General features: G+C 46.8%; 2 protein-coding genes across 3 annotated transcripts in view; both read left to right on the forward strand.

Annotated features, from left to right (window-relative positions):
- The first annotated feature begins 2,637 nt into the window (after nt 1-2,637).
- Nucleotides 2,638-113,274, forward strand: LOC138818658 (lysine-specific demethylase 2A-like). Of its 2 annotated transcripts, XM_070009635.1 has the most exons (22): nt 2,638-3,463; nt 4,593-4,717; nt 18,030-18,153; nt 53,589-53,727; nt 56,331-56,409; nt 57,835-57,881; nt 64,627-64,805; nt 68,868-68,974; nt 69,497-69,590; nt 71,086-71,239; nt 74,063-74,178; nt 79,956-80,082; nt 84,693-85,087; nt 95,616-95,699; nt 97,247-97,516; nt 98,468-98,599; nt 101,452-101,541; nt 104,520-105,232; nt 107,093-107,256; nt 107,785-107,943; nt 109,535-109,750; nt 110,201-113,274. In XM_070009635.1, the coding sequence occupies exons 4-22, from the start codon at nt 53,598-53,600 to the stop codon at nt 110,380-110,382; spliced, it is 3,438 nt and encodes a 1,145-aa protein (XP_069865736.1). In that variant the 5' UTR covers nt 2,638-3,463; nt 4,593-4,717; nt 18,030-18,153; nt 53,589-53,597; the 3' UTR covers nt 110,383-113,274. The 2 variants fall into 2 exon arrangements, with proteins under 2 accessions (XP_069865736.1, XP_069865735.1); XM_070009634.1 differs by lacking the exon at nt 18,030-18,153.
- A 12,087-nt stretch (nt 113,275-125,361) lies between these two features.
- Nucleotides 125,362-141,086, forward strand: part of LOC138818767 (beta-adrenergic receptor kinase 1) — an 18,384-nt gene continuing 2,659 nt past the window's right edge. Inside the window, exons 1-15 of the mRNA XM_070009857.1 lie at nt 125,362-125,593; nt 134,783-134,859; nt 136,925-136,998; nt 137,104-137,205; nt 137,322-137,396; nt 137,532-137,593; nt 138,493-138,544; nt 138,842-138,933; nt 139,255-139,354; nt 139,439-139,517; nt 139,601-139,731; nt 139,946-140,040; nt 140,112-140,219; nt 140,427-140,493; nt 140,754-140,854. Coding sequence (XP_069865958.1) covers nt 125,481-125,593; nt 134,783-134,859; nt 136,925-136,998; nt 137,104-137,205; nt 137,322-137,396; nt 137,532-137,593; nt 138,493-138,544; nt 138,842-138,933; nt 139,255-139,354; nt 139,439-139,517; nt 139,601-139,731; nt 139,946-140,040; nt 140,112-140,219; nt 140,427-140,493; nt 140,754-140,854 — 1,328 coding nt within the window. The 5' untranslated portion in view covers nt 125,362-125,480. The remainder of the gene's footprint in view (nt 125,594-134,782; nt 134,860-136,924; nt 136,999-137,103; nt 137,206-137,321; nt 137,397-137,531; nt 137,594-138,492; nt 138,545-138,841; nt 138,934-139,254; nt 139,355-139,438; nt 139,518-139,600; nt 139,732-139,945; nt 140,041-140,111; nt 140,220-140,426; nt 140,494-140,753; nt 140,855-141,086) is intronic.

Consider the following 141,086-nt stretch of genomic DNA (forward strand, 5'->3'; position numbering starts at 1 on the left):
TTTGGTATATTAACAAAGCCTGCCTGTGGAGAAGCCATTGCCCGTATGTTTAAATGCTCTTTTCTTCCTACTGCTGACTAGTTACAAATGGTTTTCAACTAGAAAAAAGCTAGATGCAATTTAAGAAATCTTGTTCTACTTGCAGTCCTCTTCGAAGTAAGTGCTATGGGCCTAAAACTTGTAGGAGGTCCTTGCATTTTTGCTGGAGGGGGTCTGAGCTTTAGGGAAAAAGGCAAGACAAAATCAAGGCAAAATGAAGTTACTGCTAGAGACCCCTCCTCTTTCTTCGCTCTCCCTCTTCTGTTCCCTGAGTAACAGGGAGAAAGGGGCAAGAAATAGAGCTGTAGGTTTTGCAAATAACAATGAGGCCCAATATTTACTACTCTGACAATGACAAAAATCTTTCTCTTCTTTTATACAAGTTATTGACTTTTTTTGGTAGTCACAGGGTGCCAAATTCCTTATGGCCGTTCCTAGCTCGTATTCTCAGTATAAATGGCTGACCAATGATTTTAAAGTATGTTTTAACATCGCGGGAAGATTGAAAAAGGCTTTAGATCGGATACATTTAGGTGACTCTCTTCTTCATTATCTGTAACACCTAAGTCTGGAAATGTTATCAAAATAATGATATTGCTGTGTCCGAATGCAGGGAACTGACTCTTCCCTCAGAGTAATTATGCAAGCTGTTTAACCTTACACTCCAGTTGTCAATCTTTAAAACAAAAACACAAAAAGTACTTTCACTTGTCTTGCTAAGGATGTTGTGGAACATTCCCAGAGTTTGCATGTAGAAAAATCCTCGTTCTGTAATAAATGCTCCGTTGGGTTTATGATAGAAAGCATCCCTATTTCATTGGTCTCTCACAAACGTCTTCCTAAAGGAGACGAAGGTGTCCGTAAGTTTCACCATGCCCTTCCTCGCTCCTTCAATCCTGATTCCCAGGAATTAAGGGCTTGATGATTTGGAAATAAACTCAGGGAGAAAGAAAGAAAGAAAGAAAGAAAGAAAGAAAGAAAGAAAGAAAGAAAGAAAGAAAGAAAGAAAGAAAGAAAGAAAAAAAGATCTGTTGTGCCTGCGCTCGGCCCGGGCCAACCCCGAGCCCCGGGCGACTCAGTGCCCAAGTCACCGTCCTTTGTGGGGTTTCTCATTTAAACGGGCCCCGGAGCACGAGATTGGCTGGGGGAACGGCCCCGATCAGGCTCGGGGCTCGGGCTGCTCGCATGGCACCGCCGCCTCCTCCGGCCCCGCTCCGTCGACGTCTGGAGCCCGCTGGCCCGTCGGGCGGCTGTCGAGCCGCCGGGGCCCGTCCGTGGGCAGGGCCGGCGCAGCTCGGGCCGCGGCTGCCCCGTCGCTGACCCTCGCGCAAAGCTGCGCGGACCGAGAGGAGACATCTTCCCGGCTGGGCCTCCCGCGCCCGCCGCGGCCCGGGGCGGCGGGGTCCGCCCGGGAGCTGGGGGGGAGGGCGGCCCCCGGACCCCACGGTGGGGGGGCGCCCCCGACCCGCCGGGGGCGGGGTCACGTCCCACCCGGGCCGCCGGGGGCACCGGCGCTGCGGAAACCTGAACGTGGCCGACAGCGGGGGCTTCCCGGGCCACCTCCCCGGGCGCCCGCGGCCCGCGGTGGGCGCGCCGGCCGCCGCCGCCCCCGGGCCGTCGCGGAGACGTCTCCCGCGCCCCGCAACCCGTGGACGCCCTTGTGGAGCGCCCCGAGCTCCCCTGGGGGAGCCGAGCCCTGGACAGACAGGCTACTCCTGGTTCCTGCCCCTTCGGAGCGGCGAGGAGTGGGTGAGGCGGGGCCGGGCTTCTGCACCGCGGAGCCCTCCGAGCCCCGGGCGGCCGGGCCCCGCGGCGGGGGCCCCCGCGGCCTGCCCCGGGATGGCGGGCAGGCCGGCCTCGGCCCACTGGCCGGCGCGCGAGGGACAACAGCCGGCAGAATGCGCCGGCGCCCCGCGCCTCCCTATTCCGTGCAGGCCCGAGTGGGACGCCGGGCTCGGGCGGCCTGGGCCCGGCGGGCCTGACCTCGGGGGACCCCGCTTTGAGACGGGCCGCGGGCGCCCGGCCCAGGCTGCTCGGCCTTCAGGGCCGTGTGACTGTAAAGGGCCACCTGGGGCGGAGGGGGGCCGGCGGGGAAGGGGAGCTGCTCCCCGGTGCTTGGAGGGGTGTTGTGCTTTGTGGGGGTCGGGGGTCACCGCCCTCCGGGGAGAGGTGGGGGGAGGGCGGCCGGCGCAGCTGGCCGGCGATGGGCGGGGTCACAGAGGCGAAGTGTGTGTTCAGGCGAGGCTGTGTGGGGGGAGGGAGCGCGCGGAGGAGGACAGCGCTCGGTGCGCAGGCGCGAGCAGTGGGCCAGGCCCGGGCCCTGGAAGGAGGCCGGCGGGGAGCGGGGGCGGGAGGGCGTGCGGGCTGACTCGAGGGGTGGGGGAGCCGGGAGCCGCGTCGGCGTCGCGGGCGATTCGAGGCCGACGCATCCGCGCGTGCGCGCGCCGGCGGTGTGTCCGCCTTAGAGGGGAGTGACGCGTGCGCGTTCACGTGCGCCCGGGAGAGCGGTAAGCAGCAAAGGGAGGCTGGAAGGAGGTGGGGGCGGGGGAAAGTGGAGAGGCGACGGGAGGAGGGGTGGAGGGCGGCGCCTGCGCAGTGCGCGGCGGAGAGCTGTGTGTATGTGAGAGTCTGACGGGTTCAAAATGGCGGCGGCTGTTTCGGCGGCTCCTCCTGTGTGAGGGAAACAACACCCCTCCCCGGCGGCGGCGGCGGCGGCGGCGGCTGCGGCTCGCAGAGCACCTTCCCAGCTCCCGGGCTTGTCGCCACTCTGCCTCCCCTGGGAAGGGGGCGCCCCGGGAGGAGGGACAAGGCCAGGGGGCCCACATCCCGGAGTCTTCCCTCTGCGACTGGGGAGTAGACGGGGGCTCGTCCCGCAGCGCGGAGCCCGGGCTGAAGGGGAGACGCGAGGGCAGCCCGGGCCCCCGGCCGGCGCGCCGCACCGCTCCCGCCCTCTCCGCCCCCCGGGGCGGGGGCCCGCGTTCCGGGGGGCCGGGCGGCGCGGGGAGCCTCGGCCCAGCCGGTCTCAGCTGATCGGCCGCCGCTCCCGGGCTCCGGAGGCGGCCGGCCCAGGGCTCCGCGAGGAAGGCGCTCCCGCGACTGTGTGACCCGGGGCTCGGGCCCCGGCCCCGGCTCGTGCCCGGACTGCCGACCGCCGGCCCGGGGGAGGCGGGGGCGCCCCGGGCTCGGCGCAGAGGGGTCGCGCTCCCCGCGCCTGACGCCTCCGACGCCGGATCTCCGAAGCCAGAAGGGGAGGTTTGATCCTGCAACTGTTTCCTCTCTTTTCTGGGTCGCTCTGACCCTTTCTGGATACTGGATTAACCCACGGAAAAAACAGAAGACGACGTGTGGGATTAAACAAAAATTTCCTCTGGTTTTGGAATCTTTTACTTCTCACTTGGACAAGAAGTCAAGAGCAAAATCCCCGGTGAGATTCCCCCCCCCCCCCCCCCCCCCGCCTTGGGAAGTTTGGTGCTCTGTGTTACCTGAAGACAATGTAAAGTTTCTATTTCTTCTTTGCGATGGGGGAACCGTAGATCGCTTGTTTTCCCCGTCCGGCCCGTGTGGCCCTTGCTCAGGGGGTGCAGACACAGGCTCCCTCGCGACCGTGGGTGAGGACTGGCTTCCTCCGGGAGGGCAGTGCCACGAACTGCAAACTGTGTCATCAGGTCCTCAGGTCTCCTAGCAGTTTTGAAAGGATGCCGTTAACGTGGCTGTAATGTAGTTACAAAAAGAAAAAAAAAACTGCATTCCCAATGGAAGCCATTATCTGAGAATATTTATAAAAAATGAAAATCCGTACTTGGTGATGTGGCTCGACTGTGACACTTTAGTTTTTGGAAAGAGTGCCGTTTACTCGTATTCATAGATCGAATCATTTCATTTTCTACTTTATCAAGCACAGACCATATTTTGGTCTCTTGATTTGCAACTCAAATTTGTTTCAGAGTTGTACACATCTAGTGTTGGGCTGGAGGGTAAGTCTAGGAGAGGAAGGTGATGATTGTGTACAGTCTCAGGGAGGGGTATGGGTAATTGTTTCCGAGTCTTCTTTTTTGTTTGTTTGTTTTTTTGGTATAGTTAAGTCTGCCCTTCTTTCCAACTTAGTTTCTAATCGATGGTGTGAGAACCAATTTGCTTAAGATCCGGATTAGTTCAGCTCATCTGGTCAGCTAGCTCTCTGGAGATACAAGTCCTAGAGTCTTCTTTTGGAAATTTAACTTAGAATTCAATTTATTTATTTTAATTTATTTATGTTTGGCTAATGAAGGGGAGCTTTGCTAATTTCGTGGGCAGAAATAAGTGGTATGGCCTGTCATAAGGAACAGAAACCCCAACATTTCCTTTTGCCTAGGCCTCCAGTGGTGTAATGTGGTTAATGTTGAACATGACAAGGAACTACTTGCCTAAGAGCAGAAAGATCCCAAACTTGTAAAAAAGGAACGTGATTTTTTTCTAGCCTCTAATTTAATACACATCTTAAATACTCCTTTCTATGAGAAGAAAGCCTAAGTTTGAGAAATGTTCTCATGTCTGCTCATATCATTATTCTCTAGTGTTGCAATCTGGTTCCTAAGGAGAAAGAGGAAGGCAGCCCTGGAGTGGTTTCATTACACTACTTTGCACAGAAGAGTAAGAGATGGAACCCGAAGAAGAAAGGATTCGTTACAGCCAGAGACTGGTTAGTATTCCCCCCTTCCCTTTTCTCTACTCTTAGTTTTAAAGTAGTTATTTTGTTTCCTCTTGTGAACTTAGTGTTGCTAAACTTTTCAGGTGGCTTTCTGTGTACCAGAGGAATGGGGAGGTAAGGGTTTGGTCAAGTAATTAGAGCCTTAATATTTCTTGTGTTGGGTAGAAACCAATGCAGATCAAATGGTTTTGTGCATTTAAAATGATAATGATTCCAAATTTACCATATTGATGTTATAATAAACTTAGTTGGATAAGTTATATTAGAATAGTAATAATAAGGATACAACTGGGTAGGGATAGTTGTATATAGTTTTTCAAGATAATGTGGTATCAGAATTAGTAATTTTTGAGCTGGGAGAAACTGGATTATTTTAACAAGTTAGCACTTTTGGTATGTTTGGAGGATTGTAGAGGGTATTGATTGAGGACATACAGAGTACTAGATGCTGCTAAGGTTCTGTATTTTGGAAAGAATATATGAGATATATTTTGTTGAAAGATATTTTACTTATTGGGAGGGGTAACTGTGTGTATGTAAATACTTTTAATTCCCAGACTTTTAGAACCTATTTTGTTTTCTGTAATCAGAGAACTTTATTAATCTTTTTTTTTTTTTTTTTTGGGGTTGGTTGTGGGGCCTGGGCGCTTGTCCCTCAGCTCTTCAGCTCAAGGCTAGCGCTCTACCATTTGAGCCACAACACCACTTCTGGCCTTCTCTGCTTATGTGGTACTGAGGAATCGAACCCAGGGCCTTGTGCATGGTGCATGCAACAGAAGCACTGTACCGCTGAGCCACCCTCCAGCCCCTTTATTAATCATTTTATCCTGTATTCATTTCAAATATTTGTGCTGGGGCACCAGTGGCTGATGCTTGTAATCCTAGCTATTCAGGAGGCTGAGATAAGAGGATTGCAGTTTAAAACCAGCTCAAGCAGAGAAGTCCCTGAAACTCTTTTTATCTCCAGTTAATCAGCAAAAAGCCAGAAGTAGGACTGTGGCTCTAGTGGTAGAGTGTTAGCCTTGAGGGGGGGGAGGGAACTAAGGGAAAGCATTTTGGCTCTGAGTTTAAGCCCAAGTACCAGCACAAAAATAAATTTATTAATAAATTATTTATTAATAAATTAATTTTAATTCATGTTTTTAGAGTGGGATATTAGGAAAGTCACTGAATTGTAGGTAGTATGTGGAATTTGATGAACTAAAAGGTCTATATAACTATAGAAATTTATGGTGGTTTTATTTTGTTCTGTTTTACACTGAATTTGGAAAAAACTTGGTTTTGAATACATTTTTCTGATGATCTTCCTTCTTTTAGAGAAAAGGTTCACTGTCTTTTTAAATTTTTTTTATTACAAACAAAATTTTTTTTTGGGGGGGGCCCTGGTCTCTGGGTTTGAACTTGGCCTGGTGCTGTCCCTAAGCTTCTTTTTCTAAAGGCTAGTGCTCTACAACTTGAACCACAGCTCTACTTCCAGCTTTTTTGGTAGTTTATTGGAGATAAGACTCCCATGGACGTTCTTGCCCTGGCTAGCTTTGAACCTTGAACTGCAATTCATGATCTTCAGATCTCAGCCTACTGAGTACCAAATATTGCAGACGTGAGCCACTGGCACCAGGCAGCTTTTCTTTTTTGATGTGATTGTTAAAAAGGTTTGGCATATATTAGCATGTGCATACAGCAAGTATATAGTTTGGTGGGCCTTATTCAGAGATTGCCTTTTGTTCCTTATCTATGTGTTAATTTTTTTTTTTTTTTTTGCCAGTCCTGGGGCTTGAACTCAAGGCCTGGGCAATGTCCCTGAGCTTCTTTTGCTCAAGGCTAGCACTCTACCACTTGAGCCACAGCACCACTTCCAGCTTTTTCTGTTTATGTGGTTCTGAGGAATTGAACCCAGGGCTTCATGAACACTAGGCAAGCACTGTACCACTGGGCTTGGCTACATTCTCAGCCCCTATGTGTTGTTTTTGTAATTCTTTTTTAAATGTTAGCTTTTTCACTCAAGGCTGGGACACTTCCACTTGAGCCACAGCTTTGCTTCCAGCTTTTTGATGGTTAATTGGAAATAAGAATCTCACAGACTTTCCTGCTAGGATTGGCTTTGAGCTGTGATCCTCAGTCCTTAGTTTCCATATTAGGATTACAGGTGTGAGCCACCAGTGCCTGCCTCTTTTCTTCTTCTTCTTTTTCTTTTTGTCAGTCCTTGTGCTTGAACTCAGGGCCTGGACATTGTCCCTGAGCTTTTTTTGCTTAAGGCTGGATCTCTATCACTTTGAGCCACAGATCCACTTGCGGTTTTCAGGTGGTTAATTGGAGATTAGAGTCTCCTGTGGAACTTTTCTTCTCAGGCTGGCTTTGAACTTTGATCCTCAGATCTCAGCTAGGAATACAGGCTTGAGCCACTGTTGCCCGGCTGGCCCTTGAACTTTCACTCAGCTTTTTCACTCAAGGCTGGCACATCTATCACTTGAGCCACATCTCTAGGTCTTGTCTTTCTGCTGGTTCATTGGAGATAACAGCCTTGTAGATTTGTCTGCCCAGGATGACTTTGAACTTGGAGTCTCAATTTTGGTCTTCTAAGTATCTAGGATTGTAAGTGTGAGCTATTGATGCCTGGCTTGACATTTCTTGAATTAAACTTTTATTTGGTAACAGAAAAGAGACAGTGCTGCAGAACTCCCTTCTGAGGTAGTTTTTGCTACATGAAATTCATTTTTATCATGTCAAGTGTATAGACTTAGAATCGTTGAACTGTTTGATAGATATTTGAAGAAACTTGAAATAGCCTTTCTTTTTTTTTTGCGGGGGGGGGGTCCCGTCATGGGGCCTGAACTCTGGGCCTGGGCGCTGTCCCTCAGCTCTTCAGCTCAAGGCTAGCACTCTACCACTTGAGCCACAGTGCCACTTCCGGCTTTTTTCTTTTTGCTTATGTGGTGCTGAGGAATTGAACCCAGGGCCTCATGCATGCAAGGCAAGCGCTCTACCACTGAGCCACCTTCCCAGCCCCAAAATACAGTCTTTAAAGGAAGAGCCTTTCAGCAAGCATCTTTTGTTTTTAATAGGGGTCACTTTATGAATTTGCATGTCATCCTTGCTGAGGGGTAATGCTCATCTTTTGTGTATTGTGTATTGTCCAAATCTTCCTTTTTTTTTTTTTTGCCAGACCTGGGGCTTGAACTTAGGGTTTGGACACTGTCTCCGAGCTGCTTTTGCTCAAAGCTAGCACTGAACCTACCACTTGAACCACAGTGCCACTTCTGGCTTTTTCTGCTTATGTGGTGCTGAGGAATTGAACCCAGGACTTTATGTGTGCTAGGCAAGCACTCTATCACTAAGCCACATTCCCAGCCCAAAGTTCACTTTTTTTTTTTTTTTGCCAGTCCTGGAGCTTGAACTGGGCCTGGACGCTGTCCCTGAACTCTTCAGTTCTAGGCTAGTGCTCTACCACTTTGAGCCATGGTGCCACTTCCGGTTTTCTGGTGGTTAATTGGAGATAAGAGTCTCGTGGACTTTCCTGCCTGAGCTGGCTTTGAATCGTGGTCCTCAGATCTCAGCCTCCTGAGTAGGTAGGATTATAGACGGGAGCCACCAGCACCCAGCTTGTAATTCACTTTTTTTTTTGGGGGGGGGGTCTGGTCGTGGGGCCTGAACTGTGATCCTGAGTGCTGTCCCTCAGCTCTTCAGCTCAGGGCTAGCGCTCTACCACTTGAGCCACAGCGCCACTTCTGGCTTTTTTCTTTTTGATTATGTGGTGCTGAGGAATCGAACCCAGAGCCTCAGGCATACAAGGCAAGTGCTCTACCACTGAGCCACCTTCCCAGCTCTGTAATTCACTTTTTTATATGCTTACATACTCTGCTTTTAATAGTGAGATGGAGTCTCAGACTTTTCTGCTTTAGCTGGTCTGGAGCCAGGATCCTCCCTATATCAGCCTTCTGCATAGTTGGAATGACAGGTTGCATTGCAATTAGGTATTGATTGAGAAGGGGATCTGGAGTGTATGCCCTAGTGGGCCTCCAACCTTGATTTCCCCCCATCTCAGATTCTCAAGTAACTAAGATCACACTTCTGAATCTCCAGTGCTTGGCCTTTCTTTTATTTAAAGTAATTTCTACCTGTTGCACACATTCACCTTTTCCTTATCTAGCATATTTTGTTCTTTTGGTTAATGTGCTGTTGTTGGACTGTTGTGGAAAAGGGTACATCAAATATTTTGGTGGAGCTTTCTTAGAATTTTGAGTAATAATTTTGAAGTTTTTGGTGATTTGTGTCTTCTAAGATTGCATTTAAAGCTGTATTTTAAGTGTAAATTCCTTCTATAACAAAACTTTTGGTAGGAGAGTGTGTTACAGCTTATTTGACTGCCAGTGTCTCTATATAGTCTCTGTGTAGTGAGTGCTTATATTACAGAATTTTTTGTTGTTGGTTGTAGGGCTTGGACTCAGGGCCTGGGTGCTGTCCCTGAGCTTTTTTTTTTCCTTCTTTTTTCTGGGGGGTCCGGTCGTGGGGCCTGAACTCTGGGCCTAGGCCCTGTCCCTCAGCTCTTCAGCTCAAGGCAAGTGCTCTACTGCTTGAGCCACAGCGCCACTTCTGGTTTTCTGAGTGGTTTATTGGAGATTGGAGTCTCACTTTCCTGCCTGGACTGGCTGGCTTTGAACCTGTCCTCGGATCTCAGCCTCCTGAGTAGCTAGGATTACAGGCATGAGCCACCAGCGCCCAGCTTAATTTAGGTTTTATTTGTGGAGTTTTAAAAGTCACACAGTCTGGGCTGAGCATCAGTAGCTCACAACTGTAATCCTAACTACTCAGGAGGCTGAAGTCTGAAGATCATGGTTTGAAGCCAGCATAGGCAGGAAAATCCTGAGACCTTTATCTCCAACTAATCACTAAAACACTGTAAGTGGAGCTATGGTGGTTCAAGTGGTAGAATAGACTTGAGCAAAAAAAGCTCATGGATAGTACCCAGGCCCTGATTTCAAGCAACGGTACCAACACAAAAGTAAATTAAAAAAAAATACACAAAGGTAGGTGAAGAACTTCCATTAAATGAAAATACTGAGCAACTTTTCTTTTTCTTATTCTTTTTGGTGACAGTCCTAGGATTTGACTTTAGGTCCTGGGCATTGTTCCTGAGCTTTCGTGTTCAAGGCTAGTGCTCTACCACTTTGAGTTGCAGCTCCATTTCTGGCTATTTATTTATTTATTTATTTATTTATTTATTTTTTTAGTTGTTGCAGGTTTTTATTAGCATACATTTCTGGTACACAGGGTATGTTGTAACATTTCCACACAACTATACAATGTACTTCAGTCTGACTTTTCTTCTTCTGTTCATTTCCTTTACCTTCTCCCCTGACTTGCCTTTTTTTTTTGGGTCCGGCCATGGACCTTAACTCTGGGCCTGGGTGCTGTCCCTCAGCTTTTCAGCTCAAGGCTAGCGCTCTACCACTTGAGCCACAGCGCCACTTCTGGCTTTCATTTCTGGCTATTTAGTAGTTAATTGGAGATAAGGGTTCCATGGCCATCTTGATCCTCAGATCTCAGCCTCTTGAGTAGCTAGGATTACAGGCATGATCCACTGACGCTTGGCTTATAGGCTCATTTTTATATTAGTTAACTCTGTATATGTATGTGTACATATTTAACATCGTGTGATTTTTTTTTCCCCTTCCTTCGTGCTAGGTTCAAATACACGCTTATGCATGCTAGACAAATGGTTTACCACTGAGTTGAATGGTTAGCCCCATTGTGTGTGTCTGCAATGTATAGAAATAATCTTGTGGTTATTTTTTTTGTTGTGTTGTTGTGGGGCTTGAACTCAGGGGCTAGGCACTTTTGTTCAAGGCTAGCACTCTACCACTTTGAGCCACAGCTCCACTTCTGGTTTTCGGGTGGTTAATTGGAGAGAAGGTTCTCACAGTTTTTTCTTTTTTCTTTTTTTTTTGGGTCCGGTCATGGGCCCTGAACCTTGGGTCTGGGCGCTGTCCCTCAGCTCTTCAGCTCAAGGCTAGCACTCTACCACTTGAGCCAAAGCGCCACTTCCGGCTTTTTTCTTTTTATTTATGTGGTGCTGAGGAATCGAAACCAGGGCCTCATGCATGCAAGGCAAGCGCTCTACCACTGAGCCACCTTCCCAGCCCCATCTCACGGTTTTTTCTGTCTAGACTGGCTCTGAACCATGATCCTCAGATCCTCAGATCCTCCTGAGTAGCTAGAATTACAGGTGTGAGCCACCTGTACTGGACCAATTTTATTTTATTTTTTTTTACCTTTGAAGGGGGTGTGGATGTATGGATGGGTAGATGGATGGTTGGATGGATAGATGGATATATTTAGGGCATAAACTCTACTTTCTTGAACTAGAATGATTATTTTGTACTGTTGGAGTTGAACAGCTAGGAGATAACAAAGTGAGTATACTCTTCGATTTGCTTAAATGAACACTTAGAGTTTTTTGTTTTGTTTTCTGCTCGTAGTAGGGCTTGAACTCAGAGCTTGGGTGTTATCCTTTGGCTTTTTCATTCAAGGTTGGCACTTTGTCACTTGAGCCATATCTTCTCTTCCAACTTTCCTTAGGGATAAGAGAATTATCCTTATATATATATTTTTTTTTTTTTGGGGGGGTCCGGTCGTGGGGCCTGAACTCTGGGCCTGGGCGCTGTTCCTCAGCTCTTCAGCTCAAGGCTAGCACTCTACCACTTGAGCCATAGCACCACTTCTGGCTTTTGTCTTTTTGCTTATGTGTTGCTGGGGAATCGAACCCAGGGCCTCAGGCATGCAAGGCAAGTGCTCTACCACTGAGCCACCTTCCCAGCCCATATAATTTTTTTAATTGTCTAGAAAAGCCAAAAATTAAATAACATGAGTCAAAAGTCAGTGTGTAGACTAGCCGCCTTTGGCTCATGCATATAATCCTAGCTACTTGGGAGGCAGATGGCTATTAGGAGGATTGAAGTTCTAACCCAGCCCTGGCATGTACATGAGACTCATCAATTAATAGTGGGGTATAGTGATATACACTTGACATCCTAGCTACATGAGACTGAGATCAGGAAGTTCAGAGTTCCAGGCCAGTCTAAGCATAAGTTTGATACCCTATCTCAATTAGTTGCTGGTTAAGGTGGTATAGCCTTTCATCGTAGCTACATGGAAAGTGTAAATAGGTGGACCTTTTATAAGAGATTACTAAAAAAAGTAAGAATGAGCTGAAGGCATAGGTTAAGAGGTAAGAGCATCTGTCTAGCAAACATTAGGTCCTGAGTTCAAACCCATAGACCACCACCACCAAAAAAAAAGTTAATACATGAGATTTATAGTGATGCAGTGCAGTGACCCTTGAAGTGTGTGTGTGTGTGTGTGCGCGCGCGTGCCTGCGTGCGTGCGTGCGCACATGTGTACCTACCATTATTGAGATTTGAACCTCAAGGCCTGGGTGCTGTCCTTTGGTAGTTAATTGGAGATAAGAAGTTCATAGATGGGGCTAGGAAGGTGGCTTAGTGGTAGAGTGCTTGCTTGCCTTGCATGCATGAGGCCCTGGGTTCAATTCCTCAGCACCACATAAGCTGAAAAAGCCAGAAGCGGGGCTGACACTCAAGTGGTAGAGCACTAGCCTTGGGCTGAAGAGCTGAGGGACAGCGCCCAGGCCCAGAGTTCAGGCCCCACAGCTGACAAAGCAAAACAAAACAAAACAAAAAGAAGTTCATAGACTTTTCTGTCTAGGTTGTCAAATATTTTTGTTGTTGTTGTTGTTGTTGGTTTTGGGGCTTGAACTCAGCCTGGTGCTATCTCTAAACTTCTTTGCTCAAGGCTAGTTCTCTACCACTTTGAATCACAGCACCACTTCCAGTTTCTGGTGGTTAATTGGAGATAAGAGTCTTGTGTACTTTCCTGCCCAGGATAGCTTCAAATCACAATCCTCAGATCTTAGCCTCCTCTGAGAAGCTAGGGTTACAGGCATGAGCTACCAATGCCTGAATGACCTTCAGGTTTTTTTTTTTTTTGAGTCCGGTCGTGGGGCCTGTACTCTGGGCCTGGGCGATGTCCCTCAGCTCTTCAGCTCAAGGCTAGTGCTCTACCACTTGAGCCACAGCAAGACTTCCGGCTTTTTCTTTTTGCTTATGTGGTGCTGAGGAATCGAACCCAGGTTCTCATGCATACAAGGCAAGCGTTCTACCACTGAGCCACCTTCCCAGCCCCTGACCTTCAGGTTTTACTTGGAACTATTTTTGTTTTTATTGGAAAGATGACCTTTGTTACATATGTGAATATCAACTATAGTATCCGTCTCTAACCTGTGTAGCAAGTTGCACATATATATTTATGTTTAGTATGGAAAAAGATTCCCTAGCTCCTTCTAGTGAATTTAGCTCCTGCCAATGGTAATTGTAGAAACAAATGAAAATGCAAATCAGTGTGAAAGTAAATACAATATACTTAAGAGTAAAATTATGTAGCCTGAGTGCTTTTTCTTGATTTTACCTAAATTTCATCTATTATCTGGGCAGTGGTAGTGGTAAAGTGTTGATATACTTGAGAATTCATTTTGCTTATCAATCTTGATGAGATTAAGAATTTTTTCTTAACACCCTATTGGATGTCCAATTCTGCTAATAGGAGTTGCATATGATTCTCTGTAAAACTATCTCAGCACTGTTAATCTTCATTAGGGGCTAGTTGAATGCAGTCATAGTGATATTCCCATCTCTCCTTGGGTTATCCTTAAAATTGTTGTTTTCAGATTCAGCAGCTTTCAGATTATCCTTTTTTTTTCTTTTTCTTTTTTGACAATCATGGGGCGTGAGCTCTGGGCACTGTTCCTATGCTCTTCAGCTCAAGGCCAGTGCTCTATCACTTGAGCCACAGTGCCACTTCTGGTTTTTTTGTGGTTTATTGGAGATAAAAGTCTCACGAACTTTCCTGCCTGTGCTGGCTTTGAACCGTGATCCTCAGATCTCAACCACCTGAGTAGCTAGGATTACAGGTGTGAGCCACTGGCACCCCACAGATTATCCTTTCTTATAAATGCTTTCACTTTGCTCTTGTCTGATATCTTTGTCACTGAGAATAGGCTAGACAAAATGGAGTACTGAAGTCTTTTTCTTTAAAATGAGAGTATCTTAACAATTAGAAAAAAATTCACTTGCTTATTCATAATTATTTCATGGATTTTGTCTGTTAGAGGAGTACACTATTGTGATTGTTACAGCTTCCTTCCTGATACAGGAGAAACTTGTTGCTCATTCTTTTTTCTTTTCTTTTTTTTTGCCAGTCATGGGGCTTAAACTTCTGGGCCTGGGTACCATTCCTGAGCTCAAGGCTGGTGCTCCACCACTTTGAGCCACAGCGCCACTTTTGGTTTTCTGGTGGTTTTTAAAATTTATTTTTACTTTTTTGGTCAGTCATGGGGCTTGATATCTGGGCCTGGGTGGTCAAGAGGCTTGAACTCTGGGCCTGGGTGCTGTCTCTCTCAGCTCTTCAGCTCAAGGCCAGCGTTCTACCACTTGAGCCATAGCACCACTTCCACCCTTTTCTGCTTATGTGGCGCTGAGGAATCAAACCCAGGGCCTCATGCATGTGAGGCAAGCACTCTACCACTGAGCCACCTTCCCAGCCTTATCTGGTGGTTAATTGGAGATCAAGAGTCTCATGGACTTTCCTACCTAGGCTGGCTTTGAATTGTGATCCTCAAATCTTAGCCTTCTGACTAGCTAGGATTATAGGTGTGAGCCACCGGGCACCCAGCTTGTTGCTCTTTTTTTTTTTTTTTTGGTCCTGGGGCTTGAACTCGGCTTGGGTGCTGTCCCTGAGCTCTTCAGCTCAAGGCGAGCGCTCTACCACTTGAGCTACAGCGCCACTTCCGGTTTTCTGGTGGTTTATTGGAGATAAGAGTTTCATGGACTTTCCTGCCCGGGCTGGTTTTGAACCATGATCCTCAGATCTCAACCTCCTGAGTAGCTAGGATTACAGGCGTGAGCCACCGGTGCTCCACTTGTTGCTCATTTTTGTGTGGCTCCAAATGCAGTGGAGAGAACTAATTATTCTTATACATTAAGCTATATTTTGGGCACCCAGCAAAAGGACTATATTTAAGCCCTATCACTTTCTCTTGTTTTATTTTTCTGAGTGCTAATTGCTACTGCATTTATGCTTGTTTGGTATAGCCTTCCATTAGTGTAAACTTTGTGAGAGGATGTTTTGTACATGCTACATACATACTGAGTACCTCCAACAGCAAATGGGGTCTGTAAGTACTTGTAGAAATCATTGAAATCTGTGATACATATAATTTTCTTTTTCTTTTAGTTTTATTTTTATTGGTTGTGGGGCTTGAATTCTGGGCCTGGGCACTATCTCAGCTCTTCGGCTCAAGGTGAGCACTCCACCACTTGAGCCACAGGGCCACTTCCAGTTTTCTGAGTGGTTTACTGGAGACAAGAGTCTCACAGTTTCCTGCCAGGGCTGGCTTTGAACCAAGATCCTCAGATCTCAGCCTCCTGAGTAGCTAGGATTACAGGTATGAGCCACTGATGCTTGGCTATATTTTTCTTTTTAAAAGACATTTAAAATACTTAGGATCTTGTTATTTAATACAGACTGGCCTCAAGCTCATATTCTTCCTGTCTTAACCTACCAAGTGCTGGTATTACAGATGAATACCACCCTGCCCATGTACAAATTTTCTTGAGTGCTAGGCCACAAAAATGCAGGAGAGGTTAGTATACATGGGTAAGCAAGATATCTAAGTACTGAGTTTTGTAGACTAGGTAAGAACTAGAAGGCATAAGGTATAACAAAAATGTAATGTTTAACAAATGTGTCAGATAAACACCTTTATGGTATTTGGGCCATTAGCACAAATAAGAGAATATTTGGTTGAGTTTAAAAGTAGAGCCTGGGGCTAGGAATGAGGCTTAGTGGTAGAATGCTTGCCTTGAATTCACGAATCCCTGGGTTCGATTCCTGAGTACCACATAAACAGAAAACGCAGGAAGTGGCTCTGTGGCTCAAGTGGTAGAAGGTTAGCTTTGAGCTAAAGAAACTTAGGACAGGGGCTGGAAAGGTGGCTCAGTGGTAGAGCGCTTGCCTTGCATGCCTGAGGCCCTGGGTTCGATTCCTCAGCACCATATAAGCAAAAAGAAAAAAGCTGGAAGTGGTAGAGTTCAGGGCCCACGACCAGACCCAAAAAGAAGAAAAAAAAAAAAGAAGAAGCTTAGGACAATTCCCACGCCCTGAGTTTAAGCCACAGGACTGGCATACACACACACACACACACATACATACATGTAGAGCCTGAAACGGGGCACCAGTGGTTCATGCCTGTAATCCTAGCTGCTCTGGAGGCTAAGATCTCAGGATCATGGTTCGAAGCCAGCCCCAGTCTGGGCAGAAAAGTCCTCTTGAGATGCTCATCTCTAATTAAGCACTCAAAAATGGGAAGTGGAGCTGTGGCTCAAAGTCTAAAAGAACTCGCTTTGAGCAACAGAGCTCAGGAACAGGGCCCAGGGCCGGAGTTTAGGCCCCAGGACTGACCAAAAAGAAAAAAAATGGAGCGCCTGAATTTTAAGTTCTCCTGAGATAAACCTTCTACATCAAGGTTTTTGCTGATCTTTAGACAGCCTTAAATCTGTAACATAATGGATTGTGTTTGTATTAGAAATTCTTAGGGACTGGGAAGGTGGCTCCATTCCTCAGCACCACATAAGCAGAAAAAGCCAGAAGTGGCGTCATGGCTCAAGCGGTAGAGCACTAGCCTTGTGTTAAAGAGCTGAGGGTCAGCGCCTAGGCTTCACTACCAACCAAAAACAAAAACAACAATAAAATTCTTAGTTCTGGCCAGTAGTTAGTATTTGATATGTTTACAGTATGTCATGCAGGGGGCACATACATGTCCTTTTTATTTTTGCCAGTCCTGGGGCTTGATCTCAGGGCCTAGGCACTGTTCCTGAGCATTTTTTTTGCAATTTTTTTTTTTTTTTTTTTTTTTGCTTATGTGGTGCTGAGGAATTGAACCCAGGGCCTCAGGCATGCAAGGCAAGCCCTCTACCACTGAGCCACCTTCCCAGCCCTGTTCCTGAGCATTTTTGAGCTCAAGACAAGTGCTGTACCACTTGAGCCATAGCAATACTCTTGACTTTTTCTGAGTTAATTTGTTGGAGATAGGAGACTCATGGACTTTCCTGCCTGGGCTGGTTTCAAACTGTGAGCGTCACATCTTTAGCCTCCTGAGTAGCTAGGATTACAGGTGTGAGCTACCAGTACACGGCTCATATTCCCTTTTTTTTTTTTTTTTGATTGGTTGTGGGGCTTGAACTCATGGCCTTGGTGATGTTCCCAAGCTCTTTTTTTTTTTTTTTTCTTTGGGTCCGGTAATGGGGCCTGAACTCTGGGCCTGGGCGCTGTCCCTCAGCCCTTCAGCTCAAGGCTAGTGCTCTACCACTTGAGCCACAGCGCCACTTCTGGCTTTTTTCTTTTTGCTTATGTGGTGCTGAGGAATGGAACCCAGGGCCTCATGAGTGCAAGGCAAGCGCTCTACCACTGAGCCACCTTCCCAGCCCCCTTCCAAGCACTTTTTTGCTCAAGGCCAGTGCTCTACCACTTTGAGCCGAAGATCCACTTCCAGTTTTCTGGTGATTAATTGGAGATGAGTCCCAAGGACTTTCTTACCCAGGCTGGCTTTTTTTCAGGCTGGCTTTTTTTTTTTTTTTTGGTCGGTTGAACTCTGGGGCTTGAACTCTGGGCCTGTGGGCTGTCCCTCAGCTCTTCAGCTCAAGGCTAGCGCTCTACCACTTGAGCTACAGAGACACTTTCGGTTTTCTGGTAGTTTATTGGAGATAAGAGTTTCACGGACTTTCCTGCCCTGGCTGGCTTTGAACCTCGACCCTCAGATCTCAGCCTCCTGAGTACCTAGGATTACAGGTGTGAGCCACTGACGCCTGGCCCAGGCTGGTTTTGAAGCTGCAGATCCTCAGGTTTCAGCCTCCTGAATAGATAGGATTGCAGGTGTGAACCACTGTCTTTGAGACACAGTATCACTATGAGTTCAAGCAAGTCTTGAACTTGTGGTTTGAGGCTACATCTAAAATTTCTTCCTTAACAACTGTGTTATAAACATCTAAACATATAAATCTAGTTATAAATATTTGATAGCCAGTGTTAGACTTTGTTTAAAATAAACTGGCACATTAAAAAATAACTTTGAGCTTACTATACTTAACCTATTAAAATTATAGTGTTGCACAGTTTGTGTGTATGTTTTTAACTTATGCATGACACTCATATCCTTGTTTTCTGTTTTAAATTTTAGGTTCTTGGGGGTTTTCTCTGTCTATGAGTATTTGGTAAAAACTTAAACTTCCTAAAGATAAAAGGCAGCAAATAGTGACCAAACGAATGGTTTTGGCAAATACAGTGGTGAAGGCCTCCTGCAGGTAGGTAGAGAGGAGGAGGGAAGTGGGTTTCCTTTCAAGTTGTAAAGACAACAGTATAAGCATTACTATGGTTTGTATAAAGTCTGCATCATATGGGTATTAGAATGGTAGGACTAAAATAGGAGGTGTATTTTGGGAGGCACTGATAATGATGTCAGAATACACTTTATGTATGCATGTGCTGGTACTGGGGCTAGAACAGAAGCCCTGGGCACAGATCTGAATTCAAGGCTAGCTCTCTACCACTTGAGCCATAACTCCATTTCTGGGTTTTTGGAGGTTAATTGGAGACAAGATTCTCACAGACTTTCCTGCTTTGACTAGCTTTGAAATGAAATCCTTAAATTTTAGCTTCCTAAGTAGTTGCTAGAATTACAGATGTGAGCCACCAGCTTCCACCTCTGGAAATAACTTTTTTTTTTTTTTTTGTAGGTTATGGAGTTTAAACTCTTGGCTTGGGCATTGTCCCTAAGCTCTTTTGCTCAAAGATAGTGCTCAATCACTTTGAGCCATAGCATCACTTCGAGTTTTATGGTGATTCATTGGAGATAAGAGTCTCATATATTTTCCTGCCCAGGTTGGCTTTGAACTATGATCTTCAGATCTCAGCCTCCTGAGCAGCTAGGATTGTAAGCTTGAGACACCAGCTCTACCTAGAAGAGTCTTTTGAAGGTTAAAATGTTATTTCCAAGCCAGGAGCTGGTGGCTCAAGCTACTCAGGAGGTTGAGATCTGAGGATCACAGTTCAAAGCCACATGGGACAGTGGGGCTGTTTTTTTGGTCAGTCATGGGGCTTGAACTGTGGTCCTGGGTGCTGTCCCTTAGCTGTTCATCTCATGACTCTACCACTTGAGCCACTTTCAATTTTCTTCTGGTGGTTTATTGGAGATAAGAGTCTCACAGACTTTCCTGCCTGGGCTGGCTTTGAAACATGATCCACAGATCTCAGCCTCCTGAGTAGCTGGGGTTACAGGTGTGAGCTACTGGCACCCAGTTGAGACTTTTTTTTTTAATGGCCAGTCTTGGGGCTTGAACTCAGGGCCTGGGCACTGGCCCTGAGTTTCTTTTGCTCAAGGCTAATACTCTACCACCTGAGCCACAGTGTTACTTCGGCTTTTTCTATGTATGTGGTACTTGGGAATTGAACCCAGGGCTTCATGCATGCTAGGCAAGCACTCTACCAATAAGCCACATTCCCATCCTGACAGTGGGACTCTTATCTCACAGTTCAAAGCCACGTAGGACAGTGTGACTCTCATCTCCAATTAAACACCAAAAACCCAGAAGTAGAGAAGTGGCTCAAGTAGCAGATTGCTAGCTTTGAACAAAAAAAAACAAAGGACAGTGTCTAAGCCCTAAGTTCAAGGCCCAGCACTGGTACACAAAAAAAGGGCTTTTTGGGGCTGGGAAGATGGCTCAGTGGTAGAGTGCTGCCTTGCATGCATGAGGCCCTGAGTTTAAGTCCTCAGTACCACATAAGCAGAAAAAGCCCATAGTGCTGTGGCTCAAGTGGTAGATAGAGTGCTAGCCTTGAGCTGAAGGACAGCGCCAAGGTTGAGTTTAGGCCCATGACTGACAAAAAAAGGGTGGGGTGGGCTTTCTTTCCTTCCTTCCTTCCTTCCTTCCTTCCTTCCTTCCTTCCTTCCTTCCTTCCTTCCTTCCTTCCTTTCTCTTTCTTTCTTTCTTTCTTTCTTTCTTTCTTTCTTTCTTTCTTTCTTTCTTTCTTTCTTTCTTTCTTTCTTTCTTTCTTTCTTTCTTTCTTTCTTTCTTTCTTTCTTTCTTTCTGAGATAGACTCTCTATGTAACCAAGGCTGAACTAGATGAAGCTATTCTCTTGTTTCCACCTCCTGCAAGCTGGAATTACAGATACACATACACCATCACACCCAGCTATAGTTTAAGGTAACATTTGAAACTTCTTGAACTCTTAAGGCAGTGATTCTCAAAGGTATCATCATCAGCATCCATTTTCTGTGTATCTGAGACATGTTGGAAGTATATATACTTGGGTCTTACCTCAAACTTATGGAATCAGAAAGCCTGGTGTTGGGCCTACAAATATGTAGTTGTTTATTTGATGTTTTTTCTTTTTTTGTGTGTGCATCAAAGGAGACTGCTAGTACTTAGGGCCTCCTGCCTTGATGGGCTTTTTTCCTCCCCTCCACAGCTGACTCTACACTTGTGCCATGCCTTCAGTCCAGCTTTTGTGTTTGTCTTTTGGTACCAGCACTAGGGCTTGAAATTCAGGGTCTGGGCACTGTCCCTCAGTTTTTTCACTCAAGGCTAACACTCTAGCCTACCACTTGAGCTACTTCCAGCTTTTTTTTTTTTTTTTTTTTGGGTCTGGTTGTGAGGCCTGAACTCTGGGCCTGAGCACTGTCCCTCAGCTCTTCAGCTCAAGGCTAGCGCTCTACCACTTGAGCCACAGCGCCACTTCCGGCTTTTTTTCTTTTTGCTTATTTGGTGCTGAGGAATGGAACCCAGGGCCTCATGCATGCAAGGTAAGCGCTCTACCACTGAGCCACCTTCCCAGCCCCTTCCAGCTTTTTTAATTAGACATAATCTCAGGACTTTCTTATCTGAACAGGCTTTGAACCCTGATGCTCAGATCTCAAGCACCTGAGTAGCTAGGATTACAGGTACAAACCACCAGCGCCTGCCAAAATTTTTTTTCCCCCTTCTTTTTCTCACGTTGATTAGTTAATTTTGCATCTTGAGCCTGCTAACTGTGCTGTACCATTCAGCTACATTCTATACTATGTGGAAAATGAACTATGCGATTTGTAGACAGGGATGGAAAGGGATAACTGGGGAAAAGTGAAGGAAGGGATGACATTGCCCAAAAAGAAATGTACTCATTACCTGACTTATGAACCGGTAACCTATCTGTACAGTACCTTAATAATAATTAAACATAAATAAATCTTCTAACATCTCCCTGTTTTTGTTTTTGGCAGTAGTAAGGGTTTTACTTGGTTCATAATTTTGCTAAGCAAGTGTTGTATAGCTGAGCCACACCTCTTAGTTCTCAGCCATCATTTTGATGGTTAATTAGAGATAGAGTCTCTTAAGATTTTTCTGTCCAGGCTGGCTTTGAACCTTAGTCCTCTAGGTCTTAGCCTCCTGAGTAGCTAACATTACTATGTAAGCCACTAGTACACAGCTTGTTGTTGTTGGCTTTTTTATTTTTATTTTTTGAGAGTGTATTTTTTTTTTTTTTTGGTGGGGGGTGGGAGGGGCAATCCTGGGGCTTGAACTCAGGGCCTGGGCACTGTCCCTGAGCTGCTTTTGCTTGAGGCCAGAACTCTACCACTTGAGCCACAGCGCCACTTCTGGCTTTTTCTGTTTATGTGGTGTTGAGGAATGGAACCCAGTGCTTCATGTATGCTAGGCAAGCACTCTGCCACTAAGCCACCTTTCCAGCCAGAGACAGTGTATGGTTGTATAGACCAGTCCAATCTCATATTTTCTGTGTAGTCCAAAGTGACCTTGAATTCCTAAACTTCCAGCTTTTGCTACCTGAGTGCTGGAATTACAGCTGTGTGTCACTGTACCTTGCTGAGCAGGGTATTTTATTATTAATATATTTGTTTATTCATTCATTCAGCTGTTTTCAGGTTTGAAATTTTGATCACAACTACCACTTGAGCTATGCCTCTAGCTTGACTTTTTGCTGGTTTATTGGATATGAAGTCTTGTGAACTTTTCTGTGTGGACTGGCTTCAAACCAAGATCTTCTCGTTCTTAGCCTCCTGAGTAGCTAGGGATATAGGTGTCAGCCACCAGGTATTGTAAGCTGTATTTTAATGAGATAAATGATTGATGCATGGTTGGTAAGGTTTGAGAGCCACTATTCTGGACATAAGTAGTGGAAATATGACAAGGAAGAGTTAGAAGCAAAATATATTGATAGTGGAGGACTGACAGAATTAAATGGAGAGTACTTAATCAGGGATAATAAGTCCTGAGTTCCTAGCATCAACTCCTACTAATATTGGAGGCAAAGGCAAATGAATTTAAGTATTCCAGGTACTCATGGGTTACCATAAAGACCATACCTAGTAATTTTTGTGTTTTTTTTTGCCGGAGGAGGTGGGGGAGTTTGAACTTGTGGCCTGGGCCCTGTCCCTGAGCTCAAGGCTAGTGCTCTACTATTTGAGCCACAGTACCATTTCCAATTTTCTGGCAGTTAATTGGAGATAAGAGTTTCATCGGGGGTGGGGGGTGGGGGTGGGGGGTGGGGGGGGGCCTTGGGAAGGTGGCTCAGTGGTAGAGTGCTTGCCTTGCATGTATGAGACCCTAGCTTTGATTCCTCAGCACCACATATGCAGAAAAAGCCAGAAATGGTGTTATAGCTCAAGTATTAGAGTGCTAGCCTTGAGCTTAAGAGCTGAGGAACAGCACCCAGGCCCAGAGTTGAGGCCCATGATCAACAGAAAGAACAGAGTCTCATAGGCTTTCCTGACCAGACTGGCTTTGAACCCTGATCCCTCAGTAGTTAGGATTACAGCCATGAGCCATGGGCACCTGGCAGGTAGGACTTTTTGAAAGGGATAGAGAATGATGGTGGATGTTTTGGAAGTTGGAGATTAGGAGATTATTTATTTTTATTGTATTATCATTAAGGTGTTATGCAGAGGGTTTACCGTTCCATACATGAGGTAATGAGTACATTTCTTTTTGGACGATGTCATCCCTTCCTTTACTTTTCCCCAGTTACAAATTACATAGTTCATTTTCCATATAGTGTCTACTGAGTGACTGCATTTGTTCCTCAATCCTCCCTCCATTTCTGTGACTCCCCTTCCCCAAAAGGCAGAATAAAATACATTTTAAAAAAGGCAAAAACATTACCACCACCATTACCAAAAACAAAAAAACTATTTTCATTTCCAGGAATTTGTTTTGTAAATTGTATTTTAAATGTTCAGAGAGAGGTATTACTTCTTTGGATTCCTCCCCTAAGAATATCTTCCTTTAGTCTTACTATTTGTGTATAAATGCCAAGAGTCTTGTTGGAGATTTATTTAAACTGGACCTAATTTTGCTTCTCTGGAGACACTGAATAATTTTGGAGACATTTCTGATTATTAGACTGGGAAAATGTTCTTTTTTTTGGTAGGCTATACAAAGGGTTACAGTGGTAAATGTAATGTAGTAAAAAGCATATATATAATAGGGTACCCTAATTTAAACTTTAGTAGTGGGCTGAGACATCATTGGACACTTTCCCTAAAAAAGGTTTTAAGGGTAATTCCTGAAGTGTGAGATAAGAGGTATCTAGGCAAAGTGGAAGAAGTTTTTCTTTTTTGGTGCTGGTCCTGGGACTTGAACTCAGGGCTTGGCTCCTGTCCCTGACATTTGTACTCTAGTCTGGCACTCTGCTACTTGAGCTACAGCTCCACTTACAGCCTTTTGATGGTTAATTGGGGATAAAGCGGGGGCTGGCTTTGAGCAGAGATCTCCAGATCTCTGTGTCCTAAATAGCTAGGATTATAGGCATGAGCCTTTGATACCCAGCAAGAGTTTTTATTTAATGCAAAAAATCCAAGTTGGAATGAATTTGACATGTTTGAGACACCTACAAGCCAACCAAAACAAAACCCAGGAAATCATTGCAGACGGCTGGGGAATGTGATATAGTGCTTGCCTAGCATAGATGAAGCCCTGGGTTTGATTCCTCAGTACCACATAAATAGAAAAAGCCAGAAGTTCTGTGACTCAAGTGGTAGAGTGCTAGCACATGAAGCTCAGGGACTGTGCCCAGGCCCCTGAGTTCAGGCCCCAGGTCTGACCAAAAATAAAAAAAGCCCACACACAAAAAAAGACAAAAAACTGAAACACTACAGAGATATGAGTGGAAGACAATCTTGATTGGTAGTCAGAGTCATGTTAAATAAGGTGTTACCATATACACAGTGAGAATGTAGTTTAGCTGAGGAGTGAGTAGTATGTTTGGGATCAGTAGCTGAATTGTAGAGAAAGGATCAGGGAGAGTACAAGAATAGCTCTGGGGAGGCCTACAATGGTTCAGGTAAGTTGTAATATCTAGTATGGATTAAAGAACTGATAACAGGGACTGGAAAGGTGGCTCAGTGGTAGAGCACTTGCCTTGCATGCATGAGGCCCTGGGTTCCATTCCTCAGCACCACATAAGCAAAAAGAAAAAAGCCGGAAGTGATGCTGTGGCTTAAGTGGTAGAGTGCTAGCCTTGAGCTGAAGAGCTGAGGGACAGTGCCCAGGCCCAGAGTTCAGGCCCCATGACCGGACCCCCCCCCCCAAAAAAAAAAAAAAAGAACTGATAACAGGAGGTAAAGCCAAACTTGTAATTCTAGCTACCTGGGAGACAGATCTAAGGATCACCATTCAAACTCAGCCTGAGCAGAAAAATCCTTTAGACTTTTCAGCAAAAACACTGGAGGTGTGGTTCAAGTGGTAGAATGTCAGCTGTGGACAAAAAAGCAGAGCAAGAGTGCAAGGCCTTGAGTTCAAGCCCTGATGGGACACAAAAGAGGAAATAATCTGAAAAGAATATTTACAAAATAGTATCATAGACTTTGGCTTATCAAATGTATTAAGGTTAGTAAGTGTAAAAAGGTATATATATATATAAGTGTGATTCTCAAGTTTCCTCTTGTGTGACTTTTTTTTTTTTTGGGTCCGGTCGTGAAGCCTGCTCTGGGCCTGGGTGCTGTCCCTCAGCTCTTCAGCTCAAGGCTAGCACTCTACCACTTGAGCCACAGCGCCACTTCTGGCTTTTTTCTTTTTGCTTATGTGGTGCTGAGGAATCGAACCCAGGGCCTCAGGCATGCAAGGCAAGTGCTCTACCACTGAGCCACCTTCCTAGACCCTTGTGTGACTTTTTCCCCCCTCCCTTATGCTTACACATATTGGCATGTTGTCTACCATTGAGCTACATCCCCAGCCATAAATTTAGTGTTGAGTAAGTTTGAATTGGTTGACTATGAAATACCTGTGAAACATTGTAGTATAACTTTGGAGTTTGTGATTAGATGTGCTTCTGGGCCTCAGAAGCATATAAATATAATTGAAGTAGGGTAGCACTGATGCTCTGCAAAGAGTGTAAGGAGAAGGACAATGAGAAGACAATGAGAGGATTTAGCTATGGAAGTCAAGAGATTGTATGTAGCACTTACAGTACACATCAAGAACTACATTAAAATAAAAATTTGAATGATTACTTAGTTCTTACATTAGGGGAAAAAAAAAAGAACTGGTCTGTGCTGGGTGCTGGTTGTTCCTGCCTATAATCCTAGCTACTCAGGAGGCTGAGATCTGGGGAGTGCAGTTTGAAGCCAGCCCAGGCAGGAAGGTCCTGAGACTCTTATCTCCAATTAAGTACTAGAAAACCAGAAGTAGCTCCCTAGTTCAAGTGGTAGATCAGTAGCCTGGAGCAAAAGAGCTCAAGGACAGTGCTTAAGCCCTGAGTTCAAGCCCCCGGAAGCTACAACAAAACTGTTCTAAGTGTGTATGTTTTTATTTATTTAATGCTCATAAGCCTTGAAATAAATATTTTCAAAACAAAGAAAATGCCATAAGACATCACTATTCCACTTGTCTAAGATTACCAGATAGAAAAGTTTGTCGTGGGTATCTATCACTCACTAAGTTTGTTTGGGTTTTGTGAGGGTACTGGGACTTTGAACTCTCACAGCTTTTATACTCAAAGCTGGTACTCTTTATCACTTGAGTAACACCTCTAGTTCCAAATCAAGATCTTCCTAATCAAGTAATTTCTCTATCTCAATCTTCTGAGTATCTATGATTGTAGATGTGAGCCATTGGCACTTGATGAGAAGTTGTATTTTGGGACATTTGGTTCTAGTTTGTATTCTCCTTCCTTGTCCTCCCTGTCCTTTTCCTCTCTTTTTTTTTTTTTTTTTTTGTCCTGGGGCTTGAACTCTGGGCCCGGGCACTGTCCCTCAGCTATTCAGCTCAAGGGGAGCACTCTTCCAGTTTTCTGGTGGTTAATTGGAGATAAGAGTCTCCAGGACTGGCCAGCCTGGGCTGGCTTTGAAATGCCGATCCTCAGATCTCAGCCTCCTGAGTAGTTAGGATTACAGGCCTGAGCCACCTACGCCTGTCTTTGCTTCGCTTTGCTTTTCTTCTCTTCCTTTTTTTTTTTTTTTTTGAGACTCACTGTGTAATCAGTCTATGTCTGAAACTTGCTATACCTCTGCCTAGGCCTCTTGAAGGCTGGGATTACAAGTGTATGCCACCTGGCCCAGCTACCAGCTTATGTCAACTACCTTTTATTTTCTCTTTTCTCACCCTTCCTTTCCCTTCTGTCTTAGATCAAAACGAAGGCCTCATGCATCCAAGTGCTGTATCACTGAGCTGTATTCCCAGCCTCCTGCTAGTCTCTCAAAGAGGAAGGAGTGGTTCATTGAGGTTGATGCTGCTCAGGTTTAATACACTATTAAGAAATTTCCATTGGATTTGGCAGCATAGAGGTTATTGGTAACTTTGGGACAGTGCCATTTTGGGCAAAAAACATTCTTCAAAATAAATGTGATACCAAAAAGTAAGTGCAAGTAAATTTGGGTTGCATGAAGGGGGAAGGAAGAGGAAGAGGAGGAGCAAGTTATAGCTAAAATGTTAAGTATGACAAATTATAAGGTCCAGAAGAGGCTATCCTAGAGTTTTTGTTTTAAGGTGAGAGAGAATACTTTTTGGGGGGGGTGTTAATGATATTATTAATATATACTGCTCTGATGATTCTGTTAGCCTTCTAGGCTTAAGTTGTTGCTGAGACCAGTTGGTTTCTAATACTATCCTCTTGTAGTTCCTGCTGTCACTTAGTTCTAACCTTTCCTTTGTCTGGACCCTAGTAATAGCCTGCATTTTCTGAATTTTTTGTTTCCGTTTTTTTTTTGGGGGGGGGGTCAGTCGTGGGGTGTGAGCTCTGGACCTGGGTGCTGTCCCTGTGCAATTCAGCACAAGGCTAGCACTCTACCACTTAAGCCACAGTGCCACTTCCAGTTTTCTGAGTGGTTTATTGGAGATAAGAGTCTCACAGTCTTTCCTGCCCAGGCTGGCTTTGAACCGAGATCATCAGATCTCAGCCTCCTGAGTAGCTAGGATTATAGGCGTGAGCCACTGGCGCCTGGCCAGAATTTTTTGTTTCCTTTTGACAGAAAGTGTCAGGTAGCCCAGGCTGGTTTTTCTTTTTTTTGGTGTGTGTGTGGGGGGGGTCCGGTTGTGGGGCCTGAACTCTGGGCCTGGGTGCTGTCCCTCAGCTCTTCAGCTCAAGGCTAGCGCTCTACCACTTGAGCCACAGCGCCACTTCTGGCTTTTTTCTTTTTGCTTATGTGGTGCTGAGGAATGGAACCCAGGGCCTCATGCATGCAAGGCAAGTGCTCTACCACTGAGCCAACTTCCCAGCCCCACCGAGGCTGTTTTTTAAATTTTGTTTTGATGCAGGTCCTGGGGCTTGAACCTCAAGGTCTGGGTGATATCCCTGAAGTGTTCTCCCCTTGTAGGTTTTGGGGCTTGAACTTGGCCTAGGCACTGTCCCCAAGCTCCTTTTTGCTCCAGTGCTCTACCACTTAAGCCACAGCTCTACTTCCAGCTTTTGGAGATAAGAGTTTCCTGGGTTGTTGGGTGCTTGTGGCTCACACTTGTAATCCTAGCTACTCAGGAGACTTAGATCTGAGGATTACAGTTCAAAGCCAGCCTGGGCAGGAAAGTCCATGAGATTCTTAATTGACCACCAGAAAACTGGAAGTGGAGCTTTGGCTCAAAGTGGTAGAGCACTAGACTTGAGCAAAAAGAGCTCAAAAGACAGGGCCCAGGCCCTGAATTCAAGTGCAGGGCTGATCCCCTCCCCACCCCCCCCTCAAAAAAAAAAAAAAGCTTTCCATCCTGGCTGGCTTTAAACCGTGATCCTCAGATCTTGATTTCAGGATTACAGGTGTGAGACACAGGCGGGTTTCACTTGTCTTTCTTGCTCACAACTGGTACTTTTTTTTTTTTTTTTTTAACTCTGGGCTTGGGCGCTGTCCCTGCACTCTTCAGGGCAAGTGTTCTACTACTTGAGCCACAGCTCCACTTCCGGTTTCTAGTGGTTTATTGGAGATAAGAGTCTCACAGACTTTCCTGTCTGGGCTGGCTTTGAACCATGATCCTCAGATCTCAGCCTCCTGAGTAGCTAGGATTACAGGTGTGAGCCACTGGTGCCCGGCTACAACTGGTACTCTTTTTTTTTTTTAAGCAGTTTTTTTTAAGTTATTTAATTTAATTTATTTATTTAATTTTTGTTGGTCGTGGGGCCTGAACTCTGGGTCTGAGCACTGTCCGTAAACTCTTCAGCTCAAAGGCGAGTGCTGTACCACTTGAGCCACAGCGCTACTTCTGGCCTTTTCTGCTTATGTGGTGCTGAGGAATTGAACCCAGGGCCTCATACATGCAAGGCAAGCACTTCGACCACTGAGCCACATTCCCAGCCAACAACTGGTACTCTTGAGTCCCTAGAGCCTTACCTTCAGCCTGGCTTTTTACTGGTTAAATGGAAATGGAGTTACGAGGTCTCTGTTCAGGCTTCAAACTGTAGTCCTACAAGTCTCAGCCTCTTGAGTAGCTAGGATTGCAGGCATAACTAATCCTTTCTTTACGCAGAAAAAGTTTACTTTTTAAAGGCAAGCCTGTGTCTTATTAAAGTGCTCCAAAATGTCTGTTCAAATATGGGTTTAGTACTTTATATAAAAGTATATTAAAAAATAGATTTTTTTTTTGTCCGTCATGGGTCTTGAACTCTGGACCTGGCTGCTGTCCCTGAGCTCTTCAGCTCAAGGTCAGCACTCTGCCACTTGAGCCACAGCACCACTTCTGGTTTTCTGGTCGTTAATTGGAGATAAGAGTCTCAGGGACTTTCCTGCCCAGGCTGGCTTTGAACCGTGATCCTCAGATCTCAGCCTCCTGAGTAGCTAGTATCTGAGCCAGGCATTCAAGACCACGACTGAAAAAAAGTGTTGTACCTGAGTTCTATAAATGGAAAGAACCCAAGATTGCTAATTAGGAAGCCTGGGTTGATTTACTTAGCTTTATTTTATTTATTCGCAAAGTCCTTCTCAGTTGTAATAGTTTAAATCAGTTGTTTTCCAAGTGCCAACTGCATTTACTGGAAAATAGTTAGAAATAGAATGATCAGGGGGCTGGGAATGTGGTTTAGTGGTAGAGTGCTTGCCTAGTAGCATGATAAAGCCCTGAATTCTATTCCTCAGTACTACATAAACAGAAAAAGCCAGAAGTGGTGCTGTGGCAGAGTGTTATTAGCCTTATGCAAAAGAGGCTCAGGGACAGTGTTGAGGCCCTTAGTTCAAGCCCCAGGACTGGCAAAAAAAAAAACCCACAAAAAATCAAAAAGGGCTGGGAAGTTGGCTCAGTGGTAGAGTGCTTGCCTTGCATGCATGAGGCCCTGGGTTGGATTCCTCAGCACCACATAAGCAAAAAGAAAAAAGCCGGAAGTGGCGCTGTGGCTCAAGTGGTAGAGCGCTAGCCTTGAGCTGAAGAGCTGAGGAACAGGGTCCAGGCCCAGAGTTCAGCCCCCACGACCGGACCCCTCCTCAAAAACAAATCAAAAAGGAGAATGATGAAGTCAGAAACTCTGTGAGTAGCTGGGTACCAGTGGCTCATTTCTATAATCCCAGCTACTCAGAAGGCTGACATCTGAGGCTTGAGGTTTAAAGCCATCCCAGGCAGACAAGTTCAAGAAATTGGGCTGGGAAGGTGGCTCAGTGGTAGAGCGCTTGCCTTGCAAGCTTGAGGCCCTGGGTTCGATTCCTCAGCACCATATAAGCAAAAAGAAAAAAGCCGGAAGTGGCGCTGTGGCTCAAGTGGTAGAGCGCTAGCCTTGAGCTGAAGAGCTGAGGGACAGCGCCCAGGCCCAGAGTTCAGGCCCCACAACCGGACCCCCCCCCCCAAAAAAAAAAGAAATTCTTACCTCCAATTAACCAGCAAAAAAGCTGGGAGTAAAGTTGTTGCTCAGGTGAAAGACTCCATTCTTGAGTGAAAAACAAAGTGACAATGTGAGACCCTGAGTTGAATCACACTTCAGTACCAGAACAAAAAGAAAAAACTAAGAAACCGAGAGTGGGGGACATAGCATTGGTTCCACTAGAGCTAAGCTCCTCTTGTGCTTCTCTTCTCCTCTCTTCCTTTTCCTTTTATCTTTTCCTTTTCCCTTCCCCTCTTCCCTGGGATTGAGAACTCCATAACTGACTCTCCACTCATTGGCTAGCACTCTTCCACCCACCTAAGCTATGCTTTGGGCTCCCCTCCCTCCCTCCCTCCCTCCTTCCCTCCCTCCTTCCTTCCTTCCTTCCTTCCTTCCCTCCCTTCTTTTTCGTTAGTTGTGGGACTTGAACTCCATACTTGAACTCCTTTTGCTCAAGGCTAGTACTCCAGCACTTCGAGTCACAGTTCCTAGTCTGGATTTCTGGTGGTTAATTGGCAATAAAGGGTCTCTTGGTGCCAGGCGATGGTGGCTCACGCCTGTAATCCTAGCTACTTAGGAGGCTGAGGTCTGAGGATCGCGGTTCAAAGCCAGCCCGGGCAGGAGAGACCGATAAACCACCAGAAAACCGGAAGTGGTGCTGTAGCTCAAGTGGTAGAGCGCTCGCCTTGAGCTGAAGAGCTGAGGGACAGCACCCAGGCCCAGAGTTCAAGCCCCATGGCCGACACAAAATAAATAAATAAATAAATAAATAAAGGGTCTCTTGGACTTTCCTGCCCAGGCTGTCTTTGAACCGAGATCCTCAGATCCTGAGCAGCTAGGACTACAGGCATGAGCCACCAGTGCCCCGGTCTCTATCTCTGTCTCTCCTCCCTCTCTTCCTTTCCCTTCCCCCCCCTCCTTCTCTCCCTCCCTTCCTTCCATCTATCCATCCATCTGTGGGTTCTGGGGTTTGAATCTAAGGGTTCTAAGGGTCTTCAGACATGATAGGCCACCCCTCTACCACTGAGGTACATATCTCTAGCCCTAGATGATTCTGATAGATAACAAAGCTTGATAACCACTGGAAATTGTTAGTCTGTTTTTCTGTTTTAGAAATAATAGCTACAAATAACTTTTAACCTCAAACTTTTTGACTTAAAATTATCTAAAAACCTTTTTTTTTCTAGTATAGTGGTGTCCACATATTCCCAGCTACTTAGGAGGCTGAAGCAGGAAGATCACTTGAGCCTACAAATAGGAGACCAGCCTGGGCAATATAACAAGAACCCATCTCAGGTCAAAAATAAAACCAAACCAGCAACAAACCAGACTTCTTCATATATATTGTTAGGATTCTTCTTTGCTTACCCAAGAAATTACTGCCAGATGCCAGTGGATCATGCCGTTTAACCCTAGCTACTCAGGAAGCTGAGAACTGAGGATTACCATTTAAAGCTGGCTGTGGCAGAAAAGTCCATGAGACTTTTTTTTTTCTAATCACCAAAAAGCTGGAAGTAGATGGTTAAAGAGTTAGGGAACTAGGGCTGGGAAGGTGGCTCAGTGGTAGAGTGCTTGCTTTGCATGCCTGAGGCCCTGGGTTCAATTCCTCAGCACCACATAAGCAAAGAGAAAAAAGCCGGAAGTGGCGCTGTGGCTCAAGTGGTAGAGCGCTAGCCTTGAGCTGAAGAGCTGAGGGACAGCGCCCAGAGTTCAGGCCCCATGACCGGACCCAAAAAAAAAAAAGAGAGCACTAGCCTTGAGAAAAAAAAAAAAAAAACTCGATAAACAATACTTAGACCCTGAGTTCAAGCCCAAGGACAGGAATAAAAAGTCTGAAAATAGTTATATAGGTAGCTATAGTTAGTATCAGAGTAGAATCAGAGACAGTATATTTAGTAGTTTTTTGTTTTTTGGGTTTTTTTTTTGCCAGTCCTGGAACTTGAACTCAGGACCTAGGCTGAGCTTCTTTTTTTTTTTTTTTTTTTTTTTTTTGGGGGGGTCCGGTCGTGGGGCCTGAAATCTGGGCCTGAACGCTGTTCCTAAGCTCTTCAGCTCAAGGCTAGTGCTCTACACTTGAGCCACAGCACCACTTCTGGCTTTTTTCTTTTTGCTTATGTGGTACTGAGGAATTGAACCCAGGGCCTCATGCATGCAAGGCAAGCGCTGTACCACTGAGCCACCTTCCCAGCCCCTGAGCTGCTTTTTTTTCAAAGCTATAATTATACTACTTTAGCCACTATGCCACTTCTAGCCTTTTATGTTTGTGTGGTACTTAGGAATTGAACCCAGGGCTTCATGCATACTAGGCAAGCATTACCTAGTACATTCACAGCCTATATGGATGCGTTTTATCACTGTATGTTTTCTCCATAATGAGAAGAGAAGATAAACGTAAAGGACAGGCCTTTTGTTGACAGACTGGAGTAAAAAGTATCAAAAGTAAAGGTTGCCTTTTTTTTTTTTTTTTTTTTTTTTTTTGGTAGCAGCAGATAGACATTTGATTGGAGAGATTTGAACTCTTAGCCAAGTATTGTTAGCCTGGGGCTCTAGCCCTGTCTACCCACATCTCTATCCCAGAAAGCAAGAATGCTGGAGACTTATGCCTATAATCTTAGCTACTCAAGAGTCTGAAATAGGAGGGTAGAGGTTCAAAGCCACAGAGCCAGCCTCCACAGGAAAGTCCTTTGCAACTCTTTTTTTTTTTTTTTTTAATTGTGAAAATACTGTACAGAGGGGTTACAATTACATGGGCAAGATAATGAGTACATTTCTTACCAAGCATTGTAGCCTCCTCTTTTGTTTCCCCTTTCCATCCCTTCCCATCCTCCCCCCCCCTCCTTTGCAACTCTTATTTCCAATTGACCACCAGAAAATGGGAAGTGGCACCAGGGCTCAAAGTGGTAGAGTGTTAGCCTTGAGCAAAGGAGCTCAGGGACAGCACCCAGGCCCTGAGGCCCTTATCACCACCAACAATAACAATATTTACTTCATTGTGGTACATACAAGTTGTTTGTAGACTGAAAAGGGCTGATTATTGTTGATATTCACTCACTCTCTATAAAGGGAGTTGCACACAACTTGGAAACAATAGTAAGTTTTATCAAATGTATATTTTGTGCTTGGCAATAGGTTTAGAGCTTTATTTCCACTACTATTTTGGCTTAACAGTGTTTTTAAGTTTATTCTGTAAAATAGAGGAAACCTTATAAAATTGGAGTTTCTAAAAAAGAACTGTTAAGATGGAGCATTGTTCTCTGATTGAGCACTTCCAGGATTTAGTAAACCTTATCTCTATTTTATCTCAGACCTTTCAGCAAACCTTTCTCATAATCATTTCTGTTTAAAAAAAAAATCCTTAGAGGGTATTAGGGAGGAAAATGTAGTGAGGAAAGGATTGCAGAGACCAGACATGAGTTTTAAGTCTTGCCACTAAGCATGGACCTAGAGCAGTTACTTAAGGCATTTTGCAATAAGCTTTTTCTGTTTATGTGGTACTGAGGAATTAAACCCAGGGCCTCATGCATGCAAGGCAAGCGCTCTACCACTGAGCCACCTTCCCAGCCCATCCCAGCCCTTTTTTTTTGAGACAGGCAGGCTATATAGTACTGGCTAGTATGTAAGTCAATATTTCTGCCTCAGCACCCTGAGCATTAGAATTACAGATGTAAACCACCATGCTGGCAGAAATCATTATATTTTATTTATTTATTTATTTATTTTTGTCTTTTCTTTTTTGGTACTGGGGATCGAACCCAGGACATCGCACTTGCTAGGCAAGCGCTTTGCCACTGAGCTACATCTCGGCCCAATCATTATATTTTCTTTTTTTGGGGGGGGGCCCGGTCGTGGGGCCTGAACTCTGGGCTTGGGCGCTGTCCCTCAGCTCTTCAGCTCAAGGCTACCATTCTTCCACTTGAGCCACAGCGCCACTCCTGGCCTTTTGCTTTTTGCTTATGTAGTGCTGAGGAATCGAACCCAGGGCCTCATGCATGCAAGGTAAGCGCTCTACCATTGAGCCACCTCCCAACCCCCCAATCATTATATTTTAATAACACCAATTACTTTGTTTTCTTCAGGCTTGTTACCTCATTCTTGCCTACTAAAGGGTTAGTTATATGCTACTATTCTTTATCCTGCAGGTTCTTTCTTAGTTAATCTCTGTATTTGGAAAGATACTATATTTGATTGTCGATCTGTTTTTGTATTGGTTTTTGGGCTTGAACTCAGGGCTTGGGCACTATCCATGAGCTAACATTATATCTTTTATATTACTTATGGAAACACAAGTTAAAATTTAAAACTTTCTTCCTTTCTGAAGAAATTAGACATTGTAAGAACACTCAGGATAGTTGCTGTTGATATTTGTGCCATTGTCAGTTATCAGCCATGAACCAAAGAACTTTGCTGGATAAACGTAGAATTAAAAAGTAGACTTTCAAGCATTGTAGTCTAAAGTCATTTATAGTTGTAGATCAGGGGAAGCATTGAATCTCTAGATCTCTCTCTCTCTTTTTGGTCAGTTGTGGGGCTTGAACTCTAGGCTTGGGCGCTGTCCTTGGGCTTTTCAGGTTAAGATTAGTGCTCTACCACTTGAGCCACAGCTCCACTTCCAGCCCTTTCTGTTTATGTAGCGCTGAGCAATCCAACCCAGGGCCTCATGCATGTGAGGCAAGCACTGTACCACTGAGCCACCTTCCCAGCCCCAATTTCTCTACCTTGATAAAAATAAAACCTAATTTTTCATAGATTCAGAATTTTTTAAATTGCTTTACATTTCTTTAAATCGAGAATAGACTTTTTTTGAATTTTTATTTATTTTTTCATTTATGTATCATATATACTTTTTATTTTTTTTTATTTTTTTTATTGTAAAGATACTATACAGAGGGTTACAGTTACATGAGTGAGGTAATGAGTACACTTCCTCTTGAACATTGTTACCCCCTCCTTTGTTTTCCCCCTACCATCCCCTCCCTCCCTCCCTTCCCCGAGGTCCTTTTTTTGATTGTGATCAAGTGATTACATAATTTCTGGAAATTCACAGTATTGTGGAATAATGATGCTCATTTAAAGTCACAAGTTCATTCTAACTTTCAAGAATAGACTTTTAAAACCTGTCTTAAAGCAGCATTATTGTCTAGAAATTTTTAGTTTTAGTAAGGCATCATTGGTTCATGCCTGTATCCTAGCTACTCAGGAGGCTAAATTCTGAAAATCCTAGTTTGAAGCCAGCCCAAGCAGGAAAGTCTGTTAGACTTGAGCTGAAGAGCTGAGGGACAGCGCCCAGGCCCAGAGTTCAGGCCCCACAACCGACAAAACAAAACCCACAAAAGACTCCTATTGAATTTGTAATTAAATATGATAATGGAAGGGAATTGAAATAAATCAAAATAGCCGGGCACCGATGGCTTATGCCTGTAATCCTAGCTACTCAGGAGGCCGAAATCTGAGGATTGCGGTTCAAAGACAGCCTGGGCTGGAAACTCTGGGAGGCTCTTATCTCCAATTAACCACCAGAAAACCGGAAGTGGCTCTGTGGCTCAAGCTGTAGAGCATTCTCCTTGAGCTGAAGAGCGCAAGGACAGGGCCCAAGCCCAGAGTTCAAGCCCCATGACTGACCCCCCCCCCAAAAAAAAAAAAAAAAAGGGAAAAGAAAATGTAAGAAATTGAAATAGTTACTTTCATTGGTAAAATTAGTTTTTTCATGCTAATCAATCTTTTAAATGTAATACTGATGACTTGTATAACATTCCTCCCCCCCCCCCCCCCCCCACACACACACACTTTTTTGTTGTTGTTGTTGGTCATGGGCCTGAAATCTGGGCCTGGGCGCTGTTCCTCAGCTCTTCAGCTCAAGGTTAGCACTCTACCACTTGAGCCACAGCGCCAATTCCAGCTTTTTCTGTTCATGTGATGCTGAGGAATTGAACCCAGGGCCTTATGCATGCAAGGAAGCACTCTGTCACTGAGCCACCTTCCCAGCCCTTTTTTTTTTTTGGTTGTATTTGACTGATTCAGATCTTTACATTTGCTGAAAAAGTGCTCTACTGCTTGAGTTGTACCTTTAGCCCCATTTTACTCTTGTGTGCACTTGTGTGTGTGTGTGTGTGTGTGTGTGTGTGTGTGTGTGTGTGTGTGTGAACTTTATGCATGGGCACTGTCACTTTACTGCTTAAGCCACAGCTCCTCTGGCTTTTTGGTAGTTGATTTAATTGGAGATAAGAGTCTCAGGCTGACTTTGAGCTTTGAGCTTTGATTCTCAGATCTCAGCCTCCTGAGTAGCTAGGATTACAACCAAGAGCCACTGGTGCCCAGCAAAAATGCAAGATGGGTGTGGAAGTGCATACATGTAATCCTAGAATTTGGGAAGCTGAAGCAGAAGGATAGCGAGTTTGAGGCTAGCCTGGGCTAAGCAGAAATGCCTATGCCTATAATCCTTGTTATCTAAGGAATAGTGTCTGGGCACTGAGATCAAACTCCACTAGCAGCACTGATATTAAAGATTTGAAATTGCAACTATCACAGAAACTTATTCATGTCTCATGAGTTCCTATTTTTTCCCCTCAGTGACTTCTAGCATTATAATTTTGTTTTAAACTTTTATTTATAATTTTGTATAATTTATAATTTATTTATAATTTTGTTTTAAAAATAGTTGGGTGCTGGTGGCCTATAATCCTAGATACTTGGAGGGCTGAGATTGGAACAACTAGTTCAAGGCCAGCATGAACAAAAAAGTTTAGAAGACCTCTTCTCAACAGAGCTAGTCAAGGTGGCATGTTCTTGTTTTCTTGGCCACATAGGAAACCTAACAAGCAAGTTGCTTCCAAGAGTGTGTGGACAGGAAGTAAGGCCCTGTTTCAAAAGCACTGGCAAGGGGCTGGGAAGGTGGCTCAGTGGTAGAGGGCTTGCCTTGCAAGCCAGAGGCCCTGGGTTCGATTCCTCAGCACCACATAAGCATAAAGCAAAAAAGCCGGAAGTGGCGCTGTGGCTCAAGTGGTAGAGTGTTAGCCTTGAGCTGAAGAGCTGAGGGATAGCACCCAGGCCCAGAGTTCAGGCCTCACGACCGGACCCCCCCCCCAAAAAAAAAAAAAAAGCACTGGCAAAAATCATGACTAGTGGCATGGCTCAGCAGTAAAAGCACCTGCCTAGCAAGTGTGAGTTCAGTTCCTGTGCCTGTACCTCCCCCAAAAAAAGGAATACCATGTATTCCTTGTGTCTACTTTCCCTTTAAGTCAGCATTGCAATATTCATCTATGTTGCTCTGTAATATTAACTTTGTAATATAACCACTTTTGTATTTTTTGGTAGTTAATTGAAGATACAAGTCTCATGGAATTGCCTGCCTGGGCTTGCTTTAAATTGCAATCCTCAGATCTTAGCCTTTGAGTAACTAAGATTACAATCATGAGCTACTGGTGCTTCATATACTCTTAAGCTATGCTCCGTAGTTCATACCTATATGGCTGGCTACTCAGGAGTGTGAGAATTGCTGTTCAAAGAGAGCCTGAGCAAAATATTTGAGAGTTTTCATCTCAACAAGTAAGAGTTGGGTAGAGTAGTGGGCACCTCTCATTCCAGATATTTAGGAAACATTTCTAGGCCAGCGTGGGAAAAAAGTGAGACCCTATTAGAGGGGTGAAAATAAAAGCATTCTTGATGGCATAAATTGTAGAGAACCCGCCTAGCTAAGCACAAGGCCCTAAGTTCAAACTCCAATATCATGGGTGTGTGCATGTATATATATATGCACATTCACACACACACATGATGTTTAAAAATAGACATGGAAGTGGCACTGTGGTTCAAGTAATAAAGCAGTAGACTTGAGCACAAAGCTCAGGGCCAGTGCCAAAGCCCTGAGATCAAGCCCTAAGACTGGCACACACACCCCAAAAAAGAAAAAAACACATTACTGTTATTACAGTATTATCTTTCATTGTTTAAATTCCTCTCAATTGTTGCTCCTTTTCTAGTGATTAGTTGGTCTGAAGCCATAAATATCCACTGTATGTGACAAATATCTAAATGTCTACGAAGTCTTTGTTGACCTATAGTGTACCTCTTTTTTATTTGGGGGGGGGTCCGGTCATGGGGCCTGAACTCTGGGCCTGGGTGCTATCTCTCAGCTCTTCAGCTCAAGGCTAGCACTCTACCACTTGAGCCACAACCCCACTTCCGGCTTTTTTCTTTTTGCTTATGTGGTGCTGAGGAATTGAACCCAGGGCTGGATGCATGCCAGCCAAGCGCTCTACCACTGAGCCACCTTCCCAGCCTCTCTCTCTCTCTCTCTCTCTCTCTCTCTCTCTCTCTCTCTCTCTCTCTCTCTCTTTCTCTCTCTTTTAAAGGGGATTAAAAAAATTGAAATATAGGGCTGGGAATGTGGTTTAGTGGTTGAGTGCTTGCCTGGTATGCATGAAGCCCTGGGTTCAATTCCTCAGTACCACATAAACAGAAAAGGCCAGAATTGGTACTGTGGCTCAAATGGCAGAGTGTTAGGCCTTGAGCAAAAGAACCTCAGGGACAGTGCTAGGGCCGGGCCCTGAGTTCAAGCCCTATGACTGACAAAAATAAAAATAAATTAAAATATGGTGGTAGAGTACATAGCTCAGGGGTAGAGTGCTTGCTTAGCATCTGTGAGGCACTTGTAGCCTTGAACTCCAATATACCCTCCACCCCCCAGGGCATGGAACTAACAACATGCATAAATCTCCCATGTTCAGTTTGGTGAATTTGACGGCATAATTCATTGTTGAAAACAAGATAGATACAAACTAGAGGGATGTATCCCCATGTAAAGTTTTCTCATGCCCCTTCAAGTTAATGTCTTAATTATCTCTGTATCTGACATCATCAGAGAAGAGTTTTCTTGTTTTATCATATATAGTTAATTACAGCATTTGCTCTTCTGTAAGAGGCCTTTTCCATTTAGTATTAAGCTTTGAGAGTTGTCCTTGTGGTTCTGTTTTTTTCTTTTTCTGGTGTTGGGTAAATTCCATTGTGTAAATATGTGCCAGCATATGTATGTGTATGTACAAAAAATGTGAAGTTTTCGATTCATTTCTGAAAAGTAAAATGATCTGTAATTTTTTTTTCCGGATCTGGCCCTGGGGCCTGAACTCTGGGCCTGGGCGCTGTCCCCCAGCTCTTCAGCTCAAGACTAGCACTCTTGTAATTTTGTTCTGCTTCTAGTTTACACAATTTCCCCCCAGTTTAGGGGCTTGAACTTAGGGCCTGGGTGCTGTCTCTGAGCCTCTTTGTGCTCAAGGTTAACACTCTACCATTGAGCCAGAGTGCCACATTGGGCTTTTTCTGAGTTATTTATTGGAGATAAGAGTCTCACAGATTTTCGTGCCTTGGCTGGCTTTCTGCGATATTCAGATTTTAGCCTACTGAGTAGGATTATAGGCATGAGCCACCAGTTCCTGGCTTAGTTTACATACATTTATATTCAACTCGATACTTTTCTAGGCATACTTATATTTTCTTTTTTCCTTTAGTTTTGGCACTGTGTGCCTGTGCTCTCACTTAGCTTTTTTTTTTCCTTCAAGGCTAGCACTCTACCACTTGACCCACACTTCTACTTTTCAGCTTTTGGTTGTTAATTGGAGGTAAGAGTTTCATGATCTTTTCTCCCAGAGCTGGCTTCAAAGTGATATCCTCAGATTTCAGCCTCCTGAGTAATTAGTATTACTAGCATGAGCTATGGCTCCCAGATTTTTTTTTTTTTTTTTTGGCTCCTACTATTTGTGCTTGAAATTGCTGTTAGGCTACTCTCTATTTTGCTGTGGGTTTGAGAAAGTTTTAAACACTGATGGCCTTCATCTTTTCACTTTTGGCTTCTTTTCAAAAAGCTCAGTTTAGGCTACCAACTGTTTTATGAAATGATGGCCAGTTTGTCTACAAAGACCTTGTTCTCTTCCTTGAGCTCTGTGGTCTACTGACTAGTTGCTAGGTCCCAAACCTACAGCTTGTTGAGATCACCAAAGTGCAACTCTGCTTCCCCTAAGATCGTCTTGTTTTTCATGCAAGTTCCCCCAGAAAAGTTCTGTGCTACAGAGGTAACAATGGAAATCAGAAAATGTATGTCATAGGAGCAAGAGTCTGTAAGAAATAAAGTCCAGTTTCTAGTTACAGATATGAGCCACTGGTGGCTGGCCACTCTGTCTTTCTTTTTTTTGGGGGGGGGGGTCCAGTCATAGGGCCTGAACTCTGGGCCTGGGTGCTGTCCCTCAGCTCTTCAGCTCAAGGCTACCGCTCTACCACTGGAGCCATAGCACCACTTCTGCCTTTTTTCTTTTTGCTTATGTGGTGCTGGGGAATCGAACCCAGGGCCTCAGGCATGCAAGGTAAGCAAGCGCTCTACCACTGAGCCACCTTCCCAGCCCCCCTCTGTATTTCTTGAATACCTACTGAATCCCAACACTGTTTGAAGCAGGAGGAGAAAAGATGACTGCAACATGGTCCCTACCCCTGAAGTACATAGTTTAGTGACTGATCCCTTAGTGGTCAGCCAGTGTGGGCCCTCTGTCTGGTGTAGTAAGCAGGCAGCTTTTCTTTCTAGTTAATGATGGGTATGGCCCGCCAGCTCTAGCCATTGCCAAGCTACAGAACCTGTTTGGCCACAGGGTCACTACCTGATACTGGAAGCACTTAAGAGTAGATGATTTCTTAAAAAGTTAGAAATCTTTTTTTTTTTGTCGGTCGGGGGGCTTGGGCGCTGTCCCTCAGCTCTTCATCTCAAGGCAAGCGCACTACTGCTTGAGCCACAGCGCCACTTCCAGTTTTCTAGTGGTTTATTGGAGATAAGAGTCTCACAGACTTTCCTGCCTGGGCTGGCTTTGAACCATGATCCTCAGATCTCAGCCTCCTGAGTAGCTAAGATTATAGGCATGAGCCACCAGCACCCGGCAGATTTCTTTTTTTGTTTGTTTGTTTTTTTGGGTCCGGTCATGGGGCCTGAACTCTGGGCCTGAGGGCTGTCCCTCAGCTCTTCAGCTCAAGGCTAGCGCTCTACCACTTGAGCCACAGTGCCACTTCTGGCTTTTTTCTTTTTGCTTATGTGGTGTTGAGGAATTAAACCCATGCGCTGTACCACTGAGCCACCTTCCCAGCCCCCCGGCAGATTTCTTAAAAAGTAACATAAAATTAAGTTGGCAACTTGAGCTATTTGATAAGAATATGTTCTTATTGTTAGAAAACAATAGACTTAAGTTAGAAGTATAAGGCCATGGTATTTTGAACTTACTTTCAGATGGTTTCATGTACATGGGAAAATATGCCTACCTAAACATACACATATATATGCCCGATACTTACAGGCTGACACCAGACCCCCCCCTCCCCCTCCCACACTTCCCCCTCCCCTTCCTCCCCTTTCTCCCCTTCTCCTTTGGCTTGAACTTAGAGCATGGGTGCTGGTACTGAGCTATTTTATTCCAGGCTAGTGTTCTGCTACTTAAGCTATAGCTCCATTTCTGTTTGATTTGGTGCTTAATTGGGGATAAGAGTGTTATGGACTTCCTTGCACAGACTGGTCTTAAAAATAGGAAAAATTGGTTTTCCTATTGACTTATATTGGCTATTATTTATTATTAAATTGTTTTTCCTATTGGTTAATATAAAACTTTTATGTGTGGTTGTTACTGTAATACTGATGCTTATTTTATAATTTAAAACAAGATAAATTGAGTGTTAGTGTCACTTTTCTTGTACTAGACCTTGCACACAGTAGGAAAACACTCATAATTGAGCCACCCAACACCTTGGCAGAACAGTGGATTGAACTCGAAGACTTGCTTGGTTGAAAAGTGTTCTACCATTTGAACCACATGCTCAATTCTCTATAATTTTAAGTCTAATAGAACCCTCTATCAGAAACAACTAGTTCCTACCTAAGGTTCTGTTCACCTGTCCACTAGTCTTTGCCCTAGAATTAACTAAGTCCCTGGGGTAGGTACTTGTTCAGTTCTACAAATCTTCTTAAAGTCTTTCCCCCCAGCTCCCTGGTCTTAGGGCTTGAACTCAGGGCATAGGTGCTGTTCCTGAGGTTTTTTGCTCAAGGTTAGCACTCCACCACTTGAGCCACAGTTCCACTTGTGGCTGTTTTCGGTGGTTAACTGGAGATAAGAAGAGTTTCATGGACTTCCTTGCTCAGGGGGCTTAAAACCATGATCTTTAGATCCTTAGTTTTCTGAATAGCTAAGATTACAGTGCCCAGCTTGATTTTTTTTTTTTTTTTTTTTGGCCCGGTTGTGGGGCTTGAACTCTGGGCCTAGGCGCTGTCCCTCAGCTCTTCAGCTCAAGGCTAGCGCTAGGTTTGGGCTGTTACATGTTCAACATGGTTAGTAAGCCAGTCAAGAAATAACCAAAAATGCTTATTTTTAATTTCTTTGCTGAGGTTGGTTAAATAAGCAGAATCTCTACTCCCATCTCTTCAACAATGGCAAAAGTTTAAAAGTATTTTCTTTTTACTCCTGAACTAACTGAATATGCCCTTATTGAAACAATTGAATATTTCCTTAATAGGGCTTTAACCTGATTTTTAGTACAGTCGACATTCCAGGCCCTAATATTTGTATGACCTTAAAACAGTATCCTTGGAGTCTTTAGCTTCCATTTCATGCATGGAGAGAAAAAATGTTTTCCTCTCCCTGGGTGCCGGTGGCTCACGCTTGTAATCCTAGCTACTCAGGAGGCTGAGCTCTGAGTGGTGCTGTGGCTCAAGCAGTAGAATGCTTGCCTTGAGCTGAAGAGCTGAGGGGTAGTGCCCAAACCCAGAGTTCAAACCCCACCACCGCCAAAAAAAAAAAAATGTTTTCTTCTCTTTTCCATTTCTCCTTACTTTCACCCTGTTTACTAAAATAAGTAGATCTTTGCAAAAACTTTAAAACCAGGGTACCTCTTAAATTCTGAGTCAGGTCTCATCTTCTCATTTTAAATTGCAATAACAATTATCTTCTGAGGGCTGATGGATTAATAAATGTAGACTGTTTTGCACACAGTCAACAATACAATCTGTTAAAATTCTCAAAGCTTAAATCACATAGTGGTTTTATAGCTTTCAAATCTGATTTTTAACTATATAGATAACATGGATTCATTATTGTGCAAAATCAAAATATTATAAATATGACTAAAAAGCACCCTTGGCCTCACCAATCACAATGCCTTCATTGTAAGTAACTATTTTATGAGTTTATATTTCCATTTGGCCCCTCTCCTGCCATCTCTGGTTCTGGTGTTTGAACTCAGGGCCTGGTTATTGTTCTTGAACTTTTTTGCTTTACCACTGAGCCACTTCCAGCCTTTTGATGGTTAATTGGAGATAAGAGTCTCATGATTTTCCTGTCTGATCTGGCTTTGAACCAGGATCCTCAGATCTCAGTCTTTTTTTTTTTTTTTTTTTTTTTTTGCCATTCCTGGGGCTTGAACTCAGGGCCTGGACACTATCCCTGTGCTGCTTTTGCTCAAGGCTAGCACTGCCACTAAGCCACATTCCCAGCCCAGATCTCAGCCTCTTGAGTACCTAGGATTACAAGTGTGGGCCAGCACCAGGCCTCCTTCCATGTCTTTTTAAAATATTTTAATTATACACACATATACAACCAGGAATAAAATAGATAATTTAATATTATGAATTGGAATCTGTATTTTAGACTAACCAAGAATGGTAAAATGCAGCAGTTTATTTTGTGTTGACTTACCTTACACTATATTTAAGCCTAGATTGGTTTAATTAAAGGAAAAAAACTGGAAGAAGAAACATAGCTTCAGCTTTTGAGCAACACATTTGCTTTTCTGGCCAGTAAATAGATAAGACTTAGAATGTTCATCATTACTTTGTTTACCTTAAAATCCACAACTAGAGGGGTCACACTTGTTTGTTAGCCCAGCAAATAAAAATTATGAGGCAAGGACAGGAATTTCATTGGTTCTTTAGTGTATTTAAATTATGTTTGTAGGGGCTGGGAAGGTGGCTCAGTGGTAGAGCGCTTGCCTTGCATGCATGAAGCCCTGGGTTCGATTCCTCAGCACCACATAAGCAAAAAGAAAAAAGCTGGAAGTGGCGCTGTGGCTCAAGTGATAGAGCGCTGAAGAGCTGAGGGATAGCGCCCAGGCCCAGAGTTCAGGCCCCATGACCGGACCCCCCCCCCAAAAAAAAAATTGTGTTTGTAGTTAATTATGGTATTTTATTTTATTTTTTGCCACTCCTAGGGCTTGAACTCAGGGTCTAGGTACTGTCTTTGAGTTTCTTTTGCTCAAGGATGGTACTGTACCACTTGAGCCACAGCACCACTTTGGCTTTTTCTGTGTATGTGGCACTGAGGAAAGGAACCTATGGCATCATGCATGCTAGGCAAGCACTCTACCACTAAGCCACATTCCCAGCCCTATATTTTATTTGTAATATGTACACATTGAGAATAGGTCCCAGGGCACTCAGAAAAGATTATTTTTTTACCCTTGAGGAGATGAATTTGAACTCAGTGCTCTAGGTAAGTTTTCTACTTGAGTCATATCTCCAGAATTGGATATTGATCTTAATCCTAAAGCCACTTGTTGAGACAGACTTAGCTTCCAGTGGAATGTTAAGAGGCCATTGTTACTTTGGGAACAAGATTTAAAAGTTGGATGCAGGCCCTAGTGATTTATGTAATCCTGTAATCCTAGCTGCTCAGGGGGCTGAGATCTGAGGATTGCAGTTTGAAGCCAACCTGGTCAGAAAAGTTGTGAGACTTCTCTCCAATAAACTACTGGAAAAAAAAGCCAGAAGTAGAACTGTGGCTCAAGTGGTAAAGCACTAGTCTTAAGTAAAGGAAGCTCAAAGACAATGCCAACACACACAAAAAGCTGGAGAATGTGGATTTGACATGATCTCTCTTCTTCAGAGAATTAGAGGTCAGTTGAGAAAACTGGGAGAACAGTCAGACAAAAGAAATTGTCCAGTTAGAATATGTTAATTCTAACTATTTGGGGGATTAGGGTGGGGTGCTGGACAGTAGAGTTTAAGATTCAGCCCCTCTTCTTTCATCCTGGACTGTAGACTGAACTTAAGTGATGATGCCAAGGGGCAAACCTCCTGGCTATTGTCCACTCAGCATGAGTGGAGGGAATATGTAGTAGTAACTATTCAAAATAGAAATTGTGGGGCTGGGAAGGTGGCTCAGTGGTAGAGCACTTGCCTTGCATGCCTGAGGACCTGGGTTCCATTCCTCAGCACCACATAAGCAAAAAGGAAAAAGCCGGACATGGCGCTGTGGCTCAAGTGGTAGAGTGCTAGCCTTGAGTTGAAGAGCTGAGGGACAGCGCCCAGACCCCAGAGTGAAGGCCCATGACTTGACCCCCCCCCAAAAAAAAAAAAAAAAGCAAAAGCAAAATAGAAATTGTCCTTTGCTGGTATGATGTCTTAGAGGATACCAGAAGCAGAGGTTGTATTAACTGTAAATTATACTTGTAAGGCTGATTATCCTACCAAAAATATAGTGCAGTTTCAGTATACGTTGCCGTCCCAATATCGAATTGTCTTACCAGTGGCTGATATTCTCAGCATTGGTTCTGCTGCATTTGTGTGTGTGCATTTATGTGCATATACACATGCACCAGTTCAGGGCTTGAACTCAAGGCTTTGTACTCTTGGCTTACTTGCTCATGGCTAACACTGTCCACTTGAGCCATGCCTCCAGTCTGGCATTTTGTTGGTTATTTTTGGAGGTGGAAGTCTGCCATTTTTTTCTGCTGAGGATAACTTCAAATCTTGATCTTCAGATCTTAGCCTCCTGAGTAGCTTGGTTAACCAGTCCTCACCTGGTTTTGCTGCTGCTTTCAATAGTCGTGTGCTGTCCAGTATGGCAGTCACCTGCCACCTATGGTTTTTGGACATATGAAACAGGAGAAGGAACTAGTCTGATTTGAGATGTGAGTATAAGATATACATCAGTCTTGCAGACTAGACTTTAAAAAAAAAAGAGCCCGGTGCTGGTGGTTATATCTTACTGCTTTACACATCCCCTGTTTATGTTTGACCGCTCCTTCATGTTCTCAGCATAGATCAACAGAAAGCAACCACTTAGAACAGGCATTTCTATTTAAGCAACACTTTTATGTTACAGATGAGTACCTCATCTTTAATTGCTAACACTTTGCAGTTGCAGAGGAATTAATCCCTAAACCAGGTGTCAGTGGTTCATGCCTGTAATCCTAACTACTCCAGAGGCTGAGCTCTGAAGATCACGGTTTGAAGCCAGCCTGGGCAGGAAAGTCCTTGATAGTCTCATCTCCAATAAACTAGTTGTCCAAAAAGCCAGAAGTGGAGCCGTGGTTCTGGTAGAGCTCTAGCTGTGAGCAAAAGAAGCTCAAGGACAGTACCCAGGCCCTGAGTTCAAGCCCTAGGACCAGAACTTAATAATTTCTCTTTTTTCTTTTTTGGTCAGTTGTGGGGGCTGAACTCTGGGCCTGTGCACTGTCCCTCAGCTCTTCAGCTCAAGGCTAGCGCTCTACCTCTGGAGCCACAGTGTCATTTCTGGTTTTGTGAGTGGTTTATTGGAGATAAGAGTCTTATGGACTTTCCTGCCTGGGCTGGCTGTGAACTGCGATCCTCAGATCTCAGCCTCCTGAGTAGCTAGGATTACAGGTGTGAGGTACCACACCCGGCTATTCCAATCTTAATTCTTGCTCACAACCACAATTGTGGATATAGTTTTAGCTGTGTTACTGCTTTTTATCTTTGTGCTTTATATCTTTGTTACTCTGGATAATTGCTTAGTGAGAGTCACGTGCCTGTATGCTGATTACCAGGGCTTCAACTCTGGGTCTTTTACTCTCACTCAACTTTTTCTTTTTTTTTTTTTTAATCCCTATATACTTTGTTGTTGTTGTTTTTTTGGGTCCTGTCGTGGGGCCTGAACTCTGGGCCTGGGCGCTGTCCCTCAGCTCTTCAGCTCAAGGCTAGTGCTCTACCACTTGAGCCACAGCGCCACTTCCGGCTTTTTTTTTTTTTCCTTATGTGGTGCTGAGGAATGGAACCCAGGGCCTCAGGCATGCAAGGCAAGCCCTCTACCACTGAGCCATCTTCCCAGCCCCATAATCCCTATATACTTTTATTATTTAAAAGAATGTTTTCAGAAATTAGGTAAGGATGGGCTTAAATGGTTTTGAGATAATTAAGTCTATTTGGAGGGAACATATTTAAAAAAACAACAGAGTTAATGCGGATTCAAGATATTATATTAAAATATAATGGACAAGTACTAGATAAAAATAAAAGGACTTCTTAAACTTGTCTTTAAGAGAATGGACAAAACATTGTACAAGCCAAGAAACTCACAAATATAAATTATTAGACTGATAGGTTTTATATGAAAACCTAAATTTTACATACTATGAATATATAATGAAAATGCTATGCTACATTTGTATTATTTATCAGTTCTATTTATCTAAAATTTTATTGTTTATTCCCATAAAAGTTTCCCTTTCCAAACAAAGACAGTCATCCTATAAAATCCATTTACAGAGGAAGACTTTTTTATTACTGGATCAGAAATGTGCAAGAGCTTATTATTTAGCATTTCCCAAGTATCAGAATTTTTACTTCAGTTTTCCAAGTTCCAATGAAAGCAACATGAAGAGTGCACATGTCATTCAACTTTTTCATTGCTGGATGGTACTCTTCCACTTGGGTCATGCCTCCAATCTGGTATTTTGCTAATTAAAGAGTGGGGACTATTTTGCTCTGGTGGCTTTGAATTGAAATCATTTTCTTAGTCTCCTAAGTAGTTAAGGATTATAGGCGTACACCACTGACACCCAGCTTGAGACAGGATTTGAACCCAGAAACCCATCTCAACCATGCCCTTGTGTTTTACATTAGCCTTCATTTATAAGACAGGTTTGCAAACACCTGAAAATACATTCTCTTTTAAACCTCACAGTTGCTAGGTACAGTGGCTCACACCTGTAATCCAGTAATTTAGGAGGCTGAAGACTAAGGATCATGGTTCAAAGCCAGTCTGGGCTGTAAAGTCAATGAGATTCTTATCTCCAATCAGCTACCAAAAAAGCTGGAAGTGCAGCTATGGTTCAAGTAGTAGAGTGCTAGCCTTGAGCACAAAGGCTCAAGGACAGCACCCAGATGCAAAGTCAGGCAATCTTTCTTGCCTGGACTGGCTTGGAACCACAGTCTTAAGATCTCAGTCTCCTGGCAGACCAGGATAGGATTACTGGCAAGAGCAACTGGCACTAGACTCTACTTTACCTTTTGTTGTCACAATGAGGGAACTTGACTTTTCAGAAGGGAAGAGATCTTGCAGGAAATTTTAATATGGTGGTAAGGGAGAGGAATGTATATGTTTGTGAAGACATATATAAAACATGCTTTTGGTCTTATGCTTCTTCCTTCTAAAGCTTTACTTTGATCCTAGATGTGAAATTTTATGAATCTGTTTCAGAAGAGGTCATAATGTTGATTAAGAGATTAACTTTTGTCTGTGAATCAAAACATTAATCACAGCTCCAGAGAAAGGGAATTGTTATGCTATCTTCCAGTCTCAAATGACTGCTTGCTATTTCCCTGATCTCACCTAAAGATGCAGGAGAAGCAGCCTGTATGTGACACCTTGATGGGTAATATCATTTACCAAGCAAATATCTACAGTTAATGCTTTTTAGGACAAGCTGTCCTTTCAAGTTTGTAGTTCTGTTCTTGGTAGATGCCAAAAAAGAAGTCACCCTTATTAATTCTTCGCATGTGTGTGTGTGTGTGTGTGTTAGTTAGCTGATACTAGGGCTTGACAGGGCCCAGTGCTGTTCACTTGTTTTTTTCATTCACACTGATGTGTGTGTGTGTGTGTTAGCTGGTACTAGGGCTTGAACTCAGGGCCCAGTGCTGCTCACTTGTTTTTTTCATTCATACTGGTGTGTGTGTGTGTGTGTGTGTGTGTGTGTGTGTGTGTGTGTGTGTGTGTGTGTGTGTGTGTGTGTGTGTGTGTGTGTGTGTGTGTGTGTGTGTGTGTGTGTGTGTGTGTGTGTGTGTGTGTGTGTGTGTGTGTGTGTGTGTGTGTGTGTGTGTGTGTGTACTAGGGCTTGAACTCAGGGCCCAGTGCTGTGTGTGTGTGTGGATACTAGGGCTTGAACTCAGGGCCCAGTGCTGCTCACTTGTTTTTTTTCATTCACACTGATACTCTAATCAAATGAACCCTATCTTTAGTTCTGGCTTTTTTCTAGTAAATTAGAGATAAGAGTCTTGAGGATTTATCTGCCCAGGTTAGCTTTGAATCTCAATTCTCAGATCTCAGCCTCTGGGCAGCTAGGTTTAGCTTTCAGATAAATTTCAGGCTTTTTTTTTTTTTTTTTGGTCGTCTTCTTTTTTTGGTGGTACTGAGATTTGAAGTCAGGGCCTCATGTTTACTTTACCCTTGAGCCATCCGTACCTGTTTTCAGCTTTTCTTTTTCTATAAGTTCTTCTTGTGTAACAGTAATGCCAATCCTGACTTTTGAGGAACTAAATTGGCACAGCCTGCACTATGTATCCTAGAAAAAGTACTAAAAAACATTGTGGGGAGGGGAATCCCACTGGTTGTTTGCTCATACCAATAATCTTAGCTACTCAGGAGGCAAAGATCTAAGGATTATGGTTCAAAGCCAGCTCAGGCAGTAAAGTCCCTGAGACACTTATCTCCAGTTAATCACAAAAAGCCAGAAATGGAGCTATAGTTCATGTGATAGAGCACTTCTAACCTTGAGCAAAAAATAGCTCAGGCTCTGAGTTCAAGCCTCAGGACCAGCACTAAATAAATAAATCTGAGTACTATTTTGTTTCTGTGTTGGAAGTGTGCTATAGGAATCAGTCAGTACAAACATATTCAGGAGTGTTTGAATCTCTGGATATTTCATTGGCTAATGCAAATGAAGTTAAATTGTTTGACTTGAAAAAAGAACAAAATTTCTGACATGTTACTGTTTCCATTTTTTGGTGTAGGTATAACTACATAATTATTTCTCAGTGTTTGGGCCTTTTAAAATCTCTTTAGGCTCATGCCTGTAATCCTAGGTACTCAGGAGGCTGAGATCTGAGGATTTTGTTTTGAAGCCAGCCTGGCCTGAAAAGTCCCCTTGGGACTCTTAATTAACCACTCAAAAACTGGAAGTGGAGTGTGGCTCCAAGTGGTAGGGCGCTAGCCTTAAGCACAAAGAGCTCTGGGACAGCAATGCCTCTTGAGTTCAAGCCCCATGACCGACCTCCCCACCCCCCAAACAAACAAAACCCCTATAATCACAGCATTGGGAAGGTTAAAGCTAGCTTAGGTTATAGTGAGACATCTCTTTTTTCCCCCCAGCTTCAATCTTCTTCCGCCTAGAACTGAATTCAACCCTGCCCTTCACAAAGAAAAGACAATCCCTGGGACTCCTACCAGTTTCTCCAGGATTTAGTCTGTATTCCCTGCTCTCATTCCTGCTCTCCACCCAGACCTAAATTCTGTCCTGCCTATGGTGCTATCTTCAGGGACCAGATGCACATGCGGAATACCTCCCCCCTCTAGTCCCATGACTGTATAAGGATGCCTCTGAACAAGGACAGGCACCATTTCTCTCCCATGAGGGAGGTGGCCTTGTCAGCCCTGTCTGACAACAAACCCCTTTGCTATATGTGACTCTGTCCCTGTGGTTTTCTGGAATGGTGGTTTTCAGACACCAGACCCTGGATTCAAGCCCTTACACCAGGACACATGAAAAAAGATGAATAAGTGTTTTGTGTTTTCTTTTGAGATTGTTTTTTTGCTACATAGCCCAGGCTGACCTTGAACATCTTTATCCTACCACCTAAGTCTTTTAGGTTAAAGTTTCATTTTATCTATATTCCTCTTCCCTTGAACATTCTGCTTTATTACCCTCCTTCCCTCCCTGTGTCTGTTCAGAAGAAACAGGTATATATAAGCCTATTGCCAAAATATATAGGTATGTATAGGTGATGCTTTTATGTTATGTTGTTGGACTTGGTGTTATCTGCTAATATTTTTTCATATGTGGAACATATCCTATGTACTGCTGACCTCTATGCAAGTTCATCTTTTTTGTAATAAAGCAATTATGTTAAATTATGCTAACATTTTTTTCCCTGTGCTCAAGTCTCTTATTTAGATAAAAATGGTAAAAATCTGGGCCCAAGGTTCAGCACTGTAAAGCCATGATTTTCACTGTGTTTGTACTAATAAATGATTAAATTTTTAATGGCTTCATAACCTTTTTTAGGGGGAAGGGCTAAAATATATATTATTAATGAGAAAGTAGTGAGAAATCCAGTAAGTAAAGAGAAACCCCAAAGAAGTATTTTGCTTCACTTGACAGAAGAACAAAAGAGTATATTATACACATAGCTCTAGGGACTTCATAGATGTTCAGTAGTTATAATAAATGAATAAACATCTTTTTTTATGTGGAGCTTTTCCTTATATGGAGCCCTTTGTCAATAAAGAATAGTTTATTCGCATGTTTTCTCCCCCTGTTAGCCAAAAGTCTCTTAAGCACTGAGATCTATGCCTATTTCTGTATGTCAAGTATCTGACGTTCCATATTCAGCAAGACTTGTGTGACAGTGTAAGGAAAAAAAAAGTGTAGAAGTACATATTAAGGCTGTGCTGTGAGGACTTTGAAAAGTGTTTTCACAATGTGAGACATGAAGCTACCATGGTTATTTGATTTCTTTCTTTCTTTCTTTCTTTCTTTCTTTCTTTCTTTCTTTCTTTCTTTCTTTCTTTCTTTCTTTCTTTCTTTCTTTCTTTCTTTCTTTCTTTCTTTCTTTCTTTCTTTGTCATGGGACTTGAACTCTCTGGGCTTGGGCGCTGTCTCTGCACTCTTTAGCTCAAGGCAAGCACTCTACCCCTTGAGCCACAGCTCCACTTCCAGTTTTCTAGTGGTTTACTGGAGATAAGAGTCTCACGGAGGAAGTGGCGTTGTAGCTCAAGTGGTAGAGCACTCACCTTGAACTGCGCCCAAGCCCAGAGTTCAAGCCCCACGACTGACAAAAAAAAAAATTACATTTTTGGGGCTAGGAGTTTAGCTCAGCAGAAGGGCGCCCACCTGGCGAGCGCAAGGCCCTGGGTTCGGTCCTCAGCTGGGGGGGGGGGGGGAGGGAAGAGTCTCACGGAGTTTCCTGCCCGGGCTGCCTTTGAACTGTGATCTCAGATCAACCTCCTGAGTAGCTAGGATTACAGGTTTGAGCCATCAGCACCCAGCTGTTACTTGATTTCTTATATCATTACCAGCAAGTTACTCTAAAACTCTGCTTTCTGGAAGTAGAGTTAGAGCAGAATCTTTAATTCCTAACAGAATATAGATAGAGAAAACATCTTGGTTATAAGAAAATGCTAGTTGGGCACTAGTAATTCAACACCTATAATCCTAGCTATTCAGGAGGCTGAGATCTGAGGATCATAGTTCGAAGCCAGCCTGGGCAGGAAAGTCGATGACACTCTTATCTCCAATTACCCAGCAAATTTGAAGTGGTGCTGTGGCTCAGGTGGTAGAGCACTTGCCTTGAGCTGAATTGCTGAGGGAGAGCGCCTAGGCCCAGAGTTCAAGCCCCTCAACTGACCCCCCAAAAAAAAAATACTATTAATGATACAATTATTTTAGAGGTATTATATGAATGTCACTGAATACAAATATAAAGTACAATATTTTCATATATCTGATTTTCAAACATTTCAGTATATAAAAAAGTCTCTGGTCAGGAATGGCAATTTTTTTTCAGCCACAGTAGCTAAGTGATCAGCAAAGGAATTTGTCAAGTAGAAGCTAGATACAGAAATAAGGAATGGTAGAATATTAAACAAAAGTAGCACATTAAAGAAACAACTTTGAGTAGATTTCAATCGCAGCCATATCAATTATTATTATTATTATTATTATTATTATTATTATTATTATTATTATTGGTCAGTCCTGGAACTTGAACTCACTCTGGGCCTACGTGCTGTCCCTCAGCTCTTCAGCTCAAGGCTAGCGCTCTACCACTTGAGCCACGCCACTTCTGGTTTGCTGGTGGTTAATGGGAGATAAAAATTTCATGGACTTTCCTGCCCTGGCTGGCTTTGAACTGTTTTTTCCAGGAACAATTATATTTTGTATCTTCACTTGAATATTGATTAAGGCAGTTTATCGTCCTTTGACAAAACATTATAGATCATATTTGATTATGCTTTCATTATGAATGTATATCTCTAGGATAGAGTTACTGGCAAAGGGTAAAATTCATAGGTAGGAAAAACAGTGGCTCATTAAAACTTGGTTATACCAATGCTTTTGAGACATCAGTTGGTCTTGAATTGAGAAAAACAAAAGATCCATAGGACAAGGAAAATTAATGTTTCACATGGCATCTGGGATTGAAAGAAGCACTCTATACATGTAGAGAACACTGACTTCTTGTTAAAGAAGCGTGAAACTACATCATTTCATTTTGATGTTCCTTTTTTCTCAGCGTGGCACCATGCGACGACGATATGAAGATGATGGCATTTCAGATGATGAAATTGAAGGAAAAAGAACCTTTGACTTAGAAGAGAAACTCCACACCAACAAATATAATGCTAATTTTGTTACTTTTATGGAGGGAAAAGGTCAGTATGATTTTGGTTCATCCCTCCTGCCCCTTAATATAAGAGTTGGGTTTAGCATCTGTGCAGCTAAACTTCCTGTTGATATCATTTATTTCCTTTTGTTACAGAAAGCCACTTATACATGATTCTCTCATTCTCCTACCTTTGCCTCGTTCTCTATTTGTAGTATCCTTTTTTTTCTTTTTTTCCGGTCGATTGTGAGGCTTGAACTCTAGGCCTGGGTGCTGTCCCTTAGTTCTTCACCTCAAGGCTAGCACTCTACCACTTGAGCCACAGCGCCACTTCCAGCTTTTTCTGTTTATGTGGTGCTGAGGAATTGAACCCAGGGCCTCATGCATGCAAGGCAAGAACTCTACCACTGAGCCATCTTCCCAGCCCTGTAGCATTTTATTAGGGTAGGAATGTTGTTGGGAGTTTTTTCCCCTAAGGCCTTTTCCTTCTTTCATCCCTTGGTTTCTTTTTAATTAAAACTAGTACAGTAGCCACTGTACTAGCCACAGGTGCCTGGCTGTTAGACTCTTATCAACAGTTAACCACCAGAAAACCAGAAGTGGTGCTGTGGCTCAAGTGGTGGCTCATGTGGTAGAATGCTAGCCTTGAGCACAAAGAGAGTCAGGGACAATGCCCACACCCTTAGTTTAAGCCTCACAACCAAACCAAACCAAACAAAAAATAGTTCAGTAGGCTGTGTGCCAGTTGTGCAGGTCTATAATTCTAGCTATTCAGGAGGCTGAAATCCAGAGGATTGAGATTTGCTCCCAGCCCAGGCAAAGTTAGACACCATTTCCAGAATAACCAGCACGAACTCAGACTGGAGGCATGGCTCAGGTGGTAGAGTGCCAGCTGAACAAGCAAGCCAAGTAAGACTCTTGAGTTCAAACCCTGATTACCCCCCCCATACCCCCAAAGAAATGTGCAAGGTTGGACATTGGTGGATAAAGCCTATAACTCCTAACTCTTCGGAAGTATAAATAGGGGAAATCACAGTTCAAGACCAAAAAGTTGATGAGATTGCATCTTAACCAATGATTAATGTAATACTCATATCTTCCCAGTTACACAGGGAAGCACAAACAGAAGGAGCAAGGCCCAGGCATAAGGCAAAACCCTAGTTCAAGAAAATAACCAATGTAGCCGGGCGTTGGTGGCTCACGCCTGTAATCCTAGCTACTCAGGAGGCTGAGATCTGAGGATCTCGGTTCAAAGCCAGCCCTGGCAGGAGAGACCGTGAGACTCCTGTCTCCAATAAACCACCAGAAAACCGGAAGTGGCGCTGTAGCTCAAGTGGTAGAGCGCTCGCCTTGAGCTGAAGAGCTGAGGGACAGCGCCCAGGCCCAGAGTTCAAGCCCCATGACCGACCAAAAAAAAAAAAACAAAAAACCAATGTAAGCCTGGTGCAATGACTCAGGCCTGTAATCCTAACCACTTTGTAGGTATAGCTAGATAAGGGGTTTGAAGTCAGGTTGGGCAAAGAGAGGTTCAAAAGACTTGTCTCAGCCAGTAGCTAGGCATAGAGCATGTACCTGTTATCACAGCTACAGAAACACAATGGCTGGACATGGTGTTGGGTGCCAGTTAACCCCAGCAGCATCAGGAAGAATCCCCTGCAATAAAGGATCCTGAGCAATAAAGCAGGACCCTAACTTAAAAACAACCAGTGCATCAGGGGCCAGTGGCTCATACCCATAATTCAGCTACTCAGGAGGTTGAGATCTGAGGATCACAGTTCAAAGCCAGGAAAGTTCTTGAGACTCTTATCTCCAATTAGCCACCAGAAAACCGGAAGTGGCGCTGTGGCTCAAGTGGTAGAGTGCTAGCCTTAAGCACTCCTTTGGAGTACAGGGACAGTGCCCAGGCCCAGAGTTCAAGCCCCACGACCTACCAAAAAAAAAAAAAAGAAGCAGTAGAAGAAAATAACCACTGCAAAAGGGCTGATGGAATAGCTCAAGTGACATTTTGTCTGTCTAGCAAGCAGGAGGCCCTTGAATTCTAACCTCAGTACCACATATCCCCTTCAAATTACATAAGACTCTAAATTTTATTCATATACACCTATTAAAATATAGGTGGAATTGCTCATGTATCATGAAGTTTTGATCCTTAGCTAATTAACAAAGATGATATGTATATTTAATTTTATTTATTTATTTATTGCCAGTCCTGGCCTTGAACTCAGGGCCTGACAGTGTCCCTGTACTTCTTTTGCTTAAGGCTAGCACTCTACAACTCTACACAGTACCACTTCTGACCTTTTCTGTTTATGTGGTAGTGAGGAATAGAACCTAGGCTTCATGCATGGTAGGCAAGCACTCTACCACTAAGCCACTTTCCCGGCCCGATATATGTAATTTAGGGTCAGAATTAATTTTTTGCTTCCCTCTGTTGCTTAAGTCTTAAACTCTCAAGCTCTGTTTCTCAGTTTGCTCTCCCTCTTTCTTAGAAGCTTCTTAGTGAAGAAGCATACATTAGCATCTAACAGAACACAATCATATATACAGAATACCAGATGTCTATACTCTTATTACTTAGATGTTTTTTATGGTCTTTTTATTTTTTCCAGGGATATCTCCAGTCTTTGTAATAATTGATTTTTATGTTGACAGATTTTAATGTTGAATATATACAACGAGGAGGCTTAAGAGATCCTCTGATTTTCAAGAATTCTGATGGACTTGGAATAAAGTAAGTGTTGTGTGCCTGATTTGATATTGAAATCCTAGATACTTTTTAAAGTATTTTTCTAGATTGCTTCCTGTATGAAATAGGCTCATATTTCTCTCTCTCTCTCTCTCTCTCTCTCTCTCTCTCTCTCTCTCTCTTTTTGCCAGTCCTGGCGCTTGAACTCAGGGCGAGGCAAGCACTCTACCACTAAGTCACATTCCCAGCCAAGCTCATATATTTTTGAGTATTTTATTTGTTGTATTAATAAGCAGTGAACCAAACTGGGCGTGAGTGCATCAAAGCTATAATCCTAGCTACTTAGGAGACTGAGATCTGAGGATTGTGGTTTGGGAAAGGAAAGTCTATGAGACTCTTTTTTTTTTTTTTTGGATCTGGTCGTGGGGCCTGAACTCTGGGCCTGAGCGCTGTCCCTCAGCTCTTCAGCTCAAAGCTAGTGCTCTACCACTTGAGCCACAGCACCACTTCCAGCTTTTTCGTTTTTTGCATATGTGGTGCTGAGGAATTGAACCCAGGGCCTTAGGCATGCAAGGCAAGCGCTCTGCCACTGAGCCAACTTCCCAGCCCGTCTATGAGACTCTTATCTCCTATTAACTACAAAAAACTGGAAGTAGAGCTGTAGTTCAAGTGATAGTATGTTAGCCTTGAGTATACAAAAGACTCAGGTACAGCATCCAGATGAGTTAATCTGTTTTTTTGTTTTGTTTTGTTTCGTTTTTTGGTTGGTCTTGGGGCTTGACCTCTGGGCCTGGACACTGTCCCTCAGCTCTTCAGCTCAAAGCTAGCGCTCTATCACTTGCACCACAGTGCTACTTCTGGTTTTCTGAGTGGTTTATTGGAGAGAAGCGTCTTACAGACTTTCCTGCCTGGGTGCCTTTGAACTGTGATCCTCAGATCTCAGCCTCCTAAGTAGCTAGGATTAAGAGTGTGAGCTACCATGCCTGGCTTTTTTTTTTTTTTTTTCATTTTTGATTCTCATTCATCATGTTAACATTTTACAGAAAGTTTTTGAGTTAACAATTTTTTTCCCCTAAGTATACTGATAAATATATATTCTCTTGTATTTAAGAAGAAATTTTAGCTGGCCACTAGTGGCTTTTGCCTGTAATTCTAGTTACTCTGGAGGTTGAGATCTCAAGATCACAGTTTGAAGCCAGCCTGGGAAGAATCTTCACTTAATTAGCAAAAAAAAAAAAAGATGGAGATAAGTGACATAAGTGATAAGAGCTTCAGTTTTGAGATAAAAACCTAAGGGATAGTACCCAGGCCTTGAGTTCAATAACCCCCCCCCCAAAAAAAAAAAAGTAATTTAAAAACTAAATGTGAATATTGATGTGTCTAATTAGGAAGTCCTCAGTACTATAAGAAAAAAAAAATAACTAGACAAGTTGTGCTTTCCATTTAGTTTTACTGGTATTTGTTTTATAGGATGCCTGATCCAGACTTCACTGTGAATGACGTCAAAATGTGTGTGGGTAAGTATGAAGCTTTTTTTTTGGCTTCTGTAATTTTGAGACTGACATTTAAGGCGTAGAAACTTTGAAGTATACACTTGATTAGAATGTACTATTTTGGCTGAACAAATGCAGTAATAGTTGGTACTTACTAGACACTTGTTGAAAATGAACTATACAACTTGGTGATGGGGATGGGAGGAAAAATGGTGAAAGTCACAGGTAGCCCAATTTCTTTCTAATTCCTGTGTTATTCATACCCGCCTGTGTGTGTGCGCATGTGTGTGCGTGCGCGTGTTTGTGTGTTTGTGTGTGTGTGTGTGTGTGTGTTTTAGAGCTTGCTCTTAGGGAATTTTTCTCCTCAGGGCTAGATCTCTACTATTTGAGTTATGCCTCCAGTTGTAGCTTTTTGATGATTAATTGGAGATAAAGTCTCATAGATTTGTCTCCCTTTGGATCAGAAAACAAGATCCTCAGATTTCAGACTCCTGAGATTATGAGCCTACTCGTGCCTGGCAGAAGTTGCCTGTTTTACTGCTCAATAGGCATAAAAGTTAACTCTTCTTACATGATTAGTCATTTAAATGTAGTAAGATCTTTAGAAAAATTTCCAACAAGATGTTAAACAAGAGGAGTGGGTTTTTTTTGTTATTATTATTCTTATTATTCCCTCCTAACATTGAAACTCAAGTGCTATTCTTTGCCTTAGAAATTAGGCACTGCGGGGCTGGGAAGGTGGCTCAGTGGTAGAGTGCTTGCCTTGCATGCCCTGGGTTCGATTCCTCAGCACCACATAAGCAGAAAAAGCCAGAAATGGTGCTGTGGCTCAAGTGGTAGAGCGCTAGCCTTGAACTGAAGAGCCGAGGGACAGCACCCAGGCCCGAAGTTCAGGCCCCACAACCGACCCCCCCAAAAAATAAATAAAAAATAAATTAGGCATTGCAGCCATGCACTGGTGACTTACATCTATAATCCTAACTATTCAAGAGGCTGATATCTGAGTATTGTGGTTCAAAGCCAGCTGTGGCAGGAGAGTCCATGAGACTTAATCTCTAATTAACCACCACAAACCTGGAAGTGGTGCTGTGGCTCACAGTGGTAGACTGTTAGCCTTGAGGGAAAGAGCTCAGGGACAGCTTCCAATTCCTGAGTTCCATGACCAACAAAAGAAAAAGGGAGGGAAGGAAAGAGGGAGGGAGGGAGGGAGAGAAGGAAGGAAGGAAGGAAGGAAGGTAGGTATGAAGGAAAAAAAAGGTAAGTTAGGCATTGTAGTACCATCTTTTGGCCACTTGAGGGCCCTGGTTAAATTTCTGGATACTTTTTAAAAATCAGGTGAAAGTCACAGGTAGCCCAATTTCTTTCTAATCCCTGTGTTATTCATACCCCCCACCCCCTTTTTTTTTGGTTTGGTTTGGTTAGATTAGGTTTTAGCCGTCTGTTTGTCAACATGTATTTCCTAGTACCTAGCACAGCTCTTGGAGTGTAGTAAACCCTTAGTAAAATGCTGAATAATTAAAAATATTTTCTAACTCTTCACAAGCAGAGCTCCCTCAGGAGCTCAGATAGATGGCCTACTTGAATAATTACCCTTATCATTTTGTGTCCTTTCTTAATGGACTTCTAGATCAGCAAGACCCTGAATCCATGAGATAGTTTTAGATAGAACCATAGCTTTTTTCTGTTAGCTACACATTGTTCCAGTTTGTGGGCCATAGATGACCTTACTGGTATTTATTATTGTAAATTCGTTGAAAATATAGATTCCTAAAGAAGAAGCTTTTTTTCTCTTCAAGATGATAGTTACATTGGTAGAAATCTATCTAATATAACTGTTTTGTAGCTGTCTCTGGTATATTGAAAGGTTGCTTCTTTCAGAGGACTTGGACAGTATAGTACAATTCATTCTAGTCAGTTTCAGATCTTAGCACAGTAATAGCCACCCGCCCAGCCCCCTGACAACCACAACAGTGCATATGTTTCCTGGAACCATTAGTACCTAAGTTGTAGAAGTCAGGATAAACAGAAATATTGGAAATTCTTGCTATGATCATTGATCGTTGCTCTTGATAAGAGATATAAAAGGCAAGTGGTGCTGGGCACCGGTGGCTCACGCCTGTAATCCTAGCTACTCAGGAGGCAGAGATCTGAGGATCTTGGTTCAAAGCTGGCCAGGGCAGGAAAGTCTGTGAGACTCTTGTCTTCATTTAACCACCAGAAATCTGGAAGTGGCACTATGGCTCAAATGGTAGAGTGCTAGCCTTGAGCTGAAGAGCTGAGGGACAGTGCCCAAATCCAGAGTTCAAGCCCCACAGCCAAACAAAAAAAGAAAGAAAACAGTGATTTATTCAAAAGTAAAAAAGAAGCCCGGCACCAGTGGCTCACGCCTGTAATCCTAGCTACTCAATAGGCTGAGATCTGAGGATCACACTTCAAAGCCAACCTGGGCAGGAAAGTCCATGAGACTCTTACCTCCAATAAACCACTAGAAAACTGGAAGTGGTCCTGTGGCTTCAAGTGGTAGAGCGCTCGCCTTGAGCTGACAGGGACAGTGCCCATTCAGAGTTCAAGCCCCACAACCAACCAAAAAAAAAAAAAAGGTAAAAAAAAGCTGATGGCTGATCTGCAAGGGACAGACCTTCAAATAACTTATCATAAAGATGTTCAGAGAAATAAAGGAAACTATAGAAAGTCAGGAAACAATGTATTGACAGCATGGAAACATCAATAAGGAAGCACACAACTTAAACAGAAGTTTGGGAACTAAAAAGTATATTAATGGCCAGGTACCAGTGGTTCATGTCTGTAATCCTGTGTATTCAAGCCGCTGAGATGTGATGATCAGAGTTTGAAGCCAGCCGGGGCAGGAAAGGCTGTGAGACTCTTATATCCAGATAACCACAAAAAGCTGGAAATGAAGCTGTGACTTAAGAGATATTACACCAGTATTGAGTGAAAATGCTAAGAGACAGTCTCAGATCCTGAGTTTAACCCCTAGGACTGGCACAAAATAATAAAAAATAAGTAAACAAAATTATGTCAACCTAGTGAATGAAGTGCTATCTCATGGTAGTTTTGACATTGGCTTTTTTTGTATATATTTTTTATTGTAAAAATACTGTTACAGTTACATGAGTAAGGTATTAAGTATATTTCCTATCCAGCATTGTTACCTCCTCCTTCGTTTTTTTTCCCTACCATCACTTCTCTCCCCTATATTGGCCTTTTCTTGAAAAATGTGAAGAGTAGAGTTATTTAATCCATTGTCCTTTTTTTTTGGTGGGGGGGTGTTGGTTGTGGGGCTTGAACTAGGGCATGGGTGCTGTCCCTAAACTTTTCCACTCAAGGCTAGTGCTCTACCATTTTGAGCCACAGTGCCACTGGCAGTGTTCTGGTGGGGGAGATAAGAGTCTTGGGACTTTCCTGCCCCTGCTGGCTTTGAACTATAGTCCTCAGATCTCAGTCTCCTGAGTAGCTAGGATTACAGGTGTGAGCCACTGGTGCCCAGCTCTCTTACGTTTTGAATGCAGGGCACTGTGTTCTAATATTACCTGAATAATTAAGAAGTCAAATACATAAAGTTCTTACAAGGTGGGCTATATTTAACAAGTCTTTCCTGTCTTTTTTTTTCTCCTCGATCACCATATTCTGAATCATAACTGTCCTGCCTTTCCATATTTTCTCTTACGCTGTTGCCTCTGCTTAGATTTGTTTTTAAATCTTCCCTTATTAGAGTTCTATTTATCTTTTAACCTTTTCGCTTTTCTTTTTCTTTTTCTTGGCTTGAACTCAGTCCCTGGGTGCTGTCCCTGAGCTTCTTTTGCTCAAGGCTAGCACTCTACAACTTGATCCACAGTGCCACTTCCAACTTTTTCTGCTTTTGTGGTACTGAGGAATCAAACTTAGGGTTTTTCATGCATGCGAGGCAAGCACTCTACTAAGCCACATTCTCAGCCCTATTCTTTTTATTTTTTATTTTTTGCTGGTCCTGGGGCTTGAACTCAGGTCCTGAACACTGTCCCTGAGCTTTGGTGCTCAAGACTAGTGCTCTACCACTTGAACCACAGCACCACTGCTGGCTTTTTCTGGGTAGCTTATTGGAGATAAGTCTCACAGACCAGTTTTCTGCCCAGGTGGGCTTCAAACTGCGATCCTCAGATCCCAGCCTCCTGAGTAGCTAGGTTACAAGTGTAAGCCACTGTCGCCAAGTGAACCTCTTTTCTTAAATCCTCATCTATTCAGCATGATAGAAATAGGGAATTTTCCTTTCATTTTTACTTCTGTACTTTGTACTAAACATTTTACTTCATTAACAGTAACCCTCAAGAATGTATTTGGGGGGGCTGGGAAGGTGGCTCAGTGGTAGAGCGCTTGCCTTGCATGCTCAAGGCCCTGGGTTTGATTCCTCAGCACCACATAAGCAAAAAGAAAAAAGCCGGAAGTGGCGCTGTGGCTCATGTGGTAGAGTACTAGCCTTGAGCTGAAGAGCTGAGGGACAGCACTCAGGCCCAGAGTTCAGGCCCCATGACCAGACCCCCCCCCCAAAAAAAAAGAAAAGAAAAGAAAAGAAAAGAATGTATTTGGGGGCTAGGATGTAGCTCAGTGGCAAAGCACTTGCCCAGCAAGTAGAACATCCTGGGTTTGATCCCCAGTATTAAAAAAGAAAAGTCAAAAGAAATAGTTAGAAAAAAAAAACCAGCAAAGAATTTATTTGGGATCATTTGGGATCAGTCACGTGTCTTCTCTAGTACTGGAGCTGAGATATATACTTAATTATCTTTAGATACAAAGCTATTGTTTTCTCATCCTGATCATGTAACATATAGTAAGGAATGTCGTTCTACATTTTGTTGTTATTGTTATAGTTGATGGAAAAGGCCTTTGTAGCCGGGTACCGGTGGCTCACGCCTGTAATCCTAGCTACTCAAGAGGCTGAGATCTGAGGATCACGCTTCAAAGCCAGCCAGAGCAGGAAAATCTGTGAGACTTTTTATCTCCAATAAACCACTAGAAAACCGGAAGTGGCGCTGTGGCTTAAGTGGTAGAGTGCTAGCCTCGAGCTGAATAGTGCAGGGACAGTGCCCAGGCCCAGAGTTCAAGCCCCATGAGTGACAAAAAAAAAAAGGCCTTTGTGTGTATCATGATGCCCTAATCAGATTGCAAATTTTCATGGAATTAATGGTTTATATTAGAAGTAATTATTGACAGGTTTGGATAGGGGAGGGGCTGAAAATTAAGAATAGATAAATTCCTCTGTGTCAGTAGTTCACACTTAAAATCTTACTCAGGAGGCTGAACTCTGAGGATTGCAGTTCAAAGCCAGCCCAGTCATTCGTCCACAAGACTTTTATCTCCATTTAACCAACCAATAGCCAGAAATGGAGCTGTAGCTCAAGTGGTAGAGTGCTAGCCTTGAGCACAAAACCTTAGGGACAGTACCCAGTCCCTGAGTTCAACTTCCAGGATTGGCACTTAAGGGGCAAAAAAATACACATGTATGCATATATATATATATATGCATACATGTGTATTTACATTCAGGGTTTTTTTGTTTGTTTGTGTGTGTAGTGTTTTGTGTTTGGTTTTTTGGGGGGGGTTGTCATGGGGCTTGAACTCAGGGCCTGGCACTATCTTTGAGCTTCTTTTGCTTAAGGCTAGCACTCTACCACTTGAGCCACAGCACCACTTCCAGCCTTTTCTGTTTATGTGGTGCTGAGGAATCAAACCCAGGGCTTTATGCATGTTAGGCAAGCACTCTACCACTAAACCACATTCCCAGCCTCTACATTCAGATTTTTTATTTATTATTATTATTATTTTTGTCAGTCGTGGGGCCTGAACTCTGGGCCTGGGTGCTGTCCCTTAGCTCTTCAGCTCAAGGCTAGCATCCTACCACTTGAGCCACAGTACCACTTCTGGCTTTTTTCTGCTTACATGGTGTTGAGGAATCAAATCCAGGGCCTCATTCATAGGAGGCAAGCATTCTACCACTGAGCCAACTTTCTACCCCCCCATACATTTAGTTTTAATACCCGCTATCCACAAAGAAGTAGGTCCTTTTCTCAAATTATGGGAAAGATTACCTCAGTTTTCAAGGCTGTCATAGGGATATAACTCACTGGGTAAGAGCATTTACTTTAAAGTTTAGAGTCAGTGCCAAGGTTCTTGTCCTACTTTGTCTTGCAAGGTACCTGACACCTATAATAAAATAGAGATTGATTGACACTTAGTATTTAAAATTATTAGAATTAAATGCTAGATACTGAATAAAAAATTCACTACCTGACAATGTATTAAAATGTAGCATAAGAAATGATTGTCATTTTTAACTGTACCTGTTGTCTTTTTTCATTTCCTGAACTTTGGTTATACTTACCCATCTCCAGTAAGGACCTTTCTCCTTATCTAAATAAGAATGGAGCCGGGCCCTGGTGACTCACACCTGTAATCCTAGCTACTCAGGAGGCTGAGAGCTGAGGATCATGGTTCAAAGCCAGCCTGGGCAGGAAAAGCTGTGAGACTCTTATCTCCAATAAACCACCAGAAAACTGGAAGTGGCTCTGTGGCTCAAGTGGTAGAGCGCTAGCCTTGAGCTGAAAAGCTGAGAGACAGAGCCCAGGCCCAGAGTTCAAGCCGCAGGACAGACAAAAAAAAAAAAAAAAAAAAAGAATGGATGGTTTATTTTCTTCTATACTTGTGTTTTATATTCTTACTATATTTAGGAGTATTAGTGGCTCAGTGGAGATGATGAATGCTTCTCTCATGGCAGGGAGTCGTCGGATGGTGGACGTTATGGATGTGAACACACAAAAAGGCATTGAAATGACCATGGCTCAGTGGACACGCTACTACGAGACACCAGAAGAGGAGCGAGAGAAACTTTATAATGTCATCAGCTTAGAATTTAGCCATACCAGGCTGGAGAACATGGTACAGAGGCCTTCCACGGTTAGTCTGATCATTTACTCCATATTGTCATTGTTACCAAAATGATTTTTTTTTTTTTTTGGTTCAGGTCTTGGGGCTTGAAATCAGGGCCTACTCAAGGCTTGAGTTCTACCACTTGAGCCACAGCTCCACTTCTGATTAGTAATATTAAATTGGCAACCCATTTAATACAAAGTAAGTTTCATGTATTTTTTAAATTTATTTTTTAATTCTTCTGAAGGAAAACATCAACGTAGCCCATCTTTTGGGATAGTAGTGGCCATCTACATAATATTGAGGCTGCTTTTTTTTTCTGAGGGAAAGGCCCTTCATTTATTTTGTCTTAGAGGTCAGGTACAACCTTGTAATCCCTTCTACTCAAGACTGTAACAGAAGAATCACTTGAGTGCATGACTTCAAGACTAGCCTGACCAAAAACAAAAAGAACTCTTACTAGGCTAGAGATGTGTCTCAGAAGGGTAGAGCACCGGCCATGCATGGGAAAGTTTAACAGGAGCAGGAGCTCCTGAGTTCAAGTTCTGGTACTACTATCAAAAGCAATAAATGAATTCACTTGAGTCAGATATCCTATCAGGTACAGTAGAACTTGGAATGTTCTAGTATATTTATAAAAATCATGACCAGCCGGGCGCCAGTGGCTCATGCCTGTAATCCTAGCTACTCAGAAGGCTGAGATTTGAGGATCATGGTTCAAAGCCAGCCGGGGCAGGAAAGTCCTTGAGACACTTATCTTCAGTTAACTATTATAAAACCAGAAGTGACGCTGTGGCTCAAGTGGTAGAGTACTCACCTTGAGCTGGAGAGCTCAGGAACAATGCCCAGGCCCAGAGTTCAAGCCCCGTGACCGAACCAAAAAAAATGGCTGAGATCTGAGGAACACAGTTCAAAGCCAGCCCAGGCAGGAAAGTCTATGAGTCTGTTACCTCCTATTAACCACAGAAAGTTTAAGTGGAACTAGTAGAGCTGTGGCCCAAGTGGCAGTGCTAGCCTTGAGCACAAAAGCTCAGAGACAGTGCCAAGGCCTTGAGTTCAAGACCCAAGACTAACAACAACAACAAAAAAAGCATAGATACTCAAAAGAGGAAAGACAAAAAAACTATACATTTATATAAATTGCAGTATGGGCTGGGTGCTGGTGGCTCACGAGCTCCTGTAATCTTAGCTATTCTGGAGGTTGATATCTATGGATTGTGGTTTGAAGTCAGTCTGGGCAAAAAAGTCTATGAGACTTATTGCCTTACTCAGAAAAGGCTGGAAGTGAGATTGTGACTCAAGCGGTAGAACACTAGCCTTGAGTCAAACTGAGTTTAAGCCCCAGGACTGGCACACACACACACAAAAAAAGCAATTACAGTATGGGAACATTTTAAAAATGAATAAATAAGCCAGGCGCCGGTGGCTCACGCCTGTAATCCTAGCTTACTCAGGAGGCTGAGATCTGAGGATTGTGGTTCAAAGCCAGCCTGGGCAGGAATGTCTGGGCAGGAAAGTCCGTGAGACTCTTATCTCCAATAAACCACTAGAAAACTGGAAGTGGTGCTGTGGCTCAAGAGGTAGAGCGCTTGCCTTGAGCTGAAGAACACAGGGACAGCGCCCAAGCCCAGAGTTCAAGCCCCACAACCGACCAAAAAAATAAAAAAAAGGGAATAAATACAGGTCCTAGGTTCAATCCCAAGTGCTAGGGGAAAAAGAATGAATAGATAGGGGCTGGGAAGGTGGCTCAGTGGTAGAGCGCTTGCCTTGCATTCCAGAGGCCCTGGGTTCGATTCCTCAGCACCACATAAGCAAAAAAGAAAAAAAGCCGGAAGTGGCACTGTGGCTCAAGTGGTAGAGTGCTAGCCTTGAGCTGAAGAGCTGAGGGACAGTGCCCAGGCCGAGTTCAGGCCCCACGACCAACCCCCCCCCAAAAAAAAAAAAAAAAAAGAATGAATTAGATACCTAATATTTAGGAAGGACCATACAATCTAAAGTAAAACAAAGTTAAGTACAAGCCCTTTATAGAAAATGACCCCTAAGTTTGATATAAAAGAAAGACTAGGAGACAAAAGAAAGACTAGAATTGTAGGCAGAAGGGAATAGCGTAGGTTAAATAATAGTGAAGAAGTAAGATGGACAGCTTTTACATGCCCTTTGTAGCAGCAAGCATAAATTTGGATGTCTTGCTTGTGAAGAATGGTCATTTGCTCCTGTCCTATTAGCAAAAGCAGGTGGGTAAAACATGACAGTAGATGGGTTGGGGAACCAGTGAGCTCAGTAGTGAGCTTAGTGTTGTAGAATGCTTGCTTGTCAAGTACATGTGAGGTTCTTTTCTATCCCAGGCATCAACCCCAAAAAAAGCTACAGCCATGAGTGCATTTGTTTTGTAATGTGCAGTATAACTAGATCAGATCTTAGGTACCGGACTCTGTTTGGGCCTAGTTTTGGTACAGAACAGTGTCTTATGAACTGAGGTATTTTGCAAACAGCCTATCCAGAAACTAAGCATTAAATGTCCATACCAAAGTACAGACATGGGGGCTGGAAAGGTGGCTCAGTGGTAGAGCGCTTGCCTTGCATGCCTGAGGCCCTGGGTTCGATTCCTCAGCACCACATAAGCAAAAAGAAAACAAGCTGGAAGTGGCGCTGTGGCTCAAGTGGTAGAGTGCTAGCCTTGAGCTGAAGAGCTGAGGGACAGCGCCCAGGCCCAGAGTTCAGGCCCCACAACTGTACCCAAAAAAACAAAAACAAAGTACAGCCATGTTACGACAAAGCCCTTCTGTAATCAGTAGATACCTAATAATACCAAAGAAAGGGAGGCAAGATTCAACTAACTTGTTGCTATTCTGATAAGTTCTTTTCTTGAATGAATACTTGATTAAAAAAAAATTAAATGTTCCAAACCTTTCCTGTCACCCAAAGGAAGAACTCTCCACATGAGAGTTTATAGTGTACTGAAGAAGATTGCTTCATTATTTTGTCCAAGGCTTTTCAGAGGATAATATAAGGAGCTACAATTTGCTAACCACTACCAGAAAGTAGGTTTATATGGAGGGAAGAAAGGCATTCACAGGGTCATTGTTAAAACAGTTAGCATCACTGGGCTCTGTTGACTTACTCCTATAATCCTAGCTATTCAGGAGGCTGAAATATGAGGACTGAGGTTTAAAGCCAGGCCAGGACAACAAATCTGAGATACTCCAGTTAACCACCTTGGTGTGGCTTAAGTGGTAGCACACCAGCTATAAATGAAGGTGAAGGCCCTGAGTACAAGACCCAGTACCGCTGGTGCCTGTACGTGTGCGCTTAACTTTTCATCCAAAGCTTGTGCTTTACTACTTGAACCATACCTCTGCTTCCGACTTTTTGATGGTTAATTGGATTTGCACGCTCAAACAGGTTTGGAACCTTGATCCTCAGATTTTAGCCCCAGGAGTAGCTAGGATTACAGGTGTGAGACATTGGCATCCTGGATTTCTCTCCCTCTTTGCTCCCCCCCCCCCCCCCGCCCTCGCCCTCTCTCTTCTCTTCCCATTTCTACCCTCCCCCATTCCCCCCCCCCCATGTCCGTATCCGTGTCCGCATTCGCGTCCCTGGAGTTTGATCTCAGGCCTGGATGCTATCTTTGTGATTATTTTGCTTAAGGCTAGCTCTACCACTTGAGTCACAGCTTCATTTCCAGCCTTTTCTGATAGTTAATTGGAGATAAGAGTCTCATGGGCTTGCCTGCCCCAACTCTCAGATCTCAGCTCCTGAGTAGCTAGGATTATAGGCATGAACCACCAGCTGGTTCTGACTTTTGTTGCTGGTGGCCTTGTTTTCAACAATCCTCATATCTCAGCCTCCTGAGTGGCTAAGATTATTTGCATAAGTCACTGGTGCCAGTAATATATTGGTTTTTGAGTTTGTCCTCCGATTGCTTCTGTTTCCCTACAAGGGACACGATTTCATCTTTCCTTTATGGCTGTGTAATGTTCCACTCTGTGTTCTTGTGTGCATGCACATGAGTTCACACGTTTTTCTTTATCCTTTCATATTTTGTTGGACCCTTGACTGACTCTTCCATTTGCCTGTTCTTCCTCCTAGGTGGATTTCATCGACTGGGTAGACAACATGTGGCCAAGGCATTTGAAGGAAAGCCAGACTGAATCAACAAATGCCATTTTAGAGATGCAGTACCCTAAAGTGCAGAAGTAAGTGACTTACCCTATATTTCCTCTCTTTCAAGTTTTGCTATATACTAAATTATCAGAAAGATGGATTACAGTAGATGTTTAAAAAGAGGAATATGTGCCAGGCCCCGGTGGCTTGTGCCTGTAATCCTAGCTACTAAGCAGGTTGAGATCTGAGGATCGAGATTCAAAGCCAGGAGGGGCAGGAAAGCATGTGAGACTCTTATCTCCAATTAACCACCAGAAAATTGGAAGTGGTGCTGTGGTTCAATTGGTAGAGCTCTTGCCTTGAGCTGAAGAGCTGAGGGATAGGGCCCAGGCCCAGAGTTTAAACTCGTGACCACCAAAAAAAAAAAAAAAAGAATATGTGTAAGAATATCTTAGCTTTTATGATGCCCCGAGTTAAGGAGGGGAAAAGTGTGATGACTTAAAATTGTATTCCTTCCATCTACTAGTAGTTGATTAGATGGAAGATAGGGAGGAGTGTGGCTTGGTTCTCTTTATCCATCTGAGCACTAATGCTGCTGTTTTTCTTTGGGTCAGATACTGTCTAATGAGTGTTCGAGGCTGCTATACTGACTTCCATGTGGACTTTGGTGGTACCTCTGTTTGGTATCACATCCACCAAGGTGGAAAGGTATGGTCATACTTGTTGTGGGGATTGAAATCTGAAGTTGACTATGTAGCTTTGCTTCAATTAATGCATGCTTATTATACCCTAGTGATGAATCTGCTAGATATTGGCCCTCTACATATCTGAAGAGGCTTAGGGATTTAGTTTACCTTCATGACTATTGTTCAGTAGAGTTGTAGTATTTATCTTGTCCACTGTTAAGACAGCCTTAGCCCAGTACTTAGGACATCTTAACATTCCTCTTTTTTAGGCTCCAAAGTGGAATTCTCCAAACAAAACCAAGGAGATGATTAGGAAGACAACATAATTTCTGTACTTTGAAGTTTAATAGGTAGTAGAAGGGAATACAAATGCAATCAACAAATTAGGGTACAAATTAGCTATATGGAGGTTTTGAGTCTGAAATGTAGCCACAGGAAGCCTTTACAGCTTTTCAAAGTGTTTTTGCAATCTATGTGAGGATGAAATCTGGAATTAGTATGTGTCAGAATTTTATCATGAGAGGCCTTTTTCCCCTACTAGAAGTGAATACAAAAGTAGAAGTAGAATGAAAAACATTTTGTGAAACCTTAATCTATGATTACAGTATATCCAAATTCAAAATCATTTTGTTTACTTTAGATCTTCAGTTTTGGGGCTGAGAAGGTGGCTCAGTGGTAGAGAGCTTGCCTTGCATGCATGAGGCCCTGGGTTCGATTCCTCAGCACCCCATAAGCAAAAAGCCAGAAGTGGTGCTGTGGCTCAGGTGGTAGAGCGCTAGCCTTGAGCTGAAGAGCTGAGGGACAGTGTCCAGGCCCAGAGTTCAGGCCCCACGACAGGATCCCCCCCAAAAAAATCTTCAGTTTTGTCTTACTAGTTTTGCCTAGGAACAAAGCAGCTTCAGGCCAGTCTCTTGAAGGTAGTGAACCTAAATAAGGGTGTTCCTTAGGACTCCAGAAACAAGATATCTAGAGCATATAAGAAATTATCCAGAGCCGGGCGCTGGTGGCTCACGCCTGTAATCCTAGCTACTCAGGAGGCTGAGATCTGAGGATCGCGGTTCAAAGCCAGCCCGGGCAGGAGAGACCGTGAGACTCCTATCTCCAATAAACCACCAGAAAACCGGAAGTGGCGCTGTAGCTCAAGTGGTAGAGCGCTCGCCTTGAGCTGAAGAGCTGAGGGACAGCGCCCAGGCCCAGAGTTCAAGCCCCACGACCGACAAAAAAAAAAAAAAAAAAAGAAATTATCCAGGTAATGAGCCCTAGGCTCTTTTTCTCTGAGTCGTGTGGATGGGTTCTGAGTTCTACACCTCAAGGAAGTCTTGATAAAGTGGTTGATGAGAAAGATCTACTTTCCTGAGTCCTGATAGTTACCCAGATAGTCACATTCTGTAGGCTGGGAGAATTGCTTGCCTGACTTACTTCTGCCTAGTAATCTTAACTTTACCTGTTTATCAGTTGAGGGAGACGACTGGGTCATGTCAATGGCTGTTAACAGACTGAAGTTTTTTAACTCACAGGTCTTCTGGCTCATCCCCCCTACAGCCCACAACCTGGAGCTGTACGAGAATTGGCTGCTGTCAGGGAAACAGGGAGACATCTTTCTGGGTGACCGGGTATCAGATTGTCAACGCATTGAGCTCAAGCAGGGGTATACCTTCGTCATTCCTTCAGGTAAGCAAGGAAGGGAAAAGTAGATTGTTGCCATTTTATTTTCTTAAAGATAGGGAAAGTAATGGATCCATCAGTAACACTGGCTATATGCTAAGGTGAGAAGCAAACAAGGATACCCTTTCTTATAGTTTTTTTGTTTGTTTGCTTGCTTGCTTGTTTTTTTTGACCAGTCCTGGGGCTTGAACTCAGGGCCTGGGCACTGTCCCTGAGCTTCTTTTTGCTCATGGCTAGCACTGTACCACTGAGCCAGTGCCACTTCTAGCCTTTTCTGTTTATATAGTACCAAAAAGGCCAACCCAAGGCTTCATGTATGTCAGGCAAGCACTCTACTACTAAGCCACATTCCCAGCCCCTTTCTTATTGATATGGAGTAGATGCTTTGAATACAAATTTTTAAAAAGGGGTTGGTGGTATGGCTCAGTTGGTAGATTCCTAGCCAATGAGTGAAAGTAGCTGCAGATGCTGAGTTTTTGGACCTAGAGGGGAAAAAAAACTTCGCTTAACAATGTGTCAGAATTGCCAGGGGAGGATTTTCAAAAGATAACACATGGGTCCCCTAGCAAGGAATAGCTAGTAAGTTTGATCTGCTGTATGTTCTTCTGAAACTGATTCACTCAGAATGTTTAGGGACCTGACATTACCCTAAGTAGTTGAGAATCTCTACAAAAAGGACACCATCTCTGCTGGAGAATTGTCTGCTGTTCTAGCAATGACAGTTAAGCTATAGTGGTGAAGGACGTTGTCTTTGACAGTCTCTAGTTGGAGAGTAAGTGCTTATAAAGAGCACAGATTTTGGAGTCGCCATCCTGTTTGAGATTTTGTTTTTGTTTTTGTTTTTGGAGTTTGAACTCTGGGCCTGGGCACTGTCCCTCAGCTCTTCAGCTCAAGGCTTGTGTGCTACCACTTGAGTCAGTTTTCTGGTGACTTATTGGAGATAAGAGTCTGACAGATTTTCCTGCCCAGGCTGGCTTTGAACCATGATCCTCAGATCTCAGCCTCCTGAGTAGCTAGGATTACAGGCATGCCCATGGCTCTGTTTGAGAATTTTGACTATGCATTTACTTGCTAGATATTACTTTAGTCAAATATTTCTGTATTTTATTTTAAAAGTAAATTATTTTATACAGAGCTGGTTTATAATTGGTACTCCAATAATTGGTAGCAATATTTATTAAAAGTTTCTTGGATGGGCTGGGAAGGTGGCTCAGTGGTAGAGCGCTTGCCTTGCATGCATTAGGCCCTGGGTTCGATTCCTCAGCACCACTTAAGAAAAAAGAAAAAAGCCGGAAGTGGCGTTGTGGCTCAAGTGGTAGAGCGCTAGCCTTGAGCTGAAGAGCTGAGGGACAGCGCCCAGGCCCAGAGTTCAGGCCCCATGACCGTACCCAAAATAAATAAATAAATAAAAGTTTCTTGGAGTGGGATTGACAGAATGATTCAGATAATAAAGTACCTCCTAGAAAGCATGAGCCCTTAGTTCAGACCCGAGTACTGCTCTACACACACACAAAATTTCTTTGGCAGCAATGAGGGGGAGAATAGCTGAGTTGGAGCACTTGCCACTTCTTTGCATGCACAAGGCTCTGAGTTTAGACACCAGAAGTTAGTTATGCTGAGTGTGGTCGTACATCCATCTTCTGGGAAGGATGTCTTGAGTTTACAAGTTCATTACCAGCTTGGGTAAGAGAACAAGACCTTGTCACCAAAAAAGTTTCTTACATGTGTTTTCTCAACTGACATATGAAATACTGTTGATCCTGGCTTTAAAGAGAAATTTGAGGCTTTGAGAGATTATGTAACTTGGCCAGTCACTAAGGAGCAGAGTCAAACAGTAAAGAATATAATATATAGGGGCTGGGAAGGTGGCTCAGTGGTAGAGTGCTTGCCTTGCATGCCTGAGGCCCTGGGTTCAATTCCTCAGCACACATAAGCAAAAAGAAAAAAGCCAGAAGTGGTGCTGTGGCTCAAGTGGTAGAGAGCTAGCCTTGAGCTGAAGAGCTGAGGGACAGCGCCCAGGCCCAGAGTTCAGGCCCCATGACCAGACCCCCCCCCCCATATAATATAGAATGAGTATGTTTGTACATACCAGTAATCCCAGCCAGCTCTCAAGAGTCTGAGACCAACCTGAGCTTTATAATGAGTTCCGTCTCAAAAAAAAAAAACATTTCAGAAAAAGGATATAATCCAGTAGCATTGTGCTGTTGCTTTGAAAAAGCATCCTTGGGGCTGGGAATGTGGTTTAATGGTGAGGGCTTGCCTAGCACACATGAAGCCCTGGGTTCAATTCCTCAGCACCTCATACACAGAAAGAGCCAGAAGTGGCTCTGTGGCTGAAGTGGTAGATGCTAGCCTTGAGCAAAAGAAGCTTAGGGACAGTGCCCAGACCCTGAGTTCAAGCCCCCCCCCCCCAAAAAAAAGGGAAAATATATTCTTTAGAGATTGGAGGCATGGCTCAGGTGGTAAAACATCAGTCAATGAGTGAAAGCATCAGGTACTAAGCATAAGTCCTAGTCTTAGACAAAAAGAAAAAGGAAGCTGGGCGCCGGTAGCTCAAGCCTGTAATCCTAGCTACTCAGGAGGCTGAGATCTGAGGATCATGTTTCAAAGCCAGCCTGGGCAGGAAAATCCCTGAGACTCTTAGCTCCAATAAACCACTCAAAAACTGGAAGTGGCACTGTGGCTCAAGCAGTAGAGCACTTGCCTTGAGCTGAAGAGCTTAGGGACAGCACCTAAGCCCAGAGTTCAAGCCCCAGGACCGACTGGGGAAAAAAAAAAAGCATTTTCAATATGTAATTTCAGTTTCTGTTTCCCTTCCATTTCTTCTAGGCTGGATTCATGCTGTGTATACTCCTACAGATACATTAGTGTTTGGAGGCAATTTTTTACATAGCTTTAACATCCCCATGCAATTAAAGATATATAGCATTGAAGATCGGACACGGGTAAGTAATTTTATGTAACAGCAGTTGAGTATGAAGGGGGTTACCCCATTTAATGAAGTACAAATTAGTAGGGGCATGTGAGATATGCCTATAATCTTAGTATTCTGGGAGTCTTAGGAAAGAAAGATTGAGAGGACAATTTAGGCTACATAGCCAGCTCCAGTACCTGCTTCTCTTTTTCTCTCCCCATCCCTCTCTCCTCGGCTGTCTCTCTTCATCTCCCTCTTTTCCCCCTTTCCCTTGTCTTCTCTCTCCTCCCTCTCTCCCCTCTTTCCTCTCTCTCTTTTAGTGGCACTGGGGTTTGAACTCAGGCCTGTGCTTTCTAGGCTAGTGTTCCACTATTGCACTATACTTTCAACCTTAAGGTTTTAGTTTTTACTTTTCAGGGTCCTTTCTTGATAAACAAAAAGTAGTACAAGAAACTCATGTAGGCCAGGAGCTGGTGGCTCACGCCTGTAATCCCAGCTACTCAGGAGGCTGAGATCTGAGGATCCTGGTTCAAAGCCAGCCCAGGCAGGAAAGTCCATGAGATTCTTATCTCCAATAAACCACTCAAAAACTGGAAGTGGCTCTGTGGCTCAAGCGGCAGAGTGCTTGCCTTGAGCTGAAGAGCACAGGGACAGCGCCCAAGCCTTGAGTTCAAGCCCCACGACCAACCAAAAAAAAAAAAAAAGAAACTCATGTAGCTGAGTGCCAGTGACTTACGCCTGTAATCCTAGCTGAGATCTGAGGATCCTGGTTCAAAGCCAACCTGGGCAGGAATATCCATGAGACTCTTATCTCCAATAAACCACTCAGAAAACCAGAAGTGGCATTGTGGCTCAAGTGGTAGAGTGCTAGCCTTGAGCTGAAGAACTGAGGGACAGTGCCCAGGCCCAGAGTTCAAGCCCCATGACCGACAAGAAAAAAACTCTTGAGAGGCTGGGAATGTGGCCTAGTGGTGAGTGCTTACCTAGCATGCATGAAGCCCTGGGTTCGATTCCTCAGTACCACATAAACAGAAAAAGCCAGAAGTGGCGCTGTGGCTCAAGTGGTAGAGTGCCAGCCTTGAGCAAAAGAAGCTCAGGGACAGTGCCCAGACCCTGAGTTCAAGCCTCAGTACTGGCCAAAAAAAAAAAAAAGAGGAAGGAAGAGGGAAGAAGGGAAGAAAAGGTCATGATAGTTTCTCAAAACCCTAGTCTTTTTTTTTTTTTTTTTTGGTGGGGGTGGGGGGAGTTCAGTCATGGGGCTTAAACTCAGGGTCTGGGCTCTGTTCCTGTGTTCTTTTGCCCAAGTCTAGCTCTCTACCACTATAAACCAGTGCCTCTTCTGGTTTTCTGGTGCTTAAATGGAGATAAGAGTCTCACGGACTTTCCTGCTTGAGCTGGCTTCAAGTGTCTCAGATCAGCCTTCTGAGTAGCTAGTGCCACCAGCACCCACCCAGCTGCTAGTCTTTTTTTTTTTTTTTGGGGGGGGGTGTCTGTTGTGGGCCTGAACTCTGGGCCTGGGCACTGTTCCTCAGCTCTTCAGCTCAAGGATAGCGCTCTACCACTTGAGCTACAGCGCCATTTCTGGCTTTTTCTGCTTATGTGGTGCTGAAGAATCGAACCTCATGCATGCAAAGCAAGCACTCAGCCACTGAGCCACCTTCCCAGCCCCACTCCTAGTCTTTTTTTGGAGTGAAAATGCAATGTCAGTTTGAGGAATGGAGAAAGAGAACAACAGATCAGGTTAATCTGACACAGCATAATATATTCATGTATAAATTACCAGACTGAAACATTTAAAAAAGAATCATAAAAAGTAGTGTTGGAAAGCAGGTACTATCAGGTGGGTGAAGGACAGTGAGTGGGTAAAATGAGGGTAATTTGGCCAAAATACTATATATATGTATGTGTGAAAATGAAACAGTGAAACTTGTTGAAGTTGTTTTGAAAAAGGCCGGAAGGGGGGATGAGGCCAAAAGATGAAAAGATGAGTGATCTGGGTACATTGGGTATGTGTGGAAAGCTGACAGTGCATCTTCCCTTTGCACAACTAATGTATACTTTCATAAAAATGTACCATCAGCTGGGCATGGTGGCTAGTGGCTGTAATCCTAGCTACTCAGAAAGATTGCAGTCCAAGGCCAGCCCAGGCAGAAAGTCTGCATGACCACATCTCAACCAATAAAAAGCTACATACATTGGTGTGTGACTATTGTCCCAGCTAGAAGAGAAGGGTAAATGATTGTGGTCTAAAATATTTGCCTAGATCAGCCTAGGCAAATAGCAGATTCAAAAAATAACCAAAGCAAAAATGGCTGGTTCATGTGCCTCAAATTGTAGAGTGCCAGACTAACAAGCCCTGGGTTTTAACCCTAAATACCATCTAAAAAGAACCAGATAGTAAATATTCCGGGCTTTGTGGACTATAGTGTATTTGTTGTAATTATTTGTTGTTCTTGGTCATGTTGTCTCTGGGCTGTTTTGCTCAAGGCTAGTGCTACCACTCTCAACCACATCACCACTTCTGCTTTTCTTGTTAATTGGAGATAATAGTCTCACGGACATTGACTGCCTTGTTTTATTGAACCCTGATCCTCAAATTTCAGCCTCCCGAGTAGCTAGGATTACAGACCTGAGCCACTAGTACCTAGTATGTTGTAACCTTTTTTTTTTTTTTAATAGTTTTTTTTTTTTTTTCTTCCAGTCGTGGGGCCTGAACTCTGGGCCTAGGCGCTGTCCCTCAGCTCTTCAGCTCAAGGCTAGCGCTCTACCACTTCTGGCTTTTTTCTTTTTGCTTATGTGGTACTAAGGGATCGAACCCAGGGCCTCATGCATGCAAGGCAAGTGCTCTACCACTGAGCCACCTTCCCAGCCCTTGTTGTAACTTTTTAATCCTGCCTTGTGATGTGAAATACTCAAGTTAACGTATGCCTAGCAAATTTCACAACTATGCCGGGTGCTGATGGTTTACATCTGTAATCGTAGCTACTCAGGAGGCTGAGATCACGGTTCAAAGCCAGTCCAGGCAGGAAAGTCCGTGAAACTCTTATCTCTAGGTTTATTAGAAAACTGGAAGTGGTGCTGTGGTTCAAGCGGTAGAGCGCCCACCTTGAGCTGAAGAGTGCAGGGATAGCACCCAAGCCCAGAGTTCAAGCCCTACAACTGACAAAAAAAAAAAAAAAGCATTTCACAACTATGCCACATCCCCGGCTTTAGATCTTTCCTATTTTTGCAACCATTTAAAAATATACAGCTAGGAGGCTGGGAAGGTGGCTCAGTGTAGAGTGCTTGCCTCACATGAGGTCCTGGGTTCGATTCGATTCCTCAACACCACATTAAAAAAATACCACACACACACACACACACACACACACACACACACACGCATGCACGCACGCACGCACGCTGTGATCAGGAGGCTAAGATCTGAGGATCATGATTTGAAGCCAGCCCAGGCAGAAAAGTCCATGAGACTCTTTTTTTTTTTTGGGGGGGGGGTCCGGTCGTGGGGCCTGACCTCTGGGCCTGGGCGCTGTCCCTCAGCTCTTCAGCTCAAGGCTAGCGCTCTACCACTTGAGCCACAGCGCCACTTCCAGCTTTTTTTGCTTATGTGGTGCTGAAGAGTCGAACCCAGGGCCTAATGCATGCAAGGCAAGCGCTCTACCACTGAGCCACCTTCTCAGCCCCCCGTGAGACTCTTCAATAAACCACCAGAAAACTGAAATGGCCCTGTGGCTCAAATGGTAGAGTGCTAGCTTTGAGCTGAAGAGCTCAGGAACAGTGCCCAGCGGGGTCCCCCAATGTTAAAGCCCCATGACCACCACCACCACCACCAGCATCTAACATATATATGGCTGATAAATCACATTAACAAGTGTGGTATATTATCTTTCCTTACTACAAAATAAATAGCAGGGAAATGGAAGATGGATTGGGTAGTAAGGAAAAGTCTTAGTTTTTCTTGTTTTGTTTTTGTTTTTATTTTTGGTGCCTGCCCTGGGTCTTGGATTCAGAGCCTGGGCACTGTCCCTGAGCTTTTGGGCTCAAGGCTAGTATACTGTCAACTTGAGCCACAGCTTCACTTGCAGTTGTTTTGGGGTTAATTGGAGATAAGAGTCTCACAGATTCTTCCTGCTGGTGCTAGCTTTGAATCTCCATCCTCAGATCTTAGTCTCCTGGGTAGCTGGGATTACAGGTATGAACCACTAGTGCCCAGCCTGGCGTAGTTTTGCTGTAGTCCAAACTAGCCTGGCCTTAAATTGAAAATCCCCCTGCCTCAGCCTTCCAACAGCTGAGAGTGTGTTAATACCACTCCTAGCTGTTATATCTAATTTTAACATTTTTTACCCTTGTCTCAAAAGCCATAAACTTTCCTATTTAAAATTTGGTTCTGAATACTTCTGCCAAGGACTTTTTGAGTATTCTCTATTTTTATTTTTCAAGACCAGCATTCTCTTAAGTAGATGGATTGATAAAGTCTTGCTTCAGATGCCAACTTGAATTTGAATGTTGACTTAAAAGTTTTTTCCTGGCTTCCTTATTTCAGTGATTCAGTTTGTTTTACTCTCTGTCCTTGAAAATTGTATGTTGCCATTTGGGTACTGGTGGGTCATGCCTATAATTTACCTATTCAGGAGGCTGAGACTTGGAGGATCATAGTTTGAAGCCAGTCCAGACAGAAATGTCTGTGAGTGGGGGCTGGGAAGGTGGCTCAGTGGTAGAGCGCTTGCCTTGCATGCATGACGCCCTGGGCTCAATTCCTCAGCACCACATAAGCAAAAAGAAAAAAAGCTGGAAGTGGTGCTGTGGCTCAAGTAGTAGAGTGCTAGCCTTGAGCTGAAGAGCTGAGGGACAGCGCCCAGGCCCAGAGTTCAGGCCCCACGACCGGACCCCCCCCCCCAAAAAAAAAAAAAAGTCTGTGAGACCTCATCTCTAGCAAAATGCCATACTGGAGGGAAGAGGTGACACTGTTCAAAAAGAAATATACTCATTACCTGACCTATGTAATTGTAACCCCTCTGTACATCACCTTTACAATAAAAATAAATTTTAGGGGCTGGGAAGGTGGCTCAGTGGTAAAGCATTTGCCTTGCATGCATGAGGCCCTGGGTTTGATTCCTCAGCACCACAGAAGCAGAAAAGGCTGGAAATGGTGGTGTGGCTCAAGTGGTAAAGCACTATCCTTGAGCTTAAGAGCTGAGTGACAGCACCCAGGCCCATAGTTCAGGCCCTACCACCAGCAAAAATAAATAAATAAAAATCAAAAATTAAATTAAAAAAATGCTAGACTAGAGGCATGGCTCAAGTTGTATGCCAGCCATGAACAAGAATACTGACTGAGGAGTTGGCGAGGCATGGCTCAGTTGATAGAATGCTAGCCAGTGAGCAAAAGTGACAGGTACCAAGGTCATCTCTATCTTGTTTTTTTTTTGGTTTTTTTTTTTTTTGGGGGGGGGTGCACATTGGGTTTTGGGGCCTGAACTCTGGGTCTGGGCGCTGTCCCTAAGCTCTTCAGCTCAAGGCTAGCACTCTACTACTTGAGCCACAGCGCCACTTCCAGCTTTTTTTCTTTTTGCTTTTGTGGTGCTGAGGAATTGAGCCCAGGGCCTCAGGCATGCAAGGCAAGCAGCACTCTGCCTCTGAGCCACCTTCCCAGCCCCTCATCTCTATCTTGGGCCTAAAAAAAGAGTAAAGGAAAAGAAAAGAACAATGAATGAGAACTTAAGATCCTGAGTTGAAGCCTCAATACTGACACAAAAGAAAAATAATATAATTTTTCCTTGTTTCTTTCATTGTTCTGTTCCTGTGCAGGTTCCAAATAAATTCCGCTATCCATTCTACTATGAGATGTGTTGGTACGTGTTGGAGCGCTATGTATACTGCATAACCAACCGCTCCCACCTAACTAAGGAATTTCAGAAAGAATCCCTCAGTATGGGTAAGTGTTCTGACTACATGCACTTTCAAGAAACCCTTATCCAAGCCAGGCGCTGGTGGCTGATGCCTATATTCCTAGCTACTGAGGAGGCTGAGATCACTGTTCAAAGCCAGCTTGGGCAGGAAAGTCCATGAGACTCTTATCTCCAATAAACCACCAGAAAACTGGAAGTGGTGCTGTGGCTCAAGTGGTAGAGCACTCACCTTGAGTGATCTGAAGAGCTGAGGGACAGCACCCAGGCCCAAAGTTCAAGTCCACGTCCGACTAAAAAAAAAAAAAAAACAAAACAAAAAAACTTATCCAGGAATATTTAGGAGGTTGTTGCTTAGTAGTTATATTTTGGGGTTTTACTTATCTACTTGAAGTACCAGTTTTATTCATTAGAATTGAATACTAGATACCCATCCAGGTATGATTACCAGGGTAAATGTGAAGTACTGTAGATCTGATCTTTATCTGAGTTGCTAGTACCTAGCTCCTCAAGAAAGCTAATAATTTGTTTGGCAGGCCTCCTGAGGCCTACACCCATAATCCTAACTACTCGGGGCTGAGATCTGAGAACCCCAGTTCAAAGCCAGCCTGGGCTAGAAAGTCCATGAGACTCTGATCTCCAACTATCAAAAAGCTAGAACTAGAGCTGTGGTTTAAGTGGTAGAGAGTTAACATTGAGCAAAAAAGCTCAGGGACAGCGTCCATGCCCTGAGTTTAAGCATTAGGACTGGTACAAAAATAAAATAAAAGCCAGAAATAGAGTTGTATGTAGCTCAAGTGGTGATACAACACATGCTAGCCTTAAACAAAAAAAGCTCAGAGTTCAAGCCCCAGTACCGGTACATAGAAAGATGAAGGGAAGGGAAAAAAAGAAAGCTAATAACTTCCTAATATGTTTTATTATTACGTAAAAAATAGTCCTTGGCACAATAAAAACTGAAAATGTGCCATCAAATTAACTCTCCCTGGTAATGTACTACAAAGTTTACATACATCAAATTCTCATCTATAAATCTCATTATGAGGTGTAGGTATAATTATCCTCAATTTACCAATGGCAACATTAAGATTCAAGGAGATTAAAAACTTGTCTGTACTTGGGTATTAGCAGCTCACATCTGCAATTCTAGCTACTCAAGAGGCTGAGATCTGAGGGTCATGGTTCAAAGCCAGCCCAGGCAGGAATGTCTTTGAGACGCTTATCTCAGTTAACCACTAAAAGGCTAGAAGTAGAGCTCTGTCTCAAGTGGTAGAATGCCAGGCCTGGGGCAGAAAAGCTCTGGGGGACAATGTGTAGGCCCTGAGTTCAAGCTCCAGGGCAAGCACACCAAAAAAGTCATTTTCTGACTTGCTAGGAATTTTATTGTTGTTGTATTATGTGTGTTGCTATTTCCAAGCATTGTACAAATCTACCTTTTTTTCCCCCCAGTCCTGGGGCTTGAACTCAGAACCTGGGCACTGTTCCTGAACTTCTTTTGTTCAAGGCTAACACTGTACCACTTGAGCCACAGTGCTACTCCCAGCCTTTTCTGTTTATGTGGTACTGAGGAATCAATCCCAGGGCATCATGCATGCTAGGCCCGTACTCTTCCACTAAGCCACACTCCCAGCCCCCAAACTACTTTTTTTTTTTTTTTTTTTTTTTGTAGATTGTGGGGCTTAAACTCTGGGCCTGGATGCTGTCCCTCAGCAATTCAGCTCAAGGCTAGTGCTCTACCACTTGAGCCACAGCACCACTTCCGGTTTTCTGGTGGTTTATTGGAGATAAGAGTCTCATGGACTTTCCTGCCCAGGCTGGCTTTGAATCATGATCCTCAGATCTAGCCTCCTGAGTAGCTAGGATGACAGGCGGAGCCACCGGCACCTGGCTTCAAACTACTTTTTAAGTATATGAACTTTATAGTCTACTCCTTTAGAATATTATAAAATCATAATTCTCAATTTAAGCTTAAACTTATAATCAGGATAGCTATACTTCTATAAGTAACTTATTTCTAATATGCAGTTCAAAGACTCTCTTTTAACCTAACCTACATTTTAAAAATGAATTGAAGCCAGGTGCTGCTTAGTCACACCTAAAATCCTAATTACTTGGTTAGGTGAAATCTAAAATATCAATGTCTGGAGCCTGCTGGGGCAGACAAACCCAGTTTATCTCCAGTTAACCAGCGAAAAGCTGGAAGTGACAGTGTTACTCAAGAAGTAGAGCACCAATTGTAAGGGGAAAAAACTGAACAAGAGCTTGAAGCCTAAAATTCAAGCCCTCCTATCACCACCACTACCACAAACACTGTCAGTTAAGCCAGTTGTACCTAGAAAAATCAAGAATTCAGGGCCAGCTAGACCAATGATTCACACCTGTAATCCTAGTTACTCAGGAGGCTGATATTTGAAGATCACAGTTCTTTTTTGTTTTTTGTTGTTGTTTTTCTTTTTTTTTGGTCCCTCATGGGGCCTGAACTCTGGGCCTGGGTGCTGTCCCTCAGCTCTTCAGTTCAAGGCTAGCACTCTACCACTTGAGCCACAGTGCCACTTCCTGCTTTTTCTGCTTATGTGGTGCTGAGGAATACAACCCAGGGCCTCATGCATGTGAGGTAAGCACTCTACCACTGAGCCATCTTCCCAGCCCCGAGGATCGCAGTTCTAAGTCACCCTGGGCAAGAAGGTCTGTGAGGGCTGGGAAGGTGGCTCAGTGGTAGAGCGCTTGCCTTGCATGCCTGAGGCCCTGGGTTCGATTCCCCAGTACCACATAAACAAAAAGAAAAAAGCCAGAAGTGGCACTGTGGCTCAAGTGGTAGAGCGCTAGCCTTGAGCTGAAGAGCTGAGGGACAGCGCCCAGGCCCAGAGTTCAGGCCCCACGACCGGACCCCCCCCCCCAAAAAAAAAAAAAAAAAGAAAATGAACAGGATCCTATTTCTATTTTATGCATACATATTTCTATGTGTGTGTGTGTATGTGTGTGTCTGTGTGTATGTGTATGCACTGGTCCTGGCGCTTGAACACAGGGACAGAGCACTGTCCCTCAGCATTTTTGCTCAAGGCTACCACTTGAGTTACAGCTCTGCTTTTGGCTTTTTTGATAGTTATTTGGAGATACAGGATTCATGTACTTTCTGCCTGGGCTGGCTTTGAACTATAATCCTTAGATCTCAGCCTCCTGAGTAGCTAGAATTACAGACATGAGCTACTAGCAAACAGTTTATTATTATATTTCTACTAAGAACAGTGCTTGAGTTGTTTTTTTTTTTTTTTGCCAGTTGTGGGGCCTGAACGCTGGGCCTGGGCGCTGTCCCTCAGCTCTTCAGCTCAAGGCTAGTGCCCCACCACTTGAGACACAGCACTACTTCTGACTTTTTTCTGCTTATGTGGTGCTGAGGACTCGAACCCATGGCCTCATTCCTGCGAGGCAAGCCCTCTACCACTGAGCCAACTTCCCAGCCCCCCATGCTTGAGTTTCTATAATTGATAAATGGATTAAAATAAGGAGAATTTTTGTTTTGTTTTTCCAGTACTAGAGCTTGAACCTGGACTCACACTTGCTTGGCTTGCCTTCTTGGCTGGCAGTTTACCACCTCAGCCATACCATGTGTATGTGGGGTCGAGGGGTTGTGCATGAGCATGTGTATGCACGTGTGTGTGCACCAGCTACTACCAATACTGGGACTTGAACTCAGGGCTTCTTGCTCTTAGTTTTGGGGTGATTTGGTTTGGTTAAAGGCCAGCACTGTACCACTTGAGTCATAACTGCACTTCCAGCCTTTTGCTGGTGCTGGTTGCTTATACCTGTAATCCTAGCTACTCAGGAGGCCAAGATCTGAGGATCATGGTTCAAAGCCAGCCCAGGCAGGAATGTCCTTGAGACTCTTATCTCCAGTTAACCACCAGAAAACTGGAAGTGGCACTGTGGCTCACAAGGTAAAGTGCTAGCCTTGAGCTGAGGGACAGCACCTAGGCCCAGAGCTCAAGACCAACAACAACAACAACAACAACAATAATCTCATGAACTATTCTGCTGGTGTTGGCTTTGAACCATGATCCTGAGCTCTTAACCTCCTGATTAGGATTATAGACATGAGCCACCCACTGCCCAGTCAGCCCAGTTTTTGCTGGTTATTTTAGAGACAGTGTCAGATTTTTCTGTCCATACTGGCTTCAGAGTGATCCTCTGGATCTCAGCATCTTGAGTAGCTAGGATTATAGGTATGAGCTACCTATACCTGGCAGAAGAGACTGTGTTTTAGTATGTCAGCCTTGTCATAAATGACATAAATATCCTCAAGGCTATTCTTTTGTTTTTTTGTTTTGTTTTGTTTGTCGGTTGTGGGGCTTGAACTCTGGGCCTAAGTGCTGTCCCTCAGCTCTTCAGTTCAAGGCTAGCGCTCTACCACTTGAGCCACAGCACTACTCTGGTTTCCTGGTAGTTAATTGGAGATGAGTCTTATGGACTTTCCTGCCCAGGTTGGCTTTGAACTGTGATCCTCAGATCTCAGCCTCCTGAGTAGCTAGGATTACAGGCGTGAGCCATACATCTGGCCCTACAAGGCTATTATTATACTCCTTGTTTCTCTTATCACATAGCCAACTGGCATGCTCTTACTGCTTTTGTCTTACATTGGTAGATTTGGAGTTAAATGGATTGGAATCTGGAAATGGGGATGAGGAAGGAATGGACCGAGAATCCAGACGCTTGAACAGTAGGCGCTCTGTTCTCACTAGCCCTGTACCAAATGGAATCAACCTGGATTATGATGGACTAGGCAAAACCTGCCGAAGTCTTCCAAGTCTGAAGAAACCTTTGTCTGGAGACTCTTCCTCTGACTCAGGTCGGGGCTCCCACAATGGCCAAGTGTGGGATCACCAGTGTAGTCCCCGAAAGGACAGGCAAGTGCATCTGACCCATTTTGAGCTTGAAGGCCTTCGCTGCCTTGTAGATAAATTGGAGTCTCTTCCATTGCACAAGAAGTGTGTCCCCACAGGAATAGAAGATGAAGATGCTCTTATTGCTGATGTAAAGGTAAGCTACTATTGATTTGCTAGGGTAGTCGATTTCTGGATTTGGAGGGAGAATAGTCTTCGGTTTAACTACAGAGAAGTTAATTTGTGTATGTGCTTGCTAATGCTCAGTATTTTTATTCTTAGAGTAACATATGAAAATACTAAAATTTGTGTCTCTAATGAGGGCTTAAGTTTTTTTGTTTGGTTGGTTTTTTGGGGGTTTTTTGCCAGTCCTGGACCTTGAACTCAGGGCCTGGGCACTGTCCCTAAGGTTCTTTTGCTCAAGACTATTACTCTACCACTTGAGCCACAGTGCCACTTCCAGCTTTTTCTGTTTATGTGGTACTGAGGGCTTCATGCATGCTAGGCAAGCACTCTACCGCTAAGCCACATTCCCAACCCAGGACTTAAGTTCTTTTGAAAAATAAAAAATAAGGCCAGGCTGCTGGTGGCTCACACCTGTAACCCTAGCTACTCAGGAGACTGAGATTTGAGGATCACGATTCAAAGTCAGCCTCGGCAGGAATGTCCGTGAGACTCTTATGTCCAATTAACCACCAGAAAACTGTAAGTGGCCCTGTGCTCAAGTGGTAGAGCGTTTACCTTGAGCTGAAAAGCTCAGGGACAGCACCTAGGCTCAGAGTTCAAGCCCATGACAAAAATAAAAATAAAAATTACCCAGGCTACAGTGGCTCATGCCTGTAATCCTAGCTACTCAAGAGGCTGAGATCTGAGGACTGTAGTTCAAAGCCAGCCTGGGAGGAAAGTCCGTGAAACTCTTATCTCCAGTATACCACCAGAAAACCAGAAGTGGTGCTGTAGCTCAAGTGGTAGAGCGAATTGCTGAGGGACAGCACTCAGGCCCAGAGTTCAAGGCCCATGACTGACCAAAAAAAAAAAAAAAAAAGAGTTGTACAAAGAACCCCCCCAGAGCATTGGAAGATCTAAAAATGTTATTTTGGGGGCTGGGAAGGTGGCTCAGTGGTAGAGCGCTTGCCTTGCATGCTCAAGGCCCTGGGTTTGATTCCTCAGCACCACATAAGCAAAAAGAAAAAAGCCGGAAGTGGCGCTGTGGCTCAAGTGGTAGAGCCCTAGCCTTGAGCTGAAGAGCTGAGGGACAGCACCCAGGCCCAGAGTTCAGGCCCCACGACCGGACCCCCCCCCAAAAAAAATGTTATTTGTTGTTGTTGTTGTTGTTTTGGGTCCGGTCGTGGGACCTGAACTCTGGGCCTGGGCGCTGTCCCTCAGCTCTTCAGCTCAAGGCTAGGGCTCTGCCACTTGAGCCACAGCGCCACTTCTGGCTTTTTCTTTTTGCTTATGTGGTGCTGAGTAATCGAACCCAGGACCTCAGGCATGCAAGGTGCTCTACCACTGAGCCACCTTCCCAGCCCCTAAAAATGTTACATTTTACCATTTAAAATATATAGAATTAGGAGAAGATTAACAGAAATAATGCAGTAAAAGTTGTTGACTTACTGCTAAAATGAATCAGTAAAGATGAAATTCTGTTTGGAAAAGGTGTAACCTCAACTTCTGAAACAGTGTATTGAAGGTGGGAAGCAGGCTTCTTCTACAGGGATTTTTTTTTTTTCTATTTGTTCAGGTACTAGGGCTTGAACTCAAGGACTATACACTGTCCCTGAGTTTGTGTGTGTTTGTGTGTGCTCGCCTATATGCTGGTCTTGGGTCTTGAATTTAGAGCCTGGGCTCTGTCCCTGAGCTTTCTTTTTTTGCTTAAGGCTATGCTCTACTAGTTGAGCCACAGCTCCGGATCTGGTTTTTTGGTGGTTAATTGGAGATGAGTCTCCTGGATTTTCCTGCCCATGCTGTCTTTGATCCTTGATGCTCAGATATCAGCCTCCTGAGTAGCTAGGATTACAGGTGCCTTGCTAGGATTACTGGTGTCTTGCTGGGATTTATTTGAATAAGTATGAGGTGTTTATTTTGTTGGTGTTGGGGTTTGAATTTAGGGCCTTACACTTCAATTGGTCTTTGCATCTATTTGGGAGTAAAGGAATTCTTAGAATATATTCATGTTTATAAAGTAAGTTTTCTGATAAGTCTGTCAAGCATAAATTGTGGCAAATTGCTGTATATATGAAAGCCTGTTTTCTCCTTTATAATAATATCTTGAAATTAATGATATGGAGTAAAATATGCTTAGCCAAGTACAAGGTTTTGGGTTCCCAGCATCAAAAGAAAGTGGGAGGCGCCATTTACTTACTTAATTTTGGGCTGTATTGAGGTTTGAACTCAGGGCCTTATACTTACTAGCCAACCACCTACCTCCAGCCCACAACAACAGAAACCTAGTAATATTAGTAAAGTACTTAATAACCAGTAGTATTAGTATAATGAGTTACAAATGTATGAAGTTAATTTATTCCACTACTATGAGTAAAGCCCGCCTCCTTTGTGCTAGAGACCAGACTGAGTATTATAGGGAAAACTATGCTAGTAACATCAGTCTGATACTCCATGACCTCACAGTCTACTGGTAGAGCAGGTGTGTAAGTGGGCTGTGAAGTGAGTGAGTCTGAGTTTGCAGGTGCTATGCATGACACAGGGCACAAGGCAAATACTTTGAAAGGGTGCAGAGCCTAGCCTATGGGAAGGAGATGGTATTAGTCCTCTCACTTCCTAGTAGATAAGATAAACTGTGAAGTATAATTTTATGTAAATAATAATTCTCAATTTATAAATTAGAAAGCTGTTCATTGTGCTACTCTCACTTAAGATCCTAGCATTTTTGTAATTATCTAAAAATTTATACTATGAATACTAAAAATTTATGCTAAATTTATACATATTTATAGTATGACAGGATTAAAGCAAAGAGTTATGGTTACAAGTAACTATAAAAATAATAAAGAATTTTCATCTGACAGAAGAACTGATGGTTGCTTTTTAGCCTTTTTTTGTCATAGTGGTATTGGGGTTTGAACTTGGGGCTCAAGCTTTCTAGGGTGGTGCTTTACCAATTAACCGATGCCAGCCCTGTTTTTTTGGTAGTTGTTTCGGAGATTTTATCTCTTGGACTTTTCTGCCTGGCTGGCCTCCTAAGTAGCTAGGATTATAGATTTTAGCCACTATTCTTGGCCATTAAGCCAACTTTTAGAAACCAAACTTTTAGGGGCTGGGAAGGTGGCTCAGTGGTAGGGCGCTTGCCTTGCATGTATGAGGCCCTGGGTTCGATTCCTCAGCACCACATAAGCAGAAAAAAAAAGCTGGAAGTGGCCCACACTATGGCTCAAGTGGTAGAACGCTAGCCTTGAGCTGAAGAGCTGAGGGGCAGTGCCCAGGCCTAGAGTTCAGGCCCCCCCAAAAAAAAGAAAATAAAAGAAACCAAACTTTTAAGCCAAGTACTGGTGGTTCACACCTGTATCCTAGCTATTCAGTAGACTGAGTTCTAAGGATGGAGACTGGAAACCAGCTCCAGGCAAGAAAGTCCTTGAGACTCTCATCTTCTATTAGCCACCCAAAAGCTGTGTCTCTAGTGGTGGTAGAACTAATCTTGAGCAAAAAGCTCAGCGATAGCATCTGGGCCCTGAGTTCAAGCCCTAGAACCAACAAAAACTAAAATAAAAAAGAAATAAAACTTGGTAGTTTTTATTAACAAGAGTGTTGGGGAGCTATTTTGGTGCTTTGGTCCTCTTGCTTGTCTTCCTTGCTCATGGATGCATGCTACCTTGAGCCATGCCTTTAGACAGGCATTTTTATAGTTAATTGGAGACTTTGAGCTGGCTTTGAATATTTATACTAAGTTCTTAAGACTGCTGAGCAGTAGTCTGGGTGCCAGTGGCTCATGCCTGTAATCCTACCTACTCAGGAGGCTGAGATCTGAGGATCTCAGTTCAAAGCCAGCCCGGGCAGGAAACTCTGAGACTCTTATCTACAATAAACCACTAGAAAACCGAAAGTGGCGCTGTGTCTCAAGTGGTAGAGTGCTAGCCTTGAGCTGAAGAGCGCAGGGACAGTGCCCAGGCCCAGAGTTCAAGTCCTATGACCGACCAAAAAGAAAAAAAGACTGCTGAGTAGCTAGGATTGCAGGTGTGAACCATTGACACCTGGCATAATGGTTGTGTGTATGTGTGTGTGAGTGTATTCATGCGTGCACGTGTGTACATGTGTACCAGCTAGTCCTGTGGCTTGAACTTAGGACCTGGGCGCTGTCCTGTTTTTTTTTTTTGTTGTTCAAGGATAGTGCTCTACCACTTGACTGATACATTCACTTCTGCTTTTTACTAGTTAATTGAATGATCTTTACATCTCACCCTCCTGAGTAGCTAGGATTATAGGCATGAGCTCCTACCAGTACCCAAGAAGGAAAGATTTTTAAACGAAATAAGCAAATTGCCCTAGATCATTCATTCTTAAAGTGCAAAGGAGAGATTTAGGATTAGGATGCCTACATACTTATTTCCAGGAAGAACTCAACCAAGAACACAAAAGTATCTCAGGTAAACTATTGTAAAACTTAACATTTGTAGCACATATTACCCACCTATAATTGAAACTGCTTAGGAGGCTGAAGCAGGAAGATCACTAAACCCTAGGGATTGGACACTAGACTGGAAGACAAGGAGACCTTGTCTCAAAAGGTTTTTGTTTTTATGGGAGTCTGGTCGTGGGGCCTGAACTCTGGGCCTGGGCCCTGTTCCTCAGCTTTTCAGCTCAAGGCTAGCACTCTACCACTTAAGCCACAGCACCACTTCTGGCTTTTTTCTTTTTGCTTATGTGGTGCTGAGGAATCGAACCCAGGGCCTCATGCATGCAAGGCAAGCGCTCTACCACTGAGCCACCTTCCCAGCCCCTCAAAAGGTTTCTTATGCAGTCTCTGGAAGCAAAGCCCCAGATCTCAGAAAGTATTAAGCTACTAAATCTGTTCTAGAAACTCACTAAAACAACTATGGCATGGGGGGAGGGGGCGGGGGCTGTTTCAGTGATAAAAGCTAGATATTTATGTCAAAGCAGTGCATGTAATTTCAAGAAAAACCAAGTTACATTTGTGAGGGTGTGAACAGTTACATAAATTTGGGTAGAAACTGCTGCTGCTTAAGCTTCTACTCCTGCCCTGTGTTTATGTATAGGACATTGTAGATCTCTGAAGAACAACAACTTGTAGGCACACCTTCCTTTTCTCCTAAAGCCTAAAGAAAGCAAGAGTGCATATATTCTGTCAGCTTCACTCATCCTTAGAGGTGGGAACTCATACCAGTTGAATGGCTATCAAAGTGGCATTGAAGTGTTCGACAGGAGCCAGTGCTGGGTGCTTCATGGAGTGAAAAATCAAGAATGAGGCAAGCACGTTTGTACTTACTGCACTTGGAGACTGAAGCTGGAGGATTTTTAGTTTGAGACCAGCCTGAGCTACAAGAAGAGACCATGTCTCAAAACAACATAAGAGAGCCAGATATATTTACATGCACCAGGTTCTGGAGGTTCTAGCCACAGTATTGGGGGGAGGGGGAAAGGAAGAAGGAGCATTCTGATGGGCAGAATCTGTTGGAGTTGGGAGAAAACTTGTTTTAATCCATGGCTTGCTGTACCTTGTCTAGAGGTCGGCTTGGTACCATTGTCTAGGGTAAAGCATTTTGGCCTTAAGTTGTGCCTCTGCTATTTAACTTGGTCACTGTGCAGGTTGGTTGCATAGCCAAGCACCAGTATCTCATGCCAGTAATCCTTGTTACTCAGGGAACTGAGTTGGGGAAGGTCTCAGTTTGAGGCCAACATGGACAGAAAGATCTGTTGAGACTCCATCTCCAAAAATAACCACCAAAAAAAAGCCAGTTTGGAGGTGTGGCTTAAGTGGCAGAGCACCATCTGAGCCAGTTTGAGGCTTTTGAGTTTAAACACTGGTACACACAAAACAAAAAGAAAAAAGATTGCTGTGTAGGCATATCTTGAATACTGGTGGTCCTTACTGCTGGAATTGAAACAGGCATCTGTTGTCGATTATCTCAGCATTGGCCCTAATGGTGCTGTTTCTGAAGGTTTTTCCAGAAATGTATATGCTAGTTCTTGATCATGGGCAGGTGAAGCAGTGCTATTCAGGAAAAGAGAAGAGAACTCTAGAAGAGCCCAGCCTACTGCCTGGTTCCTCCTCAGAGATCTAACGGAGCTATCCCAGTTTGCTGAGAGAGAGGAGAGAGAAAGAGAGGTGGGGGGAGAGAGAGTTCATGAGTGTTCATGTACAGAGAAGGGTAGGCGGAGAAACTGTGTTGACTGAGTATGGGGCAGCTGTTCAATGGGCGAGCTTGGGCTGAAACAATAATTGACCCTGAGGAGTAGGGTGTGGGCTGAGACAAGGACAAATATGGGCTAGGGTGCCTAAGCTCAGCTGGCACAATGGGTTAAAGTCTTCCCTTCCGCTGGCGCCTTCTAAGTCTGCTACTGGGAGCCCTCAGGGGACTGGCCGTGGGTTCTCCTATTGCGGTGTTGGAGGGAAGGAGCCTGGGCGGGGTAGCAAAGCTCCCTCCCTCAGCAGCACATCCTCCAATGGTGAGGAGAGCAGCCACTGGACACACCCCCTCCGGGTGCTGCAGCAGAACGGCTGGGCCCTCTGCCGGGCTGGCTCACTCAAGCTCAGCTCCCCCTCCTGCCATCTTCCGTTGCAAAGCATTTCTGGGAGCTGCATGTGGGTGACGCAGCAGCATTGTTCACAGGCACAGGAAGCCGCGGCTGAGCTGAAGGGCTTGAGAAGGAGCTCAGAGCACTGCACGCTGCTCTCACTACCCTGACGGGTTAGAACCGGACTGCCCTGCCTTAGGTGCTCTGGGAGATTCTAAGATTTTGAAGTAAATCAGGATTTATCTAGAGGCAGAAAACCCAACTCCTTCCGTACAACTTCCAACATAGAAAACAAAACAAAGACGCTGGGGAAACTTCACCCAAGAGCCTCCGCAGCTCCAGAGCAACGAGAAACACAAGGTCAGGCGGTCGGGCGGTCGGCAAACCCTTTCTGGTTTGGGGTGTGTATAACTGTAGGGACTTTGTCTCTGCACAGAGGCGGAAGAACTGCGGTTAGGCGAGTCCAGGACTTAGTGTTACTTGTGCTGCTCTGCTGTCGTTGCACTTGTTCCCTCGCTGGTGGGATGTGCTTTGGAACTGGGTCGCTTGGCTTCGGGGAATCCTTCTCCCTTCTGCCCTGACGCCTTCGGTCCTCTTTCCCTTTCTGTGTTCTATGGGGTGTGGGCCTGTGTTTGAATCTTCTCCCAAATGCCTGGAGCCTAACTAGGCGTCAGCTTTTCCACACTCCACCCCTGCTCCCCCATCCCAAACCTCCCCTGGTGAAGGTTGGTGGCTTCTTTATATGGTTTCTCATAGGGCCTCAGCCTAGAGTCAGCCTTTTTTGATGAAAGCAGTGTGTGCTTGGTTAAATGGCCCCAGTAAAATAAGGCTTGGAAGGAAATCTGCATTTCCCTCCACTCCCACACATAGCCCCAGTAACTGAGCCGGGCATGTGTGAACAGCTGCCCCCCCACGCTGCTAACAGTTTCTCCGCCTACCCTTCCCTGAACACCCCCCCCTTACAGGTAGAATTATTAGACAGCTTTTGGTGAGCAGTAAAGTTCCTTTTCTGCTCTATCAAACAATCACAGATCTTTCTGTGTAATCTGTTTTGCTGAAAGTGGAAAGTCCCTGTTTGTGGACAGAGCTCAGTTCTCTCCAGCAGAGGAAATGGGCAGAGTCCTACTCCACGCAGTGCGAAGTGGGGGAGGGGAGCTATGCACTCAGCACACATTTTGAATGAACCTGAATTTTTCACTTTAAGGAAATTAGGAGCCTAGACTATAGCAATGTCTCACATGCTACCACACCCTGCCTTTTTACCCCCGTGCAATGTGGTGCAATGTGGTGCTAACCGGAGGCTCCAGTGTAGGATACCATAGCAACTTGAAGTAAATAAAACGGCTGAAATGGGATTGGTTTGGGGGAAGAAGGGAATATCTGGAGATTTGGCAGAAGATCTTGTTAAGGAACTTCTCAGGATATTAAAGTTTCTTTAGTTAAAGATAAAAATAATCCTGGAATTGAAAAATCCTTTGTACAACTACTTAATAAAAGTAAATTAACATTTTAAATTACAAAATTTCAAAAATATATAGTCATTTAAGAAGTGATTCTTGCCGGGCGCTGGTGGCTCACGCCTGTAATCCTAGCTACTCAGGAGGCTGAGATCTGAGGATCGCGGTTCAAAGCCAGCCCGGGCAGGAGAGACCGTGAGACTCCTATCTCCAATAAACCACCAGAAAACCGGAAGTGGCGCTGTAGCTCAAATGGTAGAGTGCTCGCCTTGAGCTGAAGAGCAGAGGGACAGCGCCCAAGCCCAGAGTTCAAGCCCCACGACCGACAAAAAAAAAAAAAAGTGATTCTTGCCTGTAGTTCTTGCTACCTATGATGCTGATGGCTGAAGATCATGGTTTGAAGCCAACCCAGGCAAAAAAAGTCTGTGAGATCCTTTTTTTTTTTTTTTTTTTTTTTTTTGGGTCCAGTCGTGGGGCCTGTACTGTGGTCCTGAGCTCTTCAGCTCAAGGCTAGTGCTCTACCACTTGAGCCACACTGCCACTTCCGGCTTTTTTCTTTTTACTTATGTGGTGCTGAGGAATCAAACCCAGGGCCTCAGGCATGCAAGGCAAGCACTCTACCACTGAGCCACCTTCCCAGCCCCAGTCTGTGAGATTCTTATCTCCTATTAATGACGAAAATGCCAGAATTGGAGTTATGGCTCAAGCAGTAGAATGCCAGCCTTGAGCAAAAATGCTAAGAGATAGTGTCTGAGTTCAAACCCCAGTATTGGCATTCAAACAACAACAAAAAGATTTGTCCCAAGTTGAAGATATAATTCACTAAAATGGCAGTTTCATATTGTAGTATTTTCTAAGTCATCAATTGATCAATTAAAGTCCTAAGAACTCTTGTGCCTAAGATTGTTCCTGCATAATTAAAAAGGCAAATAGCTGAATGTGTATGTATGTGTTTCTAACTAAAAGGGGGGTATAATTATTTCTGTAATCAGCCTTAGATCAGTGTTGAATCAATATATTAAGGTTCTGCTGTTGTCTTATTAACACAGTGCAGTATCAGCCAATCTTTCTTGGTTTGGTTGCTTTGTTGTTTTGATTTTTGGTGGTACTATCACAAGGCAAGTACTCTACCACTTAAGTGATGCTTCCAACCCTTAAGCTAGTCATCTTGATGTCCCTTTGCTAATATTGACAACATCACTAGCTGGCATAGAAAAGCAAAGAAACAATATAAAGTTTTACTGTTCTGTACAGAACTGCATAACAACACTTGCCACAATAGCTAGATGCTTTGATATGTTAGTGGGAACAAGCACATAATGTTAGAAGCAAAATTGAGTTGAAGTCTTGGGGCTGGAACTGTGGCTCAAGTGATAGAATGTCTGTGTAGCAAGGCTTTGAGTTCATTCCTCAATATTGCTTTTTAAAAAATCAGGGGGAAGGTGCCTGGAAAGGTGGCTTAGTGGTAGAGTGCTTGCCTTGTATGTATGAGGCCCTAGGTTCAATTCCTCAGCACCACAGAAGCAGAAAAAGCCGGAAGTAGCTCCATGGCTCACTCAAGTGGTAGAGCATTCACCTTGAGCTAAAGAGCTGAGGGACAGTGGCCAGGCCCAGAGTTCAAGCCTCATGAGCAACCAAAACAAAAACAAAAAGCAAAACAAGGCCAGGCACTGGTTGCTCTCACACCTCTGATCCTAGCTACTCAGGAGGCTGAGATCTGAGGATCATGGTTCAAAGCCAGCCCAGGTAGGAAAGTCCATGAGACTCTTACGTCCAGTTAACAACCAGAAAACTGAAATGGCACTGTGGCTCAAGTGGTAGTGGCTAGTCTTGAACTGAAGAGCTCAGGGACAGCGGCCAGGCCCAGAGTTCAAGCCCCGTGACCAACAAAACAAAAAAATAAAACACCATCAGCCGGGTGCCAGTGGCCTAGCTACTCAGGGGTCTGAGATCTGAGGATCATGGTTCAAAGCCAGCCCAGGCAAGAAAGTCCCTGAGACTCTTATTTCCAGTTAATCACAGAAAAGGTCAGAAGTGATGCTCAAATGGTACAGTGCCATCCTTGAGCAAAAGGAACACCCAGGATTGGTGAACGGATAAAAATTGAAATCTTGGGCTGGGAATGTAGCGAGTGCTTGCCAAGCATGCATGAAGCCCTGGGTTCGATTCCTCAGTACCACCTACAGAAAAAGCCAGAAGTGACATTGTGACTCTCAAGTGGTAGAGTGCTAGCCTTGAGCAAAAGAAGCTCAGGGACAGTGCCCAGGCCCTGAGTTCAAGGCCCAGGACTGCCAAAAAAAAAAAAAATTGAAGTCTTGATTGTACTATAGTAGCCTGCATTTTTTTCTTTTATCTTTGATTTACTTGCTTTGTAATGAATCTATGGAGGAAATTGCAGATAGTTGTCAGCCTGGTGTTCCCCTTGGTACTTGAGGGGATTGGGGTTGAGTCTGGATGTTGTTGGGAGGAATAGACTCTTTCACTGTCCTGCTTTTTCTTTCTCTTCTGTGCTACCCATAGATTTTGCTGGAGGAGCTTGCCAACAGTGACCCCAAGTTAGCCCTGACTGGAGTTCCTATAGTACAGTGGCCAAAAAGGGATAAGGTAAGAAATTCTTCTGCTTGATCTCCAGACTGTTTTGCCAGCTTATCATTACCATTCCCAGAACAAAAGGACAACTAGAGTACATACTAACAGAAGATCATTACTCAGTTCCGTCCTGACTCTTAAGTCAGAGCAACTGGCTATCTTTGGAGGTGACTTTCTTTTTTTGTTGTTGTTGGTCGTGGGGCTTGAACTCTGGGCCTGGGCGCTGTCCCTTAGCTCTTCAGCTCAAGGCGAGTGCTCTACCACTTGAGCTACAGCGCCACTTCCGGTTTTCTGGTGGTTTATTGGAGATAGGAGTCTCACGGTCTCTCCTGCCCAGGCTGGCTTTGAACCGCTATCCTCAGACCTCAGCCTCCTGAGTAACTAGGATTACAGGCGTGAGCCACCAGCGCCCGGCTTGGAGGTGACTTTCTTAACAGGACTATCACACTGGGAGGCAGGAGACCAGTTTATTGTTGTCACCTTGTTCTTAAGATTCCACTTAATTGAGACTTTTCTGTGTGGAACTGAGAACTGTTTTCAGCTACTAAATTGTTGGTTATGAATTTTCTTGCCTGTTTAGTTTATGTCATCTATACTATTTTACCATATTTTTCCATGTTGTCCTGATTGGTGCACTCAATGGTACTTTTCTGAGTTTAACCATGCTTTTGGTAGATAAATTAGTCTTCTCCTTAATTTTAGTTTCCTAGTTGAAATTTGCAAAGCCATCTAATTCCAGGAGTGTTGAGGCAGAATGGAGTTGAATGATGTCTTTTAAAGAACCTCCTCCCCCTTCCCAGGTGTAGGAGTCCCACTTGGCCACGTGGGACTGCCTCAAAACAAGTCAGTCATTTTTGGCTGTTGAGTATTTTGTGTCAGAAAGTGTTAAGGAATGGTGGGAAATTAAAGAAGCAGAAGATATGGTCCTTGTCCTTGAAAAGGTCACTAGCAAGGTAAATACAAGTACTACATTATAATAAATATATCTGAGAGGTATATTCTACATTAAAAAGTTATTGGATATTTGCTGTGTACCAACCAGGTCCTGTGCCGCAATTTGGAGTGATAAAGAAATGAAGAGACCAGTTTCACTGTCCAGTACTTTAGGAGTGGATTCTAAATAGTCAGTATAAGGAAATATTGGAGCACCAGCTCCTGGACTAACTTCAGTATCTGACATTACCCCCAGCAAGCTTCAGGGAGGGTCAGATCTTACAACTCTATAAAATGAAAAGGATATGGCAGACGTAGGTAGGCCCATAGGCTAGGACAAGGGCTGGCATATTTTTCTGTGAAGGTTGCCTTGGTAAATATTCTAGGTTTGGACTCTATACAGCCACAACTTCTCAGATCTACCATAGCATGGAAAGCAGCCATAGACAATACATAAACAAATAAGCATGGCCATGTTCCAATAAAATTTATTTATGAATACAAGTAGTGATTTGCTCACAGGCCAGAGTTTGCTGAATCCTGGGTTAGGTGCACTACCATGTAATCTTCTGTCCTCTCCAGTCTTAAAGCAACCTGATATGGTTGACCTCACTGCTTTCTTTTTCCAGCTTAAATTCCCCACTAGGCCAAAGGTGCGGGTTCCTACCATCCCCATCACTAAACCTCACACCATGAAGCCAGCTCCACGGTTAACACCTGTGAGACCTGCAGCTGCCTCTCCCATTGTGTCAGGAGCCAGGCGGAGAAGAGTGCGCTGTCGGAAATGCAAAGCCTGTGTGCAGGGGGAATGTGGGGTTTGCCACTACTGCAGGGACATGAAGAAGTTTGGGGGGCCTGGACGCATGAAGCAGTCCTGTGTCCTTCGACAGTGCTTAGCAGTAAGTAATATTCTGGCTAAAGACTTGCGGGGAGGGGGTGCCCTGGTACTGGGGGACTGGAATACAGTTGGGAGAGTACAATTGCAGAGTTAAGAAGGAGTTATGCTTTGGCTTTCTTCATTTTGTCCCCCTCTTTCTGAGTTCAGAAAGGTACCATGTAGTGAAAATAATTAGCATTTTGGGCTTCCTCACCTAATTTTCAAACAAAAACCAGCATTTAAAGAGAAAGTCACTGCCTTCTGTACCCTAGTGGACCAGGAGAGGCTTGTGAGACTAAGGACAAGCCAATAAATAGTCCAAGAACGAGTGAAATTATTTATTTATTTTTCTTGGTCATGGGGCCTGAACCCTGGGCCTGGGCGTTGTCCCTCAGCTCTTCAGCTTAAGGCTAACGCTCTACCACTTGAGCCACAGCACCACGCCCGGCTTTTTTCTGCTTATGTGGTGCTGAGGAATTGAACCCAGGGCCTCATGCATGCGAAGCAAGCACTCTACCACTGAGCCACCTTCCCAGCCAAGTGAAATAATTTGATTGGTCTTTTGGTCTCTAGTGAGTCCTCTATCTTATTCCCTAGTTTTCTACCAAAACCTCTCCTCTCAGGCTGGGAAGGTGGCTCAGTGGTAGAGCGCTTGCCTTGCATGCCAGGGGTTCAATTCCTCAGCACCACATAAGCAAAAAGAAAAAAGCCGGAAGTGGAGCTGTGGCTCAAGTGGTAGAGCCCTAGCCTTGAGCTGAAGAGCTGAGGGACAGCGCCCAGGCCCAGAGTTCAGGCCCCATGACCGGACCCAAAAAAAAAAAACAAAAAAAAAACCTCTCCTCTCTACACTGTCTCCATGCTCCTCACATGTTTGTAATAGAGTTAGAGCAACCAAGTTTCCCATCTTCAGTTAAAGGGAAGCAGAAGTAAGAAAGATCTATCCTGATTTTTTTGTTTCTTTGTCCTTTTATAGCCCAGATTGCCTCACTCAGTCACATGTTCCCTGTGCGGAGAGGTAGATCAAAATGAAGAGACACAGGACTTTGAGAAAAAACTTATGGAATGCTGTATCTGCAATGAGATCGTCCATCCCGGCTGCCTACAGGTGAGGAGAGGCCTAAAAGCTCCTGAAGTCTCAGCTGGTAGTAACAGGAGGATGGGACACTGCCATGAGAGGCTGCCACCATCCCCACTTGGGCCCTCGTCTCTGAGGTCACTTAGCAGAGTGATCTAACATTAGCCCTTTAATTCACATATCTACTGTCAGGCTCTGTGCTAGACCTTGAAGTTGATAAAACAATATGAAATACAAAATAAATCTGTTCCTAGCCTCGTGGAACTTATAGTCTACCCTGGATATTGTGTTTGGAATTCTTAGGCCATTGTGAAACTGCAGGTTCTTATTTAAGGATGTCTTTGCTATATGTCTCAGTGTTTCTCTGGACACTGATTCCCATAGGAAGTGAGAATAATATTTTTAACTGTCTATATCAGGCTTAGGACACAACTGAGCTATTAAAAAGTAGTTAGCTGGGTGCCAGTAGCTCATGCCTGTAATCCCAGCTACTCGGAGGCTGAGATCTGAATTCAAAGCCAAACCCTAGGAAGGAAAGTTTGTGAGACTCTTATCTCCAATTAACCACTCAGAAAACCGGAAGTGGCGCTGTGGCTCAAGTGGTTGAGCACTCACCTTGCGCTGAAGAGGTCAGAGACAGAGCCCAGGCTGTCAAAAAAAATAAAAAAAAAGAAAAGAAAAAAAAAAAAGTAAGGATGCAGGCATGATGGCACACACCTTTCTATCTATAATCCCAACAGAACTCACCTTCAGACTTGAGTCTACTGATCTAGCATAGGTCCTGTGTTCCTAAAGCTCCCAGATGATCCTGATGTATAGTCAGAACAGAATACCACTAGGCTGTGTGTGTGTGTGTGTGTGTGTGTGTGTGTGTGTGTGTGTGTGTGTGTGTGTGTGTGTGTGTGTGTGTGTGTGTGTGTGTAAATGCACACACACACACATATATTGGTACTGGGGCTTGAGTTCAGGGTCCAGCACTGTCCCTTAGCTTTTTCACTCAAGGCTAGTGCTCTACCACTTGAGCCACAGCTCTACTTCTAGCTTTGTGCTGGTTAATTGGAGATAAGATTATCATGGACTTTACTACCCAGGCTGGCTTCCAACTGTTATCCTCAGATCTCAGCCTTCTGGGTAGCTAAGATTACAGGTGTGAGCCACTGTCACCCCACTGAAAACCAACCATTTTACATGCATTTTTCTTCTTAATCTTTAAGACAATCCTGTGAAATTGGTCTGCAATATAGAGGTGGCTTGCATGGTGGTATCTGCCTTTGTAGTCTAGTTATTTGGGAGGCTAAGGGATATCACTTTAGCCTATAAGTTTGAGGTCATTTTGGGCAATGTAGTGAGACCCCAGTCTCAAAAAAAGTATGTAGTTACTAGTTACATATTTTACTTTGCCAGAAACTATCAGCTGTTAGGACTAACACCTGTCTGACAGTGGTATTAGACTGTCATTTGTGAGAAGCAGCCCAATTTCAAAAGATTAAAATGTGGGCTGGGAATATGGCTTAGTGGTAGAGTGCTTACCTAGCATGCATGCATGAAGCCCTGGGTTCAATTCCTCAGTATCACATAAACAGAAAAAGCCGAAAGTGGTGCTGTGGCTCAAGTGGTAGAGCTGTTTGTTTGTTTATTGCCAGTCCTGGGGTTTGAACTCAGGGTGTAGGCACTGTCTCTGAGCTTCTTTTGTTCAAGGCTGGAGCCACAACACCACTACTGGCTTTTTCTATTATGTGGAGTATGTGTACTGAGGAGTCAAACCCAAAGCTTCATGCATGCTAAGCAAGTACTCTACCACTAAGCCACATTCCCAGCTCAAAATTTATTTTTTTAATGACATATTTTCAGCTGGACTGCATAAATAAAATCCCAGGAGGTTGAGATCTGTAAGACTGCAGTTTGAGGCCAGCCCCAACAGAAGAATTTACTAGACTCCTTTTTTTTTTTTTACTTTTTTTTTTTTTTTTTTTTGGTCCGGTCGTGGGGCCTGTACTCTGGGCCTGGGCGCTGTCCCTCAGCTCTTCAGCTCTTGAGCCACAGCGCCACTTACGGCTTTTTTTTCTTTTTGCTTATGTGGTTCTGGGGAATCGAACCTAGGGCCTCATGCATGCAAGGCAAGTGCTCTACCACTAAGCCACCTTCCCAGCCCCTTTTTTTTTAACATTTTTAACCAACAAAAAGCAGGGCTGGAGCCATAGCTCAGAGTAATATAGCATCAGTGTAGCAAGCAGAAGGCTCTGTAGTTTAAAACAGAGAATCACATAGGATAGATGTATAGATAGATAGGTTTCTGAGAATGTAGGTGCTGACTACTTATTACAAAGCATTTAGTAAATGCCAACCACCTTTCTAAACACTTTATATAATACATGATTTGATTCTTACCACAACCTTATAATATGGTATGTGTCATATCCCAAACAGTTGAGCTGGTACATTGTTACACGTATCCCCGTTGTACAGTTGAGAACATTGAGTTACGAGACTGGATCCTTAGTCACTGATGTCAAATAGTCATAAATATGACTGGCCATTAAGATCAGATCTGAAGCCACTGGTATAGACCCCCCAGGAGAATCTGTCAGGAGAGAAGACCACAGATTGACAAAGACCTGTGGAAGTCTCTCCATGGAGCCTAATTTTAGTCAAATAGCCAGGAGTGAAGATTGCCGAGAGTGGTCAGTTACTTAGTGTCTGGGAATGGGTCTTAATGGTTGTTTGGAGCTAATTAGCTCTCACTTTGTCCTCCTTTGGGAACCAAAATGGTATCTATTCCAATTCTTTTCCACCTTGTGTTGCTGTGTGGTAAAGGCAGAAGAGAAGAGACTGAATTTTGTGTGTGTGTGTGTTTAAAAAAAAAAATCCCTGTCTTCCTATAGATGGATGGAGAAGGGTTGCTTAACGAGGAATTGCCAAATTGCTGGGAGTGTCCAAAGTGTTACCAGGAAGACAGCTCAGAGAAATCCCAGGTAAAGGACTATATCCATACTACCTTTGTGACAGGAAAGTAAATGTCAGGTCTGGGAAATTGCTGCCTGTAATACAGGCAAATTATTTTTTATTTGTTTGATTTCCCTCCCCCCTTGGTTTTATTGTTGTTGTTTGGGGAGGTTTTGTTTTTGTTGTCTGTGAGCATGTTTGTTTGTTTACATATTTATTGTCTGCTGTGGGGCTTGAACTCAGGGTCTGGGCTCTCTCCCTGAGAGAGCCTCAGAGAGCCTCTTTGTGCTCAAGGCTAGTGCTCTACCACTAGAGCCACAGCACCACTTCCTGTTTTTGAGTGGTTCATTGGAGATAAGAGTCTCTTCATAGGTACTTTCTGCCAGAGCCAGCTTTAAACCACAATCCTCAGATCTCAGCCTGAGTTCCTGGGGTTTTTTATTTTTTTGTCGGTCGTGGGTCTGAATTCGGACTGGGCACTGTCCCTCAGCTCTTCAGCTCAAGGAGAGCCCCCTACCACTTGAGCCACAGTGCCACTTCCAGTTTTCTGAGTGATTTATTGGAGATAAGAGTCTCACAGAGTTTTTTGCCCCGGCTGGTTTTGAACCGTGATCCTCAGATCTCAGCCTCCTGAGTAGGATTACAGGCGTGAGCCACTGATACCTGGCTGGGAGTTTCTAGATTTTGCTTTTTATATAACAAAATGTTGAACTTGGGGTCCACAAATGCTGGAAGTCCTTGCTATATGTTCTGTGGCCCTAGAGAGGACGGAACCTCCTTTAGGCTGTTGGGAAGGAAAATTAGGTAATATGCAGTTCTCTCTTGAGGAGTGTAACTGGAGGAGAGGCTGTAACAGGCTGCTGGTGTTTTCCAGAATGTGTGCTAGAGATTCCAGTTAAGCCAGTTCACATTTTTGTCATCTTCACCTTTTTTGGCTTCACAAAAGACCTGCCTATTCCATGGGCTCCAATGTGCAACACAAAGACAATCCCGCCCCCAGGGGAGGTAGGGACTGGCTCTGTGACCTTGGTCAAGGTAAACTAATTTTGTTGGTCTAAGTCCAGTAATGACAGTGGGCCAAAATGACGGGTTGCTGACAAAGGCTAGATAAGATCTGCTGAGAGCATTTAAAAGAGGTGGCCACTCTAGTGTCTGTACAAGTGGGGAAATAGATATAGGAGAATATCCTTATCTTCTCTAACTCTGGGCTTTGCGCTGTCCCTCAGCTCTTCAGCTCTAGGCTAGCATTCTACCACTTGAGCCTCAGCACCACTTCCCGTTTTCTGAGTGGTTTATTGGAGATAAGAGTCTCACGGACTTTCCTGCCCAGGCTGGCTTTGAACCTCAATCCTCAGATCTCAGCTTTCTGAGTAGCTAGGATTACAGGCACGAGCCACCGGTGCCCTGCGAATGCACTTATTTTATTTTTTCTACTTAGGAACTGAGTTAGTGAAAAGTTTTAGTCTCCCTAGCTACTCAGGAGGCTGAGATCTGAGGATCGAGGTTCAAAGCCAGCTAAGCCAGCCCGGGCAGGAAAAGTCTGTGAGACTCTTATGTCCAATAAACCACTCAGAAAACTGGAAGTAGCACTGTGGCTCTAATGGTGGAACGCTTGCCTTAAGCTGAAGAGCTGAGGGACAGCGCCCAGGCCCAGAGCTCCAAGACCAAACAAAAAAAAAAAAGTTGGGTACTGGTAATTCATGACTATAATCCTAGCTACTCAGCAGGCTAAGATCTGAGGATCACAGTTCAAAACCAGCTGAGGCAGGCTTTAAGACTCTAATCTTCAATAAACTACTCAAAAACCAGAAGTGAAACTGTGGCTCAAATGAAAGATGCTAGCCTTGAGCACAAAAAAGCTCAGGGACAGTGTCTAGGCCCTGAGTTCGTCTAACATTAGACATAGACATATCATTTGGGTGAAAGAGCAAAATTAGGCTGGGCACTGGTAGCTCATAATCCTAGCTACTGAGATCTGAGGCTCTCAGTTCAAAGCCATCCCTGGCAGGAAAGTCTGTGAGACTCTTATCTCTGAATAACTACCAAAAGGCTGGAAGTGCAGCTCAAGTGGTAGAGCACTAGCCTTGACTAAAGGAGCTCAGGGATAGTGCCAGGTCCTAAGGTCAAGCCCCAGGACCAGCAAAAATATGGGGGTGGGGGAGGCACAAAATTAAGAGACTAGAGCCAGGTGCTGGTGGCTCTTGCCCATAATCCTAAGCTACTCAGGAGTTAGATCTGAGGATTGTGGTGAGACTCTTTCTCCAATTAACCACCAGAAAACTGGAAGTGATGCTCTGGCTCCGAAGTGGTAAAGTGCTAGCCTTGAGAGGATAAAGTTCAGGGACAGTGCCCAGGCTGAACTCTGGGCCTGGGCGCTGTCTCTCAGCTCTTCAGCTCAAGGCTAGCGCTCTACCACTTGAGCCACAGTGCACTTCCAGCTTTTTCTGTTTATGTGGTGCTGAGGAATTGAACCCAGGGCCTCATGCATGCAAGGCAAGCACTCTACCACTGAGCCACCTCCCCTACCCACCCCCTTTTTAAAAAAAAAACAACTTGAACTCGCCTCAGCCTTCTTGGGTTCTGGGATTATAGGTGTGCACTTAGCCAGGCGTTGATCTTCTTTAAAGTCTGGGAATGGGAATCTCAGAAATGAAACCCTTTAGGGCCCACGTAGTGCTGTGTTCTCCAGATGGTGACTTGGCTAAGGCCACCCAGGCACCCGGAGAGGACCAGAGTTTAGTTTTTTAGCTTGGCTCCAGGGTATAGAATCAAGTAGCTCATATTTTGGATTCACTTCTATACGTGGACACAAACTTTTTTGTCACAGGTAGGTTTCTAATTTCTGATTTTTGCTCCATAAGTAGGATTCTCTTGACACAGACACGAGCTCTGAGAAGATGGTCCTTTCTGGCAACAGTAACCTATCTTCTCTCAGGCTGACCCTGTCCCTTTAGAACATTTGGGGAAAAGGAAGCACTGATGTAGCTTTTCTGGGTGTGTTTTGTAGAAGCGGAAAATGGAAGAAACCGACGAAGAAGCTGTGCAAGCCAAAGTCCTACGGCCCCTGCGGAGCTGCGAGGAGCCTCTCACTCCCCCCCCTCACTCCCCCACTTCCATGCTGCAGCTTATCCACGACCCCGTTTCCCCCAGGGGTATGGTGACTCGGTCATCTCCTGGGGCTGGCCCCAGCGACCACCACAGTGCCAGCCGAGATGAGCGCTTCAAACGGCGGCAGTTGCTGCGGCTGCAGGCCACAGAGCGCACCATGGTACGGGAAAAGGAGAACAATCCCAGCGGCAAAAAGGAGCTGTCTGAAGTTGAAAAGGCCAAGATCCGGGGATCGTACCTCACTGTCACGCTACAGAGGCCCACCAAAGAGCTCCACGGGACATCCATTGTGCCCAAGCTGCAGGCCATCACGGCCTCCTCTGCCAACCTTCGCCATTCCCCCCGTGTGCTAGTGCAGCACTGCCCAGCCCGAACGCCCCAGCGTGGGGATGAGGAGGGACTGGGGGGAGAGGAGGAAGAGGAGGAGGAGGAGGAGGAGGAAGATGACAGTGCAGAGGAGGGGGGTGCAGCCAGGCTGAATGGCCGGGGCAATTGGGCTCAGGATGGAGACGAAAGCTGGATGCAGCGGGAGGTCTGGATGTCTGTCTTCCGCTACCTCAGCCGCAGAGAACTTTGTGAATGTATGCGAGTGTGCAAGACGTGGTATAAATGGTGAGCAGGGATACACGGGGTCAGATGTAGGGGCATGGGAATAGGTTTCAGGGCTTCCATATGAGAGTGGCATGTACCTTGGCATCTGAAGGCTTGTGGGTTCCTCCTGTAAGGAGCAAAGGGGCCCAGCCTGGGTCTTATTAAAGATGTAGTCCATCATGGCTGAAGATGCCATTAGGGGAATTGGGGCCTTCGCCTCCTTTCCCTGCTGTATGCTTCTCCAGCACTGCTGGAAGGAGGGCAACTGATTTGGAGGGTGGGTTTGTGCAATTCCTGCTAAAATTTCAGGCTCTTGCCGGCCTGAAACTTCCCCCTTACCTCAACATCTCACAAACTCATTGGGAGCCTAGGACACCCACCCAAGATGGTGGGCATGCTTTCCAAATGAATTTGAAGATGTTCATAATTCTCCACAACTGTAATTCTCATCCTCCAAAATCTGAATCCAAATTCCTTTGTCCAGCGGGGTCCAGTTGTGAAGCGTCTGGGGACTTAATTGTCCTTGATGAATCCAACCATTTTCTTCTCAAGTTGAACAGATGCTTGTTAAGGAAATCCCTGGGGAATGTTCTCTTGGGTAACTTACAAGAAATGCTACTGAAGAGGCTGGGATGTAAGGATCGGGGTTCAAAGCCAGCCTGGGCAGGAAAGTCTGTGAGACTCTTACCTCCAATTTAATTTACCAGCAAAAATACAGAAGCTGTGCTGTGGCTCAAGTGATAAAGCGCTAGCCTTGAGGGAAAAAAAATGCCCAGGGACAGTGCCCAGGCCCTGAGTTTAATCCCCAGGACCAGCACAGACAGAACAGAACAGAAATGCAGGTTTTCAGAGTCCATCCCAGACCTGCTGAATCCATCTCTGGGGCAGGCCTGGAGCATACTCTCCCACGCGCTCTTTTAAGGGATGCTGCTGTGTGCTCAAGTTGGAGAAGCTCTTCTACCATAGAAGTTTGATGTGCCATGGGTAAAATTTTGTTCAAACAATAAATAACCCTATTCTTTTGTCAGTAAGAGTTTATGTTCCAAATCAGAATTAATATGTAATTACCCCAATTCTTTTTTGATACAGTTTGTGGCCCTGTCTGCCTCTACCCCTTGTTTTTCAGGCCACCATCCATAAGACTTTCATTGTGTGCATGTCTCACTGTCTCCTGCCAAGCAGACTGAGCCAGGCTTGGGGGCAGGGACTATAAAATTCTAAGTGGAAGTTTGCTTGGTGCAATGCTGTCTGTAGCATGTGGATTTGTAGACTGCAGTGGAAAGGCAGGCCTCTCCTTTCAGTTCTGGCCTGGACTGACTAGAAAATGTGAAGCTACTGCTGAAGCAGAAACCTGAGGGTGGAAGAGGACTCTTCTAGGCCTGATAGAGAAGGCTCCTTTGGCCTGAGACAGTAATTGGCTACGGCAGAGTGCGTTGTGGAGATTCTGAATAGCACCCTGCATTTCTCTCAGCTATGAGTGACTGTCAGTGGAGAGAATGGAGCAAGCCAAGTAGCTTCAGGCAATAAAAAAGTCCAGAAATTTTAACATGTTCTCTCATACATCCTTCAGTAGGAGCCATGCCATTTTAATACAAATGAAGGGTTTATATGTATTGTTGCTGTGTGTCCCAAGTTCATTGGTCGTTATGTACTATTTAACATATGGGTTTGTGAAATGTACGCTTGTTATAAAGAATAGTTGATAAAGGCAGTTTTTTTACTATTCTGCAAGGGTGTGATCCTTCTATTCATGTAGGGGAACTTAGAATAACCTTCCGGATGAACTGCTTTTTCCAGAAGCCTTCCAGCAGCCTGTGATGGGAGCTCCACTGACAAGGGCTATTGAGTTATTAAGAGCTAGTTCTCTTCCCTCTGTCACAGGTGCTGCGACAAGAGACTTTGGACGAAAATTGACTTGAGTAGGTGTAAGGCCATCGTACCCCAGGCTCTCAGTGGTATCATCAAGAGACAGCCAGCTAGTCTCGACCTCAGTTGGACCAACATCTCCAAAAAGCAACTGACGTGGCTGGTCAATAGATTGCCAGGTAGGTGAGCTGCCAGCCCTGTCCTTCTACAACCCAAGAAGGTCCAGCTGGGAATGTTGCTGTTGGTGATAACATTGGCAATACCGTTTAGCATTGCTTTAGGACAGCTTGTGGCTATGGTCCTGTGTCATTGTTACCTTTTGCCTGGCACGAGATTTACCCAGGGCCACCTTAACTATCCATCTCTGAGGAGTCAGTAGATAACAAATAGGATTGGGTATTGCTGCCAGCTCTCGTAGGTTTCCATCATCAGTATAGCCACTGGAGAGATAACTTGAGTCAGATGTTGCCTGGAGTGTTCCCTTGTAAGTCCTTGTGCATTTTGAGGTCTCAGAGAGAAAGCCAAGCAATCAGTCTACCACCAGAGCAGAAGTAATAGAGTACCATAGAAATCTTTAGACTTGACTAGGGCATAATCTATCTCTCCTTAGACTGGAAACCTGTTCATTTTACTCAGATCAGCTGGTTATTGAGGCTCTCAATGTGCTCTTAAGCAGTGTGTTGCATGTCTCTTTCTGTTGCTTGCAGGACTGAAAGACCTCCTCCTAGCTGGCTGCTCTTGGTCTGCTGTCTCTGCCCTCAGCACTTCCAGCTGCCCCCTTCTCAGGACCCTTGATCTTCGGTGGGCAGTAGGAATTAAGGACCCTCAAATTCGAGATTTGCTGGCTCCACCAGCTGATAAACCAGGTATGCTCTGGGCCTGGCTTCTGTGTGCTTATCTTGAAAGGTACCTTTGTCTTTCAACAGAACTCCTTGACTCCAAGGTAATCTTAGAATGAAGCTACGGGAGGAGGGAAGAGTGCAAGATGAAGATAAGAGTAAAGGGCCTTGCACAACTGTAACTTATTTACAAGTAGATAATTGCTACAAAGGAAGAAGCCCCTTCTGTGGGTCACTGGAGTTTGAAGCCCAGAGAATCTAAGCCTAAGGAAGTCTCACAAGGCTGGTTCAGGTGGAACACTGAATGACTGCCTAGAAAATCATGGGAGTGTGGGAAGGAAAGGAGCATTCTGCATATAGCCATGTAAATGAGGCATAATCTGGCATTGCAAAGAAAGCAAACTCCTCTTGTTTTCTAGAAACTGTCCCTAGACATTGCTCACTCCCCGAAGCAGAGTTGGGTGTGGGCAATTCAGCCTCATCTCATCAAGATGGCCGGGCCAACACGTGCTGCCTGGGGCTTTGGAGCTGGATTATAGAAGAATTTTGGAATCTTTAAAAGTTATCATTTCCTACTTGGAGAGCTGGAAATGTTTCTCTCCTCTTCTTTCTCTACTTTAACCTGGCTCTTGAGCCATCTAGCTAGCTGGAACCTGCTGTTTCCTTTTTCTTTGCTTTGTCACTTTAAAGAAAAAGTTGGGGGGCTGGGAAGGTGGCTTAGTGGTAGAGTGCTTGCCTAGCATGCATGAAGCCCTGGGTTTGATTCCTCAGTACCACATACACAGAAAAAAATAGAAGTGGTGCTGTGTCTCAAGTGGTAGAGTGCTAGCCTTAAGCAAAAGAAATTCAGGGACAGTGCCCAGGCCCTGAGTTCAAGCCCCAGGACTGGCAAAAAAAAAAAAAAGGTTGGGCACCCAGTAATCCTAGCTGTTCAGGAGGCTGAGATCTGAAAATCACGGTTCAAAGCCAGCCTGGGCAAGATAGTCCATGAGACTTTTTTTTTTTTTTTTTTTTTTGGCCAGGGCCTGGGCACTGTCCCTGAGGGGCTTCTTTTTGCTCAAGGCTAGCACTCTACTACCACTTCTGGAATTTTCTGGTTATGTGGTACTTAAGGAATCAAACCCAGGGCATCATGCATGCTAGGCAAGCACTCTACCACTAAGCCACATTACCAGCCCCTCCATGAGACTCATATCTCCAATTAACTACCCCAAACCGGGAAGTGGAGCTGTGGCTTAAGTGGTAGAGCAGTAGCCTCAAGTGGAAAAGCTAAGGACAGTACCCATGCCTTGAGTTCAAGCTCCAGTGCTAGCACAATAAAGCAATAAATAAAAATTTTAAGTTTTGAGCCAGGTGCCAGTGGCTCATACCTATAATCCTAGCTGCTCAGGAGACTGAGAATTGAGGATCACTGCTTGAAGCCAGCCTGGGCAGGAAAGTCCTTGAGACTTACCTCCAATAAAGCACCAAAAAAGCCAGAAGTGGAGCTGTGACAAAAGTGGTAGAGCACCAGCCTTGTACAAAAATGCTCAGGAACAATGCCTAGGCCCTGAGTTCAAGTCCCAGAACTGTCACCAAAAAGGAAATTTTATTGTAAGTTCTTTGCTTGCCCATGCAGGTCAGGACAATCGCAGCAAGCTTCGGAACATGACTGACTTCCGGCTGGCAGGACTTGACATCACGGATGCCACACTTCGGCTCATCATTCGCCACATGCCCCTCCTGTCTCGACTCGACCTTAGTCATTGCAGCCACCTTACAGATCAGTCCTCCAACCTACTCACCGCTGTCGGGTCTTCCACGCGTTACTCCCTCACTGAGCTCAATATGGCAGGTAGGCTGCTACCTTTGTTCATGCTAAGTGTGCCCCTGCTTCCTGGAGACCCAGCTGGGTGTTCTTGGAACTTGACCAGTAAACAGAATGATTTGCAGTCAGTTGACTGAACCATGTTAGTTCACTTCTTCACATCAACACAAGAAAGGCTTTCCTTCTTTTTTAACTGATGGAGACTGAGGTATGGAGGAGTTAAGTAAGGTGCTCTGTGCAGGGCCACCATCAACCTGCACCCTCGAGCCTGCCAACCCTGGTGGGACTGCAAAGAAGGCAGCAGGAGGCCTTCAGAGGCCGCAGTGCTTGCTGCCAGCACTTCTGCTCTTTGAAAGAGGATCTTTCAAGACTGACAAAGCCTTCATCACGTTAGAGAGGGATATGGGAACTGAATGGCAAGAAGGAATCTGGGGCTGTGTGTTTGTGACTTGATTCTCTTGCTCATTTTGCCCACAGGTTGCAATAAATTGACAGACCAGACCCTGATCTACCTACGGCGCATAGCCAATGTCACCTTGATTGACCTTCGAGGATGCAAGCAGATCACTCGAAAAGCCTGCGAGCACTTCATCTCAGACTTGTCCATCAACAGCCTGTACTGCCTGTCTGACGAGAAGCTGATACAGAAAATCAGCTAAGACACACCCAGCCTGGACTCATCAGGAAACCAATCTTCCCCTGCCTTCCCACTGAGGAGAGTCTTTCCCTGATCCTGCATAGGCTCCAGGCCAGCGGCACACTCCCTCTCTGCTCTCCTGCCCTGAGCCCTGCTCGCTCGCATAGGCGGGGCAGAGAGAGTGGTGGATGCCAGGCTTGCCTGCCTGCTCCTCTCCCTCCCAAGGAAAAAGGAACAGCAGTTGATCCAAGAGGAAAGCACGGGCAGTGCCGTCAGGAGGCCAGGCTTTCAGTTTGGGATGTTTGTGCGACTTTCACTTGTACCAGGCCCACGACCCACTTTCCCACCTGTGGTCCCCAGCAGTGCCTGGTTCTGTGCAAACTCTAGGGAAGAAAGTGCCCTGTCCTCGTGGCCAGGTTCTCCTCGCGGTGTCCAGTGCGTGTCTCCTCCATCTCACTGTCCCGGCTTCTGCAGGAGGGGCCAGCAGCCCCAGGATGCCAGGCCCGGCAGGTCCCACTGGTGCTGTGATAACTGAAGCCTCGCACCAATGTCTATACGCTCGTCCTCATTTCCTGTCCCTGAGCTTGATGCTGTCTAGCACTAGTAGCACCCGTGCTCATTCACACGTGGCTCCCTGCGACCCACCTGCCCCACCCAGCTTTCCCACCAGTCTCTGTGAGGTCCTTGTTGCACTTATTGGGGTTGAAGCTCTTCAGAGGAGCATGGAACTGTACCCCGAGGGACACCCCCATCTCATTGCTACCCAGACAGATTCTGAGACAGGCACCATCTCTTCGTCCCCCTCTCTTGCCTCCCACTCACTGCCCTTTTCCACGTGTCCTCGTCCCCACCTGAATTGGGTTTTCCCAGGATGCATGTCCCCAGAGGGAGCAGCCTGTTCCCCGGGTGAGGGGAGCAGACGAGTGGCCGAGTCTCCCTCTGCCTCTAGACCAGGCTTTTCTGGGCCTCTGGTTTAGTGTAGCCCTGAGCTCAGGTCTGTGCATTGCCTCGCGGCTCACGGACCTGATGCCTTTTGAGGGGAGGAGAGGGGTCTTGCTTGGAAGCCAGTCACCCACCCTCTGCCCGCAGATGTGGAAAGGGGGTGTGCATGTGCCTCTGTGTGTGTGTGTGTGTGTGTGTGAGTGAGTGGCTGAGTGTGCTGCGCGCGTGTGTGTACAGGAGAGGGGAGCATGGAATTCCCACTCCACCACCCTTCGTCAAGCCCCATCAGCTGCCCTCTTTTACTTTGCATTGAACGGCCTGTCCAAAGATCCTCTCTCTAGGGCAGCAGAGAGCTTTTTGCACTTTAAAAAGAGAAGGAGAAGAAAGGTCGGAATTTGTTTTGGGTCAATATTTAAATGTGTGAGGAGATGCTCAGTAGCAGCAGCCAGTGGCAAGTGTATATGATAGATGCAAATTTGCACTCTGCTCCCCATCTGTAGGAGATTGATAGCACAACCTTGCCCCACCCCTTCCCCTCCTCTTTCCTGTAGCCCAGGCACGGGCTTTCCTCCCAAACCCTATTCTGAGGGGACAGAGCCCCAGCACCAGGGGTCTGAAGTGTGAGCCACCTGAGGAGAGATGCCGACTGCACCCTTGCCACTGCCAAAGCAATAGAAGCAGAGAGGTTCCCTCTTTGTCACCTAGCCCAGCTTTGATCCTGGCATTAAGCCACCATTTTAGGGAAAACTGGGTCTGGTAGGGGTAGCATTGTGTCTGTTTCTTCCAATCTGCTGATTCTCTTGGCTGCACCTTAAAAACAGCAGCAGCTTGCTCCCGTGACCCTTCGCCCCTTCCATTGGTCTCCAGGCCCTAGCATTCTGGGGCCAAAACCTTGAGGAAATTCCAGTGACTTATTCCAGAGTGCCTCAGTTAGGGGAACTTCTCTGTAAAGAACCCTGGGTATTGAGCAGAAACCTTAGTATTGTCAATGACCTATATGACCGGACGCTTCCTCCCCTCGCCCTCCCCTTTTTGGTTGCTCCTGTGGAAAATACTGAAAAAGATTACTAAGTTTTGTTGTCTTTTCATAAAGGAGGGGAGCAGGCGAGGCCCCTTCAGAGCAGGGATTGCGCCGGGACAGTGCCTCTGACTTTGGGACATTTCACCCGCAGAAATTTCCAAACTGATGGTTTGTTTTGGGTTTTGTTTTTGTTTGTTGATTGGTTGGTTTGGAAAAAAACAAAAAACAAGCATTTGTACCGTGCACGTAAATTGGTCAGCCGTAAGGGAGCCCAGGATGGTGGCAGACGGACCGACACCTTTGCTGGCTTTTCCCTTTCTTTGGGACTGTGAGGGACGAATGCTTTTAAGAGGTGAGGGTGGGCCCGTGGGGAAGAGAGGACATCTCTGGGAACAGGGGAGCTGGGGAGTTCCGTCGTATTCCTGCATCTACTCTTAGCTGCAGCCGTGCCGAAGAGCCTGCCCTCAGACTGTAGGGCCTGACCTCTGCCTCCATCTTTCCATGTACCGGGGCAAAAAACCACAAAGGAAAGGAAGAAAATTTATATATATATATACATATATATAAATAATATAAAATCACTTGGTGATTAAAAAAACTGCTCCATAAATAAAACTCCTAAAGTCACTATGTTTAAAGGGTTTGGTTGTGTTTTTTGTTTTTCGGGAAAAATATTGTAAATATATATTTTTTTGTTGCTGATTTAGAGTCAATCTCCAATGTTGTGCTAAAATTTTTAAATTAAATGTAAGCATTAAGGGGATGAATCTTACTATCTCAACACATTACGGTTATTTTGGGCCAGGGGATGGAGGGAAGCTAGTTGGACTTTGTTTTGTTTTCTAAAAGTTCTCCACTTTGGGATTTAGAAAGAGTAAGAATGTCTTTCCTCTGACACATAGGAATGGGAGATATTTGTGTAATAAAATTTTTAAAAGACAAAAAAAGAAATAGCCTCCAATGGGAAATATTTTGATTTGGGTTTTTGTTTTGTTTTTGTTTTTAAATAAAAAGACTTTAAAAACAAAAACTAACCTTTTTCTGCTTTGGCGTGTGTGTCTGTGAGAATGAGTCTGGTCGCACAGGCTGAGGCTGGTGCTGGTGGCCGTGGCCAGGGTGCCACCGCTGGGCGGCAGCGCTGTGCCCACGTCTACGACTCGCTCCTTACTAGCTTTTTGTTGTTTCAGTGACAACAACAACAACAACAAAAAAAAAGCTTAAAGCAACACTTCTAGAGATACTTGCTTCATCAAGGTGAACTTTTTTTTAAATGTTCAATCTCTCCCAAAGCAAAAGAAGTAAAAGGATGGTACTTAGAAGAGGCCTAGGTACCTGATGTCCACCCCTGCCAGGCAACAGGATGAAGCTGCAGGAAGCCCTCCCCCAGGCAGTGCCTGAAGTTGCCAAGCAGAGCAGCTGTGATTGGCATTTTCTCCACTTCATCCCTATGGCTGGCATTTCCTGTCTGGCAGGTGGAGAACAAGCTTTCAACCTCTAAACAAAGACCAGACACCGGCACCCCTTTGTGTGTCTCAGGAAAGTTGAGCTGGAAACCTGGAAGGGCCTGAGCAAGCATTGGTCACACTGCCTTGTTTGAGTTCCTCTCGGCTTCTGCTGTGCATCCTAGAAACTGACAAGACATTGAGTCCATGATGACCTGATAGGATGTTGATCTCCATGATGGATGTGGTTAACAGAAGGCAGAAAGCATCAATTTTGCCTCTTGGGTATCTTGTGCCTCTTGGTATCCTCATCCCTGCAACCCTACGTGGAAGCCACAGTCCTAAGCAATCTGGCAGCCTGCAGTCCAACCCTATTTCCATGTTGACAACCAGAACATGCCTAAAATCCTGGCTCTTCAGGAAGCTGAGAACTGAGAATCACAGTTGAAAGCTAGCCTGCATAGGAAAGTCCATGAGACTCTCCCCAATTAAACACCAAAAAAGATGGAAGTGGAGCTGCAGCTCAAGTGGTAGAATGCTAGCCTTGGGCAGGGGCGGGGGACTCCAACTCCAACAACATAGCCAAAGGCTAGGCTAGAGGCATGGCTGAAGTGGTAGAGTCCCAGCTAAGCAAGCCAAGCAAGAATGAGGCCCTGAGTTCAAACCCCAATGCCAACAACAACAACAAAAAAAGCTATTTCCTGGAACCTTCTGGTCTTGAGGGTACCTCTAAGTAGTCAGCCTGCCCACCTGACTTGTAAACTTCATGGGACAGAGATCAGTCTTGCTCACCTGTCAGCTGGTACAGAACTGAGGACATAAGTGCCCAGGAAACACTGCTGAGTACTGCAAGTAGCTCACTTGGTTACCTGCACACTCTTGCAACCTTCCAATATCCAATATCGCTTTTCTACTACCTCATATTTATTTCCCTGCCTTCCTTTTTTTTGAAGAGGAGAGGGGTCCTTTTGTGTTCAGGCTAGCCTCAGCTTCCTGAGTAGCGCCACCACAGTACACACTGCACCCTGGCCTCCCCTTCTTTAGTCCTGCCTTGTGTGCACACACAGGTGCTAAGAAGGGCTGCAAACCACTACCACTAGCTGCCTCAGTGGTCCCCAGGCTTGCTGGGTTTAGCCTGCACCTCTCTACCACAACTAAAAGTCTGTCCTTCCTTGAAACATGTCTTTAGAAGCCTGTCTTGTTTCTCTCCAACCAGGAAGGGCTACTGCTTCAAAGGCAACAACATGGTGTCAAGAGCTGACATCCACTGGGCCTTTCTAACTGGTGGCCACTGTTCTGAGTAGCTGACACATACCAAGTTGCATCACCTGCGAGCAGCTCTACTGTCACGTTTAAAGATGAGAAACAACTTTGCACACTGAACAGTTCTCCCAAAGTGACTTGGTTAGTCAAACCAGAGACAGCCGCGTGTAGCAGTTCACACCGCTAATCCCAACTACTAGAGGCTGACGCAAGAGGATCACAAATTTGAAGACAGCCATGGGCTACTTAACTCAAAACCAAATCCAGAGACTGGCTCTGGAATTTGCGCTATTGAGGCTGCAGAAGTCCCATAGAGCACGAACCCACAGGAGGCGAAGTGTTGGGGCTAAGAGCCAGTGATAAATTCGGGACACTGCAATCTCACAGACTCTGCTGAGCATCCTGGTCCACAGGCTTGCTGGCCCAACACTGTGCCTTTCTGACACTTCTAATTCCTCGATGCTGGTGCTAGCCTTAGCAGCTCTACTCCTGGGTCTGCCCCAGGAGTGAGAAAATGAGGAAATTTTCAGATCACGAACGTAATCAAAGATGACAGCGGGGCACCAGAGGCTCGCTCCCGTTATCCTAGTTACTCAGAAGGCTGAGATCTGAACCCAGCCCTATCTGGCAGACAAAACAGACTCTTCAATTCCAATAAACCAGCAAAAAGCCAGAAGTGGAGGTGTGTGGGTTGAGTGGTAGAGTGCCAGCCTTGAGCAAAACCAAAGGAGAAGAACAGGAAGGAGAAGAACAGGAGAACGAGGAGGAAGCGGAGGAGAAGAAAGGAGTGGGGAGGAGAAGAGGAAAGATGGGGGGTGAGGAAAAGGGGGGAGAGGATTAGCAGGACCAGCTTCATGGTTTCATGGACAAACAGCTGTGTATGCCAAGGCCTGGAGCTTATTCCTAAGCTCTGCTCTTGCTATTCTGAAGGTCTTAATGCCTTCTGAACAGAACATTCTGATTTTCTGAAGGTCCTGAGAATGATGGAGCAGGTCTGGGGTGGGGACAGCCTCCCAGCCCCCTCCAGGCCGCCTCGGCCCAGCGAACAAGCCCAGGCCCGGCGCTGGCTGGCTGCGGGGACCCCCGCCACCCTCTCTCCAGGCCACAGGGGTGCAGCCCCCTCGCCCGGGGGAGACCCTCGGAAGGAAGGAGCCGAGGCGGGAGCGGCCGGCTGCGATGCTTGCCCAGGGCGGCGGTCAGGCCCCGGCCTCCTCCCCTGCAGAGGCTGCGGGCCGAGGGCTGGGTGGTGGGAACCACGCCCGGAGCCCAGAACCGGGCAGGGACAGGCAAAGGTGGGGGGCGGAAGGCCAAGACGCCCCGGGGCCCTGGCCCCCGGCAGGCCGGCCCAGCTCGGCGGCAACCTCCTTAACCCACGCAGTCCCGGGAGCACCCGCTCTAAAAGCAGCGGTTCGAGCCCCAGGAACGACAAAAAGGAGAACATGGCGCTGGGACCCAACCCCAGGTCCTCTCCATCTCTTCCACCGCACTCCCCACCCGACACGGCAAATACCAGCGGCCACGGCGTGGGGACTACGGGCTCGCGGTCGAACTCGCAGGCGGGCTGGGTAAACCAAGCCCCAAGCACGGCGGCCGGGCGCGAGGCCGGGACGCATGCGCGATAGGCTCCGGAGGGCGCGGCCGGGCGTGGGCGGGGCTAAGGGTGCTGACGCTCGGCGGGGGCGGGGACTAGACGCTCGGGGAGGGGCAGGAGGCGGGGCGGGGAGGCGGAGGAGGGACCGGGGCGGGGAGGCGGAGGCGGGGGAAGTGGGCGGGGCGGAGCGGGGCGGGGCGGGGCGGGGCGGGCGGAGTTCAGCGGAGGCCGGAAGGGAAAGGACTTGAGTCTCTGGTCTCGCCAAAGACTTCGTGACGTGACGCAGAGGCAGCCACCCGGGACAGAGCCGGGACACAGTGACCTTCTGAAGGGTCGCGGAGGAAGGAGTCAAAGGTCCTGGCACGGTCCACTACGGACTTCTAAGTAAGGCCCTAAGCTGGCTCTGGTGGCTCACGCCCAGCTACTTAGGAGGATCGCGGTTCAAAGACAAGCCCGCACAGAAAAGTCCCTGAGACTCTTATCTCCGAGTTCAAGCCCCAGGACTGATGAGGGGTGGGGGGGGCGGAGAGGGAAGGGGAGAGGGGGACACAGACACAGAGAGAGAAAGAAGAAAGAAGGAGGAAAGGAGGAGAGGAGGAGGAGGAGGAGGAGGAAGAAAAAGGAAGAAGAAAAAAGAAGCAGCAGCAACAGCTGGGCCTGTCATCCTAGCTACTCAGGAGTCTGAGAGCTGAGGATCACAGTTCAAAGCCAGCCCAGGCAGGAAAGTCCGTGAGACTCCTATCTCCAATAAACCACCAGAAAACCAGAAGTGGCACCGTGACTCAAGGAGTAGAGCGCTTGCCTTGAGCTGAAGAGCACAAAGACAGCGCCCAAAGCCGGGCGCTGGTGGCTCACGCCTGTAATCCTAGCTACTCAGGAGGCTGAGATCTGAGGATCGTGGTTCAAAGCCAGCCCGGGCAGGAGAGACTGTGACACTCCTATCTCCAATAAACCACTAGAAAACCGAAAGTGGTGCTGTAGCTCAAGTGGTAGAGCGCTCGCCTTGAGCTGAAGAGCTGAGGGACAGCGCCCAGGCCCAGAGTTCAAGCCCCACGACCGACAAAAAAAAAGACAGCGCCCAAGCCCAGAGTTCAAGCTCCACACTGACCAAAAGAAAAAAAAAAGGGGGAAGAAAGGCCCTGAGTCTGGTGTTGGGGCGTCCATAAGAACCAAGCCCCTTTCCTTCCTCAGGGCCTCTGAAAACCTCTTTTATCCCTAACAAATGCTTCCCCCACCCCTCCCTCTTGGCTCCGGGGAAAATAGCCCCTCCTCAGGACCCCCTGACCTCACCTGCTGGAGGTTCCTAGATGGAACAGCTTGCCTTGGGCCTCAAGGATGTTTGGAGCATTGAGTGAGACCAGCTTGCATCTGGGAACAGCGCCCTGCACACACCGGGATTTAAGTGTCACTGGTTATTATTCTGCAGTGTGCTCCTTTCATCCCTTCCTGCATTCCATCCCCGAGGCCGAGCACCAGTGCCTGGCATGTGCCAAGAGTTCAACAACTATCTTCAATGGATGAAGGAAGGAAAAAAACTGACAGCCTGTCACCATCGGACACCAACATTGAAGAAGTGCTGGCCATGCTAGGTAGGAGTTTCTCCAGAACAATCTATGGAAGCTTTGAGCCACCCTTCTGCTCTCCAAGCCCAGGCTAGAGGGCAAAAAGAAAGAGGGGAGGGTTCATCAGGAGGGAACTCCTGATCCCGAACTCCTGGTACATTTCCAGGGCCAATCCCTTCCCCCATCTTCCATACATATCATGTTCAAGACTTGGCCTTCCACTTCCCTGCCTTTTCTGTGAGCTAAGTGGCCCTACTTCCTTCATTACAACTCCTGCTGGGTTAGTAGAAGATGCTTTTCTTTTCTTCTACACCAGGCTGATGTTGACTCCTGTTTCTCCATGCAGTCCTGCCGTTGTGCTAGGAGTGATAGACTCAACAGTAACCACAACAAAAAGACACCTGGGCCTGGTCTCCCTCCCAGAAGGATCTTTCCATAGTCTGCGTATGGGAAGGAAATTGACTTTTGACTATAAAGTCAAGAGGCAGAGATATGAGAATCAGCCCAACTTCCAGCTTTTTGCTAACTAACAGCAAACTGGAGATAAGAATCTTCAAATGGGGGCTGGGAAGGTGGCTCAGTGGTAGAGTGCTTGCCTTGCATGCCTGAGGCCCTGGGTTCAATTCCTCAGCACCACATAAGCAAAAAGAAAAAAGCCAGCAGTGGCGTTGTGGTTCACGTGGTAGAGCGCTAGCCTTGAGCTGAAGAGCTGAGGGACAGCGCCCAGGTCCAGAGTTCAGGTCCCACGACCAGACCGAAAAAAAAAAAAAAAAATCTTCAAATGGGGCTGGGACAGTGGCTTAGTAGTAGAGTGTTTGCCTGACATACATGAAGACCTGGGTTTGCTTCTTCAATACCACATACACAGAAAAAGCCACTTCCAGTTTTCTGGTGGTTTATTGGAGATAAGAGTCTCAAGGACTTCCTGCCCCGGCTGGCTTTGAACCGTGATCCTCAGATCTCAGCCTCCTGAGTAGCTAGGATTATAGGTGTGAACCACCGGCACCTGGCTCAAAACAGGACATATTTAAGTTAGACTCAGCAGTTGCAACAAGCCCAGCAGGTGGAGTAGGGTATGTGAAGACCAGGAGGGACAGGGGGAAGAAGAGAGTAATCAAAAAAGACAGGATTTCTTAAGGAACTGTAATGCCTCTGTATAATAACAAAAATAAAATAATCACAAATACAGTAATATTTTATAATAACAAAAATAATAATTTAAAAAAACCAGGATTTTACAGGGCGCTGGTGGCTCATGCTTGTAATCCTATCTAGTCAGGAGACTGAGAACTGAGAATTGAGGTTCCAAGCCAGTCCCAACAGGAAAGTCCTGAGACTCATCTCTAATTAATCACCGAAAAAGCCCGAAGTGGAGCTGTGACTCAAGTGATAGACTGTTAGCCGCCAGCAGAAGAGCTCAAGGACAGCTCCCAGGCCCTGAGGTCAAGCCCCAGGTCCAGAAAAGAAAAAAAGAGAGGCACTAGGAAGGTGGTTCAGTGGTAGAGCGCTTGCCTTGCATGCATGAGGCCCTGGGCTCCATTCCTCAGCACCACAGAAGCAGAAAAAGCCAGAAATGGCGCTGTCGCTCAAGTGGTAGAGCACTAGCCTTGAGCTGAAGAGCTGAGGGACAGCGCCCAGGGCCAGAGTTCAGGCCCCATGACCTGGGGAAAAGAAGGGGGGGTGGGAAATGCAGGATCTCTGACTGGAATGAGAGGTGGGAGGGCAGCAGGTTGGACCAAAGCTGGGTGGTGGGAGCCGGAGCACAGTGCCGGCTGTGCTGAGACGTAGCAGCACCTATTAGTCACCGAGTGAGGATGCCAAGTAGTGCAATGCACAGGAGCCCCAGCTGGGCAGAGATGGGCCTCTCTGCTCCTTGCATTGGTGGCATTCTGGCCAGAGTGCAGCACTGTCTGGGCTCCAGACAAAAAGGTTTGTTGAGAAAAGGAAATGACTGAAACTGGCTTGAAAGGTCAAGTTTACAATAGAGCTTCCAAGAACCACCAGAGGGCAGCACAATCCCCAAGACCAGCCACTATCTCCCCCCCCCCCCCCACTGGCCTGGGGGTTGGGGGGGGCCAAGGCCAGGCACAGTTCTCTAAACCCCTTGTGGCTTTCCCTGATGCCAGGAATCCATGAGGAGGTGACCTAAAAACCAGCTCCTGGGAGGAGGAGGCCTGGATGGGGCAGAGTTGGGCTCCCAGCGGGATGGCAGCGCTGGCTCAGGACAGGATGGCTGGCATTTCCAACCCACAAGCAGACTCAGGTCTGACAAGTTCTTCATGAAGATGATTTTTTTAAAAATATGGGCTGTTTCGGAAAACCCAGGCCAGTGTGGAGCCTCAGTGTGGAGTACTCAGAAGTTTCTTAGAGTCTGCAGACATGAGGGGTGAGAGGTACCTGGCCCTGCGGTGGCATCTGGCCCTACTCCACCCAACCTACAAGTGAGCCAAGAGTTTGTGCACTGCCCAGTCCTCCCTGCACCGGTAGAGGGGTGCTGGAAGCAGAAGGACCTCAAGTTTAAGGACACTTCCAGCTACACAGACAGTCCGGGGGGACGGGGGGGGGGGGGGGAGAGCACAGGTGCTAGTGACTCATGTCTATAATCCTAACAACTCAGGAGGCTAAGATCTGAGGATCATGGTTTGATATCAGCTTAGGAAGGAAAATCCACGAGACTCTTAGTTCCAGGTAACCACTGAAAAGCTAGAAGTGGAGCTGTGGCTCAAGTGGTAGAGCATTAGCCTTAAATCACACCACACACACACACACACACACACACACACACACACAGAACAAAACAAAAAACAAAAAAGCTGGAAGTAGAGCTGTGGTTCAAGTGGTAGAACACTAACCTTGAGCAAAAAGTAAAAATACAAAATGCTCTAGGGGCTGGGAAGGTGTCTCAGTGGTAGAGCCCTTGCCTTGCATGCATGAGGCCCTGGGTTTGATTCCTCAGCACCATATAAGCAAAAAAGAAAAAAAAGCCGGAAGTGGCGCTGGGGCTCAAGTGATAGAGCGCTAGCCTTGAGCTAAAGAGCTGAGGGACAACACTCTGGCCCAGAGTTCAAGCCCCATGACCAACCAAAAATGATACCAAAAATGAAAAGAAAGAAGGAAGGAAGGAACGAACGAAGGAACGAACGAAGGAAAGAAGGAAGGAAGGGAGTTGAACCAGGGAACATCAGATACAATAGGACATGGTGTATCTTTTTTTTCTGATATATCAGCACATCTGACATCTGGATGAATTCTCTAATTGCTGAAGCATTGGAATGGAGTGTCACTTGGGGAGGGGGAGGGGGTAAGGCACTGACACTGAGGGTGTGAGTCTGGGCATGGTGGGGGAGTCAGGAGGATGTGAGTTCAAGGCCATCCTAGAATATATAACAAGACCTTGTCTCAAAAACAAAAACCAACTTACAACAATTCATGTTGCAATTGATGGTGGTTGTTGGGTTTTTTTGGCCAGTCCTGGGGCTTGAACTCAGGGTCTGGGCGCTGAGCCTCTTTTGAGCAAGGCTAGCACTCTACCACTAAGCCACAGCACCACTTCCCGGTTTTCTGGTGGTTTATTGGAGATAAGAGTCTTCACAGTCTTTCCTGTCTGAGCTGGCTTTGAACTGTAATCCTCAGCTCTCAGCTTCCTAAGTAGCTAGGATTACAGGCACCAAGCCCCGAGCTTCTTTTACTCAAGGCTAGCACTCTACCACTTGAGCCACAGCACCACTTCTGGCTTTTTCTGTGTATGTGGTACTGAGGAATCAAACCCAGGGCTTCATGCATGCTAGGCAAGCACTCTACCACTAAGCCACCTTCCCAGCCTGCAATTGATGTTTGCAAATCAGGGCAATCATTGGTGGTAGGTACAGAATGGGAGCATACATAGGTGTGGTCAGGGAGGAGATGGGTCTGAAAGGATGAACAGGAGTTGGCCAGGAAAGAGGGCACAGAGAAGAACTTCCAGGCTCAGGGATTAGCAGAGGTGAAGGGATTTCAGAGGCAGGGGAGGATAGCAAGGCAAGCTAGAGAGAGGAGCAGGGCTCAAATCCTGACTTGCAGTTTAAGGAGACTTTTCCTAATCTGCCTTCAGCAGCAGGGTCTGAGGGCCTGGAACCCCCTCAGCATCCCCCACTCTCACAAGCCCCAGGAGGCCTAAGGAGCTTCTACTAAGGGCTAAGTAACTCCATCAGATCTAGATTTGAGAACAGTATCTCTGGGCCAGAACATGCATCACGGCAGCAACCCTGGGGGTTCTGAAATGTAGATAGGTCAAAGAGTTTCTTGGGCTAGGATCAGATGGCTCACATCTGTGATCCTAGCTACTCAGGAGGCTGAGACCTGAGGATCACAGTTTGAAGCCAGCCCAGGCAGTTTTCATGAGACTTATATCTCCAATTACCCACCAGAAACCCAGAAGAGGAGCCTGTGGCTCAAAGTGGTAACACACTAGCCTTGAGCAGAAAAGCTCAGGGAAAGCAACCAGTTCAAGCCACAGGATTGGCACAGAGAGACAGACAGACAGACAGACAGACAGACAGAGAGACAGAGAGAGAGGAAGAAGAAGGAGGAGGAGGAAGAGGAGAAGAGGAAGAAGAAGAAGAAGAAGAAGAAGAAGAAGAAGAAGAAGAAGAAGAAGAAGAAGAAGAAGAAGAAGAAGAAGAAAAAGAAGAAGCAGAAGAAGAAGAAGAAGAAAAAGAAGAAGCAGAAGCAGCAGCAACAGCAGCAGGAAGGAGGAAGAAGAGGAGGAGGAGGAAGAGAAGGTGGTAGAGGAAAGAAGTTTCTTAGCAAGGAATGGTGGCTCATATCTATAATCCCAGCTACTCAGAAGGCAGAAATCAGAAAGATTGTGTTTTTAGATCAACTGAGGCAAAAAATGAAATTCCCAGCCGGGCGCTGGTGGCTCACGCCTGTAATCCTAGCTACTCAGGAGGCTGAGATCTGAGGATCGCGGTTCAAAGCCAGCCCGGGCAGGAGAGACCGTGAGACTCCTATCTCCAATAAACCACCAGAAAACCGGAAGTGGCGCTGTAGCTCAAGTGGTAGAGCGCTCGCCTTGAGCTGAAGAGCTGAGGGACAGCGCCCAGGCCTGGAGTTCAAGCCCCACGACCGACAAAAAAAAAAAAAAAAATGAAATTCCCCATCTCAACTAACAAGTGGGGTATGGTGGTTTAAGTCTGTAATCAGCTATTCTTGAAGCACAGGTAAAAGAATTTGGTCTGAGTGTATCCTGGGACAAAAAAGTGAGACCTTATCTGAAAAAAAACAAAAACTAAAGTTAGGGTTGGAGGTATGGCTCAAGTGGGACAGCACTTGCTTGACAAGTAGAGGCCGTGAGTCAAACACCAGTACTACAAAACAAACACCAGTACTACAAAACAAACACCAGTACTACAAAACAAAGCGCTGTGGGGCGTTCGTAGTGATAAGGTAGGGAGGCATCAGAAAAAAGGAAAGAAAGTCAAGTTGTGGCCTGGGCATCTGGTCAGGGGCATTATCCACGGAGAAGAGTCCTGGCCATTTCTGGAGTGTCTTCATGTCTCTACTTATCTGAGGTGCTCTAGGATCCCTGCTTTGAAAAAGGGTCCTGGTTAGCCCAGTGCCAGTGGCTCATGCCTGTCATCTTAGCTACTCAGGAAGCTGAGATCTGAGGATCTTGGGTCAAAGCCAGCCTGGGCAGGAAAGTTTGTGAAACTTTTATCTCCAATACCACCAGAAAACCGGATGTGGCGCTGTGGCTCAAGTGGTAGAGCGCTCACCTTGATCTGAAGAGCTGAGGGACAGCACCCAGGCCCAGAGTTCAAGCCCCACAACCAACAATAACAGCAACAACAACAAAAAAAGGGTCCTGGTTACTGGAAAGGACCTGGTGAGATGGGGGAGCTGCCTGGAAATACACAGTGTGAGTAGGCTCTCAGCAGGGTGAGTTCCCCTTGCCTGGCGAGATGGAGTTCCCTATGTCCTCCTGCCAGAGGTCGGGAGGGGTTTGACCTCTGCTTTGTGAAATCCTCACGATCACTGCTGGATTGGTGGAGCTGTGGAAGGATGGTGGGTGGTGTGCCAGCCAGTTACTCAGCTTTACAAGGTTGTTTTTTGTTGGTCATGAGGCTTGAACTCAGGGCCTGGGTGCTGTTCCTAAGCTCTTTCATTGCTCTAGGCGAGCGCTCTATCACTTTGAGCCACAGCCCCACTTCTGGTTTTCTGGTAATTAATTGGAGAGTCTCATGGACTTTCTTGCCCAGGCTGGCTTTGAACCGTGATCCTCAGATCTCAGCCTCCTGAGTAGTTAGGCTGGCTCTTCACAAGAGTTCCTGCAGATCTGGGACCAAGATAAGGGCAGGAACAGGAGGGCTGGGGCTGGGGGCTGGGGCTGGGGCTGGGGTACCCCTGAGTGTGGCCAGAATGAGGGTTTTTTTTAGTAACCTGTTAACATTCTGTGTTTGGAGTTGGGGATGCAAAATTCCGGGTGCTGGGTCTAGGATCCCTGATCCCAAGTTCAGGGTTCAGGGTCCCAACAGGGGTCTGGGCCTGGGATTTGAATCACGATGGAATGAATGGGTGAAAGCCGAGTCCGGAGCTTTGGGTCCATGGAGATGCGGAGTCCGGAGATGTGGGTCAGGATTGTAACCCAGGCCTGGGAGCGATGTCGGGGTCGGCGTGCTGAGCCGGGGTGCCGGCGCGGTCACAGCCTGAGCCGGGGGCCCGCGGCGAGTGCGGGGGACCGGGCCGGGGCCGGGGGGGCGCGGCTGCGTCGGGGCGCGGACCGCAGCGTCCAAGGTCGGGTCTTGAGGGCGTTCTGGGGCCGGGGCGGCGGGCGGCGGGCGGCGGGCGGGGTCCTGGTCGGTCCCGGTGCGGAGTCGGCGGTGACGTCCGGAGATGTGGCCCGAGGGCGCGGGGTTCGGACCCGGGGTCCCGGGCGGCTCCGCCTCCAGGGGGCGCCGTCGGCCGCCCGCCCGCCGCCCGCCCGCCCGGCCCCTCGGCGGCTCGCTGGCGCTGTGCGCGGCAGGCGGGGCCGGAGGCGGCGGCGGCGGCGGCGGCGGCGGCTCCGGGGCGCGGGCGGCGGCGGCGGCGCCCGGACTGCAGTCCCGGCGGGAGCGGAGCGCGGAGCCGGCCCGGGCCCGAGCCGGCGCCATGGAGCGGCGCCGCCTGTGAGCGGCGGCGAGCGGAGCCGCGGGGCGCCGAGCGGGGCCGGGCGGGGCCGGGCGGGCGCCGAGGCCGAGGAGCCGCGCGGGCCGCGCCGAGCGCCAGCGGGAGCGGAGCGGAGCCTCCGGCGGCGGCGGGAGAAGCAGCGCCGCCGCCAAGATGGCCGACCTGGAGGCGGTGCTGGCCGACGTGAGCTACCTGATGGCCATGGAGAAGAGCAAGGCCACGCCGGCCGCGCGCGCCAGCAAGAAGATCCTGCTGCCCGAGCCCAGGTGAGCCGCCGGGCCGCGACCCCGGCCCGCCCCGCCCCGCCGCGCCCCGGCCCCCCGGCGCCGCGCGCCCCCCGCGCGCCCCAGCCCCGCGCCCCGCGCCCCCCGGCCCCGGGCTGCTCCCAGCCCCGCGCCCCGACCGCGCCGCCGCTTCCTGTGTCTCGCTGCCGGCCTGGTTCGCTGTCAGCCCCGCGCTGCTGCCCCCTCCCCCCGGGCCTGCCTCCATGGACCCCTCCCGCCCGGCTCCTGGCACCCCTCCGCCGCCCCTGCTCCCAGAGCCCCTGTGGGGGTCTCCACGACCCGCGGGCCGCTCGTGTCCGTGCGCCGATGTGTGGAGGCTGTTTTTGTTTGGGGGGTATTTTTTGAGGGCGGGGGAGACAAGTCTTCCGAACTCTTGCCTTCTTCTCTGATGGGGGTCACCGTCCGGGGGTTGGGTTCGCCAGTGCTTTCGGGGGGGGGGGGGGCCCGTGGTGATGGAGACCGTGGTGTACCGGTCCTCCATGCCTGGGGTTGGCTCGCAGGTGGGGAAGCGCTTCCTCCGTCCCTGGCGTGCGGTGCCCTCCCCGGGGCTGCTGCTGACCAGGGCAAGTCCCTGCACTTCACAGCTCTTGGACCCAGGCTGGCAGGCACTGATGTCATCCGTACCTGGTAGCAAAGTTTTCACTGAACAGGACACGGGTGCCAAAGCGGACAGGACGTTCGCCATAGCTGCAGCTTGCCCTGCGTTTTGTGGTAGATGGAGTGTTTTCCCATGTGGGGGATGCACGGTGGTGTGGGTCCCCTCGGGATGGGAAGGTGGTAGGACAGGTATGGGGTTGGGTCCGAGGAACAGGTGGGGAAGTTGATGCCCCAGAAGCTAGTGATCTGGCCACCACATCAAGATCTCCAGCATCTAGTACTAGATTCTAGTTTCTCTGCTGTGGTCCAAGCTGGGGCCTAGATGTCCTGCATCTGGGTGAACAGATGGGGACACGCACTGGCGGTCTTGTGATTTGAAGGTTCATCCCAGCAGTCCTCCTTCGTGCTGGAGAGCTGCCTTGCTGGTGCCCAAGTGGCCGGGGACTGGGCCTGTGCTCACTGCCAGGGTCTTACCATGGGACGTTGCTCAAGTCCCTTCCTGTTTCTGGAACTTGATTTTCACCTCTGTGAAGTTGGATGGTGTGAGCTAGGGCTGAGCCTCTGGTGTCCTTGGTCTTGGAAGCAGCAGTGCGGCTGCCTGCGGGGCCGCCCTGCTCAGCCCGCACCACCCCCACCTCTGTGCCTGCTTACTGGGTTTCAGATTGACTGAATATGAGGCCTGGGAGAAGAAAATGGTCTGTGTTTTGAGAAGACCGTTGCCCTCCCCCTCCTTTTTTTTCTAAGACGTTTGCAATCAGATTTCTCAAAACAGGAACCAGATTGACTGTCAGCCGGGGCTGCTCAGGGAGCCACCACAGTTAGACCCAGTGAGTTCTGAAATGCCAAGGCCACGAAGGGGGGAAGGGGATTCAGGTCCAGGGCAGTGAACAGTTCTTGGTGACTGCAGCCTGGAGACCCTTCTGCGAAGTGTAAGGCGGAGCTTTTTCTAGAACTCTCTGTGTTTGGGTAATCTCTCCCCAGCATGCATCACTCCTGATGGGCCCCGCCTTGGGTCGGCTCTTCAGGTGTGTTAAAACCCTGAGAAACAAGCTCTTCCTCTTTGTCTGTGCCCTTTTCTTCCTTGGTGGTGGTGGTGATGTGATAGGAGTAAGAATGGAAATTATAATAATTTATTATTTATTTTGACATCTGTCATCTCAGTTGATCCCCAAACCAAACTTGTGAGATTGCCAAAGCCTTGCCTCAAGTGTAGTAGTTGCTTAAGAATACCAGGGCTGTGTGATGTCTTATCTCATCCTGAGTCGAAACCAGGTGGCTGTGGGTTTTAGGGGAAGGGCAGGCAGCACCGGCTCTCATACAGGGTCACCATCTGCAGCATGGTATTGAGCAAGTTGCTGAGATCTGTTGAGGCCAAGAGCCTCTAACGCTGAACATGATCTGCACAGACCTGAGGCTCGCAGGCCTCCTGGGCTGGAGAGCAGGCGTGTGTGCTGCATGCCCTTGGCACAGGTGCCTTCTGCCCATCGTTACGATTGTGCCTCACTTCTGCCCAGGACTTCCCAAGTCCCCTTTCCTTCACGGAGTCCTCACAGCGGTGGCAAGCAGGCCCGGCAGGCCAAGGCCTTGAGAGCCAGAGTGAGACTTGCCTGGTCACAGAGGAGCCCTGCCTGGGGTTGGAGGTTGTTTCTTTTTTCTTTTCTTTTTTTGCCAGTCCTTGGGCTTGAACTCAGGGCCTGGGCGCTGTCCCTGAGTTCTTTTGCTCAAGGCTAGCACTTGAGCCACGGAGCCACTTCTGGTTTTTTTCTGTGTATGTGGTACTGAGGAATCGAACTCAGGACTTCATGCATGCTAGGCAAGCACTCTACCACTGAGCCACATTCTGGAAGTTGTTCCTTCAATTAGGCCAGTGCGGTTCCCTACTGCATGTTGTCTCTGTCCTCCTCACCCTGTACACCTCTGCCCTTGTCCACAGTTTGTGGGATGGGCCAGCTGACACCCCTTGTCTGGGTTGCTGGGGGTGGGTGGATGGGGTGGGTTGAACAGCAGGGCAGCCCTTGGGGTCATCTACTGTCAGAGTTTAGCCCCCTCCCTGAGGGCTGAAGTGGAAAACCAGCACGGCTAGTGCAAGGAAAAGAAGTCAGAGCTGCACACTGGTCCCTCCCGACTGGAACCCTAGCTACTCAGGAGGCTGACATCTGAGGATTAGGTTAGAAGCCAGTGCAGGCAGGAGACTCGGTGGAGCTGTGGCTCAAGTGGTAGAGCACTTGCCTTGAGCAGGAAAGCTCAGGGATGGCACCCAGGTCCTGAGTTCAAGTCCCAGGACTGGCATGAAAAAGAAGGACAAGAGGAGTGAGTTCCATGTCAGTTACAGTCACAAGGTCAGGGTCAGGCAGAGAGGCCGCGTTGGTCACCATGACAGTGCCATCAGGATTTGTTCCCACCTTGGAGTGGTCCATCTTGCCCGCCTCCCCGTGGCTGGTACCCAGGCTTGTGGCTTGGCCAGAGCTCTGCTAGCATCACAGCTCCAGTTTCCCAGGGCTGGGGAACAGGAGCAGTTGGGCATCATGCCACTGTGACTTGGCACAGGGCCTCCCCTTCTGTCACCCATAGAATTTGAGGAAACAGACCCATTCCCCGACTTCTCACAGGAGGAGGCAGCCGTGCGGGCTGGAGACCTGGCTCCCGTGTCTGCTGCGCCAGTTCACATGGGACCCAGGCAGGTCCCTTCCTCTGACCTGGCCTGCCTCCCTCCCCAGGAGCTCCCGGTGCCCCTCTGGCTGGAAGGGTCTGTGGTCTGGGCCTCCTGGGGAGGAAGTGCAGTCTCCGTTTCCCGGCAGCAGTCTCAGTCTTATAATTATCGTCATTTGCTTAATATGACCACGGAGGCCTCGTGTAATTAATCTCTAGGCTCCGGGTTGCAGAGCCCTGTCTGGGCGGTCTCAGGAGGTTCCCCTGCCCTCCCTGGTGACAGTGGCAGCCCCAGATGCCCCATGTCGGAGCCGAGTGCCTCTTGCAGCCTCTCAGCCCCTTGGCTATTTCCTGGTCCCTCCCCCACTGCAGGCGTCCTCCTGCTGCCCTCCTCCTGCTGCCCTCCTCTCGCTGGCTTCCCGCTCTCCTAGACCCTGCCACTCTTCCTCTGCTTGCTGCTGCTTCTTCATTCCTGATAGCTCTCCCCCCCCCCACCCCAGGACTTCCTGCCTCCATCCGTGGGGGAGGGGCTGCTTTCGCCCTTCTTCCTCCCTTCACTTCTCCATCCCCATGCATCCCTTACCCACCACGTTCCACTCCAGCAGCTGCCTTCTCCCCCTGCTGCCCCCCACCCTGCCCCCCAAACCAGAGTATCTCTGGGGTAGTCTCTCTCTCCCTGCAGGCCTTGCAGGCGGCTGCTGCTCCCTAGGATGTCTTTTCCCATCTGTCTCCTCTCCAGAGCTAGGGTTTCAGGGGCTTGCCATTAAGTCGCTGGCTCACCCGCCCTTGCTCCTCAGTAAATGGATTTGAAGGGAGCGTGAGCTTTACAGGTCGGGATCCGTGCTCAGGAATCTGGGCTCTGTCAGCCTGGGAATAATGTGTCCTATTAATGCACAATCCGTCCCTCGTAGTAAATTTCTGGTGACGTCAGGTGCAGCACGCTGCACTCTGCAGCAGCACCTCCTCCCAGGGCCCAGGTTCAGGGCACGTGAGCCCGGGTCCCCGGTAGGTATGGGTGGTTTCCAGCTACCTGCGCAAGGCTGTTACGGAGCAAGCAGCAGGAGCCAGGAGCGTGTGATGGTCTTGGAGGAATACACAGCCCCCACCATGCCTGCCCCATTTTCCTCAGCGCAGTCCCCGCTCCCCGCCGACTCCCAAGGTCACTGTTCTCCTCCGGATAGTTACACTTCACGCCATTTCTAGTCTGTTTCAAACGAGATGTTAAAAGTAAGGCATTCGGCTACAGCTTTCCTGTAAAACAGCATCTGGTGTCTGCATTGCTGTTTATTGCAAAGGGCAACACAGATGCCGCAGAAGTGGGTGTTGATGGCGGCGTGGGAGGGGCAGTTCTCACGGGAAGCCAGGGTGGAGGTGGAGGACAGGTCCCGCGTGGGAACTGCAGGACCAGGAGCCCTGGAACTCACAAGATGGCAGACAGGTGGGGGGCACCGTGTTGGTGTCATGTGCCTGCTGTTTGATCACGCCACCCAAGTGCCTCTTCCTGCGCGTCCTGCAGAGGAAGCTGGGAGTCTGGGTTTCTGTAGCTGTTGGCCGTGGGCTGTGCGCACAGGGCAGCCAGCGCGCGCTGCGCTTTGCCGTGGCTGTTGGTCTCTCCCATTTGGTAGTGGCCCCATGCTTAGGTCCAAGGACACTGTCAGCCCCAGGGACAGTCATTGGGAAATAATCATAAGAAACCCCAGGGGGGCTTCCTCCTGCTGCTTCCCTCTGTGCCAGCTTTCCTTGGAAATGCCCCAGGGGGCACCTCAGCTTCAGCTTGTGAACTGTTGCTTACCAAAACCCAGGGGTCCCCAGCAAGGCCACCCCAGACCTGTCCGGCTGGAGGCCAGCGGCCTCTGCCTTCCCAGCACTCCCATGGAGGGAGACCAGCATGTCTCTGGGTGGGTTTGGAGGTTTCCTCTGCTCACCAAGGACCATGGGCCCTTCCGGTGCACAGACGCTGCCCTGAGCTTGTGTGCAAGCCACCGTGAGGGACCTAGACAACCTGTGAGGCCACTGAGCCACAAGCACCCCATGGCACCAGAATGCACTGGAAGTTCTGCCCCACAGTCTGCACCCCCTTCCCGCCTGCTGTCCTGTCGCCTCAGTCTCTGCTGAGAGAGGAGGTCGTCCTCCTGCCCCCAGGACCAGGCTGGCCTGCTCTGCGGAGCCCTGCCAGCGCCTCAGCTGCAGGGTGCTGGGAATAGGGGGCGGGCACCCCTCTCCTACGGCTGTGGCCGCCCACCCCAGCATCAGACACCTCTGTGCCAAGCGCCTTCCATCCTTGGACAGGGCATGTATTACCCTCCCCCAGGGGGTCACTTCCAATGTGGCCTGGGTGAGAGTGTCACTTAACACAGAGCAGTCGCACTTTTCCTCAAAAGCCTGACTTCCACTTGGGTGCCCATGGACAGATATTGATGAATTTGGAATTTAACTTGGAACAGGTGAGGTTACTCCAAGGGCCAGAGATGAGACATTTCAGCCGCTCAGCCCGGGGCCGGCCGGTGCTCAGCCTTTAGGAGGCCCCTTCCTGTGGGTTCCTGGCAGGTGTGGAACTCAGACCTGACAAGACTGGTTAACATCGGCTCATGTTCTAGAAGTTGTGGCACAGGCTGTGAGTGAGCTGTGGGGTGTCAGGATAAGGGCTTGGGCAGCGCTGCCCTGGGGCCTGGGAGACAGATGGGACCTGGCAGGGGTCCAGTAAGCCTGGTACCTTGGGAGTGTGCCCTGCTACTCCGTCCTCTCAGGCCCCCTAGTCTGCAACTCAGTGTGGCAATTCAGCATTGCCTTAACACCGTTGATCTGCAAACAAGGAAGCTGGACGTTCAAGTCTGTGACCTCTCGGGGAGCTGGGAGAACCGTGTGGAGCCTGGCCAGCTGCCGAGCCCAGGGGCCTCAGAGGTCTCCCCAAGAGATGGGCGCTCCCGTGCCCTCATGTCTGACTACAGTCAGGCACCTGGTTCTCTCAATGATCTAGAGTAGATCGTGGGAGTCACGTGTCCCAGGGTGTGGGGTTGTTGACCTGGATTAGGGGCAGAGATGCCACTCTGGGCATGTCACCTCTGCCGACTCTGCCAGAGTCAGGGAGAGGGTGCTAGAAACAAAGGTGACCCAGCCCAGAGGCTGCCTCCACCTCCCATGCCGGCCCGTACTTGCCAAAGCAGGAGCTTGCCCTCGTGACGTTTTTCTTACCTGCCGCTCCCTCGGCCACCAGCCCTGTGGGGATAGACAGGAAACCCTAAAATTGCTACTTTGGGGGCCTTCCCTTCAAGGACTCTGCTTAGGCCTGACTTTGTGTTTGGTTGCGGGGGTGGGGGGGTTATTTTATTTAAAAAGACATCTTTCTTTTTAAGGAAGAAAATGAAGTGCTGTGGGCCCGGGAAGAATGCCGTGGCCATGCCCAGGCGTGGCTTCTGAGGGGAGGGCAGCCTTGAGCCGGGGGTCCTGGCTCCTGCCGTGCCCTGGGCCTGGGGGCAGCGGAGCCCTGGGGTCCATGGCTGTCACTGGCAGGGTCTCATAATATACATTTGCTAGAGGCCGCCTGTGTGTGTGTGTGTCCAGGCCCCAGCCTCCCTGAGCTCCTTGGTGGCCAGGACCTCCTACCAAGCTGGCCTCACTTTGCCAGTTCCCAAGAGGCTAGTCTGGGGTAAGGGGGGCTTCCCAAGACCACTGGGACCCGTCTCCCTGCCATGTCATCTGTGTCCCCGACTAATATCCCATATCTCCCTTCCAACCACCACCATGCAACAGTGACTTCTGTGATATTTTTCCCCCTCACTGCTTTTTTACATCCCCTTCCGTGGAGCAAAGGGTCCCAGAACACAAGAATCCGGTTTAGAAGCAGATTGGCCAGGCTGGGCTTGAGGGGTGTTAGAGGTCGAACTCCCTGGGGTCGCCTTCCAGGTCCCAGGGCTCCACAGCCCAGGGTCTTGGCACCTCCACAAGCCTTAGAGGAACTGCTTGAGGGCCACCCAGGGCTCCAGTCAGCAGTCTGGGCCCAGGCTGTGTCAGTATCATGTGAGCAGCTTCTCAGGGGGACCTGCTGAGTTCCGCCAGTCTTGAGTCCCTGTGAGGTTCCCGAGGCGGGGGATGCATATTGTTGGTATAACAGTGTGAGGATCCCAGGAGGGGAGGCTGGGCCAGCATGGCCGTGGGGTACATGGCCTTGGAGCCCCTCTTGGTTTGTAAAAAGCAGCCTCACTTTCCCAGAGGGGATTGGCTCTGAGCTGGCAGCGTGGACATCCTGGGGTCTCTGGGCCCCTGAACCTGGGCTGATGGCTTCTCTTTCTTTTCCTGGCTAGATACCAAGGCGTGGTAGAAGGGGGATGACGAGCTGTTGGTCAGGGCTCTACTTCCTGTAGGAGACAGCTTTTGGAGTTAGGGACTTAGGCTTGCTGCCCTGGACACAGCCTAGCTCTGGAGACTCCCTGGCACCTGAGATCCTGTGCTGCCCTGGGCCCATTGCTCTCTGTCCCGTGGGCCTCTTGCTCATCTTTGGACTGCCTGTTTTTACCTGTCCCCACCTGTCCCCACCTGCCCTAGGCTCTGCCATCCTGTTGTACTTTAGGAACCCTGTGAAGTTCTGCCTTCTCCACACAGCCCCTCCCTACCAAGGGCAGAGCCTCCCGGGCTACCAGGGCCTGCTCCAGGCTTTGGCACCTGTTCTCAGCTATCTCAGACCTGAGGCTTGCCTGAAGGGGCCAGGCTGGATCCCACAGGTCACACCCAGGGTCTTGTGTGTTCCCAGGCTACAGACCTGGCTGGCTCATGCTGTTCCCAGAGACAGGGCAGGGGGGACAGTGCCAAGCACCAAGAGCCCTGCTGTGCGGCCTTCATCCTCATGAGCTGCAGTCTCTGCATTGGAGGCCTGCTGCTGGCCCTGTCATGCTCCGGGGCCTTGTGAGCAGAACAGGCTGGTGTGAGAGCACAGTCCCCAGCCCCATACACACTTCACCTGGACAGGCGTGAGCCACGGGCACCCTGCTTTTTTTTTTTTTTTTTTTTTTTTTTTTTGTCGGCTGTGGGGCTTGAACTCTGGGCTTGGGCACTGTCCCTGCGCTCTTCAGCTCAAGGCGAGCGCCCTACCACTTGAGCCACAGCGCTATTTCCGGTTTTCTAGTGGTTTATTGGAGATAAGAGTCTCACGGACTTTCCTGCCCAGCTGGCTTTGAACCATGATCCTCAAATCTCAGCCTCCTGAGTAGTTACGATTACAGGCATGAGCCACTGGCGCCTGGCTTTTTTTTTTTTTTTTTTTTTTTAACTATTTTTAAGTTGAGATACAATTTGTATGATATAAAATATAAAATCTATCAAATTTAGATATACAGTTAGCCAGGTTTTTGTTTACCCCTTAATACCCATACATCCCTATGTGTGGGAAGTAACTCCGCACCCCTTCTTCACCACGCTGGTCCCTGGCACCCCCAAATCTGTGCTTTGTTGATTGGCCTTTTCTAGATGGATGGAAGAGGCTAAGGATGGAACCCTACAATCCATGGCCTTTTTGTCTTATGCAGTAGAGTGCTTTCAAGGCTCATCCATGCTGTGGCATGTGTCAGGGCCTCGCAACTGAGCAGGGCATCAGAATGAACAATCTGCCATTGTGAGGATGTGCCACGTTTTGTTTATCTGTTCATCCACGGATGGTTAAGACCCGGCTGCTGGGATTTGGCTAAGTTCCCAAAGCCAGCACAGCAGCACTGGACCAAGCTTGTGCAGGCAGTGGGCCTCAAAGCCAGAGGCTATCTGCTGGCCACTACCTTGGGGGCAAGATAAGAGAGTAGGCCCAACAGATGGGGTCACTCCCTGGAAGGGGCCAGGACGTGGAGTTGGAGAGTGCCCTGACTCGGGCTTCTGGACAGGGCAGCGCCTGCAGCCTGGGGACCTTAGGGGCCTCTGCTCACTGTGCTCCTCTGCCGGCAGCATCCGCAGTGTCATGCAGAAGTACCTGGAAGACAGAGGAGAAGTCACCTTTGAGAAGATCTTCTCCCAGAAGCTGGGTGAGTGAACCACAGCTCTGCCAGCCTGGGAGCCCCCCAAGGAGGACTCTGAAGTTGGCTTCCTGCCAACACCCCTAACTCCCCCAGCTGACTTGGGCCATGTGCCCCTCTCCCAGGAAGGACCCTCCCCCTCCACTCAGAGTCCTCCAGGTGGCTCCAAGGGCTGCTCTGGGTCAGGCGGTGACCCTTGTGTCCTAGCCCCTGGCTATCAGCCCTGGGAGGCCCCGTGGTGGGGGTGGGGGTGGGGGTGGGGGCCAGCAGTCTTCCCAGGCCGCCAGGGAAGTTCCTCCTTTGGGGTTTTTGTTTTTGAGAGTTGCAGCTTCCCCTTGGCTAAGCCACAGCTGCTCTGGGCCGTTGGTAGAACTGACAGGAAGAGGCGGGGCGTTTCCTGTGGCGCCTGCCTAGCTGTGGTTGGCCCAGCCCCGCCCCCCATGGGCCACTGAGCAACCTGCCTCCTCTGGGCTCCTCCATCCTTCCTCCCTGTGTCTGGAAGTTTCATGCCATCAGCACCCTTTCCCCCCCTTCTCCCCCCCCCCGCCCCCCCCCCGCCCCGACCCAGAGGGCAAGCTTGGGGTATGTTTAGGGAAGCAGCTGTAGCCATGCTCAGTTCTGATTTAGCTTTCCCAGGGCAGGAGCTCAGCTCTGAACTCTGGAGGTGGCCTGGCGCAATCAGGCCTTGGAGGTCAGCTGGAAGAGTTGGAGTGACGGGGAGCATACAGCTTGGGTTCTAGGCTTGGGCTGTGGCAAACTGGGCAAATTGTCTCACCTCTCTGAACTTAATGCTGTCCTCCTCTGGGAAAGGGGACTCAGGGACCCCCTGCCCACATACCACAGGGACCAAGGAGGTGGATCTAGTGAGCACTTTGCTCTGTTGACAATTCACTTGAAAGCACTGTATTACAAGTCCAGGCTGGGGCTCAGGTTACGACTAAAGTAGACTATAGAGCACTTTGTTTGTGGTTCTGGTTTCAACCCTAATAAATAAATTCTAAAAAAAGAAATGAAGCTAGGTGCTGGTGGCTTCTACATATAATTCTAGCTACTTAGGAGGCTGAGATCTGAGAATTGTGGTTCAAAGCCAGCCTAGGCAAGAGTCTGTGAGACTCTTATCTCCAATAAACTACCCCCCAAAAAAATCCAGAACTGGAGCTTTAGCTCAAGTGGTAGAGTGCTGGTCTTAAGCAAAAGAAGCTTAGGGACAGGACCCAGGCCCTGAGTTCAAGCCCTAGAAATGACACCAAAATAAATAAAATAAATAAATAAAGCCCAGCATAAATGCCAGCACCTGGAAGCGTAGGTCTTTGATTCTATTAAGACAGTTCCCCCAAAGAGGTGTGAGAAACCACTAGCACAACACAATTACCCCTGTGGAACTAGAGCACGAGGAGGAAGCAGAGCGGCCTTCAATCTGCTTTGTTCTCTGGCAGTTGCTCTGGGCTCGGGCTCAGTTCCTGCTCTCTGCTCCAAGGCTTCCCCAGGCACCTGCCCCTGGGTCAAGGAGCCTCTGCCACCTGCCTGACAGCTCTCTCTAAGCCTCAGTTTCCTCAATGAGACTTGCCCTCCTGGTCAGGGCTGTTGTCAGATATGAGGGGGCAAGAACAGGACAGGGATCCTCCCTCACAGCTGCCTCCCTCCTGCTGCAGCCTGACCTGGCCCAGATGGCCTGGGCCTCTGGAGGCCCTGGCACTGGCTCTTTGCACCCGATAGCCCTCGGTGGATGGTGTCACTCACACAGAGGAATAGGGGCTGTGCTGCAGTCAGGCCCAGGGCTTGGCACCATGCTGGGCTCCTGATGGCACCAGCGCCCTTCCTCTCTACCTAGGAGGCTTACCATTTCCAGCTGTGATCTGCAGAAGCAGATTCTAGGAAAAGGGTAGCAGCCTCAAACCCCAGCCTGAGGTCCAGGCATCTTTGGGTTGACAGCCACCTTGGTGGCCATGTTGGAAGCCTCTGTCTGAGGTAGAGACATCATCTGCTGCTGCTTTAGACAATTCTCCTCAGAGCCCCCTAACCTGCTCCATCTGTGGAGATGGGACAGTCTCTGAGAGTCCCTGATTGTTTTCAGGGTACCTGCTCTTCCGAGACTTCTGCCTGAACCATCTTGAAGAGGCCAAGCCCCTGGTAGAGTTCTACGAGGAGGTGAGGTGGACGGGCTGCGGGGAAGGGGAGGGGCTCGGCCTCGGCCTTGGCCTCGGCGCCGCTTGCCCTGCTGGATGCAGACCATCTATGGGTCCTACTTTCCAGATCAAGAAATATGAGAAGCTGGAGACGGAGGAGGAGCGCGTGGCTCGCAGCCGGGAGATCTTCGACTCCTACATCATGAAGGAGCTGCTGGCCTGCTCGCATGTGAGTGTCAGGCCAGATCCTCCTCAGGCCACCACCACGTGCTGGCTCCAAGTGACAGGGTTAGAAGGGAAGAAAGGGCCCTGTTGAGGATTCATGGCCCCCTCTGTCTTTCCCAGCCCTTCTCAAAGAGTGCCACGGAGCATGTCCAGGGCCACCTGATGAAGAAGCAGGTGCCTCCGGATCTCTTCCAGGTATATGCTAGACTCATTTCCTCTGGGCCCCACACTGCCTTGGACTGTCCAAGGACAGAAGCCTGGGAAGCTGGGGATGGAGCCTGGGCCAATGGTCTGAGGGGCTCAGTCACCAACTTCCAGTTTCCTCCGTAGCCCTACATTGAGGAGATTTGTCAGAACCTCCGAGGGGATGTGTTCCAGAAGTTCATTGAGAGGTGAGTGAGGCTCGGCATAGTAGAAAGGCCAGAAGCCGCCTGTCTAGGCTAGGAGTGGGAAATAGGGCAGGTCCCGCGCTCTTCCACGCTCAGCGGCTGGGGTTTTCTTCCTGCTCCCACCTTTGCACCAGGCTGCTCAAAGCCAATCCCCGGACAACCTCAGTCTTTCTCTCCCACAGACCATCTAATACCTTGGCAAGGCGTCTCCCCCCCCCCCTCCCCACCTGGGCTGAAGAACATCAGGGCAGAGGCAGGTCTGGGCGTGAGAGGACATACTGCTCCTCCTGGCTTGCACAACCAGTGTGAACAGACTGTAGGCAGATCTAGGAAATGACTTTTTGTTGTTGTTCATCCTGCAACTTGAACTCAGGGCCTGGACACTGTCCCTGAGCTTACTTGCTGAAGGTGAGCACTCTTACCACTTTGAGCTACTTCTGGTTTCCTGGTGGTAAATTGTAGTCTCATGGATTTTCCTGCCTGGGTTGAGATCCTCAGCTCTCAGCCTTCTGTGTAGCTAGGATTACAGACGTGAGCCACCGGTGCCTGGCCAAAGTAACTTTTTTTTTAGGGGGCTAGCTGCCCAGCCATGGAGTGGATGGCTTCCCAGGGACTGAGCTCTGTGTGGTTGGAGGTGTAGTAACAGCTCAGCAATGAGACATGGTGGAGGATGGAGTAGCAGGAAGTCATGGTGGACTGGAGACCTGTCTTAGCTTCTCTGATCCCAGTAGGACTCTATGGCTCAGTGGCCAAGGCCAGGGCAAGCCAAGCCACAGAGGCCCAGAGAGTTTCCATATCCACTTTCCCGGGATCTCAGGGAAGGGCAGAGGCTAGATAGGTTCATGCTGGCCTTGTTCTGTCTACTCTGAGACCCGCCTGAACCTGGTCCTCATCTCTTTCAGTGACAAGTTCACACGGTTCTGCCAGTGGAAGAATGTGGAACTCAACATCCATGTGAGTGGTCTGGGGGCACTGAGGTGGCTGGGGAGCCGGGGGGTTGCGGGGTAGGGAACGGGGGTGATTCAGGGCTCTGGGGAGCCGGGGAAGCCAGGCCTGGGACAGTGGGAGTCGATCAGAGCTCTGCCTTTAGCACCACAGTGGTGGCTCTGGGGTCAGTGCCAGGATCATAGTGGGAGGCAGCTTTGCAGGTAGAAGACCCTGGCACAGGGTCTGCCCCTGCTGCTCAGGCGCTTCTGCCCTGGAGCTGGGCCCAGGCACCCTGCCGTGACCCCAGCTCTTGCCACCCTGCAGTTGACCATGAACGACTTCAGTGTGCATCGTATCATCGGGCGCGGGGGCTTCGGCGAGGTCTACGGGTGCCGGAAAGCAGACACCGGCAAGATGTGAGCATCCTGCCTGGCTGGCCTGGGGTGGGACGGACGAGGGAGGGGTCAGGCTTCTAGATCCTAGAGGGCCCTGTGCAAAACCGCTGTGCAGTGCCCCCTTGCCCCAGGCTCTGTCCAGGGCTCATACCTTGTTCTCTCCCTCTTCCTGTGGGTTCCTTGGGAACCCCTACCTGCCAGCACCCTCTGCCCTCTCGGAACCCCTGGTTTATGTCACATATGTGTCCTGCACCTAGTCTTCCCCACAAGTCCCCTGAGGCAGCTTGGAGCTCTGCCTGGCATGGGGGATGGACTGTAGCTGACCCTCCTCTTCCCCAACAGGTACGCCATGAAGTGTCTGGACAAGAAGCGCATAAAGATGAAGCAGGGAGAGACCCTGGCCCTGAACGAGCGCATAATGCTTTCCCTCGTCAGCACTGGGGTGAGCTGGGCAGCCAGGTGGGCCCCCAGAGCAGCCTTTGGCGAGGGGCCCTGGGCAGCGTCTCTAACCACCCACTCCCCCCAGGACTGCCCCTTCATCGTCTGCATGTCATATGCATTCCACACGCCAGACAAGCTCAGCTTCATCCTGGACCTCATGAACGGTGAGTGCGGTTGTCTGCCCCGGGTGAGCTTTGGCCCAGACCAGAGCCCGAAGCTGAGTGCCTCCCCGGGCTACCCCCTCCAGGCGGGGACCTGCATTACCACCTCTCCCAGCACGGGGTCTTCTCGGAGGCCGACATGCGCTTCTACGCCGCCGAGATCATCCTGGGTCTAGAACACATGCACAACCGCTTTGTCGTCTACAGGGACCTAAAGGTAAAGGCCCCCAGTCTTCTGCACACTTGTCACCCTCCCCTCTGCCTCCTCACCCTTCCTCTGAGCCACTTTCTGGGTTCAGGCTGTGATTGGGCAAAGGGAGGAAGAGTCCACCTGCGGCCTGGTCCTTGGGCACCCATAGTTCTATCCATGAAAACACTTCACTGGTCTCCTGCCTGTGGCAGGGTGGGTAGCTCACTGGTTTCCTCCACAGCCTGCCAATATCCTTCTGGACGAGCATGGCCACGTGCGCATCTCGGATCTGGGCCTGGCCTGTGACTTCTCCAAGAAGAAACCTCATGCCAGCGTGTGAGTGCCCCGCCATCCCTGCCCTTCCCGAGTGCCTTCCCCACACCCACTCACAGCCTCTGCTCCCACAGGGGCACCCATGGGTACATGGCTCCTGAAGTCCTGCAGAAGGGCGTGGCCTATGACAGCAGCGCGGACTGGTTCTCTCTGGGCTGCATGCTCTTCAAGTTGCTGCGGGGGTGAGTGGGCCTTGCTCCGGGGGACCAGATCAAGAGTCCCTCTTCTCCACGCTGGGGAGGAAGCCCAGGAGAGGAGCCTTTGGCTGCCTGGGCCTATACAAGTAGCACCACCCCTCCTTCGGGACAAAACTCATTCATTTCATGCTTTCTACCTCAGTTTCTCCATTCTTGTTCTTTGATCTTCGTGTTTGGGCCTTTCTTACCTAGGCACAGCCCCTTCCGGCAGCACAAGACCAAAGACAAGCACGAGATTGATCGAATGACGTTGACGATGGTGAGCGTAAGGGTCTCAGTACTGGGCCCCAGCGGGGCTGGGATCTGCAGAGGGTGCGAGGGTCGTGGAGTTTCAGTTCTCATCAACCAGCAGAGCTCTCTAGCCATTAATCTCCTTTTGTGCCCTGTGGTGCGGACGTCTTGTCCCTTACAGTGTTGCCTAAGCTCCCACTTGCTGGGGCCAGTCGAGAAGCCTGCGCCTCTCCCTAGTGGGCCAGCGCTTCTGCCTTGCCTCTGCTAACCTGCTTCTCCTCCCTGCAGGCCGTGGAGCTGCCTGACTCCTTCTCCCCAGAACTCCGCTCCCTGCTGGAGGGCTTGCTGCAGAGGGACGTCAACCGGAGGCTGGGCTGCCTGGGCCGTGGGTGAGTGCCCTGGCCAGCCTGTCCAGGGCCTCTGGCTGTGCCCCTTCATCCAGAGGCCCCTCCCTATTTTGGAGAGCTGCAAGCGGGGTCACAGCCGGCCTTGTCTGGTGACCTCAGGTGGCAAGACTGACTGAGTACAGAGCTGCTGGAGCTGGCTGGGCACTGGCTTCCAGAGGCCCCTGTAACAAAGATGAACCAAGACGAGGACAACCCGAAGAGCAGTGTTTCATGT

The sequence above is a fragment of the Dipodomys merriami genome, unplaced genomic scaffold (genome assembly GCF_024711535.1).
Source record: "Dipodomys merriami isolate MVZ:Mamm:240054 unplaced genomic scaffold, mDipMer1.0.p SCAF_78, whole genome shotgun sequence".
NCBI lineage: Eukaryota > Metazoa > Chordata > Mammalia > Rodentia > Heteromyidae > Dipodomys > Dipodomys merriami.

Excerpts from the sequence above, each read along its gene's own strand:
- LOC138818658 (XM_070009634.1), top strand. The coding sequence starts at position 4,676 with ATGGAACCCGAAGAAGAAAGGATTCGTTACAGCCAGAGACTG. Across the intron at positions 80,083-84,692 it reads GAAAGAATCCCTCAGTATGG|ATTTGGAGTTAAATGGATTG; the intron begins GTAAGTGTTCTG and ends TTACATTGGTAG. Across the intron at positions 97,517-98,467 it reads TCCTTCGACAGTGCTTAGCA|CCCAGATTGCCTCACTCAGT; the intron begins GTAAGTAATATT and ends GTCCTTTTATAG.